The 144,179-nt window shown below is 35.3% G+C and overlaps 2 protein-coding genes and 2 long non-coding RNA genes across 6 annotated transcripts; 3 read left to right on the top strand and 1 right to left on the bottom strand.

Moving 5' to 3' along the window:
- Positions 1 to 2,102: 2,102 nt before the first annotated feature.
- On the bottom strand, positions 2,103 to 38,024 carry LOC123538909 (fibropellin-1-like). Of its 3 annotated transcripts, XM_053529988.1 has the most exons (18): positions 38,002 to 38,024; positions 37,574 to 37,663; positions 30,572 to 30,679; positions 26,209 to 26,335; positions 25,230 to 25,343; positions 23,421 to 23,534; positions 22,633 to 22,746; positions 22,193 to 22,303; positions 19,421 to 19,534; positions 18,677 to 18,790; positions 13,920 to 14,033; positions 13,494 to 13,619; positions 11,430 to 11,540; positions 10,612 to 10,725; positions 9,497 to 9,610; positions 6,626 to 6,675; positions 5,257 to 5,332; positions 2,103 to 2,842 (listed from the first exon to the last, which is right to left on the bottom strand). In XM_053529988.1, exons 3-18 carry the CDS (start codon positions 30,629 to 30,631, stop codon positions 2,325 to 2,327), a joined length of 2,091 nt encoding a protein of 696 aa, XP_053385963.1. In that variant the 5' UTR covers positions 30,632 to 30,679; positions 37,574 to 37,663; positions 38,002 to 38,024; the 3' UTR covers positions 2,103 to 2,324. The 3 variants fall into 3 exon arrangements, with proteins under 3 accessions (XP_053385963.1, XP_053385965.1, XP_045179252.2); XM_053529990.1 differs by lacking the exon at positions 18,677 to 18,790 and having other exon boundaries at positions 38,002 to 38,020; XM_045323317.2 differs by lacking the exons at positions 30,572 to 30,679; positions 37,574 to 37,663; positions 38,002 to 38,024 and adding an exon at positions 26,659 to 26,815.
- LOC128550630 (uncharacterized) lies at positions 32,372 to 36,055 on the top strand. Its single transcript, XR_008368341.1, has 3 exons — positions 32,372 to 32,719; positions 33,541 to 33,637; positions 34,134 to 36,055. It is a non-coding gene; the product is annotated as an uncharacterized LOC128550630 (long non-coding RNA).
- A 3,872-nt stretch (positions 38,025 to 41,896) lies between the features above and the next one.
- LOC128550467 (uncharacterized) lies at positions 41,897 to 46,835 on the top strand. The gene is made up of 4 exons (XR_008368315.1): positions 41,897 to 41,965; positions 43,695 to 43,742; positions 46,366 to 46,445; positions 46,779 to 46,835. It is a non-coding gene; the product is annotated as an uncharacterized LOC128550467 (long non-coding RNA).
- Positions 46,836 to 46,953: 118 nt separating this feature from the next.
- Positions 46,954 to 108,815, top strand: LOC123538063 (uncharacterized). Its single transcript, XM_053529751.1, has 29 exons — positions 46,954 to 46,986; positions 47,537 to 47,660; positions 48,058 to 48,180; positions 48,614 to 48,836; positions 49,860 to 50,068; positions 50,695 to 50,862; positions 55,559 to 55,928; positions 61,347 to 61,375; positions 62,652 to 62,702; positions 64,941 to 65,020; positions 66,013 to 66,069; positions 66,586 to 66,709; positions 67,818 to 67,940; positions 69,173 to 69,343; positions 70,523 to 70,693; positions 71,447 to 71,614; positions 72,284 to 72,451; positions 73,316 to 73,711; positions 91,480 to 91,614; positions 100,636 to 100,653; positions 100,997 to 101,044; positions 101,755 to 101,834; positions 102,849 to 102,905; positions 103,297 to 103,420; positions 104,899 to 105,021; positions 105,744 to 105,914; positions 106,872 to 107,042; positions 107,554 to 107,721; positions 108,101 to 108,815. Exons 1-29 carry the CDS (start codon positions 46,954 to 46,956, stop codon positions 108,493 to 108,495), a joined length of 4,278 nt encoding a protein of 1,425 aa, XP_053385726.1. The 3' UTR covers positions 108,496 to 108,815.
- The last annotated feature ends 35,364 nt before the right edge of the window (positions 108,816 to 144,179 follow it).

Genomic DNA, 144,179 nt, shown 5'->3' on the forward strand with positions numbered 1-144,179 from the left:
TTAAAATGTGTAGAACGTCAAAATAAATATAACAATTATAAAAAGATGAAATTACACATATATAATATCAAAAGCTGTCTTTTGAAAAACAAATTAAGAAAAATCTATAAAACAACGAATTTACACATTTTATACAGGGACTTTGTCACGTTTCATTAACTATTGCAACGACTAGTCTGATAAAACGTTCTATAAGTAACTGAAAAGACACATCACACGAAAGTTAAAAGACTTGGATTCGAGTAAGAAGGTGCGTTTCGAAAGTTTGATACATGTGCAAAAAAAGTCATTGCTATCATTTATTAAAGATTTATACAGAGGTGTGTATATGCATGTGAAAAATATCCCGAATATTTTTTATAGATACACCGTTTTCGAATATATACGGCACTAAATGAATGTTACAGTATAGCAAAACACTCGCTTTAGATACCGAATTTCAACTGTATTTTACAAATTTCTTAGTTGTATTTTGGCTCGTGTAATATTCGTCTATTGCATGTTCTACTGTAAATTAGTGCAATATAAGAGTGAAATTAAGCTCCTTTATTTTCACAGCGAAAAATATCATCTATATTATATGATAAGAAACTAGAAAATTGGTTCAATTTAGTTAAATCTTGAAATAACAAGAGCTGACTGCGACAGCGCGCTCGACTATTCGAAGAACTGATGGAAGTATGGGGTCAAAATATAACCAGAGGTTTTCAGACAAAAGAAGAAAATAGATAAGACGGCAAACAATGTACCTGTATTAATTTTATGGATTTGGATAAGGTGTGCACTATATTGCAATGTGTGACCATGATGGTAAGCAAGTGTTCAAAGTTCAAAACCATATATTAAACAGTTTAGAAGAAATATGGATCGGTATGCGAAATGTTACTAATTTCTATGCCAAAAAAGGGCCATATCTGACCTAAAATCCTTGTCCTGGTTATGTAGTCTTGCCTATTTATGTAGACTAAGATGGTAAAGAAGTGGTCAAAGTTTCAAAGCCATGTGACAAACAGGTTAGACAAAATATGGACTGATATGAAAAAAATAACTGATTTCCAAGTCCAAAAAGAGCCATAATTCAGCCAAAATAGTTGACAGAGTTATGTACTCTTGCCTACAGATAGAGATCATGACGATAAACAAGTTAGTGTCAAAGTTTCAAAGCCACAAGTCAGATAGTTTTGACAAAACGCTGACTTGTACGAAAACTGAACCAGTTTCCAAGTCCAAAAAGTGTCATAATTCAGCCAAAATAGTTGGTAGAGTTGTGTACCCTAGCCTACAGATAGAAAATATGAAGATAAGGAAGTGTTCAAAGTTTCAAAGCCACATGTCAAAACGTTTTGACAAACCATGCACTTGTACGAAAAATGAACCAATTTCCAAAGTCCAAAAAGGGCCATAATTCAACCAAAATACTTGACAGAGTTATGTACTTTTTCCTACAGGTAGCAAATGTTATAATAAACAAGTGTTCAAAGTTTCAAAATCACATGTTAAATAGTTTTACAAAACATGGACTTGTACGAAACCTGAACTAACTTCCAAGTCCAAAAGGGCCATAATTCAGCCAAAATACTTGAGTTATGTACTCTTGCCCACAAGTAGAGACTGTTATAATAAACAAGTGTTCCAAGTTTGAAGTAAATATCTTTGATGGTAAACAAGAAATTACAATTTCATAAAAACTTAAACCAACGCCGACGCCGGGGAGTATAACTCTCTTCCGAAAAGTCGAGCTAAAAAGCAATCATTATAATTGTGTTTGGTTTACAAGTAAGACCAAACTATCTTTCACCCGTCAACCCCACATCTGACATTTACACTGGCGGCTACGCGACTCGTGTAAATATTACATCTGATGTTTACTCGGTGAATGATATTTAATCTTACACTGAAGCTAAAATATGCTCTATCATTTAATCATCATTCATAATCGCTGGGACTAATTTTCGTGGTTTGAGTCAATCCACGAATTTATCCCAACGAACAATAAAATTCCATTTATTTTGTTCAAAAGTTTGAAATCCACGATTCATGAACCCAAAAAATTGCATTTGACCAAAACACGAAATTTCATGCCACGAAATTTATGATTACAGTATATCAACGATGTCTAAAATACCCCAAATTATGGTAACCTATAGTAAACATCGCATTATCAGCGTTTAGGGAACCAGTTATTATCCTTCTAACGGACGTGGTATTTGAAAAGTGTTGATGTAATTATGCACGATTCCAACTGAAAACAACAACAACAAAAAATAATCCAAAACAACAAATATTTCTGAATATACAGTTTTTGGACTGTATATGATAATGTGTTAGCTAGTCATTCTATTGATATCCTGCGAAATCACAGTCACTCTGTCCATGATGGTCTCCCTTTCTTCCTCATTAATGTGTTTCCCAAACTTCTGCAGAAATTTATCTGGATGCCAACGTATTTGTTGTTCCCGTATATACTTTTTACTCTCCGGTTCTGATCTATTCAAACCGTCAAAGAGTACATTTTTGTCATCCTCTTGACCTCTCTTACTCGGCCAAGGTATGTTATGAAAGTGCAGAATTACGTGAGGAAAACGTTCTAAAAGTTCTAACTTTTCCGCAAATTCTTTCATATATTCTTCTCTTCTTTTAGCGTTAAGAGTCATCTGTCGTAATCTATCAGTAAACATGTTTTGCAGATTGGCTCTGAAACGTTCATCAAACAGATCCTCAGCGCGTCGCCTGGAGTGCGCATGCGTGTTCTCCTTCTTTTTTGAAGAGCTTGAAAAACTAGGTTTTTGTTTTGGTTCTTTCTCTTCTTCTTTGCTTGACCAATCAGAATATGGATTGAAGGCTGAAACAGTAGTATTAAAATTAAAGTAAATATATTTCGAAAACAGAAGTACAATAAACTTGAAGTTATTATGGTGAAGATATCTATGCCAGCCTGACGGGAAATAAAATTAATGTTTAAATCACATAAAAACATCTACGGCAACCACAGAGTCGCAAAGATTTAATTGTTCTAGAAAAGAGGTAAAGTAACTGTATATAACTACTGTTTGACAAAATCAGTCTGTAAGTAGACACTAATTGATGGTTTTCAATAATAGTGAATAAGTATCATTTTATAACATTTTTGCTTCAAATTTGAGATTTTAAAAGTCAGTCTTCAAATCATGCCATTAGTACCGCTCCTCTATGAAATAGTTTATCACAAGGAAATGAATAAATCAGTGTTCATCCTTGGACAGGACCAATAAAGCATTTAAGAGACATTAAACAAGAGGACCAAGATGGTGCTGAATCGATCACCTATCCCCACGTAACCCAGTTTTGAACTGAGTATGATGTCGTTTTTTTCTATTATTTGACATAGTAACCTAGTTTTTGAGCTCATGCGACCCAGTTTTGAACTTGACCTAGATATCATCAAGATAAAAATTCTGACCAATTTTCATAAAAATCCATTAAAAAATATGGCCTCTAGAAAGGTCACAAGGTTTTTCTATTTTTAGATCTACTGACATAGTTTTTTACCGCAGTTGACCCAGTTTCAAATTTGACCTAGATATCATCAAGATGAACATTCAGACCAACTTTCATACAGATCCCATGAAAAATATGGTCTCCAGAGAGGTCACAAGGTTTTTATATTATTTGACCTACTGACCTAGTTTTTGACGGCACGTAATCCAGTTTCAAATTTGACCTAGATATCATCAAGTTTAACATTCTAACCAATTTTCATATAGATCCCATGAAAAGTATGGCCTCTAGAGAGGTCACAAGGATTTTCTATTTTTAGACCTACTGACCTAGTTTTTGATCCTTGTTGACCCAGTTTCAAACCTGATTTAGATATCATCAAGATGGACATTCAGACCAATTTTCATACAGATTCCATGAAAAATATGGCCTCTAGAGAGGTCACAATTTTTTTTATTATTTGACCTACTGACCTAGTTTTTAACCGCACGTAATCCAGTTTCGAACTTGACCTAAATATCATAAATGTGAACATTCTGACAAACTTTCATGAAGATCCACTGAAAAGTATGGCCTCTAGAGAGGTCACAAGGTTTTTCTATTTTTAGACCTACTGACCTAGTTTTTAACCGCACGTGACCCAGTTTCAAACTTGACCTAGATATTATCAAGGTAAATATTCTGACTAATTTTCATGAAGATCTTTTGAAAAATATGGCCTCTAGAAAGGTCACAAGGTTTTTCTATTTTTAGACCTACTGACCTAGTTTTTGACCGCACGTGACCCAGTTTCAAACCTGACCTAGATATCATCAAGATGAACATTCTGACCAATTTTCATAAAGACCCCATGAAAAATGTGACCTCTAGAGTGGTCACAAGCAAAAGTTTACACACGGACGGACGCACGGACGCACGGACGGATGACGGACTCTGCGCGATCATAAAAGCTCACCTTGTCACTTTGTGACAGGTGAGCTAAAAATGATGAATTATAAGTTACTTAGACCGAGCATGATCCATATTTTACTATACATAAAGTAACACATTATTTCCAGACAAAGTATACATAGGCATACCCTAAATGGTACGACAGAGTTTATTGTCTGATCTGAACTGTACTGTCTGGTATCATACCATTCAATGGGTTGGTTACAGGCATGTCCATCACTCGACTGGTATAAATTAATTCTTAGTAAATTCATTGGATATCTAAAAATTCTGTTATTTTAGACACTAAGGTCACCGGTTGCCCCTATGTAGTCATTTGGTAAAAACCTTAAGGTAGCTGACCCGAAATGACAATTGGAAAATTACAATGTCATATGAGCCGGATCATGAGAAAAACCAACCAAGTGGCTTTGTGACCAGCATGGATCCAGACCAGCCTGCGCATCCGCGCAGTCTGGTCAGGATCCATGCTGTTCGCTAACAGTTTCTCTAATTGCAATAGTCTTTGAAAGTGAACAGCATGGATCCTGACCAGACTGCGCGGTCTGGATCCATGCTGGTCGCAAAGCCACTATGTTGGTTTTCTCATGATGCGGCTCGTATATTTTTTTTGAATCGCCTAACGAGGATACGTTATCATACGGAAATTGACGAAAGTCATTTCTGTTCAGCTACCTAAAAGGCTAATGTTTTCTTAACAACCGACATGTACAACCGACATGTATTAACAGAATACGATATCGAAGTAGTTGTCTAGACATAATTATAAAGTGTAAAACCAGCAGTTAACTTTTTAATATTATAGATAAGGAACTATTATATACTTACTCTTCTTTGACGACTGCTTGATAACATATTTAATCAACACCATAATGACGACTAGTGCAAACGCCGATACCGCAAACTGCAAAATATACAAACAACTAGCTTCATGTTATATTGTTATTAACAGTTGAATAAATCATGGTTTTCAATCACGACCATATACGCTCGTAAGGGCACGAGAAATTTAACTTTATTTCAGAGATATTAGCCACATTCCTTCAACAGTTCGACTCAGCAGTCTCAACATTCTAGAGCAGTCTTCTAATTTTAGTCAAAGGAATAAAATAGTACACTGCTCTGCTCTGGTACCCAGTCACACTGAGACAGTCTTTAGTGGGTAGGAACCAAAACCTGCTTTCCATTTTCGATAATATTTAAAACGAGAACGTCATGTCCTTGTGACACGTTTAATTACGAGCGCACATGGTCAAAATAGTCCCGTATTCTACTGAGATTTTTACTCAGTTGTCTTAGAAAGCATGCAGAATCATGTGAGTTGTCAAAAGAATATGGCCGGTAACACAAAACTCAACATGAGACAACAATAGTCCTTGTAATAGATGGTAAACCTGATAGTGGGCAAAATAAGCATACGCTTGGTCCGTGATAATCTACTGTTAACATCTAACTTCGTCGGCAAAAGAAATCAACTTGACGTTTTGGAAAAAAACGGCCATTTTGCGAAGGGTGTCAAAATTAGAATAGAAAAAACCGGAGATTTCTGTGTTCAATGCGATCGAACTTCCTGGACTGACATAACCACGAAACCCAAGAAAAAGAAATTAGTCCTGCACGAAAATGCATGACCTTACGGTATGTCTGTATTAGAATTTTGTATATTTGCCTAAGTACACATTTTCAGACGATAAATGTACAAAGATTTTTGTGTTTTTGATATTCTTGAATTTTCACTCTTTAAATAAGGTAAGAATATTTTATCAAATCACAAATTACGTCACGTCCGTTTAACATTAACGCTTAACTGAAGATGACGTAAAATCAGTGCGGAAAAGTAGCTAAGAAGCGAAAAAAATATATTAGTGTAGTGTGTAGTCAAACAAATACAAACAATATATATGATATGCATAAACAAAAACTATGCAAAATTTATTAAGCAAATAAAGTAGAAATTCAAATATTAAAAAAAAATATTAGAAAAAATAAGAAGCCGAACAGGCATATAGTATAGTTTTTCTTAACGGCATTTGCATTGAAAAGAAGCCTCTCTACATATTAGTTTCTTTCAAAGACAATTCAAAGTAATCTCCCCACTCCATAGCAACAACGATGTTCGCTCAGGAGTGGATGCGCTGTAATTTCAGGCATTGAAACTCTTTACTAAGAATCATTTAAGTAAAACTGATATACTCACGACGTGGGATTTCAAAAACGTCACGTGACCAGCCTCTGGATACTTTATTTCTGAAGATAAAAATGTCATTTACAGACAATATTCTGATAATTAAGGTAGTTCTGAACATTTGATTAACCTGAAGTGATGGCGTACGGAAATGCCTGGATTCGGCGTACGGAAATGCAAACGATTTTATGAGTTAATGGCTACCTGTGAATAAATCTATTGCAATAGCACTTTACTATCTGTCTAAAGTTAAAATATGATATTAAAACATTTTACATGCAAAATAATTAAAAATAATGTCTTAAAATTAGCATGAAATGTGCTGTTCATTTTAATCAAGTTCAAAAATAAGCACACGGACCTATACGATAAGATTCTTTCACTGGTTGTAGGTTCAGATGGAAATATCCGGCTCGATGGTAACTGCTTTTGCGGTAGCGAGGCTCTGCCGAGTCACCGCTTACGCAGTTTACAGAGAGCCGGATATTTCCATATTTATCTACCACCAGTGATTGAATCTTTTTCTTGCATGCCAGCAAAAATGTTCAACAAAAAATAGCAAAACTAAATTCAAACTAATGATTTCCTCAGAGCACTTTATTCTTATTATAGCCATTAACAAAGCGCGGGAACTTTACGTCAGTAAACAGGAAGTACGTCATGACGTTACATAGACGAAAACAACGTTACAGTTCCAGTTTTTTTATCATCTGCAGTGAAACGCTTCCGTTAAATGGCGTTTTTTGAATCGACAAATGCTTTATTATTACTAAGATGTAGTTCGTTATACGTCATTTACAGCACGAGAGTCATCTTACATCCCGCTTGTAATAAGGAGTTTGCCAGCACCGGTGAAATTACCAGAAATCCCAGTCCGGTATGCAAGAAATTATATTCTACCACATTATAGGCGATATATTTATTTACAACTGTGAGAAGTTTAATTAAAATCTACATTGCAGAAAAAAGTTATATTTGCGAAAATATTATAAAATTTATGATAGACTCCCATTATGAAAAATTGCGTGAAATCCATATTTTTCCAATAACCCTGGCAAAAAATCAAGTACACGACCCTATCATTTTTATTTGCTGAATTCATTAAGTATATTCTGAAGTTTTAAAAATATCAGAGTCTAATCAAATTCTACATTGTAGAAAAAGAAATTCAATCCGAACGTGCAGAACTACCTTAACATAGGTATTTTAACTTCTACTTTGCAAGATGCAAGCCAGTAGTATGGGGGCCTCTATAGGGTCAGGACCACCGTATACTTCAGGAAGATATAAATATCAGAGTGAGGTCATTCTTTAAATAGAAAAATGATGTCATTCTAAAAATAGACAAAATGGCCGCTGCGCATGACGTCATTCTCACGCATGCGCAATCCTGACCCTAAAGAGGCCCCATACTACTCAAGCCTATAAAATCTCGTCAGAAAAAAATGGTTAGATCTATTATTATAAAGGTGGTGAGTAGCTCTTCTATATAAAGATTTAAAAAAATCAAAATTACTTTGACATAATTGTAAAATTACGAACGCCGGTTTCAATATATACAGAAAATATTAAATCCATCTTTTGTTTCTTTAATGAAATAGCGTACAAGTTATACACATTCGATTGCTTTGCATTCTATGCAATAAAGACACTGTACTGTCACACTCCCCGCAGCGATTAATTTCCCTTACGGTACATTAAATCACTGTTAACCAGATTTGGTTAACAGAACAGAACAGAACAGTTTTTTGAATTGCATTATTCGCATCCAAATAGTAATATTCGCGCACTGTTGCACCTCAAAATGGTAGCAACGCATTTTGGTAGTCACTACCAAAGTTCGGCCGAGTTTTGGTTGTCACTACCGAAATACGTTACACTCATCGCAATCTGGTAGTTTACAAAAATGTGGTACCAGAATACGTTAGATATGTACACATCAGACGCAAAACGGTATTAATAATAATCTCATGATTTACAAAAAAAGAATATTTTGTGAAGATTGGACAATATTATTTCAAAGAGAGTCATTCTGAGTAAATGATATATTTTACCCATCTAAACACCCCAATTTAGTTTTTGTAAAGTTTTTCGAGTTAGCCCACGCCCACATTTTACCATTCCTTTACGTTGTGTTTCAAAGATATCTGTAGTGGACTCTCAAAACCCTAACCTTTAAAGAGAAAAAATCTTTTTTACCGGAAATATTTATCTAAGACCCCTAAAACACGCTCAGAATTCACCATTTATGTTTATGTGGGATGTTTTAAAAAATATCTAGGTGGAGGACCCACGTGCCATCCTCACATTTATACTTCGTTTTACAGAATTCAACATTTTCGTGCTTTAAAAAATCTCGATGGACTATCTCTCCGCCAACACTAGCACAACTCCGAATTCTCTTCCCCATCATTTTTATAGGAGACATTCCCTCCTTTTATCTCTCTCTTTTGTGCGTAATGTAAAAATGAGCACAGCCCCTGGTGTAGAAAAAAAACACTACCAAAATACGTTCCATTCCATGATCCTTAACACATCATATGTACCCTTACAACGCATTCTGCCGCTACCAAAACTCGGCCGATTTTTGATAGTGACTACCAAAATGCGTGGCTACCATTTTGAGGTGTAACAGCGCACAAAATTGTTCAAATGAAGGAATTTTTTTCAAAAATATTAGATAGATAAATAATTTCTCCTCAAGTTAGTTTGCAGTGTCACGTGATTTCTCATCGTCACGTGGTATAGTTGTGAATGCATCGGTTATAACGAACGCAAGTGAAGGTAACCGCTGTGAGTTCCCTGCTGTGACTGTATGGGTTTGCACAGTAAAAACCGTACAGTACCCTGCTGTGCCGTACCGTACCGCACCACATAGTTCACCTTTTTGACACCATGTTCCTTCATAACCTGCGTCACAGATGCACGTGAACTTATTGATGTCCTGTACACAGATAGCTCCGTTCATACATGGATCTGAAGCACACTCGTCAATGTCTGAAATACAGTATGCATGTATAATTATTTATTGTGTTCCTACGATCTTTCTTTCTGAAATAAACATATTTTTTGTTTGGTTTTTGTTGAGTTTAACGTCGCATCGCCTCAATTATAGGTCATATAGCGACGGCGGAGGAAGACCCAATGTGCAGCTCCGTGCATTACTTCCGCACGAGCGGGCACATGGGTAGAACCACCGACCTTCCGTGAGCCAGCTGGATGGCGCTCTCACATGAAGAATTCAACGCCCCGAGTGAGCCTCGAACCCACATCGATGAGGGGCAAGTGATTCTAAGTCAACGATCTTAACAACCAGGCCACGGAGGCCACGAATTAAACATGTATTTCGTGATCGAAAACAAAACCCTGTATTCAACTCCTACCGGAAACGGAAAAACTGTCAATGTTTAGACTATTTGCTTTTGTTCTAACGCCAGAAATGACGGTATAGGGGCGTCTCGATGTTCCATGTGTTAAAAAGTTTCAAAAATATTTCATTCTAAAATCAAAGTAAATTTGGTTATACAATAAAAGGGTCACTAAAACAGTACCCTGGTTTGCATTGAAGTTCTCGTGGATGTCGCCAGTAATTGTAAAACAGCTAATTCTCATGTGTTTCCAAAACATATAATCTGTCAGATACTAATTTTCAAAGCCTTTGAATTATCAAATGTTCGTCTGTGAACATATGACTGCAGTCTTCTTTTTCGCCTGTCGCGTAAATATCATCAAAAACAGAAAAAAAGTTTGACAAACTGTGCAAATAGGTTGCAAATCGTGACGATGAATTCTTCGTCATCAGCAATGCAATGGTAGTATTTATTTGCTTTAAAAACTAACTTAAAGATGAAATATTTCAATGTATGTAATCAGCATAGTCTAAGTTTTGCAATGATAAATACATTATGTTTTTTTTGTTTATGCATCTAGAACACAAAATTTCAAGGTTGCACCACTTTTAAGCGTAATGTCAGTATAAAAATATGAACTAAATTTACCTATTGCGCATGTCTTTCCCTTGAAACCTGGCGGACATTTACATCTGAATTTATCCAGTCCGTCCATACATTCGCCGCCATTTTGGCATGGATTCGAAGCGCACTCGTCAATCTCTGAAAAATGGAAGTAAATTAATCGGCAAATTGATAATATGTATCTCTCTTCGACACTGAACCCATGGTAATTTTCCTGAACAAATTTCCGTTTGACATGGGTATAATATATGTACGTATTACGTTGAATGCAAAATTTAGCATCATTAAAATATTATCAGGCGCAAATTTCATATCTGGTGATTAAAATGATTTAATCTGAGGCTCTGCCGAGAATTTTATTATTTTTATTCAACAAGAGTTTAATAAAGTCAATATCGAAAGACACACAAATAACATTGTTTTAATCACATCTGAATCATCGAAATTCTTTCTTTACTTGCAATATACCAAGTCATTTTGACCAGTGTGTTCTATAACATACTTTATTTTATACCTTACTAGATATAGTAACACATATACCAGATCAATAAACTTGTTGAAATGATGTTTGCACATGTGTCAATAGCATATTTTTGGCATACTTCCGGTCCCTGGCGGGATATTATTGCATTAGTTGTGCCATTAGGGCAAAGAGGCACACCTCAGACGTTCATTGACCTTTGTATTATATTGCTATGCGACGTAAACATCTGAACGCGCAAACGTTACGTATGCCTATATCATTTTACTGGCACTGCCAATATCACTTCAGCAAATTACACAGAGGCAAAATATCTTAATGAAAGATTTGTGTAGAACACCTTTGAGTTTTAACTATTTACCCTGGCATCTTCCTCCGGTATAACCCTCCTTGCACGCGCACCTGTATGTATTAATTCCATCTACACATTTACCGCCATTTGTACACGGATCTGATGCGCATTCATCGGTTTCTGAAAATGTCACAATTATTTCTGATGATTATGAAACCTTTTATAACGAGTTCAGTTTCAAGAACAGCGAAAATAGTCATTCTTGAATTTGACCTTTGACCTCTAAGTGTGACCCTGACCTTAGACCTAGGGACCTGGTTCTTGCGCATAACAGTTCGACTCACGGTAGTGACCATTTATGCCAAGTTACATCAAAATCTCTCCATGCATAAAGAAGAAATGTTCTGGACAAAGTTATTCTTGTATCTGACCATGGGCTCTATGTGTGACCTTGACCTTAGACTTAAGGACCAGGTTGTTGCGCATGACGCTCCATCTCACAGTGGTGAACATTTGAGCCAAGTAATATTAATATCCTTAAAGGATTGTTGAGTTACAGACTGGACAGTAAAAAAATGCCCTTTTGGCCTTTGACTTCCAAGTGAGACCTTGACCTTGCAGCTAAGGTCCCGGATTTTGGGCATGACACATTGGTCTTATCCAGGGAAATATTTGTGCCATGTGATTTTAAAATACTGTTTTGCATGACAAAGTTATAGACTGGACAGGAAAAAAGTCCAAATGACCTTTGATCTCCAAGTGTGACCTTGACCTTTACGCTAGGATTCTGAGTTTTGCGCATGACAAGTACATGTAGTCTCATTATGGGGAACATTTATGCCAAGTTGTATTAAAATCCTGGACCGGACATCAAAACCCCTATTGACTTTTGACCTTCAATTGTGACATTGACCTTTGAGCTAGGGGTCCGGGTTTTGCGCACGACACGTCGTGTCATCATGGGAAACATTTGTGCCAAGTAATATTAAAGTCCCTTCATGGATGGCAGAGTTATGGACCGGACAGGAAAAAGCCCTGTTGACATTTGACCACCAATTGTGACATTGACCTTTGAGCCAGGCGTCCGGGATTTGCGCAAGACAAATTGTCTTATCATTGGAAACATTTATGCCATGTGATATTAAAATTTCTTAATGAATGACAAAGTTATGGACCGGACATGAAACATGACCCTGTTCACGCCATGTTAATATTTGACTGCTAGTGTGACTTTGACCTTTCGTCTAGGGTTCTAAAACTTGTGCATGACACATTGTCTTATTATGAAGCAAATTTGTGCCAAGCGATATTAAAACCGCATCATAGATGGCAGAATTATGGACCGGACAGATAAAAGCCCTGTTAACCTTTGACCTCCGATTCTGACCTTGACCTTTAAGCTAGTGGTCCGGGTTTTGCGCACGCTGCGTCGTCTCATCATGGGAAACTTATGTGCCAAGTTATATTTAAATCCCTTCATGGATGATAGAGTTATGGACCGGACAAGAAATTGCGAATGGACGGAAAGACGGACGGACAGAAAAGCGCATTCCTGTAGTCACCGAAACTGGATTTCAATCAGTAGGGGAGTAATAATGACTTTGTGCTTGAAAATTTACTGCCCAAATTGGTTTTCTATGTTGAAGCAACATGCAATTAAAATTATGATATCAAAAGCGCGGCATTTCAGAACAGAAGTTAGAATGTTCCATCGACATCGCTAATGTGCACATATATCATATAACCAAAATAAATTTACTTAAAGTTCCATAAGGCTTTAAATTTAATGTTAAACTCAGGTGAAACAGTTATTCAAATGGATGTTGTGCATGATTACATGGTTACACAAAAGCACTACTTTGGATACTGCACATGAACATTTACAGTAACAGCCATAAAGGGAGGTAATCTAAAACAGCAGGTTCAATCGAATTTCCATCTGTGTTGATTAATATTCAACTCTTTGACAAATTAAGAGTAAATAACTAATATAAATAGGATTTAACAAGAAATCAATATATGTTATGTTTAATACTAAAATGTGGCAGCCACTTTTTAAGAGCTCTTATAATTTGGGTATCTGCACAAAGCTCAAACACAAAGCTCATATAATTGTGTCCAGCGACCAGTTACCTGTCTGACACTTATCGCCCGTATATCCCTTCTCACACACACACGAGTATTGATTTCTTCCGTCTATACATATTGCTCCTTTAGAACACGGATTAGAGGCACATTCATCTATATCTAAATCGAGATCTGATAAAAAAAAAGAATTTGATGTATTCTTATAAATTCAATACAAAGAATGTTATGTATAGCAAACTTATTCCCACCAACATGGATATTTTAGTTTCAGTTGTTGTTTGAAAGATGCAATTAATAAACAGAAATACCTTAGTTTTTACTTACAATGATGATACTTATGTTGATCTAATTACTTTTTTAATTATATGATACTGTTTGTATTTAAAAGTAGTTCATAATCGCTATTACTCCGCTTGGCAAAAGCACTGAATAACCTTTTATTATATGGTTTGTAAAAGTATGTTTGTTTACCTGTCTCACACAGTTCCCCGGTAAATCCAGAGGCACAGTTGCATCTAAATTTATTGATACCTTGTACACATTCCGCTCCGTTCTTGCACGGGTTTGACGCGCATTCATCCACGTCTGTAACAGCAAATAACGTATTTATCTTTAAATTCCATGGGGCTTTTAATTTTTATGTTATAAACAAATAAAACAACTAAACAAATAGTTATTTTGCATAATTACATGGTTTGAAAATCACTACTTTTAATAATACTCATGGACTTGCAAAGTAAGGATCATAAAGGGAGGTAATTACAAACAATGGATTAAATAATATTTCCTCATACACTAATTAATATTCAGAATTTTGGCAAATATATAAGAAAACAAATATCGAAAATAGAATACGACAACAAATAGACATATTTCATGTTCATAACTTGTGACAGCCACATAGTAAGCAAAGGCATTAAAATGAGCCTTTAAATGTTTGATAAACACTTCAACAGCAGCATATATGGCAATTTACGTAACCAGATTTTTTTTTTCTTTTTTGGTTCGAAAATTTAGATTTGAAACTGAAACTTTGACTTCAGAATTTGGCGCTTTGATTCTAATATGTACACTTTTGAACTTTTACGGAATTTCAGAATAACTGTAAAAGACATACCTGCCAAATTACGTTACAGTCTTTGCTTATTTTACAGCATTTATGATTTACCTTTTATGCTAACAGGGCATGAAAATGACACTTTTTTTAAACAATCAGGTGTACGAGCAAAATTCAGATTGAAAACTTAGCATTAATTTCAAATTTCTTACATTCAATTATTGATAATATATAACAAGCAATCTATTGAATGATTAGTGTGAGTTTTATAATAGAAAATCAAGAGGACCATGATGGCCCTATATCACTCACCTGAGTAGAGTTGTTTGTTTGAACAGATTTCTCTTAAAAGCAAGAAAATTAGGAGAGTGGGTCAAGGTAAAGATTATCATGCAAGGTTACTTTTGAAATCTGTAACAAAATATTTCAGATGGTCCAAATCCTTTTACGGTAGCTCAGAAAAGAAAGTAGGTCAGTAGGTCACACTGATGGTCACTGAAAGTCTGTTTAAAGATCGGCATGCAAAACTATACATGTCATCTAAATTTGAAAGCTGTATCTTGAAAAACAAGAAAGTAGACCAGTATGTCACATTCAAAGTCACTGAAAATCAGTTTTAAGATCGGTGTGCAAAACCTACATGTCGTCCAATTTCAAGGCTGTATCTTAAAAAACAAGAAAGTAGGTCAGTGTAAACCTTCAAGGTCACTGAAAATCAGTTTTAAGATCGGTGTGCAAAACTGTACATGTCATCCAAATTTCAAAGTTGTATCTTAAAAACCAAAGAAGTAGGTCAGTAGGTCACATTCATGGTCATTGAAAGTCAGTTTTAAGATCGGTGTGCAGAACTGTACATGTCATCCAAATAAAACAAGAAAGTAGTTCTGCAGGTCAAGGTTACAGTCAAGTAAAACCTAATTATTTGGGATCATAAGGTAATTATAATTAAACAGTCTAGGAAATATGATCAGATTATTTTTGAAGTACTTTTTCCTATATAACTTATATAAAAACTATGTGACCCTCGGGGTGGGGCCTCTTTTCACCCAGGGGCATAATTTGAACAATCTTTTTAGAGAGCCACAAGGTAATGCACATACTGAACATCAAAAGTGTAGGCCTTGGACTTTCAGTCAAGAAGATTTTTAAAGGTCCATTACTCAGTGAAAAGTGAGTTGGCAATTTTTTTCATAGCCAGTGCATAGACTTCCGCAAGACACTAAATAATGAAGACTGGCAGGTCAAAATTTACAGAAGGTCTTTGGAACTCAAAGAAATGTATGTGTATTATGTTGAAATTTCAATGAATCGACAGAATGACCCCCCAGGTCTTTTTAACTTTCTTCATACTTCATAGAAAAATAATTGTACATATACTGCGATTAATTTCGAATTTCTACATACCAACTTTCATTTTCCAATAAAATGAAATAGTTTCTGTGCTTTTTAAAAGAAATTAAAATGTTCACTTTCCTTAGTATTGGACCTTTAAAAGTTTCTTTCCTACGTAAAACTTGGGACCCCCAGGACAGGGCCTCTTTTTACTCCAGAGGCATAATTCGAACAATCTTAGTAAAGGACCACTAGGAAATGTAACATACCAAACATCAGAAGTCTAGGACTTGCAGTTTCAGGCAAGAATTTTTTTCTATATATGTTTATGTAAAACTTGGGACCTCCGGGACGGGGCCTCTTTTCACCCTAATGGCATATTTTGAGCAATCTTAGTAGAGAACCACAAGGCAATGCTACATACCAAACATCAAAGGCCTTTGCTTTCAGACAATAATATTTTTAAAGTTTTTTTCCTATATAAGTCTATGTAAAACTTGGGTTCGACAAAGGCTTCTCCAAGCAAAGACCAGAGAACAGACACAGAGAACCCAGACGGAGTACAGCGCCCTACAAAATGAGGTGAAGAGGAACTGCAGGAAAGACAAACGGACTATGATCAACCACCTGGCAGCAAAAGCAAAAACAGCGACACAACAGAACGATATGAGCACCCTGTATCGGATCAACCGTTAACTAGCAGGGCGTCAAAGAAGACCGCGATGGAATGATCTTGTCCAAGCCAGACGACCAGCTGAATAGGTGGAAGGAACATTTTGATGAACTCCTATATGGCACACCAGTCACCCAACCACCTACCACAGAAGAGGGACCAGACGTGGCAATTAACACAGGACCAATAACCAAACAGAAAATTACAAAGGCCATCAATAAGATCAAGAATGGGAAAGCTCCAGGACCTGACAGAATCCCACCGGAAGCGATGAAAGCAGAAGCAGACGTCAGTGCAGACATCACGCTTGACCTCATTCTGCACATTCGGGACACAGAAGATCTTCCTGTAGAGTGGCAGACAGGGTACCTTGTCAAACTACCGAAGAAAGGCGACCTGAGTGACTGCAACTACTGGCGAGGCATCCAGCTTTTATCCATGCCCAGCAAGGTGCTAGCAAGAATTATATTGGAGAGAATGAAAACCGAAGTAAACAGACTCCTCAGAGAAGAGCAAGCTGGATTAAGAGCAGGAAGATCATGCGCAGACAAGATAGCAACGCTTCGAATTATCATCGAGCAATCCATTGAATGGAACTGTCCACTATATGTCAACTTGTGGACACGGTGGACAGAGACACAATATGGAAGAAACTGATGCACTACAGCATTCCAAGCAAGATTATAGGCATAATTTGGAGCCTGTAAAGCAACAACCTCTGCCAGGTCATCCACGACATGGACTTCTCCGAACCCTTCCAAGTGCACACCGGTGTCAGACAAGGCTGCCTTCTCTCTCCAATGATCTTCTCGATAGTTATCGACTGGGTTATGAAGAAGACACTGGAGAGACCAAGAGGGACCCTACAAAGACAGCTGGAATACCTCGATTATGCTTATGACATTGGTCTCCTTTCCCATATTTATGCCCATATGCAGCAGAAAACTGAAATACTGCATGAAGTAGCCAGATCAACAGGGCTAGAGGTCAACGTCAACAAAACTAAGTGCCTTAGGATCAACCCAGGCAGCATGCAAGTCATCCACATAGATTAACAAGCCATTGAAGACCAGAATAGGTAAAGTCCGCCATGCGTTTATAACACTGAGACCAGTGTGGAAAAATCGCAACATACACCTGAAAACTAAGATCAGACTCTTCAACACCAACGTGAAGACAGTCCTCTTTTACGGTGCTGAAACCTGGAATAGGATGAAACGCCTGGACAAGAATCTGCAAGTATTCATCAACAACTGTTTGAGACAAATTTTGCAGATACGATTGCCTGAGAAGATCTCAGACTAGGAACTCTGGGCAAGAACACAGCAGCAACCTGTCACTGACTCCATACTGCAGAAGAAATGGCTATGGATCGGACACACGCTGCGTAGGGCCCAGCCAAATATAGCAAGACAAGCTTTGGACTGGAACCCTCAAGGCACACGGAGAAGAGGAAGGCCCACAAATTCTTGGCGCAGAACGCTCGATATTGAGCTCCGAAAAACGAAGTTATCATGGGGATGGCCAAAGCCCGGGCCATGGACCGAACTAGGTGGAGAGTTGTGGTGAAGGCCCTATGCTCCGATTGGAGTGAAGAGGATGAAGTGAGTAAGTAATTATAAGTAAAACTTTCGGACTCCTTGGACGGGGCCTCTTTTCACCTTAGAGGTATAATTTAAACAGTCTTTAATATTCTTTATAGAGGACTATTAGATGCTGTAACATGCCAAATATTGAGGCTCTATGCGTTGTTGGTTTGGACAAGAAAAGTTTTCCCTATATAAGTCCATGTAAAACATATGACCTTCAGGGCGGGGCCATATCTGACCCCTGGGGAATAATTTGAACAGACTAGGTAGAAGACCACTAGATGATAATACATACCAAATATAAAAGCACTATGACTTGTGGTTTTGGACAAGACGATTTTTAAAGTTTTCCCTTTTGGTTGCCATGGCAACCAGAGTTCTATATGGAATTTAATTCTTTGAACAATTTTCAAAGAAGACCATGCAAGAAACATCATCCCTGTGAATTTTGATCAAAATTAGCCTGATGGTTTAGGAGGAAATGTTGTTAAAGGAAAGTGTGGACGGACGACAGACGGACGGACGGACGCGCCGGACGGTGAGCGACCACAAAAAACAAGTGCTTACTCTTTATTACCTGTTTGACAAAATTTCCCTGTGAACCCTTTCCTACATTTACAGGTAAATCTGTCAATACCATCCACACAGCTCCCGCCATTTTTGCACGGGTCCGAGGAGCATTCGTCTATATCTGCAAATAATTAAATGCGCCATGTCATGGGAAAACCAATATAGCGGCTTTGCGACCAGCATGGATCCAGACCAGCCTGCGCATCGCATCGCGCAGTCTGGTCAGAATCCATGCTATTCGCTAACGCTTCTCTAACTGCAATAGGCATTGTTAGCGAACAGCATGGATCCTGACCAGACTGCGCGGATGCGCAGGCTGGTCTTGATCCATGATGGTCGCAAACGCACTATGTTAGTTTTTTTTCATGGCGAGGAATACTAGTAAACAACACTGAGCTAGCGGTTCTTGGATGATTTGCAAGAAGAAGTCTTATGTGGTGTGGTGTATACTGGTAACTTTGGATATCTTTAAAATGCATACACGGTTTTGGATGCATATGTAACTATATTAGAAACCTACACTCCCCACCCCCCCCCCACCAAAAAAACGCAAAAACAAACCAAAAAAAAACACACAAAAAAACAACAACACAAAAATGCCATTTTGTGGACGGGACATCACCTTGTATTCCTTAATGCAGTGTCAATCAGGATAACTTCCCTTGTTCTTTACTTGTGTTATTATCTTAGACAACATAATCTATTTTTTTTAATTGCAAAGCGGTATCTCAACAAATAAATAAAAACTTACTGTTTTTGCAGTTTCTTCCATTATATCCCGCATCACATTGACACTTGTACTTGTTGATACCTTGCACACACTTTGAGTTCGAGGGACATGGGTTAGATGCACACATATCTACATCTGAAATAAGAAAATGTGATGGTGGATGGCAAATACAAAACAGCGTTATTTAACAACAAAGTTTCAAAATAAGCTGCGATCAGTTATGCTGTAACGTGTAATATTTAAGAAATAAAACATAACAGAACCATGCCATAATATAGCTAAAAATCAGAGATAATACGCTTGCGGAATTTTTACACACGGCGTATCACCGATTTAGTGTGTTTAAACGTATTAAAACATGGTCCCGCTTTATTTCATTTCGATTTTAATGTCTTTAAGCAAGAAGATGAAAGCGGGAAGCACTACTTTAGCCACGCCATGAGAAAACCAACACAGTGCGCTTGCGACCAGCATGGATCCAGACCAGCCTGCGCATCCGCGTAGTCTGGTCAGAATTCATGCTGTTCGCTAAAAGTTTCTCTAATTCCAACAAGCTTTGAAAGCGAACAGCATGGATCCTGACCAGACTGCACGGATGCGCAGGCTGGTCTGGATCCATGCTGGTCGCAAACGCACTATGTTGGTTTTCTCATGTCGCGGCTCATTTCATGTCCATGCAAGATACCAAATGTGGTAATCTGACTAAAGTACATATCCTATTACGCTACGGATCGTTTAGAAGATCAAGTACTTTAGTCAGATTGCCAAATGTGGTAGGTCCCACGACATGTCAATGCATAGCCTGTACTCTGCATTTCACGGGTTACTGCAATACAGGGGAAATATGACTGACCGGACGTCTAGGGTTCTGTTACTAAATTCAATATTAAATCAAAATCGTTTTACTATTCTATTCAATAGTAAGCGAAATATCTTAAAGATTTTAAAAGTTCCTATTACAACCTTAAGCGTACTTTAGAATAAGGTTGTGATATTAATGTTTCACGAGAAACCAACGGAAAATGTTGAATATTGGTGTAAAATAACTTTTACCTATATACTACTGTTTTTATTTACATTTCTATCATTTCTTCCTGGTCTTGCACGAAATATAGTCAATTTATATATACGTACATGCATAGATGGCGTGTGTGCTATTTATATTCTAGTTTCATAATACTTCGGAAAACCAGGTACAGGTGTCATGTGCCAAAACTTTATTATTTTATTGATAGGTACATGAAAGGAATGCCTATAATGTTCTTTTATTCTCTTGTTATTAAACATATAATCATAGTGAATGACTGAAGATAAATAAAGGTGGAATGTTGACAAGTTATTAAAGCTACTAGACCATAGTTTGGGTGAAAATTTTCAACCAATGTATATATGACACTGAAAAATTTTAAAGTGTGTGAAAATAAAAGTTATATACTGATGCATTATTTCAAAAGCGTTGCAATGGTTTACTACCTTCTTCACAATATTTTTGGTTATTTATAAATATATATTGTAAAAATCTTATGTCAGCAAGTTTGTACCATAAGTCACTTTCACAGTACCCACTTTTTTATGGATTTTTGAGAGACTAAAATGAATGGGTTAGTCTCTTAACCACGTTAAAGCTACTCGCTCACAGTTTGAGTGAACTTTTTCAACATGTTCATTTCCTTCAATGTTGGCATAAAATGTATATGACATTGAAAATTGTAAAATGTGTGAAAATAAGCGTTTGATAATGGTAAACAACTTGCCCACGGACAGAATGTCAAGCCAGCCAGCTGCCAGGTGTGACCTTGACCTTGGTCCGAGGGACCGGTTTTTTGCGCATGACACTCCGTGTCATAATGGTGAACATTCATGCAACCTACATCAAAATACCACCATGCATGAAGAAGAGATGCTCCGAACAAACCTCAATTTGACTTTGACCTCCAACTGTGACCTTGACCTTTGAGATAGGAACATTGGGTTTGCGCACGACACACCTTCTCATTGAGGTAAACATTTATGCCAAATATAAACAAGATTGGTCCATGCATGTAAAAGTTATGGTCCGGATAAAATCGGACGGACGCACGCACGCACATACACCGAACTACAAAAAGTGGTGACTATATCGAGCTCACCGCAAGCGGGCTAGACAAAAATGTGGAAGAATGTTCACTCATTATTTCGAAAGCGTTGCCATGGCATCATATTTTTGTTGCATTTTTAGAATATCTGTAGAAATCATATGCCAATAACTCGTTTTTCAACACACACATGAAATGGATTTTTGATAGAAGAAATTTTTTTGACTAAAATGTGTGAACAAGCCGCTTAAAAATAAAGATTTATAATATTTGATAATGTATAACATTATCATTACGGTAACTTAATATTTCCGCACATGCATTCTTCGTCTATTGTAACACACTGATTTGTTTTATTTTGTTCGTCCTGTAAAAGCTAGCAACGAGTTGAAAATGATTTTGACAGCACCTTTAGCCCAACCCATCTTTCAATAAATATAAAATCTAATGCCAGTTACACAGTTACAGCATCTAATATGAACACTTAACTATGTTTGTAGGGTTTATGCACAATTTCCGCCATATGGTGCCCTTATCAGCATTTCCTGGTGTAGGAATACACCAGTTGCCCTTCTAGTATTTGCATCGCTCACGGGCCGTAATCTGGTAAAAACAAAACAAACAAAAAGTCTAACAGGGCTCAAGTGTAGCAGATAATAGTGAGTCTATTCAGTATATAATATATATTTTATATATTTAGAACAAAATCAACTCTTACCTTGACACCAGATTCCTTTGTAACCCTTCTTGCATTTACAGGAGAATCCATCGATAACATCTGTACAGGAACCCCCGTTAAGGCATGGATTGGAAATACATTCATCTATTTCTGAAAGTGTCATAAGAATACTGTTCAAGTTTCAATCCCCTAATGTATCTTCACTATAGTTTTACCTTAGGCACTCTACTTTTTACTTGTTGTCTTGGAGGCGGTTGTCATAAAGTATAAAACCGTAAAGTTTCTTCTATTTCATACTTTGAATAATATTCAACGCTTAAGAAACCGCTTTTCAGAAATCGAAACCGTAATAGATAGAAACAGAAATTAAAAGTTGACAAAATATTAACAAAATATAGATAACATTCGTTTAACTTGGAACTTTTGAGGTCAATGTACAAACATTCCCAATGTAATTTGGTTTCCACGCTATACATTACCGGTTTGACACTGCGGTCCACTATAGCCATTTTTACAAATGCACGAATATAGATTGCAACCATCGACACACCTGCCACCATTGAAACAAGGCTTCGAGGCACATTCATTTATATCTGCGAAAATAAAGCCAAAAATTAAACACGACTTATATCCACGTAATAAAAGGTACGGTATATCGAATCGAATTATTTATCACTTACCGCAGGGGGTATAGAAAGCCTATTAGGGATGCACGATTCCTTAACGTAAGAGAGACTTTTATCTGGCTTACAGAGGGTTTGAAACCCTAAAAGGGTGCATAAAGAGCCAATCGGTTGGCTTACAGACGGTTACCGCTGTGGATTCGAACTGCTAAAAGGGTTAAGTGATTCCTTAATGTAACAGAGCCATTCAGCTTGCTTGCAGACGACGGTGGTTGTACCTAGATGCCCCCTACCGGCACCCCCGCCTGAAATAATGCCAAGGAACACTTGAATCTTCCTTTATCATTTAAAGTTAGACGTACAGCTGCCATTTGATTTTAACTGTGTCAATATGACTTAACTCTACCGAAACAATCCGTCTGTTCTGACTAACAATGGTCAGAATAACCAAAATGGTTCCTAGCTTGGTAGTATATGTCAATATCGATAAAATATACTATAAGATCACGTGTAGTTTATAACACTTAGCATTCAACAAATAATCTCAAAAGGGTGCATACAAAGAATCAATCCACGACCCTAAACATACAAATTTCAGAGATTGCTTTATCATGTATAGTCTCTAGTACATGATACATAACAACCTGTTTGACATCTGTCCCCAGTAAACCCTTCATTACAGTCGCACCAGAACTCGTCAACACCATGGTAACATTGACCACCGTTCTTACAGGGAATGGGTGAACACTCGTCGATATCTGTAACATAAAAAGAGGCATGGCCCTATTAGCATGTATTTACATTTCTTTGAAAACAACTATATTGAAGAACGTTCACTAAATAAACAAAGGTTTTGTGCATGTTTTGGGTAAGTTAAAAGGAGAAAAACATTCTACAAATTTAACTAGTATATGATCAACATTTGGATATGTATGGAAAGCGCAGATTATTGTTCTCGACTACCAAAATAAATTCATCTACAAATGTACCTAATAATGATCTTATTCACTGACCATGCAGGACTGTATTAGTCACAGACAAAACTAGTTACAATATATAATTAATTTAATTTTTTTAACTTCGTGATACAATTAAGAATGTCAATTATAAGTCATATTTAAAAGATCAATCGGGTTAACTCATCTAATATAAAGAAATCACTGCAACAAATCTGATTCTTTCGCAAGGTTCAATAGCCGACAAAGGTGTGAGAAATTTACCCAAGTTGTAAAATTTTGTGTTTAATGAGTTGTGTCTTCTTGCATTTCATAAGGTTGTCTAGTTTGAATCAACTTGGCTGCAAAAAATAATAACTTATCATGAACCCTTTTCTGTATCATCAAAATAGTCACATTAAAATGAATTGAAATTTACAACCTATCAGACTTTTATCACAAAGTGCATTTTCTTTCACAACGTTCAGTGTTAAATTTCGACCTTTTTTATTTTAACAAGTAGGCAATTATTATCTTGTTCGGATAAATTCTATCCATTAAACATCAATTTTCCACCGCATCACTAACCATGTATATAGTTTTGTATGACGTTTTAAACCGTAAACACAATCTTTAACCCAAAATAACTTTGTTTTTCATGTTTGATTTAAAATGATTAAAGCATGAAGTACTAAAAAAATTCAAAAAATGACGTAAATGTGCAGGTATGCCTCTTTAAACTTGTAACATGTTACCCGGCTATCATGTCTTTTTGAATGATCTCAGGTTACAATCAATATTAAATACAACAGATAAATTTAGTGCATTTACATTATTTTTATTTAGTTTTATATAGAATTAAGGCGGAAGTTAAGCCGAATAAATCAAACTACAAAACATTTACAAACTGCAGATGGCCTTCAATTTAGGGCAGTATGTCATCTTAGTATGTGAACGTGTGGAACAAAATATTTGCAGATAGAAACGTCCTACCCTCAGTATTTTGGCGGGCGATAACTGCGGTGACTTTGTAATAAAATGATTTAATATGTTTAGAAGAAACAGAAACACTGCAATGGTTACACTCTCGTGGCGGGCGCTAAATGTAGTGACACTGGTAATGAAATGAAATATATAGTATGTGTACAGTAAATATATTATTAATTCTGTATTTTATTGTCAACTGAAGAAGCTTATTAAAGCGAAACATGTTTTGACAAAACTGTGTTGGTTTATGAATTTACAACATCATGCAGTAAATATAGAAATACTGAAAATAGTCATACTGATATATATTACATGAAGCTTTCGTTTTTACATATGAAACTAATAACTTATTACCAGCACTTTTTACTACTGTAATACTTGTACTACACTGAGGGCTTTCCCTCCAGCCACATGTAAAATACAATACGGAGAAGGAACTGAAATTTCAGTGCTACACAGCGTATTTTATTCTTCTGTTGTTATACATTATGGTAAACAAATCTTATGTATCTAATTAATGAGTCTTAATACCTGTTTCGCATCTTAATCCAGTAAATCCCACTGGGCAGGTACATGTATACGACCCAATAGTTCCATCACATGTCGCCCCGTTATAACAAAAATTTGGTCGGCACTCAATGCTCACTGTAACAACAAAAGATAGCTATGAAATAATAAAGAACAGACCGACACTCAATGCTAACTGTAACAATAATAGAAATTATAAACTAGGAAAGACAAAAGATTGGTCCGAAACTCTCCGCAAAGGAGAAGAATTCTATAAGACTATGTGTCTTTCATTCTTATCCTTTCCTACTTACCTTGTTCAAACTATGATGTATGTATTTAATATGTACATGTATTACTCGGAATAAGATATGTTGAAATAACTGTTGTGGCGACTGTTACGATGTAGACACTTCAACTCCAGAAGCTTCCCTTGTTCTTTAGCGTTTCAGTTGTAAAGCACACATACACGGGACTCTTATCCCAATGATAGTTATTTCAGCTGGACTAGCGGGGAATCGAACTCACGACACATGCTTCGTAGTAAGACAGTGTTGGCACTGGACCACTATGTCGGCTCATAAATGTTCTTAACTGCCCTGCTCTCACTTTGTAATGTCCGATCCAATTACTTTTAATGAGAGTCCAATGATTATAAAAAATAATCAAATGTGTTATTTCTTATTTTGTCTATACTTCCTAATTTGATACTTTAACTATCGGAATTGTTGTACAAATGAGAGATGAATGCGAGAGGTGTAGCACATTTCATGACCTCTCATGAGCAAAGTCAATCAAATTGAGTCTACTATTATTCAGCTTGTTTGCATTCTATGTTTCCAAACGATATTTTTACAGACTGTATTATTTATTTTTATCATTGAAACATTGAGGGCCATTGGTGGCCCTTAGTGTGAAAAACGTGATTCGAATACGACAGCCTCACGATGTTCTACGTAAATGAATAATATGACAGAATTCTATGACAGACGATTTTACTCACCGTTGTTCAGAGTTTGATTAGGTATCGCATTTCCATCTGACCCATGGACACACAAGAAAATCTCAGATACTGACAGAGTTATGATAACAATACTCAGTGATATAGAAACCCGGTAGTAGATTCCTTCCTAAAACGAAACAAGAACGTAAATAGAAAACCCCGATATATTCACAAAATGTTTATTTAATTAATATACCACTAAAGTATCTATAAACTTTGTTTTTGTACCAGTAATAAAAATTGATGACTATTCTTTTATTTATTCTTGTCTAAAAACGAGGAGTGTCTGCATATTTTGTTATTTTTTTATTTCGCTTTTAATTTCAAAATAGAAATTACAGTTTAATAGATCTGCAAATATAATAAAGTAAAGTGTAACTTATTTAAAGAATACTTATTCATTAGATGAAATAATTTAAACGATTAAATAAGCTATTGAAGTATAGATACCCTGTATTTATCTTCCATGTGTGAGTTTTATCTCCACAGTCTATTTTGTCTTTTAAAGGTTGCTTATCAGTAAGTAACCATAGACATATATAAACATGTACATAAATTTCTTAATTATATATTCATTTTGGTAAGATCTAAATTTGAAACATTAACCGCTTGCACAAGTACTCGATATTTAAGAGGGGCGATTTAAATGTTTCAAACAGTGCGAAATAATAGCTGTTTTAAACAAGCTGCAGGTAGTATATTGCTTAGGCGTAAAAAAAATGTTTGTTTCCCGTATACCGACCTACACTAATGTTTTGGCCCGACCCAAAATGTTTCTATGCCATTGGGGGAATATTTTTCAACTTTTCGATAAAAAGTTTTTTTGAGCATGTTACCGGAAACAAAGCATTATTTGTTTGGCCTTACACGATAAATTGTAAGAACGGATAGATATTATACACATATTAAACGGCAATGAAGTGGTTACTAGCACGACTAAAATTACAGATACATGAGGACGTATCCCGTGTGCCAATAAATGCCCAGGAGTGAGGCACGTCCCTGCGATTTAATGAGTTGTTTATCATACATTTAAAAGAATTAAAAGAATTTTTTATCGCGACAAAACAAAAGAGTATAATGAAGTAAAAAATGACGTCACACACCCGTGACGGTCCGAGAAATGTTTATTGTGCCCGCTTCCGGTTGTTAGCCTGGGTTACAGAATTCTGTTCTATGCGATTCTGTTACTATTTATAGTAATGTAAATAATAAAGTACAGTAATTATAACATATATGATTTCAGTAAACTTTACCTGGAATACCTTTTTGTGGTAATGTTACTGTTACATTTTATTGTGTCTGAAATTATTCGTCCTCCACCTCCGGTTCATGTGGGAAAGTTGGCACTTACATGCGGAGAACAGGTTTGTACTGGTACAGAATCCAGGAACACTGGTTAGGTTAACTGCCCGCCTTTACATAACTGAAATACTGTTGAAAAACGGCGTTAAACCCAAAACAAACATAATTTTGTTACCATCCTGGATCTGTAAAGATAGTGTTTAGTAATTGAGAATTGTGATATTTAGTTAATTTAGGCTAACTATCCCCAACCGACAAAACGATAATTAGTATCAAATGTAGAGAAAGCTTGATTATTCAAGCAAAAATTAAAAGGAATAAAATGTCAAATCTACCCGCAGTATAAATTAATAGATAAGATTTAAGTGTTGAAATATCAGCGTTTGTACACGTTATCTATTTCACTTTTTCTCAGTTATACTATGTCTTACATTATCACAACTAAACAGAATGTTAAGTATAACACAGTATGGATTTATTATACGGCCCTCTTCGTATTAAATGTATTTGTCCTAAAATAGCGCATGGAATTCCAACTCTGTATCGATTTGTATAATATATGGCGGCGTAAGATCTAAATATATCTCGTTTCAAGGTTAATAAATTATTTGATATATATGATTTCGCGGTGTTAAATAAGATGAGATAAAGTCTATTTAACATAACAAGACAACAAACCGACTAGTATGATAACGTGGGTTAATACGAGCTTCTAAGACAGTAATGCAGTACTGAAGTATGTTTCACTCAAATAAACGGTGAAAAGTAACTGTTGTTTATATATTTTTTTACACAGTAGTAACATAAGGTGAAACGGACAGAAAACAAAAATTAGGTGACACAACCTAGGACAGAAATGACTGAAAAAAATCTTAAAAGTGTTTTGAAATTCCAGTCCAAAATGCATTACCAGTAGGCCCATAACTCTTGTTGTACATTTCCTGATCTATAATCAAAAGATGAGTAGATCTACTTTTTCACAACTTTTAATTCATTGAAAAAACTCTAACCGCCACGTTTCACGTCCTCAAAAGCTACCTCCCCTCTTCTACGCCATTTGCAAAATGTAAGGAGTTTCTTGTTTCCTCTAACAAACCCGTACCACGTCTTTCAAAGTTACATCCCCTTCCCCTCTTTAACGCCATTTGCAAAATGCAGTCACACTAACCGATAATTATCTATCAGGTCCTCCAAGAAAACCAAACTTCCCTTTTCCCTCCTTGATGCCATTTATAAAATGCAGTGAGGTACTTCTAACCAACTCCTACCACGTCCTTCAAAGTTACTCTAACATACTTGTTTTTTCCATCCAAAGTTACTTCCCCTACCGATCTTGACGCCACTGGCAAAATGCAGGGGATGTTTCTCTTACAGACTCATACCACATCCTCAAAACTTACCTCCCTCTTTGACGCATTTTGATCTTTACTTTGATCAACTACTAATACGTCCGCACGACATACAAAGTTACCTTCTTCCATCCTCTTGACGTCATTTGTAAAATGCAGGGAAGGTAACTGAAAACTTCCCTTTTTGCAAATGGTGTCAAGATTAAAGGGGAAATAACGTTGGATGTAAAATAAAAAGACGTCGGTTAGAGTAACTTTGCAGGACGTGGTACGATGGAAAAATCATAAAGAATAAAATCGGAAATCGGCATGAGTAACCGGCGTCAAGGTGGGCAGGGGAATTAACTTTGGAGAGAAAAAAGAAATTGGTTAGAGTAAACTCCCCTTAATTTTGCAAATGACGTCAATGTCGGTAGGGGAAGTAACTTTGGATGGAAAAAAGTCGGTTATGTAACATTCTCTTTATTATGCAAATAGCCTTTGTTTGTTTGTTTGTTTTGGGTTTAACTCCGTTTTTCAACAGTATTTCAGTCATGTAACGGCGGGCAGTTAACCTAACCAGTGTTCCTGGATTCTGTACCAGTACAAACCTGTTATCCGCAAGTGACTGACAACTTCCCCACATGAATTTATCAGGGGTGGAGGACGAATGCTTTCAGATACAATGTCTTTTATCAAATCGTCATTGTGAACATACGCCTCACCTATGCAAATGGCGTCAAGGGCGGTAGGAGAAAATGGAAAATAGAAGTCGGTTAGAGCAACCTTCCCTTAATTTTGCAAATGGCGTCAAATCGGTAGGGGAAGTTAAATTTGATAACGAAAAGAGGATAGTTTATGTAACATCCCCTTAAGGCAGATCACTACAAAATCAAATGTAAGCCTCCGAAGGTCTAGTCACAAGTAGTTCATATTGAAATAATGCTGATCTTTCTCCCTTTTCAGTAGCATTGTGTTTGCATTTCAGTAAGTATCACTTAGCATTCTATTGAAATTGGCATGTTCCTATTGCATAATATGTAAAAATGGCAGCGTAAGAATCTACTGTTTTGAAAACAGAAATTGTAAGAAGCGAAAAGGAGTAAATTCAGCGGGTTGTATTTTAGTGGTATTCAGTCTTACTGTAGAAGTAGGAGAAGTAACTTTGGGCAGAAAAAGAAGTCGGTTAGTGCAGCCTCCCCTTAGGGGAAGTTACTTTGATGTAAATAAAAGAAGTGGATAAGGGTAACCTCCAAATAGATTTGCAGCTGGCTTCAAAGTCGGTAGGGGAGGTAACTTCTGATGGATAAAAGAAGTCAGGCAGAGTTTCCTCCCTGCAATTTTGCAAGTGACATCAAGGTCGGTAGGGGAAGTAACGTCGGATGAAGAAAAGGAAGTTGGTTAGGGTAACCTCCCCTTAATTTTGAATATGGTGTCAAGGTTGGTAGGGGAAAATTCATTGGACGGAATTAAAAAAAGAAATCAGTTTGGGTAACACCCCTTCTTTTTGCAATTAGCGTAAATGTAAGTAGGGGACGTAACTTTGGATGGAATAAATAAAAGTCGGTTAGAGTAACCTCCCCTTTATATTGCAAATGACGTGAGGGTAGGCAAAGGAAGTTAATTTGGATGGAATAAAGAACTCGATTTGATTAATTTTCCCTTAAATTTGCAAATGGCATCAAGGTCGGTAGGGGAAGTGACTTTGGATGAAAAGAAAGAGGTCATACATGAAGTTGTTGCTCCATATCTGCTGTATATATAACACAGTACATCTGAACGTCGTTCATTCATTTTACCATTTTTCCCAGATGTAGATGTATGTTTCCATGGTAACCCTGTTGAGTGAACAGATACAGAAATGTATATGCAAAAACAACCTAAAAGAAACATATCATAGTGTTGTCTCAAGAAAGTAAATGTAAACATACGCATATGTTATTTTAAATTTGCTGTACACATAACTGAGTTCATCTGAACGTCATTCGCCCATTTATTTCATTGTCTAAATGTAGATACATGTTTCCATGGTAACTCTGTTGACTGTTTGAGACACAGGAATGCATGTGTCAGAACAGAAAAATATACGAATTTTAATTGTACCTTAGAAATTCCAGACAAAGAAAATACAAGTTAAAGCATACCAAAAGTTCCTTCTAGGGCACATATCTATATAAATATAAAATGATCATGTTGTAAATTTTTGGTTGCAAAGTTTGTTTTATACTGCCAAAAAATATCAGGTAAGTATTTACGCTATTTATTTAACATAAACTGTTAAATCCAACAACAAATTAAAGCTGTTGCCTCTTTTAGTCGAGTAAATACGGCAATAAGACACTGACCCGGTCAATCTATTATGATTCGATGTGTGAATTCGTTGCGCATTATTAGAGGGTCGCAATGGGGTTTGTTTTCACATATTAACCATGCATTTGCAGGTAACGATAATATTTGGTTGTTTACATTTAAATTTGCTGATATATGTCTATCTGGTCGACTGAATGTACATGTTATGTTCTTCAAGAATGGAGGAAATAAAAGAATCAATTAATCATCCTCGGTTTAGTATTGTGTAATCCATGGAGTCGCCTCAATTGAGAAAGAATAGTTTAACGTCAGCGGTTATTTCTAAGGTCTCGGAGTTTAATTGGCCAGCTTGTAATTACAACAGATTTCGATATCAGTAGCTCAGTCAAGTTTGACGAAAATATTCACATCATTTCTGCTCCAGTTCTGACAACACCTTCGTCCATGATCTGTATGTATTTTCTTAATCTTCGTCACTAAAACACAGTCTATCTAAATTACATGAGAGAAGAAAACATTTTCCTAAACCTTAAGGTCTCAACTCTCCAATAAAACTATTTCACAAAATACATATTTTCATGATTCATGAACAATATTACAGCCAAGATACTAAACTTCGCTTAAATTCCGTTTAACGAATAAAATTTTCGTTTCCGTCGTTATCGAGTATATACAAGAGCCGTCCATAAGACAGATTGCTAGACAATTCGACATCTACAGTAACTGTTTCTGTAACCTGTCAATCAAACCGAGTATATTATTATGTTGCTTGGTTGCTTTCTATGCTTCCAAAGGATCTTTTCACATATTTTATTAACTATCACAACAGCAATCTTTACGTGTCGTGTGGCGGCTGTAAAAATTCTCCCCGTACTTGGACTCAGTGTTGTTATATTTCCTGGTCGTTTAGGATCATGGTGTACATTCATTTTTAAAATAATAGAATTCCGTTGAAGCCGATACTAGGGGACGTGATGGGTGTTGTGCATTTCATTACCTCTCATGAACAGACTCAAACAAACCGAGTCTGCTGTTATGTTGCTTGTTTGCGTTCTGTGCTTCCAAAGGATCTTTTCACTGATTTTATTACGTAACTTAGTCATTTATCAAAATCTATTACAAATTAAAGTTTTGTTAAGGCAAAACCTAGCAAGCAAAACTTCAGCTAATATTTCAAAATGAAATAAGGGACATTATCTTAATGAATTTGTGACGCACCATGACATTTTGGGTCCAAATTCGGCGTTACGTCATTTGAGAAAACATCGATTAAAGTTACGTCACAAAAAATGGTGGACGTTACCACGTGTTCGCGGCAATTAATGCATTTCTTGTTTTCAATAATACTCTACCTTGCCACAAGAAAAAAATGAAGTGACATTTATAAACATTTCCGTGATTTGCAATTCCGTTTCTTTAAAAAAATTAAATGATTGATAATTTATCGCCCTTTGAATCGACACGCCATTTGTAAACATCGAAGGTCGTGGAGAAAATGAAACTACCAAAAACAATTATTTGAAGATTTATTTCGATTGTATAAAGAATGACAGTTGGCGAATCTCAAGGTAAGTAAGTATTTAAGCGATATGTAGTGTTAAAAATATTATTTGAGTTCATATCGACAGTTTTGTCCGATATCTTTTCCAAAAATAGCCCGGATTTGACACTAATGACAGATTCGAGGTAGATTTAGCGCAGTTCACATTTTATTTACAAGTATCAATATATTGTAGACTATATTTTATTTACTAAATCTGCCATGAATTCAACTTTTTTTAAATCGGTTTTGACTCTTATTCAGTAGAATCTGTATGCAAGACAATTACAAGTATTCAGTAGAATCAGTATGCAAGACAATTACATGAAGACCTTGTGACTCTGGTGCCAGACAAAATTACAACAGTCAGTCATAATGTTTAGTTACATATTAAAGTTAAAGCCCTGATCATTTTATAAATATAGTCATGCCATGAAAGTGACTGATTAGGAATAGTTGAAACACATTTATTGTCAGCTTCAACCACTAATTTCTTACATGTAATGTCAAATCAGACCATACATAAAACTTCTACAAGGCATAAATATTGTTTTTACTTGGAAAGAGACAGTGTTTTCCAAAGCTTTTCATGTTAAATTTGCATACTGTTCACTTGGCCATTATTTCTGGATTCCTCACCATTTTTTTTACTGTTCTTGGCAAGTGACTAAAACCCACTTAGTAAAATAAATAAACTTTAGATACATTTTGTTTTGAAAGCCTTGCCAGGAATTCAAACCTAATACTCTTTTTATAGAAGTCTTTGTGCTAAATATGTACTGAGCTAATTGCCCAGGGCATTTTTATCTCACATTACAGCCTTTTTCAGTATTTTTTTTCATTTTACAGATCAACCACTGAGGATTGTTTGGCTTGATGCAATGATGTTAAACAGTGAAATGATTTTCCAGGAAGGTCTATACACAACAACCTGGATTTTATGGGGGTTTGTAAATTTCTTCATACATTTTTAGTAATTTTTTACAGTTACTATACTGCTATTCTAAGAAAGATAAAGACATTAAAGTAGCATAAACATAAATGATCTATTTCATTCATAACATTTTAAGAGAAATGATTTTGATTATAGACCCATTCAACAAAAATGTGTAATATATTAAGAAGTGAATAAGTAATGACATACAATAATTGAATATATCATGTATGTATTTTTTCATATTTTCAAAATTATTTTTTACAGTATTTGTGTTACATTCAGTTCGATTGCATGAATTGTATGCCTAGTCTGTAGGAATCTTAGCTAGTTTATAATACTGTAAGATTCTTGGATGAGTTTATACTTATCAAATCTGCTTTCATTCAGCTTTTAACAAAAAGACTCTCTTAAGCTTAAAAAGATGCTTTATAGTCTTATATTCTGTAACCTTATACTAATCTTATTAAAATGAAGTTCTAATGTTGATGAATTTTTTGTTTTGCAGTGATGAAAGAACTATGAATATGCAAATGGGAATGAAACAGAAGGAATTAATATGTTCTACTGATCATCCAGCTGAAATCATGCCTGTGGAATAGAGTGCATGTCACAAATACTGATATGAGCAAATAACTCCATATTGCACAAATAAGGTCATGTTTCCTGCCCTCATGACCTGAAAAAGTGAAAAATTCTAGTTCAAATTACAAATGTGTTTCAAGAAAAAATAAAACTTAGTCAACTATGAGAAATATTGGGTAAAAGTAGTGTTTTGATGTCATGACAGCTGTGAAGTTGTTTGAGAAGCACTATCCTAATTGTTCTAACAATACAGCATTTAACTTATAAATTTTCCAAAACTGCATGCATGAAATACTAAGACATGTCTGTTGAATGACTCCTAGTTGTTTCAAAACTACAACATGTGTGACATTAAAGCACACCCTTTGGAGGAAACATTTTTACAATAAAAACTGCCTTGCCAGTGTGATTGTAAGAAGGATTTTTCCAGAAATGGCAGAAAACTACCAATATAGCAGAAAATATTTGTTACTGGCTGAATATAATATATCTTATTTCAAGAATTAATCATGTTAATCCATGGTTATAATTGTGTTAAAAGACATTTTTACATGACATGACCTTTGCAGAAATAGCTAATTTTTTTTGCAAAACATTGTGAAATGCCATGGTAACACAAATTTGACTTAAATTTAGATTTGTTTGATTATGTAAACAGCATGTGTCTTGTTTATATTCTACTAATCAGACTATGTTCTGCAAGAAAAGATCTTTTATGTGTAACCATCAACAAAACATGTTATAACACAAATCTCTCATAAAATGGAAGAGCTGTAATGCAGGTAGGCATATCAGGAAGCTATGTAGTTCTCAAAGACAAGTTATATTACATAAAATGATGTTTGTTTTTTATAAATGATCATAATTGACCATTTGTGGTGTAAAACAAATGTATACTGAACAGATGCTAAATGAATGTTCTGATTCTTTCTGGAAAATTTACAAAAAACTACTATTTTAAGAAAATAGTGCATTGTTGCCATGGTAACATTAATTTAACTTTTAAATTATTTTGGATATCATCATATGTAAACAACATCTTTCTTGTTTATATGTTATATATGTTAAGCTGTGTTATGTTAGTGAATATATATTCATATGTAATAAATGCATCAACAGAGCACTATGTTATTACACAAGCCTGCCTTAAAATGGCAATAGTTGTAACTGGGAGAGGTGTATCTGAAAATTATGTATTTCTCAAACCATATTACATTACTTTTCATGGAATGATGTCTATTCTCTTACTTTTAACTAAGAAAACAGACAGCTTTTGATGTAAATATATGGAAAAGCACTTCCTATATTCAATTTATTACAAAGAAAATGCCAAAAATGTTAGTATTTTTGTAAGAGAATACCACATTGTTGCCATGGTAATGTTAGTATTTTTGTAAGAAAATACCACATCGTTGCCATGGTAATGATTCACTGATCAGTATATCTAAGTCTTTTGAAATTTTAGCAAACTCACAGTTGATAATAACAGTCTAATAATTATATCTTCTTGCGTGATTTTCTTTCTTACTGTTTAATAGATAAGGTGTCTATAACAATAAGATTAATGTCCTAGTTTTTGAGATGTTGTCTAATTTGATATCAAATAAATTCTGTATCTTGTTCAAAAGAATGTCATAAAACAGTTGTCTGTAAACTGTTTGCACACTAGAAAAAGTTAATTGTGTATTTATTTCACATTCTATGTAATTTATTGCTAGATTCATCAAGAGACTGTTAAAAAAGAGGTTAAACAACAGTGTTGCTATAGAAACGATTTTTAGAACATAAATATTTTTATACTACATGAAAGAAAGAGACAAAAAGAAATACATTCCATAAATTGCATGTTGCTTTTGTTATTTTATCATGTATTTTATCTTGATATTATTTAAATATGGTGTCATTGTTAAGATATACTGCCTCAATTTGATACAGTTAGACAAAAACATAGTGTCCGAAAAGTGGTAATATCTCCATGACAACGACTGATTTTTGTTGTCAAATTGAAGATTTTTACTCAGAACGGGTCAGTCTGTCAGATTAGCCCAAAACCCCATTTTTGACCAAAATTGCATTTGGACCCAAAATCTCATGCTCTGTCACATTTAATGAATGAAGAGTTTTTTAACTTTGTTATGGAAATTATTTTAAAAAGAATGATTTCTTTCGTGCAGAAAACTGTTTCAGTCGTTCTGAGAGAAAGTTTGATACGCAAAACTTGCTTAGTAGAAAAAGGGTCATGATTTAACTTCAATTCAACCAAGTTATCTAACTTGGTTATTTCAGTTGAGAAGCATTATGTAAATTTTCAATCATATACTTGTAGTTGTTGCTGAAATACGGCTTGATAGTTGAAGTTAACCAAATTTTCTAAGTCGAAAAAAGGTGATACTTTGAATTAAATTCAAGCTAAAGTAATCTACCTCGGTTACTGCAGTAGGCTAAATGACTGAGAAGCATTGTGAGAAGTTACAGTCCAATACATAAAGATGCTACTGAGACACAACTTGGGTTACTTGCATACAAATTTTAGCCTAATTTTCAAAATCAAAAGCGACCATGCTTTAATCAAGAGATATCCATCTTAGATATTGCTGTAGTTTTGATGACTGGGAAGCATTGTATAAGTTCAACCAAATACATAATATTTTTACCGAGATACAGCTTGACAGTTAATTGCACCCAAAAAGTAGACCGAAATTTGTAAGAAGAAAATGGGCTATAACTTGTATAAAATTCAATAAAAAGTTATCTAATGTGGTTATTTCAGTAAGTTTGATGGCTGGAAAGCGTTGTGTAGAGTTTTAATCCAATGCATGCAATTGTTACTTAGATACAATCTTGCACATACAATTTTAACCAAAGTGTGACGACGACGCCCCGGGTCAGTAGAATAGCTCTCACTATTCTTCTTCGCAAAGTCGAGCTTAAAGATCCATTACTAAGGGAAAGTGAGTTGGCAATTTTTTTCATAGCCAGTGCATAGACTTCTGCAAGACACTAAATAATGAAGATTGGCAGGTCAAAATTTACAGAAGGTCTTTGGAACTCAAAGAAATGTATGGGTATTATGTTGAAATTTCAATGAATCGACAGAATGACCCCCCAGGTCTTTTTAACTTTCTTCATACTTCATAGAAAAATAATTGTACATATACTGCGATTTATTTCGAATTTCTACATACCAACTTTCATTTTCCAATAAAATGAAATAGTTTCTGTGCTTTTTAAAAGAAATTAAAATGTTCACTTTCCTTAGTATTGGACCTTTAAATGCATGCAGACGTGTGTAAGAGCACAAAGAAATGTTTATAACAGTGTTGCTTTATATATCTGCGACAAAAAAGGGAACAGAAAACATACACATTCGATATGCTCCATATCTGAAAACATGACCATCTGCAATCTGTATGTATCATTGTATGGTTTTGATCGTTGCCACTAAGACACAACCTAAAATGCAAGAAATAAAAGATAAACATCATTTTGATAAACGTAATTTGCTAGCTTGACATTAAAGCTGTGAAAACATCAAAAAAAATTTCTACGGCAATATCCCTTGTTTGAGAAAAATGACTCAAAATCAATGGAGGCGATCCATGAACAATATTACAGAGAAGTTACTGAACGTTGACCATCCATTTCTATCATTACGTAGATGAAAATGTACATTTCTGTGGTCATCATGTTAAGGGAATGAAATACAAAAAGGCATGTGTAAAAATAGAAAAAAACATATATCCTTGTGTTGCCTTAAGACATTTCAGACAAAAAGGAAAAAGAAAACATACACGCCCTAAATGCTCAAAGTCTGAAAACACGTCCGACAGTGTTCTGTATGCATGGTCTTCCGTCTATGTCACTATGGAAACCTGGAAAACTGCAAAGATAAAACATGATTTTGTGAAACGTAAATGTCTCACTTGCAATTAAAGCTGTCAAAGCAATTTTAGAACATTTGTTTTTGTTGCAATATCATTCAAAGTTTATGATTCTTTGCTTTTACAATCATTAGAAAGACATAGAACATGTGTAAAACTTAACTTCAAACAAAGATTTTTGGGCCTAACCGTTTTCATTTCCAGAAGAAGCCTGACCTTAATCGTTGATCATCCTAGAATAAACTAATTTAACGTTACTCGTCTATAATGGATTGACAATTTATTACTAGTATGTAAAAGGAAAAGGGTAAAAGAAAACTATCAAACTTAAAATTAAACCAGTTTATTTTATGTTTTTCGGTGGTTTATCGAAATATAACGGTGAATTATATCCTGATAAACTCACTGGCCACTCAGTGAAAATTATCAAATCTGATATCCGGATTAACGTCAAAAAGTTTACCGAGCGTACTGAAAGCCGGAAACAATATGACGATGACGTCGTTAAAATGACGTCATCTTTGCGATGCTTCCTGATAAAATTTCCCGCAAATTTCGACATTTTATTGAAATAAACACAACAAAGGTAGAGTTTTAGACATAAAATAAACAGAAAAATTGTTGGTATCGATGTAATATCACGGTAATTTCACTCGTGAACACCAAAAGTTGTTATTTTCACTCGTGGCTGCGCCACTCGTGAAAATATCACTTTTGGTGCCCACTCGGTGAAATTATAACGTGATATTACACCGAAACCAACAATTATCCTCTATATTTTCAAATTAATTTTGATGGTATATCATGCGCCCCCTTCCCCCCCGCCATAACACGATTTGATTTATCATGAATGCCAGGTTGTTGGCACGGTCAAATAAATGAGACTTGTTCCCATAGCAACCGTTCAGTTTAGGTAATAGCAAGATGTATAGGCAACAATTCCATCAAATATATCCGGTTTGGACATACAAATAGCATCCATCCCTATACAAACCGAATATGTGTATAAAAATCTCCAGAACAGTCACTTAAATAAATTAAAGCTATGAATATTATTCGGTATTAATCTTTATTATCAGTTCAAAGAAAACAGCGACATTAGCTATTTCCCTGGAAACAGTTTCTTGCGTTTACAACAATTTGAATGTTACTGAAGATAGCTTGGCACAGAAATAATAATAATAAAAAGAACAACTCAAGACAGTTGTATGAATACATTACTTTTACTATTAATAATTTTACTATAGCAAGCAATTAGTATCTAATTTCGTTTAAATTAATGGTTGGCAGAAATTGGTCACAGCTTCACATGAATGTCAATATACAAATACATATCGAGGGCTTGGTGCAAAACTATTGTAAGTGTATATAAATAAAGAACAAGATACAATAGTTTTGCGCCAAGCCCTCGATATGATATAAAGTATATGTTTAATTAAAATGCAGATATGGAGGCCCTATGAACAGAGGCCTAATACAGTATACTTGAAACAAACAAACTTCTTATTACACACCGTTAAGATATACTGGTGGAAGCTGACCTAACCGCCACATGTCGAGAATTTGGAACAACATGGAAAATTCTTGACAACCGCACAATTGCAGGTAAATATCGGCGGAAAACACAAACTGAATGATTTATAAGTTTAACTGAAGAAATGAGAAAAGAAAGAACGAAGAAATAGAAAAGAAATAGAAAAGAAATAGAGAAGAAAGAAGAAAAAGAAAACATACCACATTTGACGTGCCCCTCTCTGAAAATCCACGTTAGCGCTAACAATAACAATATGTAGTCATGAAAGTCACGTGCAAAGTGAACTGAGCATAAACAGTGCCCCGGGAATAACGTGTTGATTGATTCACAAAGGGTGAGTGAATCGTGTCAAACATGTTTTGTACGAGTTCATTAGAGATACTGGGTCGTTGCACCCCATCGCTTTTCTGTGACGCAATTGAAACCTTCCCTGATGATGAAGTTGATTTTTTTTGTTACATCATTTGTCGAGAAAGGTCGTACAAATGCCGATAAAGGATATTTTCTAGATTTTTTCCATAGACAGATTTGTTTTTAATTTTGTCGTGTCGTTATTCGATTGAGGTTTTGAAGTTACAATTCTTCTTAATGTTTTTTTTTTGTTGTTGTTTGTTTACAAATTCGAAGACTTGTTGATTTCATTTTGGTCATTTCTAATTTTGGAAAAGATACAATTATGCTTTTCTTTTGAAAAAAAACGATCCCTTTACTACTAGGATAACCAAATTTTGCGACCAATACAATTTAGTAAGAGGTCGTTTTGTACCAGATTGCTTTATCATTTAATATCTATGTTAGCAATTCAAAAAAGGAAACACAAAGTCATGAATAAAGTTGAAACAATGTCAACGGTACACAACACTTGAACTTGTGCACATGTATAGTTTAGTAAAATTAAGACATTAGTAGCACATCATTTGTAAGGAAGAATTTATCTTACAAAAATATTTGAATTAGACACCATTTTTACGTGCAATTAGGACTCTTTTGTATTCCCAAAGCTTTCCAGATAAACTCAAAACGGATTGCATATATTGCTGCAACTTCGTTTCACAAACCTTGGGCTGCAAAAACGAAAACATGTAATATATAAGTAAGTAAGTAATTACGTAAGTAAGTACATAAAAATGTGCATTAACAAAATATATATAAACATATACACAAAAACAAAAAACGAAAGAACACGGCCAAGTGGGCCTATATGTCACATATATGGATAAGTACAACAAAGATCAGAGTGTAAATTTACAAATATAAATAACATTTACATTTGTTGAAATGACATGGTTAAACATTTACGACATACAATTGTACTTCATGATAATAATGAATCAATATGGAGTCCATATTTATCTATAAAGTGAGTAACCATCCTCGACCAAATGTTCTACGACCACAAGATAACTTTATGTATATGGAACTCCAAATTATAAAACTTCATATATATGTCATTTTCTCTCTCTCTCTCTCTCTCTCTCTCTCTCTCTCTCTCTCTCTCTCTCTTAGACTAATACAATCAGTCAATACATGTAATTTGAATCTCTGTGCAATGAAATTTCAGCTCGGTAGCTTTCATTAAATGATAATACACGCACCAAGAATTTCAATCCGTCCATAATTATTTGAACACCTCAGCAATTCAGTTAAAGCTCGGTTGAAATAAATTAATGTTTTTTTTTCTTTAAATCAATTGTTGAAAGCATTTATTTGTAAACAAGTTTATGACTATAGTATTTGTACTGAACATAAAACGAAAGGTTCTAATCATGTGCAGAGCGCCTTGAATAAGATCAAGAGAGATCAAAGATATATCTAACCTCAGTGAAAACATAGAGTGTTTAACAACGATGGTAATAAATTCGAGCACTAAATTTATATTTCACCAATCATTAAATGAATTAGAGCGCTAGTTAAATGAATAGATGTGAGCATAAAATTTTGAACTTTTTGCCATATGTAATTTTATGCGCGCATTTTAAAACTATTTTAGAGAGGTTCAGTTATTTGCGTTCGTTCCATACTTAGTCCTAACAGTCAAAGACCGTTTTCTATGCGAGGACGCGTTTTAAGTATTTTTAAACATGCAGCCATTCGAAATATTTCATCCAAATACTGCTGATCATCGAATCGTTTTTTTTTTTTTGAATGGGCCAACATTTGACGACAAAAACCTTAATAATACGGCGTACTGTTTTTCACCCTACCAAAGATAAGAGGCATGTGAATATTGAATCACAGACCAGTTGTTTTAATACAAGTAAGTAGTAAATTATCGCGTTTGATTGGAGAACTGGTGTTATCAACTTCACATCGCTTCCTAAACAGACATGGGATGGTTTAGTAAGTAACTTTCAACAATTTACAAAGATGAAATAACTGTGATGTTGTATTTCTCTTATTTGATTAAATGACAAATTCATTAATCTGTTCTTTTAGACAAATACTTTGCATTAGTCTTTCGTTAAGTTAAGGAAACTCTTTATATAAATTTTTGACTAGTACTGCTACCATCTCAATCATCAGGCGGGTACCATACTCATCGTGTGTTTCCGCGCTAACATTAACCATCCGCCTTTGGAGCGCCGACTTGAAGTGATCTGGAGATGGTAAGCTTCTTCTATCCTTGTTTCATCTACCAAGTATTGGTGAATGATGTCTAGTCTTGTGTTCTGTTACCTCTAGACCACGGTTCCTTCCTCCTACGACGATTCACATTGAGGTAGCTTCTAACTACTGAGCTAGAGCTCCGTGATAGTCCTGCAATGACAAAGTCACTGAAAGTGCGCGATAACGAATGGGCAGGAAACCCTTTAAGTCTACTTCCACCGAGAAGCATCATGACGTCCAACCTTGCAGCTGTCGATAAGAGCTTGATACTTTGTAAGTTCCCTCCCAAAACTCTTCTCCGGTTTTTCTTTCCATAGCATTGTGGATTCCGCCAGATTGAGTAAGCCTTGTTTCATATGTATAGATAGCACCACTATGTCAGTTCTCAATTTGGTCACTATGGTATACTGTTGTTGCTTCCGGTCCACTTCCATCTCTCAATCATTTCTTGTTGCTAGAATCCATTGCCCATGTCTTACTCCTCCACCCATATTTCCGGCTATAACAAAAGGGAATTATTCACGCACCGTTGCGGATTGTCTTCTGCACACGCCTTGCATAGTCCATAGGATCTGCTATTAATTACAGAATTTTGTCATGCCACTACATGTATCTTCTGCCTACTAGAACCGTCTTGCATGAATTCAGTACATGCTTCAGGTCTTCGGTAGTTTGCAGTCTTGACTGTCCGATAGGCACTACTTTTTCAAATTTGTTTTGCTTGGAGTCCATTGTACACAGAAAAAAACATTTTCGAGTTCCTCCTGTACATCTCTTTAATATATGTGTTAGTCTCTTCGTTTGTACGTTGAGGCTCACATACCTAGTAAGCCCTTCACAAAAATGAATAGGGTTCCGAGTAAACTTGGCTATTTTCCTCTGTCTCTCAAACCTCTCACAGATTCTTCTGACTTAACGGTTTCTTTAATATACCCTGTCTAATTCCAGTCAGTCGTTCGTTTAAATCTGCTTCCCTATAACTCGCATTCAAACGTTCGAGATCTCCTTTAAGGTTGGTTATTGTCTGCGCTTCCAGTTCATGTCTTTTGCTGATTTCAGGCCATATCACACCTTGCTGTGTAGGTGATCTCAGACATTATACATAGTCGTCTGCTTTACTGACAACTTCACTTGAAAGCTTTGTAAACGCTCATTTTATATTTCCGTAGTTGAATGTTTCTAGAAACCCATAACAAAAACTATAATGTATTAATAAAAAAGTTACAGGACTTATTTTTTCTTATATGTTTTACAGCCTGGAATTTCATTTTATAAAATACTCAGGCAAGCCTAGTATGTTTGAAGCAATAGCATGCAAAATTATCGTTCTCGGGGCCGTTTATCTTTGATGTAATTCCATATATGTAGCTGACCAGAATAAGCTTTGATGAAATATAATAAGAACTTTGGATTGCCGCGACATTGCTATATAATATATACATAGCATTAATTTTAATTTCAGAATGTGTTGTAAATTTTGCTGTGGTATATACCTACGTTGTTCGTGTAGGTAAGTTAGATTTGACTATTCTTATATGGAAGCCACTGACAGCGGAAGGTTTATGGTTCTACTCGTGATCCCGTCCTTTGTCCAGAGAGGTACATTAGGACTAGTCTTCCTCCGTCATTAAAACCGGGAAGTTGCCAAATCTCATAGAGTTGTGTAGATGTGACTTAAACTAATGAGAACATATAAACACACACACAGGGCCCTCTCTACATTTTGGGGGATTGGGGCCGGGGCCCTTGGAGGGGGGAATTTCGCGTCGTTTTCAAGGGAGGGGGGAATTCATTCTGGAGATATGACATCTGAACATAACCCCTTAAATTAAGGTCAATTGAGTATTACAGATATCAAACTAATGTGAATATATCTGAAGTATTGTACAGAACATAATCTATTGAAAACAGGCAACTTTTATTTTCTTTTATTAAATCAATTAGGTGACATCCAATCGAGGTTCACATGTCGTCATTAACGGAAGCACTAGCAGTATCCACGGACATTGTCTCAGCAGCAGCCGGAGCAGTGCTTCCCTTCGTCATATCTACCTGATTGTGCATGTCTGGCCCTGATGAAACAGCGGTGTCCGTGACAGTAGTTTGTTTTTTGAGAGCATGCTGCTTAAAAAGCAAATCTATTTTTGCGCATTTCGCCCCAGTTGCATCTGTGATCTTTTTACTGTATGATGTACATTATGCAACATTTTTTTTCAAAGGGAAGTAACTTTGCATACACGCACCCGGGGAACTGAAAAACGAGCGTATTATACGGATCAGTAAAACCAGGGGTTCCACTAGACCTGAAAACCAAAGAGTCCCGGGACCTTGGGTCCAAATTTTGAAGGGTCCCTTTTCAAAATACAAGAGTCCTGCCCCAACACATCGATACAATTGACTATATTTTCTTATAAAGTATACTACGTAATTAATAGCTACTACAACCAAGAACATGTTACAGCATAATAACAATTTCTGTTTCAGGTCATATAATCTCATATTGTAAATAAATTTTTATCAAAATTCATTTTAATTTGATGAGGTTTTTCTTCAATATTTTTGTTTGTTAGCAGAAAAGTGCTAAAACACTTTGTAAAAATGTATCCAAAAACGTACTATCCGGATACTGGTACACTTCTGGAATGTCGTCTGAAATGTTGTTTTTTGCCAGTTACTTGGTCCACTAAGGTAAACCAGAGATAGTTCCTCAAATAATGATGCTACTTTTCATTAAAAATTGCATTGAAAGTCAAGTTTTTAAGTGAATTTTGGAAAAATTGCATATGTCATCGGGTGTAATTAGAATCGTGAATGGACATTCTATACTTATTTTTACTTTCCAAATTCATTTAAATTTGTGGATTTTCTCGTTGAAGTTAAGGTACAATCATTAAACAATGATCTAATTTAAAGTTTGCATGAAGAAATCTTGCAGGACACTTTTCACATGCTCGGTAATCAGCTGGTCGCTTAATTACGATAATTTAATAATTGGCGCCTTTTTTGACAGTATGCAGGCTCAATACGGGTAACGCTTTATCAATGAATTAATGTTAACACTTCATTGATTCTCATTACCTATGTGCACTCGCCGTGACGTAACTTGCTGATAAAAAAAAATCAGCGTGGCATGTCCACAGGATAAAGGGCGGGAATTTAGCAGAAGATCAAAGGCAGGAAGGAGGGCATGACCGCGAGTGTTTACTTTGAATACACGTGTTTATCGTGGACATAGTTTTACTTTGGGAAATGACTGATAAGAGGAAGGATTATCAAAGGAAAATGTCTCCGGGTCCCGAGTGACGCACAGGCAATTATCATGGTCCTTTGAGCGTCTTTTGAAAATCTCCCGGACCCGGGCTCCTAAGACTATCGGGTATCGATTTTTTTCTTGATTTTTTTTTCTTTCGAGGGGGAATTTTTCTATACTTGGGGGGAAAGAAACATACTATTTCGAGGGGGGAATGGGGCCGAGTTTCGGCCCCAAAAATCGGCAAACGAGGGCCCTGACACAGAAACACAAAAAATAAGTGATTCTTTTTGTTTTATTTTCATATAATAGATAGGTGTCCAGGTGTCATCATATAATAGATCGGTGTCCAGGTGTCATCCCAAGACTGAAATGATACTAGTATAGGACGACACCAACATTAAAGCCGAGAACTTGCCTAATGACCCTGTTTTTTTTGTAGCTGTGACTTTTATCCCACCCCCACCCCACAAAAAAAAAAACAAAACAAAAAACAACTTAATCTCATTAATAAATGATTATCATTATGCTAGGTGTTCTGTTCGGTCATTATATGTCATGACATATCTCTTGAACGTATGCATGATAATTCCAATTATCATATCTTCTGAATTTGATGTAAACGAGCACAATAGCTCCAAGAAATGATCCATAAATATTATTCAAATTGCATCTTCTTAGGAAAATGTGAAAGTTAAATAATTTTATCAGCTATAAACCTAATACATTTTTCTCTTATAAATGCAGCTTTATTGTCAGTAAACAATTCACAAAGCAGTTCTTATGCTGCTGTAGATGTTAAGGACAGAACATGTATAGGTTGGATATGACAGCTGTCTCGCCTAAATGTATATATACTCAATTTCTATTTAAATCTTTTCAGACTCCCTAAATTGTATTGCTTGCCAAAATATTGATGATCCTCTCGCTTGCAACAACACGATTACTTGTTCCGGAACACAGGTATTAAAGACATTACTCAACTGTTTGACATTCACCGTAAAAGAACGTCCTGCACTACTTTTAGAAGGCTTTAAAACAAATTGGTCACAATCACAGAATCATTGAATGTAGTAACCTTGATAATATGTGTTGGAAAGATTTGCTGAACACAGACCATTAAGACTAGAAACGAATATAATATTATTTTGTTATACAACTTGTATACTACAAGACACATGAATAAGGGTTTGCATAAATCGGAAGAGTGTTCAACTAAGATGTAATACAACAAGCTACATAAATGAACACAGCCAATATTTATCAATTTAAACATTTTGTTTATCCTCTGCCCAGGTATGCTACCTAACTTTGCAAGACGGAATCTATAACATTGGATGTATAGACGATCTGGTATGTTTATTTTAATATATCTACAAATAAAAGTATGGCGTCAATGTGGTTATAATTGCCTAAATAGAACTGCATTAACAATTCACTCAACATATTTTTCATTCAAAATCATCAAGATATGTCAGATGGTTATAAACAGGGTTTGCCTCATGTCAGTCTCACACAAACTGTACCATAGAAAGTACAAACACAATGATAAACATTAATTTTGATATGCATAAAACAAACTCATTATTGGTCGCATAGATTGAAATACAATATAACTCTAACGTAATTCATATTTTGCAGTCATGTCTTTTTGCCCAACATAGAGTGCGCATGCGCGAAAATTGTTTCCCATTACTAAGGAAATAGCTCTGTGCAAAAAGGTCTAGATGAATGTCGAAAACGTGTTCATACCAAAAGTAAAGTAATTACTAATCATATATTTAGCAAATCATCTAAATCTTACCGGAAGTGCAAATACATTCAAAACATTGTACTACGCCTTCTGCACATTTGACCACGCCTTCCGCACACTTGACAACATCTTCTGCACACTTTACCACGTCTTCTGCACACTTGCATCCGTACTCTTAACCACGTCTTTCGCACACTTTTACCGTGACTGAACAAAAAATCTACTACATCACTTTTAATACAGAAACAGTATCATTACAATAATATTGCTGTTCTCTTATTTTTACATTCTGTTTTTACAGCAGTGCGGAGATGTAGCCGGACCTGGTATTGTGGGTCGTGATTTAAGTGAGCGACAAACCTCCAATTGCCACGAATGCTGCTCAACAGACGTCTGTAATTCTTACCTTTGCAAACATCAGAAACGTAAGTTTTATTTTAGGCATGCGATAGCAATAATTTGAAAATATAATAACATACTAGTTATGTTATTACAATAATGTTTAAAAGACTTACATTTCTTCTTGTCAGTATACTAAACTATGTCTGTTGCAATAACATCTCAGATACGTTATAAACATTTATCTTGAGAACTATTGGTCTAGGAGAAAGTGGCAAGTCTTCTGCAAAATTGAAGGGGTACATAATGTCTATAAAGGACATCAACCTGAATATTAAGTCTTTCCACTTGTTAGGATGTCCTGCACACTGAAGTTTCGCAAACCGACTTCTTGAGACAAGTTAGTTGCAAATTATCTTCTAAGCTTGAATAATTCAAAGTTATTTATATTAATGTTAAATGAAAAAAGTAATGCCTTTTCAGCCACAACGTGTATTGACGATGAATCAGTGGACTGTGCAAAGATGAATTCATTGTTCCAAATTTGTCAGAATACCCATCAGGCTAGTTTGGTTTGTCCAAAGTTTTGTCACCTTTGTAACTTAGGTAAGTTAATTATTTGCATTCCTAAACTTATTTTGTCTTAAGGTTCAACTCAGATGGCTCTTTATGAAAAGTATTGAAAATCTTAAGGGAATACCAGCTTCATTGATTTTGCATTTTTTCATATTCTCTTGGTACACATTAAATTCCGTATTCAATAGAATATGTCAAAATTATCAAAGTCGTATCTTAAGTCACTGTATGAAGGCAAAATAATATTGACAAGAGGCTAAATTTCTTTTTAATCTCAAAGTGTAGCTAGTTTTCTTCAATTCACAATGTTTATAAAAGCCAAAATTTTAATGTGTCATGTCAATAGTATGTAGATCTTTGTTCACAAACAGACTTTCTTTAAATAATTTTAATGAAAACCATAAAATAATGTGTGGACTATTAATATGCAAAACACACTCGTACATATAATTTTATTGCTAAGTGGATGGAAATTGGGCTCAATGGTCGTTATGGTCCAGATGTGACGTCACGAGTGATAAAGGGGTCCAGACAAGATCTCGCACGTGCACAAATCCTGCACCAGTAAATGGAGGACACGATTGCCCAGGTGGCGCTTCTGAAACTAAAGTTTGTCAGGATGTCTGTCCAGGTAGATGTCAAGCATATGCCATTCTTGTCTTGGCGTGTCATAATGTATTATGTTTGTATTTACTTGTTAATAGTCTGAGCTAGACAAAAGTCTCTTCATGTGCGGAAGCCATCCAGCTGGCTTATGGAAGGCCGGTGGTTCTACCCAGGTGCTCGCTCGTGATGAAATAATGCACGGAGGGGCACCTGTGGTCTTCCTCCACCATCTATAGCTGGAAAGTCGCCATATGACCTATAATAGTGTCGGTGCGACGTTAAATCCACCAAAAAACAAAGGACAAAAGTCTTAGAACATTCTGTACATTTCGTGCGGTTGATTACTTACATGCATGAAATTTTGGCTTGTAAATAATAATAGTATAAAATTAGCTTAGAGGTACTAGGAAAATGTCTAAACTATTGGCCAAAGGTAGGTAGGACCCCTTTAGAGCAAATTCTTTTTGTATGACTTCTTATATGAAGTGTTTAACAGAGGTTTGCTGCGCTAAATACAGAGCTTTTAAAGGTCCAATACTAAGGAAAGTGAACATTTTAATTTCTTTTAAAAAGCACAGAAACTATTTCATTTTATTGGAAAATGAAAGTTGGTATGTAGAAATTCGAAATAAATCGCAGTATATGTACAATTATTTTTCTATGAAGTATGAAGAAAGTTAAAAAGACCTGGGGGTCATTCTGTCGATTCATTGAAATTTCAACATAATACACATCCATTTCTTTGAGTTCCAAAGACCTTCTGTAAATTTTGACCTGCCAATCTTCATTATTTAGTGTCTTGCAGAAGTCGATGCACTGGCTATGAAAAAAATTGCCAACTCACTTTCCCTTAGTAATGGACCTTTAAAAAAACACTTTGACTTGTATTTGATTTCATGTTCATGTAATAAAACACTTATAAATATTTTGAAGATACTACAATTATTAGAGAGACATAGAATCATGTACTGTGGATTGCTATATATTGCTAAATAAAACATTATTTCAAACCCTTTTACGGATTATGTGCTTATAGTCACAGCTGTTGATATAACAAATAGTGCAAAGAAAGGCCTTCAATGAGCATGATTGATTAGCATCAGATGGGAGAATGTTTGTGCCTGTTTCTTTCCATTTTCAGTGTACGGGGGATGGAGCAAGTGGTCATCTTGGGGTTCTTGCTCTGTCTCTTGTGACGTTGGCATGCAGCGTCGAGACCGATCATGTTCGAATCCCTACCCAAGTCATTCAGGTGATCATTGCTTCGGGGAATCAAGAGATGACAGAATTTGTACACCCAGAGCTTGTTCTGGTGGGTTGCTATAAATCCATTTTTTTTCGAGTACGGCCTTCACTATGTCCCGCATATTGGTACAGTGTTTCGCTGTTGTTTCTTTTTTCAGTATACGCTTTTTGGGAAATAGTGTTAATTCCTAACGGGTATAAGGTGTTTTTGAAATGTCTATTTCATGATTTTCACATTGTCTGAACGTTCTCTCAAGTCTGATGCTACCATAAAGTCCCGACAAGACAAACTTTTGACAGCTTTTACCAGTTGTTATGTCTGTTCTAGCTCCACCCAAGATTATTGACACCCCCGTTTAATTATAACGGCCATACCGTTTCTTACTCCGCCGCGCATAAATCACTAAAATTACAAAGCGTGAGATATTCACGCGATACCAGTATAAAATGCGCACATATGTGCATTATTTGGTAACTACATGTACTTTGTTATACAGTATGGCAATATATTTGTGGAAGTATCGAAAGCTGATAGGCGTTAATATCAGTAGAATCAGTTTTAATGTAATATTTTTTACTGAAATTATACTAAGTTCCACTTTCCACACCAGTCTAGAATTTATATCCCACGGATATCATATTCTTTCCTTTCGTCTGAATTAAGGACTGGGCATTTTATACCATGTTTAATAGATGGAAATTGGTCAAGCTGGGGTAGCTGGGAAGCGTGCAGTGAAAGCTGCGGAGGAGGAGTGAGAAGTCGACCGCGAACTTGCACAAACCCGAGACCGTCTTTGGTTGGACGATATTGTGACGGCAGTCCAGAACAGGTTACATCTTGTAACAACAAGCCATGTCCAGGTAAGCTTCAATGATAACGTTCTGGTGACTGCTTTTACCAATATACTATGTTTCGATTTATTTAGTAAGCGAGGTGGTCAAGCCAGTTGACTTTCTGTGAAAATAGGCTAAGTTCGGGGTAACTTGTTGATCGTGGTGGTCCAGAAGAGGTTATTTTTTGTAGCAATAGTCTATGACCAAGTTAGCTCAGTTGTCGTGGTATTTAGAAGAGGTAACTTTCTATTACATTAAGCTATGTCATTTGGTGATACCGGTAGTTCGGAAGATGTGACATTCCGTGATAAAAGGGTATATTCAGGTTTGTTAAGTAAACGTAGTTAAAAAGAAGAACAAGAGGATGGGTCCATTTTCCTGGTTGTCCAGAAGAAATGAATTTCAGATAAAATAGGCTAAGTACAGTACAGTGATCCCTGTACTTCAGAACAAGTGACTTTCTTCTGTAACAATAGGCTATATATCCACGTTCGTAAAGTGATATTGGTAGGTATGAAATGGCGACCTTTTGTGACAACAAGCCATGTCCAGGTATGTATAATGATAATGTTTAAATAGTGAGCAAGGTGGTCAAGAACAGTTGACATTCTGTGAAAATAGGCTAAGTCCAGGTTAATTTGTAGATCGTGATCGTCTGGAAGGGTAATTATCTGTAGCAATCAGGTCGGATCCAGGTTTTTTTCAGGGGTGGAGGTTCATATGGGGGTAGGAGCGGGAGGGGGTGTCCCCATCCTGCCGGTGGGGTTAAGACGGGTCTCCTCCGGAAAATGTTTGTTTATCGGGGTCAACGGAGAGCAAATTTCGGCGTTTAAAAGTAAAAAAAGGAATCTGAATCCCATCAAAAATACAATCATCGCTCCCAAAATTTGAATTTATTTTATTATTTTACAAATTTTCCCATGATATGAAAGCGAGCATAGTAGGGGTACGGACGAACAGGGATGAAAAATCCATTATTGGCCTTGACTTAGTTTAAGGCCCCGCCCATTCCGCGCCGACTTCTAAAGGGTTATTAAAATATAATATAAATCATGTTTTGCCATTATCGGTGTGGATGTTTGCCGTTTGATCTAAAACGTTACCAGTTTTAACCACGAGGAGGTCTCCAATTTTAGAACCTTTTAATTATTTATTTATTTATTTTTTTTTTATGTATTTATTTTTAATTGAGTTTTGTTTGTATAGATCCAGTATTATTCACGTACATTTATGGCCATTCACCAGACCTAAACAGAAAGATTCGACTGGAAAAGTCTCATGTTGCCTGTCTCCATGATTCTTTCGACAATATCACTACGTCGTATATCAAGCAAATTATTCAGATGCATAAGTGCCAGTCCCGACAACCGCTCTTCATGCATTGTATTGCGCATGTAAGTCTTAATTTGTCGCAATCCTGAAAAGGACCTTTCCGCTTCACTTGTACTGACAGGCAGCGCACATCCTATGTGCAGCAGTGTCTTGATATTTGGAAACAAGTCTCCATCCACATAGCTGTAGAATGTTAACTGTGAAAATTCTAGAGGGGGTCCGGACCCACAGACTCCTCCAACCTTCCCCCCCCCCCCGCAGATACGCCCATGGCAATAGTTTATGTTCAAGTTATCGTGGTATTTGGATGAGGTTACTTTCTGTTACAATAAGCTATGTCGTTTGGTGATACCGGTAGTTAGGAAGATGTGACTTTCCGTAATAAAATGATATGTTTAAGTCTGTTAAGTAAACATAGTTGTACAGGATAACAAGAGGATGTGTCCATTTTCCATGTTTTTGAGAAAGAGATGACTTTCGGATACAACAGTCCAGGTTAATTAAGTGACCTTTGTACTTCGGAAGAAGTGACTTTCTTCTGTAACAATAGGCAATATATCCGTGTTCGTATAGTGATATTGGTAGTTAAGAAGAGGTGACTTTTTGTAACAATATTAAGGTATTTCATTGGATGTTTAATGATTGTGGCAGTTATGAAAAACAATAAGCATTGTTGATGTTAGTTTATTGATCATGGAAGTTCAAAAGAGACGAGTGTTTGTAACAGAAGACTATGTTCAGATTGCCGAATTGATATTGGTAGTTCGGAACAGTTCACTTTCTATAACAATAGGATATGTCATGGTAAGTCGTGAAATAAATTCCGGAAGAATAATTGGCTATGTCCATGTTAGTTAAGTGATCGTTGTAGTTCAGAAGAGTGGATAATCTGTAACAAAAGGCCCTGTTATTTTACGTGACTGCCGATTCTGATTAGCTTAATGTACTCACTTTTGACAGTACAGAATCATAACAAAGTAAGGTAATAGATATTGGGATGGTTGTCCAGAACTATGCTACATGTAGTAAGTTAGTAAGTTAAAACTTTGTAGATAAAGAATCGCAACAAGATAAGCTTGTAGATACTGTAATGGTAGCTGGAAAGCCTGTGTATATCACTACTATAGTAAAGTACCTGAAACAGGCAAATTACTATATAGGTTCCAGGACATTATTGAAGAATTATAATCTTGTAAACTTGTAGATGTGATGACTCTATAGTACCGAATCTTTATGACTGAGTAAAATGTAGATATTATGACTCTAGTACCGAATCTTTATGACTGAGTAAATTGAAGATATTATGACTCTAGTACCGAATCTTTACGAGTAAATTGAAGATGTTATGACTCTAGTACCGAATCTTTTCGAAGTAAACATGTTGGTATTATGACTCTAGTACCGAATCTTTACGAAGTAAACATGTAGGTATTATGACTCTAGTACCGAATCTTTACGAAGTAAACATGTAGGTATTATGACTCTAGTACCGAATCTTTACGAAGTAAACATTGTGTAGACGGTACAGAATCACAATCCGGCAAGCTTTAGATATTGTTACAGAAATGCAGAACCGTACTCAGTTGTGTATACATCGTGACGGTTGTGCAGGAACATAATAACTTAGGCATGTAGATATTGTAATGTTAGCTCAGAACCATAACCAGGTAAGCTTATAAATATGTCCGTAGGTCGCACCCACAATAAGGTTAGTGTGTAGATATCGAGATGGTAGTCCGGAATCATTGCTATGTAAGCTTGTAGATATCTCGACCGTAGTAGAGCCAGGTAAGTATGTAGATATCGAAATGGTCGTGTAGAATCATTACCAGGTAAGCTTGTAGATATCATGGCCGTGGTCCGGAAGAACTACCAAGTTATGGTAGAATTAGAGAATGTAGTGCGGAAACATTGCCAGGTAAGCTTGTAGATATCATAGCCGTAGTCCAGAACCATAACCAGTTTAGTCTGTAGATATCGAGATGATAATCCAGAATCATTGCCAGGTAAGCATGTAGATATCATAGCTGTAGTCTAGTGCCATAACACAGTGTATTATGATGGTAGTACAGAATCGTCCCAATGTATGCTATTACTTTCGGGATGGTAGTCAAGAAATAACCTAGTTAGATTGTAGATATTGTTACGGTAGTCCGGGACCGTTACGCCATGTGTATATATCTCGACGGAGGTAAAGAAATATTATCGTAGGCTTGTAAATAATGTAACCATTGTCCAGAACAATAACCCGGTAACAGTAGTCCAGGGCCAAGTAAGTTTGCGAGTACAGAATCATAACCAGGTAAGATAGTGCAGTGGAAAGCTAGAACCATAACTAGGTACATTTGTAGATCGTGACGGTAGTGCAAAATGATAACAATGTAAATGTGTAGAGATCTGGACGGTAGTGGGTAAATGTGTATATATCGTGATCGTAGTGCAGAAAGATTACAAGGTAAATGTGTAGAGATCTTGACGGTAGTGGGTAAATGTGTATATATCGTGACCGCAGTGCAGAATGATTACAAGGTATATGTGTAGAGATCTTGACGGTAGTGGGTAAATGTGTATATATCGTGACCGCAGTGCAGAATGATTACAAGGTAAATGTGTAGAGATCTTGACGGTAGTGGGTAAATGTGTATATATCGTGACCGCAGTGCAGAATGACTACAAGGTAAATGTGTAGAGATCTTGACGGTAGTGGGTAAATGTGTATATATCGTGATCGCAGTGCAGAATGACTACAAGGTAAATGTGTAGAGATCTTGACGGTAGTGGGTAAATGTGTATATATCGTGACCGCAGTGCAGAATGATTACAAGGTAAATGTGTAGAGATCTTGACGGTAGTGGATAAATGTGTATATATCGTGACCGCAGTGCAGAATGATTACAAGGTAAATGTGTAGAGATCTTGACGGTAGTGGGTAAATGTGTATATATCGTGACCGCAGTGCAGAATGATTACAAGGTAAATGTGTAGAGATCTTGACGGTAGTGGGTAAATGTGTATATATCGTGACCGCAGTGCAGAATGATTACAAGGTAAATGTGTAGAGATCTTGACGGTAGTGGGTAAATGTGTATATATCGTGACCGCAGTGCAGAATGATTACAAGGTAAATGTGTAGAGATCTTGACGGTAGTGGGTAAATGTGTATATATCGTGATCTTAGTGCAGAATGACTACAAGGTAAATGTGTAGAGATCTTGCCGATCTTAATTGCGAAATGCATAAGATGATTATGTGGAAGCATATAACGCAACCAAGTAAAATAATAGCAGACTTGGTTGCATCTATTCCGTTGAAAGTCTGTTCTTGCAGATACGAAATCAATTGCAAAATCAGTGAGTGTTATAAGACAAGATTTCTATATATGTATTTTCAGTTCAGACAGTGTTCTTCACTGCAAACAGCATCATTAGGGGTTCAAATCCACTCATATTCTCGACCGTACTCTACAATGACGGTGGCGGATACAATAGCTCGACTGGAAAATTTACTTGTCCGCTCGCAGGCGTTTATAACATTGCAACTACTCTTACCAAGGAATGGTTTTATCCTACTGGGTGGGTTACTTGTTTTATAAACATTAACTCGAGTGAAAAGATTGGGGGAGATAATAGGCCATATAACACAGATGAAAAGAAAGGCTCATATACGGAAACCTTAGTTGGTACCTTCTATTTAGCTAAGAATGACATTGTGTATATTCATTGCAATAGGGTAAATAACAGGTCTCAGACCAGACCAGCTTAGCTCATTTACAGGATTCTTAGTATCACCGGATTATTGAACGTAAATGCGATAATTTCTATAGTACAATCACCGGATGTATTTTGTCCTTTATTGTTACGTATCAGACGGCATTCTTTTCTTGTATTAAGTATAAAAAGCAGGTTTGTCCTGAAAACACGTAATCTTTTTTTAAGGACGATGTAATAGTTTTAAGGTACTATAAGCTCTCTGATTTGAGAACACGTTATTTGAGAACACGTATTTTTTTTCTAAAGTGTAATGTTATAGTTTTAAGGTATACTGTTCTCTGAATTGTTCTGTTCATATACTAATTACGGGAATGTAACGTCATTCATATCAAAATAAATTGCAACCCTTTATCAATTTTTGTTATACAATGTAGTGAATCAAAAATTCCACAGGTCGCTCAACACGACAAAAATGAAAATGTTGCAGGCTTGGTCAAATCGATATTTTAAATGAAGCATATACATATCGTTTTTTTTTTCTCTCACAAATATATATTAGTATAAATTAAAAGGTAAGGGTAGATTTCCCGGAAGTACAGAGCACAGCAAACACGGCCAGAGCCGTGCATCGCAAAGTAGGCCCATACAAACAGTAATGGAAAGATATAGCGGACGGGTTGCTTCAAAATCCAACGATAAGTACTTTTTAATTACATTCGAGATGCAAAAATGGGTATGGGGAAGGGTATGGGTGTTAAAGCGAGTGGAAAAAGCAAGTATATCTATACTTGGTGATGTGCTCTATCTCTCTATATTTATGGCATTCTCCATTTGAGCCGTGCCATGAGAAAACCAACATAGTGCGTTTGCGACCAGCATGGATCCAGACCAGCCTGCGCATCCGCGCAGTCTGGTCAGGATCCATGCTGTTCGCTAACGGTTTCTCTAATTGCAATAGGCTTTGAAAGCGAACAGCATGGATCCTGACTAGACTGCGCGGATGCGCAGGCTGGTCTGGATCCATGCTGGTAGCAAACTCACTATATTGGTTTTCTCGTGGCACGGCTCATTTTATTGCAGTAAATAACCTTACACTCTATACTTTGTTTTAAATCATGTTCATCAAAGCGGTTGATTAATTCTTGATAACATTGGTTTTATGTTGTATGTAACAGTGTAGTTTTAATATTTTGTTTATTGTATCAATCTAGTGTTTGTTGTTTTGTAATATAAAAATAAAAACGAATGAAATAGATGTTTTGAAATTATTTTATATATATGTATATTTACATGCATCACACTGTTTTTATGATTTCAAAGGAATCTTTTTAATATTTCTGTTATTGCATTCATCTAATTTACTCATGGGATGAAAAGACAATTCTTGAATGCAGGGTATTTCTACTTACGACACATATCTTCCGTCATCGTCCGTGTTCTGTCTTCATAAATTTTTGAACCTCCATCTGTATAATTTTTCTTTGCGTTTGTACTCTCTTAACCATGCCTTGTCACAAGTTTGTATGAATTAAAGGAGGTAAACTTATCGAAGTCAACACCGGCAGTCGAAGAAACCCAAAGATTGAATGGATGGAACAGCTTATTTACAGTCGAACCCAAAATAGGTGTCCAGCACCCCGTCTAGACTGATACGGCTCGTAACAGATCCAGCACTGAAACCTTTCCGGGATTCCAGTTGCGACCGACCTGCTAATCCCTGCGCCACTGATTCTATTTACTATATCTGCAAATACTGGTTAAACATTCAAAACCTACACCTTATAGTATAGCACAACATTTTCACTTTACATATACCTAGAATGTAAGCAGATAGTGATAGAACATGCGCTAGTTTTGGTTTTACCTGTAAATTAGTTTAGTAAAATTGGGAAGGAAAATGGTGATGAAAAAATATTTAAGCACAGAATAAGTGCAACTATTTATATGATAATACTTTCAACATAAAGAATGAACTTAACCGCATGATAAAGCTTTATCAGAATTTAATTTTCTATCATAATGCTATGGAAGCGGCCTGGTGCCAACAGAGAGCTTTTTAAGAAGTCCTACGTACGATTTTCCGCCCTTCATTCTCCTAAGTACAACTTACTAGCCCGAGGTACGACGTAACAACTCATAAGTATGACTTAAATTGCACGTATTAACTCCTACGTAGGACATGGCAACTCCTACGTATATCTTACAAACTCCTACGTCCGCCCTTCATTTTCCTACGTACGACTAACTAGCCCTACGTACGACGTAACAACTCCTGCGTATGACTTACACGTGGTAACTCCTTCGTAGATCATGGCAACTCATACGTATGTCTTACAAACTCCTACGCCCGCCCTTCGTTCTCCTACGTACGAATTACTAACCCTACGTACGACGTAGCAACTCCTACGAATGACGTACACGTAGTAACTCCTACGTATGACATGGCAATTCCTACGTATGTCTTACAAATTAGTACGTAGAACTTAGTAAATCCTACTTAGGACGTAATACCTAGGTCAAACGTAGGAGGTAGTAAGTAATACGAGGTAGTAAATCATACGTATGAGTTATTATTTCCTACGTTAGGCCAATACGACAGCCCTCGAACAAATAACAAGGCCAATATGAACCCACTTGATATATAACAGTATATTCTTACGTGGCAGTTCCCTCTGACCTTATTAGGGACGGGATGGGACTGAAGTCGCGGCAACCAATAGTTCGTACAATTTCGAATACCGAATACCAGACAATACTCAGAGATAAATTTAGTTTAGGCTACTACAATGGCAAGTTTTTTTGAGGGAACTCCTAAATTACACCTCATTGACCCCGTATCCTGGCCCAACTACGGCAGATAAGCTCCTACAACTGGAGGAGGCTTCCTGTGAAATGCTTTTGAATTTTACAAACTTATTCATGAGAAAACATCGTTTATACGGGGGGGGGGGGGGGGGGGGGCACGTGGCTGGCGCTGCTTTCTGGAAAAGTAAAATGTATTTTTATTGATTAAAAACAACAACAACAACAACAAAACAGATTTACTACAATGTCAGATAAGAGCTAACTGAGGAAGTAAGAACTCGTTGTAAGACAACAACTTTCCCAAAATATTAAAATAATGTTATAATGCACATGTCCATACCTTGCTGCTGCACCATGTACAAATATACACACTCTCTATCGTTTCCCACTTTTGGGGCACATTTACTATCGAGTCAACTAACAATTTGGAATACCGTTGTGAGATGTAACGAACAGGTTGTTACGGTGTTCCGTTTGGACAATCGCGACTTTTTTTTATTTAATACTAAACCGCGATGCACGATGGTACGATGACGAAAACGCGATGGCGCGATGATGAAACAACGATTACCACTTTTACCACATTCTGCTGTTTTGTAAAATATTTTATAAAATGGTCAGTGCTCAGTTCATTAAAACTGTGTAAAATCTTCAAGGCCACGTCCTTTGTATTTTATGTATGCATGGAAGTAAATAAAAAGCTGGATGTAATAGTCACATTATATTATTCAAACTTGTTAGGATGTAGAAGGTACATTGTGAAATGTGAAAATGCGATTGTATCAAGCCTGTATTTTACTGACACATATACTGTACCACTGCGCATGACTACCGGAAGGCGATGGTACAATGGTGAAAATGCGATGGTACGATGGTGAAAACGCGATGGTACGATGGTGGAAACGCGATGACACGATGGTGAAAATGTGATGGTACGATGGTGAAAACGCGATTGTACGATGGTGATAATGCGATGGTACGATGATGAAAACGCGATTGCACGATGGTGAAAACGCGATGGTGTGATCATGAAAACGCGATATTAGATCGACATTCAGCATCGTACCATCGCATCATCGCGATTTCATCATCGTGCCATCGCGTTTTCACCATCGTACCATCGTTGTTTCATTATCGTGCCATCGCACCATTGCGTTTTCGTCATCGTACCATCGTACATCGCGGTTTAGTATTCAATAAAAAGTCACGATTGTCCAAACGGAACACCGTAGGTTGTACCCTGTATTTAGGCATTTTATGTTTAGAGAGATAAATACATTGGTAGTTATGTTGTTTTTGTTGTTGTTGGGTTTTAATCACACTGTATAGAAATTGAAGTCATATGGCGACATTCAGCTTTGTAATGGTGGAGAAAGACCTCGTGTGCTCTTTCAGATATTTCTTACGGCACGGATGGAAACTTCGGTAGAGCTTGAACTCATTGAGATATCGAGCAACTGATTCAAAGTCAACGACCTTAAGCACTCGGCCACGGAACTCTTCTTATAGTAATGTGATTTTATATAATTTGCATACGCTATATTAGATCGTAACTCGCACCTCTACAAAATGAACACGTAATTAAATGTTAAAGTACATGTATGTAAACGGTGTGAATGGTTATTTCAGTCTGTGTCTGAGAGTACATCTAATTTTTAAACTTCCAAACATTTTAACACATAAAAGACAAAAGTTCACAAAATTACCGATAAAGCAGACAGTCATTTCGTACAGACGTAAATATGGAAACTCAAAACCATGAACAAAGATAAAGAGGTGCTGCGATGCACCGACATTGATCATGTCCTCGCTAAGTGAGGCAGTACAGTTAAAGTTCTATAAGACTTTAAATTTATGATAAAACAGATGTATCAACTGTCTAAATAGATGTTATGCATGAGTACATGGTTAGAAAATCGCTACTTCTAACACTGTACATGAACTTTTACAGTTAGAGCAATAAAGGGTGGTAATCAGAATAGATTCAATAAAACTTTCTTCTCTGGTCATCAATATTCAAAACCTTTAACAAGTATAAGAGAAAAACACATATTGGAAATAGGATTAAACAAAAAATTAATGTATTTTATGTTCATCAAGAAAAATGTGGCAGCCACATTTTAAACAAAGACATTATGAGGCTTCAAGGAAGCACTGGTCAGGTTTTAAAGACTATCAGACTAATTCATCAAATATAAATCCATGTTTTAGTAATAACAGTTACTGAAAAGATGAGCCACAGCAACCAGTATACAACACATCCCGTGATTTCTACCAGCACGTTAATGTAAATGGTTTATCATATATTAAGACGTTGTGGCAGAAAGAAAACAAGCCCACTATTAAATAGCCACATATAGAAGTTTTCAAGTAAAACACACGCACTTTTAATTGAGGATGATTATCTAGTTTGGAATAGCCGAAGCGGCCTAAGTCTGACAAACTGCACGTTTATCTCGCAAGCAATCATAACCAAATGCAACGCTGTTCATTAGAAAATGAAGCGCAATAGAGAACGGTTTACATTTGATAACTTGGCAATCCTTAAGTCACGATCGAACGCTTTTTACATGCGTGTGAATGTCATGTGACATTCCAGATGTTTAGTCAGATAATTAAGCTTGTGCCACTTTAACTGGAGATTTGTCCTGATCAACATCACAGTGCTACAAAATATAATATGGGCTTAAATGGTAAGTAATTTTTTTATGAACAATTTATTTGGTTGGAAACTTGACTGGAACTTTCTTAACAAATCAGATTCAAATTTAGCCGCGCAACGAGAAAACCAACATAGTGGCTTTGCGACCAGCATGGATCCAGACCAGCCTGCGCATCCGCGCAGTCTGGTCAGGATCCATGCTGTTCGCTTGCAAAGCCTATTGCAAATAGAGAAACCGTTAGCGAACAACATGGATCCCGACCAGACTGGGCGGATGCGCAGGCTGGTCTGGATCCATGCTGGTCGCAAAGCCGCTATGTTGGTTTTCTCATGGCGCGGCTTATTTGTATATTGCTGTTTTTGGGTTCAGAGTCATGCAGTTTAGATATGACGACTTTTACACATCTGGATGGTTGAGGAAGACCTAAGGAATCATTTCAGGTATCGTCGGGTTTGAGGGCTGTTAAAAAATAACGTAGACTTTATCTCTAGCTTTTATATACTTCAAGAAGCAAATCTATGATTCACAATTTTTCTTCTTATCTTACTGCAAATTTGATGTTATACTGAAAACAGTATGAACTTTTATGCCAAGAAACGCACCTTGCTTGGTCTTTATCCAACGCGTCATAGATTGACGTTTACGTCGAATCTTCAACCTCGACCTTCGCTTTCTTCTAGCTATTCTTGGTTATTTGGAAATCGATTTTTATCACTTGAAGAACAAGACAAAGATGACCGAAAATTGTTGTTTATAAATTTCAGTCAGTGTTTGCTAAAATCTCTGTAGTTTAACAACTGTCTGATTATCTATGCGAGCAGGTGATGACGTTGCATGCGTTATAAACAATAATTAAGATATCATAAATCTCATCTTGTGATTTGTCGTTGAATAAAATCATTGCTTGGAATTCAGATGCGAAGGAATTATATAACGAGGGCACAGTCTTCTTTGTTTAATAGGAGAAAGAATCAAGTCGTGTTAGAATCTGATATAAACAACAATGCTTAAATAACCACAAAGATATTATGTTAGCATCACGTCGATGTGATATTTAATCAAGTCGTGTTAGTATCAAATATAACCAGCAATGCTTAAACAACCACAAAGATATTACGTTAGCATCACGTTGATGAGATATGTAGCGTCATGTATGCATCGGGAAACAGCGGCTACAAATTTGATCAAATATTTTACTTAAAACATGTTTGAATCGAAATGCTATAATATTATGCCGTTGTATTTTTTGTTGAATGACCCTCGTACTTGCAATATTAGTCTTTCTGATGACTCAATCTCATTGCAGAAATCGGGGTCGTTCTTGCTTTGAGTTATATGAGTGTTGTTCCGCCGGCAGGTGAGTACATTTTTAGATTATTATGGCATTTATTTTTCTTCCAATTCTGCTCTAACTGCTAAATTAATCAACAAGAAAGCATATGCAAAATGCTTTATTTTTTAACACAACACACCTTTCTCCTGCTGCAGCTGAAGTCATTCAAAATCGTAGAGTTCCACAGATGTTATATATACATTTTTGGGCGTTGAATTCTTTATGTGAGAAAGCCATCCAGCTGGCTTACAGAAGGCCAGTTCTACCCACTGGCAGGTGAAATAATGCCCACATTGGTACCCGGTGTCTTTGTCCACCATCAAAGCTAGAATGTCGCCTTACGATCTATAATTGTGTTGGTGCGATGTTAAACCCAACAAATAGTATTTTTGAAATATGACAAAGGACTATAATTGAAATTGTCACTGATTTCATTTCTACAAGTATTACATTTGAACGCAAACGAAAACGAATTATAGATAATCTTTCCAAAATTTACACCAATAAAGATATACAAAAATATAGATACCTATACAACAAACAAACATACACTCCATCGTATTCTTCGTTTAAATGGGTCAACAGTGTTGTTGTACTTATAAAATAGCCTGGCCTGGTTTACAGGTTGTTCAGGGCTACGGATATGTCATATGTATTGTATTTTGCCATTATTTTTGAACATGGATCCCCATCAGTTTGAAATCGTCCATGTTTACAAACACGTTCGTTTACTTTATGAGGAGTACCAAATATGAAAGAAATCTGAAAATGTTCGTCCGTAAACAGAAATATCGATTCTTGCATAAAACCTTTGTTTTTTGCCGATTTCGACCATGCACAAACAGGGGAAAAAACGTGTACAAACAAGGAGATTCTCGTGATCACGCGCTGTTGGTGAACGTTTTGAATATGCTGTTGCGGGTCCAACGTAAGCAAATTATGGATCCCGAATCAATTTTGGCCGAAGTCGAAAGGTCCTAGACTTATGAAATCTTTTCATCTGCATTTTTATTGAAATATTTTTCAACCAAACTTTACTTTAACTTGTAGTAAGTGCTACCTCTCTTGATACGCGACTGCATTGACGTTCCTTATTATTGTATTATTACGCGTATTTGACTCAAAGTAAGTTTACACGCCGCGATTTAATCCCTGAAAATGATATGCAAACAATATTTACAAAAATACAATTTCGTTTTTCAAATTAATTTGAGTCAAGAAAGTTGACATGCTAACTTTAAATCTTACACTAAAACTTTAAAAAATGTTTGTGTCTACTTTACACATCTATGCAGTCTACTGATGTAGTGAAGGTGTGTAATGTAAAGCATAAACATGACGAAGAGTTAAGTTTGAAGGATTTTTCCATAGTGAATGAACATTTGATGAACAGAAGGTATTTATTATATATATTTCAATTTATTTGTAGATCTCACCAACCATGTTTGAGTTTATGAATTCAATATAAGTTGATTATATCGATGTTGGAAAAATTCAAAATTCTGTGTTTATCAAACTTTGATCGCGATGGGGTTGGGTACAAAGCAAAATTTTCTACGTTATATGCCTAGAGATTTCATTTCTAACGATATAAAGAATATAGGTATCGATACCAATTTCTATTGCACGATAATGTTTACATTTAAAAAAGCGTAAGGGACAGACTATCAATTTAAACCAAGCAGAATTGTGTTCTGTCTGCATCTCACTACACCTGCAAATATTGTGTAAAGACAGGATGCTGTGTATGCCCTTTTCTCATAATTCCGAGCCTCTAAAAGCTAAAGTTCCTACCGATATATCAGAAAAAGGGGGAATCATACTTATTTTACATATATTTAATATTACAGAAATTACCACATCAAGAATGTCCGTTCGGCATGTATAAAATATGCACTGTTTCTGTTGGCCCTGGAAATGCATAAATAAAACGTGTCCATAACAACCTGAAACGGCCGACTTCGATCGGCTAATGTCAGCTGAATAGTTTTGTTTTTTCGATATTTCCAGCACTTTAGTTGTGTTTTATGCAAGAATAGCGATAACACACGTTTGTTTCGTGAAACAACATCTGCAGTATCCCTCGGGCTATGTTGGTGCACTCGCCCTACGGGCTCGTGCACCAACCAATCCCTTGGGATTCTGCAGATGTTGTTACACAAAAAAAAACGTGCGTTAACGCTACAATGTATCGAATGTACATTCAGTGAAAGAAGTTTCGATCTTTCACTGAAACAACAACAAATGTTCTGTATTTTTCAGAATCGCTCAGTTGTTACTCCTGTCAAACTATAGATGATCCACTAACTTGTAACAAGACCGCTACTTGCTCCGGTACACAGGTAATAAAGGCGTTAAAAGATGCCACTTACTTGTAACAAGACCGCAACTTGCTGCGGTACGCAGGTAATAATGGCATTATATGATGCCACGTACTTGTAACAAGACAGTTACTTGCTCCGGTACACAGGTAATAATGGTATTATATGATGCCACTTACTTGTAACAAGACCGCTACTTGCTGCGATACGCAGGTAATAATGGCATTATATGATCCACGTACTTGTAACAAGACAGTTACTTGCTCCGGTACACAGGTAATAATAGTATTATATGATGCCACTTACTTGTAACAAGACAGTTACTTGCTCCGGTACACAGGTAATAATGGCATTATATGATGCCACTTACTTGTAACAAGACCACTACTTCCTCCGGTACAAAGCTCGTTATGATACTTTATGATGACACTTACTTGTAACAAGACCGTTACTGTTCCGGTACACAGGTGATAATAGCATTATATGATGCCAATTATTTCTAACACATCCGCAACTTGCTCCAGTAAACAGGTAATGAAGACGCAATAGATACCATTTACTTGAAACAAGACCCCTGCATACTCCGGTAGACAGGAAATTAACGCATTAGTTAAAGGACGTAACTTACTTAAAACAAGACACTACCTTCTCCAGTTACAATGTAAGAGGTAATAAGGGTAGGACATGATTATGTCTCAATTTTGAAGTTGGGGTGAACAAGCATGCAAAAGGCTCAGAAATCAAACTTTTATAGCTTCTACGGTTTTCTATTCGAGACATGAAAAAATATGCTTGATAATCATCTAGAGTTGATTTGATGTAACCTCATAATTTGTTAAAATATATGCGAACTTCTGAAGTTGGCGAAAACATGAAACACTACTCTACACATATTTATTTTCTTTTGGTTAATCAAAATATATAAGGGGCGCAATTTTTGTAAGAATCCCAAGCTAGAGTAATATCCGAAGAGCGAAGTACTGGAAATATATATTTATCATTTCCCTTTCTAGGTATGCTTCCAAGAGGTAAAAGGTGGAATCTATAACATGGGATGCATTGAGGATCACGTATGTTTGTTTTAAAAAATAATTTCATTTCAAACAACTATGCAGTTCTGCATTTTTAAACGTGATTGGAACTACAAATGTAGTATACAAGTGTAACTCTCCATCTTTTTAAGTTCTCCTTTGCCATCTTGGGAATGTACAAACTTTCATATCTAGCCGCTTAAGGTAAATGTCAGAAAGTGTCAACTCGAACAGATAAAAATATGCTATAGCATATGAATGTACTGAGTTTATCTGATATTTGTTTGTTTAAGCAGATAAATTATCTGTAACAGAAATAAATCTTTTAACGCTTTTCAAATTTCAATGATAATTGTGCAGAATAATAAGCCTTGAACACCATTGATATGAATTGCATACGTGTTTTTCGTCATTTTGCTAGTACTATACTTTGTGTTTTAATTGGCAAAACATTTACGTGATATAGAAATTACGGAGAATGAATATCAAGAATGTATAACAGCAAAATATTACCTTTTCTACAAACTATTTATATAACTTATTTTCACTTTAAAGCAATGTGGAGGTGTAGCTGGACCTGGCATCGTTGGACGGGATTTAGCTGAGCGGCAACTCTCAAGTTGTCATGAATGTTGTTCAACTGATGGCTGTAATTCCGATATCTGCAAACACTCAAAACGTATGATATATTAAAGTACCAATGTTGCGTTTTAAAGAATGTGTTTCACAAAATTGATATGCATATTAAGTTAAAAAGTTTAATATTTCTGTTATTTGGGAATACGCTTTTCTAACATTAATATTATATCCACATTAAACGCTCAAATGGATAACTTATATATTTCCATCGTATTAAAAGGAATATTAATGCATAAACACTTACAAACATAGGGCATTCCCCATGAAAATGCATATAGACCTTTTTAAGTATATTTTCAAAAGATCATGCAATGTTTGAAAGCGTTTACCAAAACGGCCAGGTAATGGCAAGCCGTCAGCAAGTTAAAAGACTCTTTTAGAGATGTTATAACTTAGAAGCTAGAGTGTTAACTAGGCAACGGTGTACGTGTTGAAATCGTGCAAAGTAAGATTTTTACCAAACGATTTTAGGGTTGCTTGCATGGCATATATTTTATTCAATATTGATTTTAGATGATTTGAAGAGAAGGCAACAACTTAAAGCGTAATGCATAATACTCTAACATAGATTTTCACTACTACACCATGTATAAAAATTGTATATCTAAGACTAATGTGTGTAAAATAATTTTAATAGAACATATGCAACATTTTGATGGCGCTGCATATATCCTTAAAACTTAATCCCAATCTGAAATGTGTATCAGGTTTTTCGTTTGAACTCTTAACAGGAGCAGTATAAGCTTACAGTATAACTATTACTTCATCTCCTTTTATTTTTCAATTACATGTGCTGCCTTTTAAGTTCTTTTGTATAAGAAATAAATATCATATTGCAGTATCAGCTGTTGACATTAAAGGTGGTATATATATATATATATATATATATATATATATAGTATTTTAATAACTATTAGGAAGATGGCAAAATGTTTTATAATTACTACATAGGTACGTATTTATTGTATTGAACAACACTATGTAAAACGAAATTTATCCCGACTTTTTAGTTTTTCTTTAATGCTACGTCTACTTTAAGAAATGTAGCGCAAATTTGGACTACATAGTTATAGAAAGTCTTTATGGAATATTCTTCATTTAAGTGTAGTTGAATGATAATAAAGATGACCAGTTAATTTCTTTTTCAGCCAGCACGTGCGTAGACGATGAATCAGTTGACTGTGCAAGGATGAATTCTTTGTTTCACGTTTGTCAAGATGTTCATCAGGCTAGTCTAGTGTGCCCAAAGTTTTGCCATCTATGTACTTTAGGTAATGTATACTTTTGTGCACTCATGTGAAACAATTATCTTAAAGCAGAAGACAGTGAAAAATCATAATATATGTTATTCTAATATTCTTGCTTCTGTTAAAACACGCTTACGCTAAAATGACGTCATGTTAACCAGCGATGACGTCAGTGTTTTTGTTGAAGGAGCGCTACTGTATTTCAACTTCTGTTTTAGATAAAAGGTATACTAGAATCGAAATAATGCATGGCAAAGTCGTGTTTTACATAAATTAATACACTCAAAATCGGTAATCATGACGTCGCTAAAATAATTCACTCGGGCTACACCCTCGTGAAATTAGTCTGCCGACGTATAACCACTTTTTCATGTATTAATAACATTAAAATACGATTTTTCTTGACATTATTTCTTAAATTATACATAGATAAAAATGATGTGAATTAGGTGAGACTTTTGTGACAGACTTTGTATTGATTTTGTTGACATCAATACTTTGCCGAATCCAGGGTCGTGACCACAGGCCCTTCAAACAAAATGCAAATCTTAAAGGTATACTAGAACGAAGTATCATATGTGAAAATACGAACTATCACTAACGCTTACAAATTAAACTGGAAGTTATGTTAACAAACGACTTTTTCTGCATGACATTCAATTATGAATGTATCTTTACATATATACCGATACAAAATTACATTTTATATTTGGTAAGGATAAATATATCAGGATTTTCGGCTTTTGGAGTACATAAAAAATTATTTAAAGATAAAATGTTTTAGTGAAAGCTGTGAATTTGATACCTTTAACAAACTTATGCTATTTCGACATGAATGTTTGAATTGATCGCTGAAAAAAATCAATAACCGTTTCAACCGTATGCAAAATAACTGCTCTAGTTATGCATTTCATTTTTGTTTTGGTCATGTTTACTCCCTTCAAATGTCCCAGTTCCATCAGGTCTGCATCAAGGCTTAACTATAGCTTATTCATCAAAAGAAATATGAACTAATCTTGATTTATCAATGTCTAAGAAAAACCTTGTCCATTGTGTTTGGTGGCATTTTTTAAAATATCTTGACGACATGACAGACACAAATAAGTTTTCTATGTAATCATGGCCCAGTTTCTGTGACATTTGTTTTCAACATAAATTCCTTACACAATTATAAAATTGTAAAATATAATTATCACTTGTATTTAAAAACTATAATGCAAGCTTTAGTTGTAAAACTTTCTCTATCTTAACCTAAGTGGATGGAAATTGGGCAGAGTGGTCACCATGGTCTGGATGTGATGTGACTTGTGGAAACGGGATTCAAACTAGATCGCGCACGTGTACAAATCCAGCACCAGCTAATGGCGGGCTTGATTGCTTGGGCAGTGCTGCTGAAACAAAAGTTTGTCAGAAGGAACTTTGCCCAGGTAATAGAAGTTCATTCATATCTTTATCAAGTGTATTTGGGTCCAAATGTTTGCTTGGTATTTTTTTTTTCTGAATATTTCTGAATATCGTATTCTAAATTATACCCAAATCTTATTTGCTATATAATGTTGCTTTCTCGAGTCCTATTTCACTAAAATAAAGCTCTCCTAATACTATTTATTAGTGGGATATTTACTAAAGACATTCACGGTTCATTTAAATTTTTGCCTTTCCGAGATTTACATTATCTTTGGTCTTCCTGGCCTCATATTTTCTTTGAATTCTAACATTTTGTCACTGAGATCTTTTCTAAAATTTATGTTTGCATATGTCATTTTCTGATAGTTTTCCGGGTCTCATGCCCTAATCCTTTGTCACCGAGATCTAAAATTCTAAATTCTAAAAAATATGTTATGCATATCTTATTATCCTAATTTGTTGTTTGTCATTCATATCTTGTTTATCATTAAAGGGAAAGAAAATGTTGTCTTATGTTAATTCCGTCTGCTAGAATGTTTTAACCATTTAAAGAAGTGAAAGAATTTTCAAAATCGGCTCAAAAATGAGAAAGTTATGAGGATTTAAATATTTGATCAAATTGGCGGCCATTTTGTTTCCATGGCAACAAAATTAGAAATGGCGGATTTATTAAATTTCTAGCAACATAATTATCTGAACTGTACTTACTTATTTCTGTAATTTTAAAAAAACAATTTTTCTACCTTTTCAGGTTATAATGAAAGAAATTACTATGATTTACATCTTACACTCAAGAAATATATGAATTTATCCTGTTTGAAAGGTTATTTGTTAAATAAAGAATTCAACAGTGTGTAAATGACACTCAAAAATGGCTGCTTCCATGATCAAACTGTCATATCTTTTTCAATAGCTATTCGATGTTAAAAATTCTTTCAGCGTTATGAAAGGCTTGAGAACGGCTTTCATATATAATTATCTTATTTTCAGGCTTTCCTTGCCCTTTAATATCTAATTTTCTGAAATATTTTTACCAGATCTCATTGTCTAAAAGTGATGTGTTCAATCAATTCCTGAATACTGTTTTATGTAAACCTTGTACTTAGAAAATGAATGCAGTAACCACGTGTGTTAAACTGCTAACCTTATCATACATCCCAAACATTCCATCAATTCTTTTAATTATGATACATTTTCAGTTCATGGTGCTTGGAGCATCTGGACAGCCTGGGGTTCGTGTTCAGTCTCGTGTGGCGTTGGAATTCAACGTCGAGATCGATCATGTTCGAATCCCTACCCTAGTCGTGCAGGTGATCATTGCTTCGGGGAGTCACGAGATGACAGAATTTGTATTCCCGGAGCATGCGCAGGTGAGTATTACTAAGACAAGTAGAATTAGACAAAAACGTGATGTCTAAGTTTTAGTAACAAACTTTAAGAAGATAATGTACTTATGACAAAGTAATATTGTTTTATAGATTGAACCTTTATGCAATTAGGTAAAACTTTAGTAGTAAAAATGTCTATTCAGTTTTTCGAACACTGTACAGCACATTTATCATATTTTTCGTTAGTTTAGCCAAAAAAGAAAATGATATAGATAATAGAAACAAAAAAAGAGTCGCGGTGTTACGATAAAATTAAGACAGTTTAATGAACCACATTAATCACTGCATCAACAAATTGCTCATTTTCTACTTTTGCCGAAAAATAGCTTATTTGTAAGGTATATCATTTGTACAGTTTGTACGTAATGCATGATTTTGGGTTTAACGCCGTTTTTCAACAGTATTTCAGTCATTTAACGGCGGGCAGTTAATCTATTATTATTAGTAACCAGTGTTCATGGATTCTGTACAAACCTGTTCCCCGCAAGTAACTGCCACCTTACCTACATTAAGTATCAGAGGTGGAGGACGAATGGTTTCAGACACAATGTCTTTTATCAAATCGTCGCGGAGAACATACGCCCCGCCCGGGGATCGAACTCGCGACCCCGCGATCCGTAGACCAACGCTCTTCCTACTGAGCTAAGCGGGCGGGCTTTTATTTTACTGAGTTACATTCGAATACAATAAACTGCAATAACAGTATAATCTTTATTTTTGTTTTTTGTGTAATAGATGGTGGGTGGTCGAGCTGGGGTAGTTGGGGAACATGTAGTGCAAGTTGCGGAGATGGAATGCAAAGTCGATTACGAACTTGTACGAATCCGAGACCGTCTCTGCTAGGACGATATTGTGACGGTAGTCCAGAACAGGTTACTATGTGTAATAATAAGCCATGTACAGGTAAGCCTTGTGATATCAAGAATTGAGTATAGTAATTTGAGAAGCTGTTAACTGTGGCCAAGGTCCGATTTTTAAAAATAAAATGTTTACAATTTATACACACAAACACGTTAATTTCATGTTTAGATAGATATGATATCAAGAAATTGTTCATATTTTCAAACATGAATTTAGGTCCTATATATCTTTGACAAACTATAAAAAATGAAATGATATTTGCTAGTTCAGGTAATGGAAAAGATATTTCTTGCGTCAAAAGTTAGCAATTTTTTTTATACGTAATGCATGATTTTTATGTTTGTTTTGGGTTTAACGCCGTTTTTCAACAGTATTTCAGTCATTTAACGGCGGGCAGTTAACCTATTATTATTAGTAACCAGTGTTCCTGGATTCTGTACAAGTACAAACCTGTTCCCCGCAAGTAACTGCCAACTTCCCTACATTAAGTATCAGAGGTGGAGGACGAATGGTTTCAGACACAATGTCTTTTATCAAATCGTCGCGGAGAACATACGCCCCGCCCGGGGATCGAACTCGCGACCCCGCGATCCGTAGACCAACGCTCTTCCTACTGAGCTAAGCGGGCGGGCTTTTATTTTACTGACTTACATTCGAATACAATAAACTGCAATAACAGTATAATCTTTATTTTTGTTTTTTGTGTAATAGATGGTGGGTGGTCGAGCTGGGGTAGTTGGGGAACATGTAGTGCAAGTTGCGGAGATGGAGTGCAAAGTCGATTACGAACTTGTACGAATCCGAGACCGTCTCTGCTAGGACGATATTGTGACGGTAGTCCAGAACAGGTTACTATGTGTAATAATAAACCATGTCCAGGTAAGCTTTGTGATATCAAGAATTGAGTATAGTAAATTGAGAAGCTGTTAACTGTGGCCAAGGTCCGATTTTTAAAAATAAAATGTTTACAATTTTAACAAAGGGCATCCAGGGTTCCCCATATATTTTGTAACTGAATCTGTGTAATACAGTTCAAAAGGTGATTGCACATGTATCTCTAAAATAATACAGAACATATAATGCTAATGTCAGAACAGGTTATCGTTGTAAACACACTTCAGACTAGTTGATGTTTAGAACACGTTATTAAAAATAATCAGAAAATGCAGAATCTATCATCTTTCAAAACAGGTTATTGTTAATGCACTTCAGACAATGTGATGTTTATGGTCTTTCAGAACCGGTTATTGTAAATGAGATTCAGAAAATGTAATGTTTTTGTTCTCTCAGAACAGGATTTTTTTGTAAATGTACTTAAGAACAATATATGTCTATGGCCTTTCAGAACAGATTATTGTAAATGTACTTCAGACAGTCTTTTAGAATAGGTTTATGTAAAATTAATGTATTTTTAGAAACTGTGATATCTATAGTCTTCCAGGATAGATTTTTCCAAATGTACATATATTGTACTTCAGAAAAGTTGTCATCTATGGTCTTTTTGAACATGTTATTGTAGATGTACTACAGAGAATATGATGTCTGTCTTCATACTAATGTGATAATGAGTGTAACCGGCACAAAGTATGGCTTATAAAAAGTTCAACGTTGGTTTTGCCGTATTATTAGTATATATCGTTATGTACGTTATAATACGAAAATCAATTTGATAAACGGTAATTTTATATTAATCATTATCCGTGATGACATCATTATAATAATTTCATATTTCTTTATGTTCAGTCGTAGCATTTACTGCAATTGGGGCAAGCGGTTCGAGTCCACTGATATTCCCAACAGTACTCTACAATGACGGCAGTGGCTACAGCAGCAACACTGGAAAATTTACCTGTCCGCTGGCGGGAATTTATAACTTTGCAGCTACTATCACAAAGAATTATGGCGATGATATAAGTTATATCAATTGTGTATTAAACATAAACTCAATCATAAAGGTAGGGGGTTACAGTGATCCGTATGGCAGTAATGGCGATAAGGGCGCAAACTTTGTGATGATTTCTGGTACCTTCCACCTAAACAGAAATGACGTTGTCTATATTGGTTGTGAGCATGATGCTAGTCATCTCCATGGTAGCTATTATTCTTCATTTACTGGATTCTTAGTTACACCTGATAATTAGAAATACTATACTTCTCTTTTTAACAATTGATGTACTATTCGTTTTAACTTACCGGGGCCCCATCGTTTCAAAGATCATGCTCAGATCAAGTATTTTATGACGAACATTTTTTAAGATATCAGCCAGCTTTGTAGAATATCGAACTCTTGCCTAACGGACTGGAGGTATAATAAGTGACCATTCAACAATATTGTTTAGCTATTTATATTGTAATCACGAGTTATGTCTAAACAGTTCGAACATGCAATTTAGTATCTTATATTTTTGCAATCATTATATATATTAATATATGTCTAAGTTGATTGTGTGTAGAGTTAGTATGCGAATAAACACCGTATAGTATAGCAATATAAAAGATACATTCGTATATGAAACTTATCTAGATCGAATAACTGGTAATGTTAGAACTTGTATTTGCAAAATTCGGATGTCTTCGCACGCTTTACTTGGATAGACTGGTCGTTATGGTGTAAATATAACTGCTAGAGATAAAAGATTGTATATATTATGAGTTGAATGATATTGAGGATGAATATCACTTTGTTTTGATATGTCCCTACTACAATGATATACGTAAAATGTAGTACAAAATGTTACTGTGTAAGACCAAGAATGTTAAAATTTGTTGAATTGTTGGCATGTGATAATAGAATTTATTTAACTTATTCAAGCAGCAATGTCTCTTAGTTCTTCTATAACACGTACAGTTAATAACACTATATACCTCCTTAGTATTAATTTATATATCACGTTTTATATTGTTTTCTATGCAATTCAATACAGCTATGCCATGTGACTACATGTATATATTAACAATATGGAAATATTGAATGTTCGAAAGATGATGTACTACGTACAAGTGTATAATAAACTTTCTGTTCTTCTCAAATTCCTGTTTTGTTCTTAGCCCAGTAATCAAATCATTCCAGATCCACATCCTTTTGTTTAAAATGTTGACAGCTATGTAAAATTTAATGTAAAATTTAATTTAAAAATCAGAGCACGACCACGTTTTTGCCTAAACAAAATATCATTACGTATAATTTTTGTCTAAAGTAGATAATAAGAAAATATTCTAAAAGTGAAATCAAAGTGCCCTGAAGGTCCTATAAGTGGCCATCGTAGTTGTGGAAGAGCATGTGTCTGGTTCCCGGACGTATTTATTGTAAGGACAAAGCTCTTCAATTCGGACAGGGTCATACCATTTGTTCATACAGCTGAAAGTTCCCTGAGGTAAATTATCTTTTGTTATTAACAAAATCATGTTTGTTTAAATAAAACAGACACCTTTTTAGGCTCTCGACTTATTGCAATACTATCGTCGAATTATCGCTTAAAAGTCTCGACATTTGCAAAAAGTTTGAATTTTATTTCTTTACGAGTAGATGGCACAGACTGCACAAGCACTCAAGATGTGTATATAAATGTGCTACCGATATTTAACAATGAAGCGAGAGGGGACGCGTTGGTTCAGTGGTAACACTGTCTAAACTTCGAAACCAGGGGTCGTGAGTCCGATTCCCCGCTCATCCAACTAAAATTACTAACATTGTGATAAGAGTCCCATGTTGTAGCTTTACACTCGGCACACCAAAGAACCAGGGAAACTTCTGGAATTGGAGCGTCTTTTGTATCTTGCACTATCCCACAACTAAGGTAACTAACGGTCTTCTGGAGTAGTGTGTGTGTGTTCGGGTTTAACGTCTTTTTCAACAATTTTTCAGTCATATAAACGACGGTGTCTACTTGTAGCAGTGAGCACAATGCCCAACTTTATAGTGCTGCCTCACTGGAATATCACGCCGTAGACACGTGGCATGATACTCCACCCAGTCACATTATACTGACACCGGGCTGACCAGTCCTAGCACTATCCCCTTAATGCTGAGCGCCAAGCGAGGAGTAGAGTCATCCATATAGGTTTCCGGTGGCGTAACACACAAAAATAAATATTGACGTCACATTTTATTTGGCAACGCAGATGGACCGGTAAAGAGTGATATTATATTAATATTGCATTCCAGAGAGGGTGATACGAAAAATGTTCACCGCGAGATATATGAATATCGACCGAGGCGTCAGCCGAGGTCTATATTCATATTTCGAGGGGTGAACATTTTTCATATTACCCTCTCTGGAATGCAACATTCATTTTATTATACCGAAAACATATAAAGGTCACAACGTTTACTGAAAAATCAATATAATGAGTTTAAATATTCTTTTAAAAAAGCATTAAAAAGTAGATTATTATTACGTAACCAACAGCAGTTACTGTAACATTCGAAAAAGCGGCGATAATTTTCTTATTTCTGTACAAAACATTACAAGTTTCTTAGTTACAAATATTTAACACGGAGAGCAAATCATTAAAGTGTCATAAGGCTTTAAATTTTATGTTAAAAATGTTTGAATCAGCTGTCAAATGTTTGACAAATTTTAGGGCAAACAATTTACCAGAAATGGGATTTAACAAGAAATTATATAATATATATTGTGTTATTTTTTTTATATAATATGCAATTTATTGATACCGTTTTAATTGTGATTTCCTTATAAATTTATTTTGTCTTATGAACTGATAAAAACAGTTTGACTGAAATGTAGTTGATTTTTTAAAGTCAGGTATAATACATACTAGCCAGCATCAATCCGATAAAATTCTAACTATTTGACTGTGTGCCAGACAATTTTCGAAACTTTAACCAAGATGTGATGAATATGATACCGTTCACTATTCTTCGAATAGTCGAGCTAAAATTATCATTTGATTAATAAAGTCCTATAAGACACTTACTATTCCACGTATCAGACGGAAAACTGTAAAATAAGCTCGTGCAGACCTACACCAGGATACATTAAACACCGTTTTCTATCTGTTAAAGCATTGCTCTGACCAAGAGAAATATGAAATAAATGTCATTTACAGAAAAAAGTAATTTCTACCCTTCAAATATCTTAACAGAAGAGGCTACCTAGAAAAGCAACAATTGTTGTACACACTAGAGAGAAAGGCAGTTACTAAGGCATCATAAAAGAAGATGAAATTGAAAATAATACAATTGCTTATCTTAAAGAAAGATATAATACGAATATGCAAATTAGAAGCATACAAGAACCTTTTCGTCTTCAGCAGTTTGAAAAACAAAATGAAAAAAGAGGGCAAGTCACGTCAAAAATGTGGAATGATAGGTAGCAATAAATCTGAAAGATGAAAAATTCAAATTAGCAAAAACAAAAATATGCGATCATAGCTGGGCTTTTAAAAAGGTTCGATACTTCATCAACATTCAAAATATTCCTCTTGCCTTTTATACAAAAGTCGTTTTATTTAATTAAATAAGGTGCAAAGATAATATGAATGAACACTGTTAATGTAATAATACAGTAATTAACCATTATATTTGGGTTTTTTTTTTCTGTCGTACTTTAAATATGATGCCTGAAAGAACAACAGTTACTGAACTTAGGTTTGAAAATTTTTAATATTTAACACAGTGTGAGATTTGGGTTCAACATGTTACTGATAAAGAATGCAGTCATTTCGTACAGACTTTTGCTTTTAAAGTAAATATGGAAACACAAAATCATGAACGTAGATAAAAATGGTGACACTGAATAATAATTGACCGCATTTAGTTTGACAATAACACTGATCAATTTTCAGAAGCAAACCTTCGTAAACATGGTAAAAGCTGTTAATACTTTGTTCAAAACAGCAAGCGCCACATCGCGAGTTCTCAACGAAATAATTCCTGTACGCAGTGCCTCTTACCAGAAGAGCTGGCAATACAGGTCAAACTGTTAAATGTAACCAGAGAAATCTTGTTTTGGGGTCAGGACCATCTCCTCCCCGGCCAACTGTTAGCCAATATATTTTACCATTTTAAAACAAATTGAACGCAGGTGGCGATCGTGAAACATGTTTTGTTACAATTTTACATGTTTTAAAAAATGCATGTGTTTCCAGTAATAAGTAAGTATGAAATATACAAACAAATTCAATCGTTGATTTAATCTAGCTATCAATTTAAGGTATTATTCGACAAGTTGTAAGCATTCTTTCAAATGACAATAGTCATAGGGTTTTGATGAGAAATCATCAATAAATATTCGAAGAACAGTGCAGGCTGATATAGAAATGATGTTCATACAAATGCTGTTTTAAAGGTGGAATAATTTGTTGTTACATACGTTACATTAACATTTTCTAACTATGGTGGCTGGTTTATGCCATTTCGTTATTTTGTTCTGTAGCAGCGACACAACAGCACACGTCGTTATGGTAGCCCGCCGAACATTGCCCCGCCGAGCATCATTATGGTGCCTCGCAACGGAGCGGCGTTCGGCGAGGCGACTTTCGGTGTTGCGGCGTACAGTGGGGCGTATTAACGACGTTCGGCGGGGCACTATGTGGCGGGGCGACAAACCGAAATAAGGTTTAACATCATGATGTTATAAGGGTAACATTTAGAATTTTTAACAGTTGCTGTATTGGAATTTTATTTATAAGATGTAAGTCCAAATACAATTAATGAATACATAATTCTTTTCACACGAAAAGCTTAACTGTACGGCGGCATGTGTAGGACTAGACTGGCTACCGACTAGATAATCTTTTTTTTTTTTTTAGAAAAAAAAAATCTGTAAATAATTCCGACTTCATCAGTCCTGGCTCTGATTATCTAATGTTTTGAGAAGAAAAGGGACATAATTATACAAATTTGAAAAGTCTCAAGAGTTCTCTCCTATGAACAAAACATTAGGTCTGAACACAGACTAGTGTAGGACACACACTTAATGTTTCAGATAAAATTATTTGGAGCCCCCGAGGTAAAATGCCGTGCGCAAAATGCCTTGAGATCCAGGTAAGATTTTATGCGGTCAAACAGACTGTCGCTAGTTTGAGTGACTTGTTTCGCATCTACTCTGCGAATCTCGGGTGATCGATCTAAAACAATCATGTACCTCTTGTTTACAGATAAAATGATCTTGAACAAACTGCATCTAAAGTTCAGCTTAATACAACTTTTCTCGAGCGCAAGACATCTTATTTCGAACATACGACAACTAATCTCGAGTGCATAACATACTATTTCGAACACAGCTCAACTTATTTCGAGCGCAAGACATCTTATCTCGAGCAACATCTAATCTAGAGCATATGACATCTTATTTCGAGCACAAAACATTTTATTTCGAGCGCAGGACATCTTATCTCGTGCATACGACATCTTATTTCGAATATGCGACAACTTATCTTGGGTGCATGACATTTTACTTTGAACGAACGACATCTTATTTCGAACGCAAGACATCTTATCTCGACCAACATCTTATCTAAAGCAAACGATATTTATTTCGAGCGTACGACAACTTATCTCGAGTGCACGGTATTTTGTTTCAAACGAACCATATCTTATTTCCAGTGTAAGACATCTTATCTGGAGCAACATCTTATTAAGAGCGCATGACATCTTATCTCGAGAGTAAGACATCTTATTTCGAATGTACAACATGTTATTTCGAAAGCACGCTATCTTATTTCAAGCGCAAGAATCTTATCTAGAGTCACATTTGATCTCGATTGTACGACATCTTATTCCGAGCACACAACAGCTTATTACGAGAACACGACAGGTTACATCGAGCGTACGACATCTTATTTTGAGTGTGTGACATCTTATCTCGAGAGTACGACATCTTATTTCGAGTGTGCGACATCTTATCTCGAGAATACGACATCTTATTTCGTGTTTGTGACATCTTATCTCGAGCGTACGACATCTTATTTTGAGCCCACGACATCTTGTCTCGAGCGAACGACATTTTATTTCGAGTGTACGATATTTTATTTCGAGCGCACGGCACTTTATTTCAAGTGTGCGACATTTTATTTCGAACGCACTACATCTTATTTCGAAAGCATGGCATCTTATTTCGAGCGTACGAGATTTTATTTCGAGTGTACGATATTTTATTTCGAGCTCGCGGCACCTTATTTCGAGTGTGCGACATTTTATTTCGAACGCACGACATCTTATTTCGAACGCATGGCATCTTTTTTCGAGCGCAAGAATCTTATCTCGAGCAACAGTTTATCTCGAGCGTATGACTTCTTTTTCCGAGCATACAACATCTTATTTCAAGCGTATGACATGTTATTTCGAGGGTATTGGATATTCCGTATATTTCTGTAAATTAAATGTTGGACGAATTTGAAACCGAGGCAAAAGTAGGTGACTCGATCTCTAGAAGATTAGCTTTAGTTTCTTATGATTCAACATTGTGACCTAGTTTTAAATGGAAGATAACGCAATATTTGTATTTATCTAGACTTCATAAAGTCAAATATTCTGACTAAATTCATATAAATCTAATAGAAAAATTGCCTTTATTGTGTCTAGAAGGTTTTCCTATGATTTTATCTAACCACTTTTTATGTAGATCGGGTATAATATAGAGTGTTAAGAACGTTTTGCTTTAATATCCTGGATAGCCCGATTTCAAAATCGTTCTTCGATTTATAAAAAGAAATGTTCTAAGTTTCATTTATAAATTATGGCATCTAGAGTGTTAAGCATGATAAAACCTATGTGACCTAACTTAAAGTTTCAAACTACACTTGATTTAGATAAACATTGTGATTATGTTTTATGTAGATCAAGTGGGCAATTTAGGTTATAATATGGTTGCTGATTTATGCCATTTCGTTTTTTTCGTTCTGCGCAGGGACATAACGAGAAATTTTGTTATGGCGCACCGCCGAACGCCGGCCGCAGAATCTCACATCGCTTAACGTCGACTCGGGGGGTGGGGGTCGACATTTGGCGGAGCGACTATTGGCGGGTCGACCATTGGCGAGGTGATGTTTTTCGGGGCGCAAAAACTACGTTTATCTTTGTATCGCTTCGACAGAACAAAATAACGAAATTACACCATTACACCACTTACCCACTAAATTAGAGTGTTAAAAAGGCTTATCTATTTTTTGACATAGTGACCTAGTTTTTGACCCTGTTTTAATGTAACCCATATTTGGTAAAGGCAACACAGTATAGGTTATATGGCGCCAAACAGGACTACAAATTTTGGTTCCACATCTCATTACATCGAAATAAAAACATGAGGTATGGAATCAAAATTTGCACACCTGCTGGAATCACTGGAGTTACTGCAAAACCAAGTTGTAAGACCCTATTAGTCGCCTCTTACGATCATACAAGGGTAAGGCAGTGGTTCCAATTCTTTTCATACACAGATCGTCCCAGAACCACATGGGGCTTGTAAAGTCAAAGATCATCGAAGATCACAACCAGGTTTTAGATGGGATATAAATCATGGCATCTAACGTGTAAGCATTTTTTGTATTATTTCACCCTGAAATATAAAGTTTCTATCATAAATAATCCAGTTTGAAACTTCATGTCCATTTATGAGGACGAAAAACAGCATTGAAATAATAGGATAAATATTATCAACAGGAAAACAGATGTTATGTTTCTTCCATAATTATTTCTCAATGTTCTGTCTAATGAATTTAATGAATCAAATCCTACACACAATACAGTCATGTATGTTTCAGTTTACAAATATGTATAGACACGCAGTAACTATTTATTTCCATTTGTATACCTTGAGAAAGTTTCCATATATAGGAACTGCACATCCACTGCTGATATAAAGATTGTGTTTGTCAGTATTAAAACACAGTGCGTGTGGGAATTTCAAACCATCTCCTGGTCCTAGTATCACTGTAGCTTCTCTCAGGTCTGGTGTAATCTTGTATATGATGTGCTGGTATCTGTTACAGAGATAGAGGGATCCAAATGGGGAGATGGCGATATCATACGGATTGTCGAGCTCACCTTCATACATGGATATCATGTTCCCATTCATATCTATGGACATCAAATTGTTAGTTCCCCAGTCAGACACGTAGATCATACTCTCATCAGGACTCACAGCGATATGAAACGGGATAGAACAATGTTCTAGAACTTCGGAATCAGGCTTGATTGTCTTAATTATTGCACCTGTCAGTTGAAGGATCCGAAATTGTACAGGGTCCACCATTGACACATACAATTTTCCATTTTTAAACTTAACATCTAGGCTTTTACCGGTGGTTTTAATAGCACGAACTTCGGACAGTCCTCCACATGTTGACATAACCTGTATCTGATATTTGCCGTCTAGCACAACAGCTACCTGGTCCTTGGATATCGTTGTGATTCCAACAGGTTTAACGTCAAATATATAAACGTCTTTTATTGTACCATTTACAACGTCGACGAGCTTAAGAGAGTCATTATCTTGACCGCAAAGAACCGCCTCAGTGTTCGAGACTAACGTCATTGCAGTAATGTGACAACGCTTTTCGTCAGAGTCAGCCTTAACATTGATATCATGGATGTATGTATATTCTTCATTGTATTTCAGCCCGCCGGTAACTTCTTTATGAATATTCAATTTAACCATGGAAGATGTTACAGCACGGTCAGAATCTTCAGCCATGTTTGCTTTGTCCACCGACACACGGTGCTTCGATATTCTAATCCTCGTATGACGCCTGTAACAGCTATCACATAAATATTCGTTACAATCCTTACAGTAATTTACAGCCTCTCCTTCTGCAACCACTTTTTTACACGAATTGCAATTTTTAACAGTCATTTTTGGCATAGCGTCTTTGTCCAACAAAGAGTGATGTTTAGACAACTTGCTCCTAGAATGACTCCGAATGCACGTGCCACAAAGATATTCTTTACAATTAGTACAGTATCCCTGAGCCTCGACATGATCATCAACAGTTCTGCAGGGGTTACAAATAAACTCGAAATATTCCTCAGAACTTTTGTAGATAGACGACTGCTTTCGGTCCTTATTTCTTACTGATTCTTCCGCAGAACTTTTGTATACAGACATATCAGAACTACTGGTTCCCTTTTCACGCGATGTACCTTGTCTGGGCACAAAGTTTTGGCGACTCCTACTGCTTGCCTTGTCCGACATGGTAAGTATACGAATTTAACAGACAATTAAAGTAGAATCAGTCCACATAGTACAATTCGTTCTAATTCCCAAAAGTTTTTATATCGTTCGTTCGCGTTCTCTTCTTAATTCAGATATATCACTAGTTTCTTTTTTAACAATGCACCTGCGCATTTTTCTGCTCTAGTCGATATAGATGGTCGTTTAATAACGATACGTAGTCATAGTGATTATCAACAAGCCAATATTACAAACACCTATGAAGATTGATTTTTCAAGGGTTCAACTGGGGCAATTACGCGTGGATGTCTGTCTTATCGTTCCCATTATCACGCGAGTTTTGTTGTCTGGGCTCAAAGTTTGGTTGTCTCCTACCGCCTATTTTGTCCGACATGATAAATATACGAAATTAACAGACAAGTGAAGTAGAATCAGCCCACATAATACAATTTATTCTAATTCCCAAATGCTTTTTTTTTATCGTTCGCTCCCGTTTTCTTCGTAATTCAGACATGTCACTAGTTTCTATTCAACAAAGTTCCTGCGCATTTGTCTGCTCTAATCGTTATATATATGTTAACGCATAATTATATAGATTCAATGTTTTCTACTGGATCTATGTTAGATCTGGGCAAAATGATTTATATACATTCTACATCAAGTTTGAAACTGGATTATCTCGGGTCAAAAATTAATGTCACTAGGTGAAGTTTAAGAAAAACATTGTTGATGCAGTATAGGCCATGATTTATATTCCATCTTTATGAAACCCAGTTAGAATGTTTGACTTTGAATCACTTGCCCTCACCGATGTTGGTTCGAGCCTTACTCGGCGTGTTAGTAAGTCATGCAGATGCCTTACGAAAGTCGATGGTTATACCCAGATGCCCGCCTGTGGTGAAATGATGCACGGGGGAGCAGCTGGGGTCTTCCTTCACAATCACAGCTGGAAAATCGCCATGTGATTATAATTGTGTCGGTGCGACGTGAAATCTAAAATATTTTCATAAAATCTAGATCTAGTTTGAAGGTTAAAAACTGATGAAGACCGTGACGATTTAACCTTGCGTCTGTCGACGTCTGAAGCAGTTTGATAAAAATATTGTAACAGTTTGTCCATTTTATTTTTGCTGTAATAAACCAAAATACGGAATCATTTTGAGAAAGACTTTGGTGAAGATCAATGAGAAGAAGTTGTTTTAAGATATTTCTTTTTATTTTTAGCTCTGACAGTCCCAAAATATGCCAAGCAGAGACATTTAAACAAAACCGAGAACACTCTGTGTCAAGAATGATACATGGCGAATGTAGTAATGACCCATTAAGCTGTTGATGAAAATAGGTTGTTTAAAGAGAACTAGCGGAACTATTTTCATATGCTAGAGACCTAGTGGTTCTTGAGAAGAAATAGTTTAAAATTTAGAGATGACGATAGTATTGTTGCTACAGATCATGTTTGATGAAGATTAATCACGCGGTTCATGAGAAGAAGTATATATCGTGTCGTCGTGTTGCCTCGTAAAATGTGTCGAGTTTTCGTGTTGTCATGTTTTCCTCACGCCAACACGCCTACACGTCATAACATTAATCAGCAAACATACGTAACAGATCAGTAATGGGTCAGTAATGAGTAAACGACAGATTAATAATGGGTAAGCTAGTTAGATATAAGTTAGAAACAGGGTAGCGGGATACTAATAGTTAGTTATGGGTTAGTTATATGTTAGAAATACGTTAGTCATACGTTAGGGGTGGATTTTTAATAATTCAACAATAGGTTAGTAATATGCTAGATAGTAAGAAATAGATAAGCAATAGGCTAGTAACAGGTTAGATATGTGTATGTGATATGCCAGTAATGGATTAATAACGGGTTGAGTAGTTTCAAGTGTGCATTCTCTGGCTTGAAGACCTTTTGAACAGATATTTAGTTATAAACGGTTGAAAGGAAAAGTCCCACGGTTTGATGTTCGTCCAATACTATTTCATAACTACAGTTATGTCAATTGTAATATTGAAGCGATGCAGGAAACTCTATGAACGAAGGATTCATTTAATATGATATTTGCATTTACAGTTACTCCTACGAGCTACGTAGCACTACGCTGTGGCATTTTTGTTTAACTTTTCGCATTCTGTGGTTCAGTAGCGTTTTAGTGTACACATTCCAGAAACTGACTGCGGTAACATGTGATTAGACTATATGATTTAGATTTTTTTTTCGGCTGATTGTACATATAAAGGGGAGCAACGGTCTGACATGTTGCAATCAATGAACGTTGATAAATATTTCTGGTAACATCATTCCTATTTGCAGCCGCAATTGAAGCCGATATCGGGCCGTTATAGACAACGACGTCGGTTCGATATCGGGCAGATATAGAATGCTGACTGGGACTAGCTTTTTCAAAGCTAAACTTGTTGTTCGTTTAAAAGGGAAGGAACACTTATGGTGAACATGTCACACTTGACTGAGCATGTAATGCAAAGGAATCCGATTTCCGATAGGGCGCTGCCATCTTGGACTCATGCGTATTCATTACAAATAGCCTCTAGCCCAATATGTGTTTACGCACAATCGATCTTTATTTCAGTGCAATACAACTAAGTAAAATAACATAATAACAAGACACGATAATAAAGTTTAAATCATGTAACTCCTCAATTAAATATATCGTAGTAAAGAATCGAGATTAATGAAATGAATATGCATCATCTAAAAATAGACTATCGCAAAAAAGAAATTACGTAATGAAATTGTCCCTTGTCACGTGATTGTTTTAAGCTTCTAACGTTTCAGGTTTGCAAGTGCTTTCTTTGCGTACATTTTTACCCTTCCTGATTTTTTTTCGAAGCTTAACTGCATTTAGATCTATGAAATTTCTTTGTGTTAAGTGTGCAGGTATTCGCTGGTGTAGTCGCGTGATGAAAACATCCGCAGACTGCAAGACAAATGCTTCCAAACAGCATAATATGTACTGCGCTTGCTTATATTAAAAAAAACAACTTTGGATTATGATAAAATTGTTAAGCACGCTCGCTACAGTTTCGTAATTGTTTTCCCAATAATAGATTTTGATGAAATGTTCTGTATTACAAGATCATGCTATAATGTATTTAAAAAAGTAATAAAAATACTAGGTCAACAGCTTTGTTTCAGTTTTATTTGCCTCTAAATTTAATGCTATTTTTAACATTTTTCAAAATTTCTATACTCTTAATATATGTTTCAGTAAAAAACAATACCCGGCATAAATTTGATATCTTAGCATTTTTATAACGGAAAACAATATATCTATTTGAAACATGCTCATAGAAATAAAAAAGAAAATGATTTGTTTAAAAAAAAGGAATACTTGTTTAGCAGATCTATGGGGTATTTTTGCATATTTCTGTCAATTTTAAGTTGGTGTGATAGGTCACCATATTAGATTTGGCATAAATCAAATTACAAATGAGGTGGGATGTGGCGGGCATTTATACAACGCAAGTTGGTAGGAAATACGTAATCAATTTTTATTTCAAACAAGGACATATATTCAGCCAAACTCTTGACAGTATTCTGTATTTGTCCACAGCTTAAGGCAAAGATATTTAACAAGAGGATCAAATGACCCAATGTCGCTCACTTCAGGAACATTTGGAATAAACTCGCTGAAAGTATGACTGTAGAAACTTTGTTTTCTGTATTTTGATAGGAAGAAATTTCGGCTGCTGCATCCTTTACCTTTAACATATTGATATTAAAAGCAGTAGGTGTTATCCACTCCATTTAGCCATTCATACCACTAGGTTTGAAGAGTGCAGGTTAAAGGCTTCTGGACCAATGCTACAGAAACTCTTTCAGTGTTAGAGCAAATGACTATATCAAATTATCAAACGGCAGATTTCTAAACAAGCAATTTTTTAATTGTTTCTGAAGTATTTTGATGTCATAGAATGATGCAAGTTTCCGCCTTTCTCCGAACAAAACCCATAGTTTACGAATACGGATTACGGTATGGGTACGGTACGGGATTAGAAACGGCTTTGACTAAAAACAGAGCTGGTGCGCCTGTGATATAGTACAGACTCCGGTATAAACAGAATTTACTAAATTTGAACGAACATATCTTAAATGTATATATTTTGTAACCATAGTGATACTAACCCTAACCTTTAGTCAGTATATTATGCATATTGTACACAAAATTGCGCGCGGCTAATTGAAATCATTCCGGGCATGCGCAAAACGGCTGCACCAGCTCTGTCATGAGAAACATCGATTAGAAACAAATAAATTAGCACGGTGTTGGGGTAAATATCGACCCGTCCGGAAAAACTGTAGCGAGCGCCTTTAATACTTAGAATAGTCATGGCCAACATTCCAATACACTGACCAGTAGTTTCGGCAAAAGTAGTCTCCCTTGAATATACACGGATCGCGGACCCGATAACGTTTATCGATAAACAGTTTTACTATAGATTTGTATAGGAAAATATATTTCAAACATTAGAAACTTAATTTTATCGTTATTCAACAAAAATTTATAACCTCGTGAAGTAATCTTCATTTTTTGCCCTTTATTTCAATATATTTTTTATCGATGTGATACAAAAACTTATTGCTTCCATTTTTGTTTGAAGTTGATGACTATGGTTTCTATGTATTTCTATATAGAAATTTTGAAAAGGTCGGTTATGTCAGGTTTTAAAAGGCTATAAAAACATTTTCTATCAAAATGACATTATTTTATAACCTCGTGAAGTATTCTCCATTGTCTAAACATTGTCTGGGTAATTTTTATTCTAAAATTGAATTATGACAAATTGCTTCCATTTTAATTTGAAAATGAAGTAATCGCAATCTTGAGCACGTTTTTCACAAATATTTACTTGACGGTACGACGGCACAAGGCAATGCTTATCAATGTGTTGCATATCTGTTCGAGCATTTTATTTATTTATTTATTTATTTATTTATATAATATATATTCAAAGTAAAACTTTTTTGAATTGGCAAACTTTAAGTCACATCTTTAATTGGAAATAAATTGGTCTTAAAAAGTCCGCATTAAATTAAAAAGGCAATTAGAATTAATTCTATGTAATTGCTTTACAAGCTGTGTGCCGGTATAATTTTTGACGATATTACAATAAACTGTTCAATAATTGAAACATTTCGCGAAAATTTTGTTATGTATGTGCCTAAAATATTACATACAACCATGGCTTCTTTACGTTCACTGATCACTGCGTGAACGTAAAAGTATAAATTACAAATTAATGAATGATGGTCATATTAACTGTGGTGATAATTTGATTTATTTACCCGTGCGTGCATTTCAGTAGAAGATGAAAAAAGGTACACTTTACGAAACTTATTATTCAAATTGAAAAAAAAAAAAAAAAGAACAAGTATATATTTATCAAATACAATAATCACTTTCACCGGTATATGACCTTTTTCATTATCATGATATTGGCAGAAATCTTTTATGAAAACAAAGACATTTTTATAACTATATTATTATTCTACATTCCATAAAGGAAAATTAATTCCTACTCTACAAATCTTCATGGTCCACGGGGACCCCTGTTGTGCAAAACTGCCCATCAATTAGCGACTATTACATAATCGCTGATAAGCAGCAGATAAGACGGCGGTTTTAGGTTGGTTTATCGTGTAGGACACCTCTTCACAAATGTTTTATGGTCTTACTGCGAATATTGTGAAACAGTGAAGTTTTATTGTAATACAATAATTTTTGATAGCAAATAGATACTTTAGGTTAATTGTAAAATGTAAGATAGTATGTGTTTTAGACAATTATAAAATGTGTGTTGTTTTTTTTTTAATAAATATATGTATAATATAAATGTGCACAAAGATGACTCAAATGAAATGTTGAACTTAAATAATTAAATTTGCACCAAAAATGACAGAACATATTTTTCTCATTGCATTATTAAACATCAGTAACATTATGCTAAAACAATATTCCTTAAAAGAATACTGTATATGTTTTGGTAAGCTAAATCTTGTGTTTCTATGTAATTGTCACGGATGTTGTTCAACTTACGGCTATAATTCTTACCTATGCAAATATCAGACACGTACGCTTTATAAGATCCGCTCAGTCAAAATTAAGTACATTTCTCTATGAATGTAATTTGAGTAACATCGTCATTTTTATTCAGTACAAACTTTTTTTAGACATAGTAAAAATGAGATTGCATGTATTTTCATGATTGGTGTAAAAGGTCGAAATATTTTGGAATTATTTATAACGACAATTTAGCATTCATTTTGCAAAATGCTCTTCCCTTAAATATTGAATGTTACAATCAGGTGTTACGTATGTATGTCGGCACCTATTTCAGTCACAACGTGTAGATGATTAAACAGTCAACTTTTCATAAGATAGCTCTCAGGCCTTTTTCATTATCTATTCATATAATATTACGTGTACTGTTAATGGCAATGTTCAGCTGGAAATTTATCATAACTTGCTCTTGCTTTTCGTTTCGGTGAGATCTTGTTCTCTTGATGATATTTCTATACTGGTAAATCGAGATTGTCGGTATTCTCATTTTTCATGTGAATGAAAAATAACAAGCCTTTTTAGAGCTGTCCGTAAGACAGCAAATGCTCGACTATTCGAACTGCTGTCCCAGAAGCAGGAATTTACCTTTAATGTCAGAATATCTAAAGAGTTTCAATCCAGTATCTGCATTCGTTTTTGAGATAGGAACTTGTATGCAAAACTTGAACCAGAAGTTTTAAGTTCTCAGATGACATACTTTGGCCAAAATGCATGTCAGAGTTATGGGACTTGATGCTATTACCTAGTTTTATAACCCAAAGACACGTGATGTAAAGTTTAAATTCAGTATCTGCATTTGATTAGGAGAAAGTCACATGCATGCAAAACTTTAACCAGTATTTTCTAAATTCAAAATGGGCATATTTTGCCAAAAAAAAAACATGTCAGAGTTATAAGACTTGACCAAGTTAGGTTAGTAATTGACCTATAATAGAAAAAAATAAGTTTCAGAGCTATTTGTTTCTAAGTAATAGCTATATGTACTTGCATGCAAAACTTTAACAAGGATTTTCTAAGTCAAAACGGGGGCATAAGTTGGCCAAGATGCACGTCAGAGTTATGGGACTTGATGCTATCGCCTTATTTTATGACCTCAAAGACACATGTGCAGTTTCAATTCAATATCTGCATTAGTTTTGGAGATAGTGACCCATGTAAAACTTAAACTAGGATTTTCTAAGTCTAAAAGGGGAGATGATTTAGCTAAAATACATGTCAGAGTTATGGGACTTGACACAGTGAGGTTGGTAACTGACATAGAAAAAATTCAAAGCTATATACCTTTACATGATAGCCATATGAACTTGCACGCAAAAATTTATTCAGAATTTTCTAAGCACAAAAGGTGGCATAATTAGGCCAAAATGCACGTCAGTTATGGCCTTTGATGCTTAATTCACTTAGACTAATGACCCCAAAGACATGTGAAGTTTCAATTCAATGTCTGCATAAGTTCTGGAAATAGTAAGCCATGTCAAGTTTAAACCGGGATTTTCTAAGTCTAAAAGAGGGCATAATTTGTTATAATTAGTTATGGGAGTTGACCCAGTGAGATTGCTAATTGACCTTAAAAAAGAAAATAAAAACAAGTTTCAAAGGTATATGCCTTTAAATAATAACTATATGTACTCGTATGCAAAACATTAACCAAGGTTTGACGCCGACGCCAGGGTGAGTAGAATAGCTAGAATATTATTCGAATAGACGAGCTAAGATACACCTCAGAGCAAGTTTGTTTATGATTTATTTTCGGATTGATTTCTTAATACACTAAATTAAACAAACAACACATTGTAACAAACGCAAACAGTTAAAATTGAAAATTCTATATCCAAACATGGTTTGTTGTTATCGATTTAGTTTCCGTTATTAAAAATGTATTCTGTCTCTGAATTCAACTGGATCACGAGCATCAACAAATGAACACAGTATAGATAACGGGGTGTAATTAACTTCAATACAGTAAGATTTTCCTGATCTGGGATCCACCGAAGTAGATTTTATTTGTAACAGATATTAAAAAAATTACACCTGAGTAGCCAGACCCAAACCCTCTCTAAAACATACAGTAGATCTAAACATTTCAAAGTCAAATAAGTAAACAAATATTATTATTAATTAAAATCTACTAAAAATACTAGTAACCTTCTCATTTTTAATTACCTTGATTTGTTTGTAATTTAATTTTGAAATGTAAGATCTATTCTCTGTTTTAGAGACTTCTGACTGCTACAGAGTATGCTACATGATATTTACGGCGAAACAGTATTTAACGAATGATTAAATATTATGAACAATACATCGTGTGACAGTCTAAGAATTTTGAGAGATGCGACGCTTGTCAGTTCCAACCATTGTACATAACTACAACACTAACATTTCATGTTTTATAGATGGTAACTGGTCCAGCTGGGGTAACTGGGGAGCATGTAGTGAAAATTGCAGGGGTGGAGTGCGAAGTCGATTGCGGGCATATACAAACCCGAGGCCGTCTTTGTAAGGACGATATTGTGAAGGCAGTCGAGAATAGGTGACTTCCTGCAACGACATACCATGTCCAGGTAAGCTACTATATATTTAGACGACAGACACACAATGATAACTTTCCGCAATAATATAGCGTGATCAGGTAAGCCTGTAGATTCTGTGAGGTAGTCCAAATATCAGTTTCTTTCTTTTACAATAGGCCGTGTTCAGGAAAAGCTTGTAGATACAGCAGCTCCCCGAAATCTGATCACTTCCAGTAACAACTGGCCGGATTCAGATAAGTCTGTAGATGTTTGGACGGTAGTCTCAAAAGTATTAACTTCCCGTAAAGCACGTAATGATCATATAACATTGTAGGTACGGCAAGGTAGACACATTTGTTACGTTTTGTAACATCTGAACGGTTTCAGAGAAGCTTAAAACTATTTTGACGATAGACCCGTTAGTGATGATTTTCTGTAAGAACAGGCCGTGTTCATGTAAGCGTGAAAATATGATGACTGGTCCCGAAAGGGGTGGTATCTCGCAAACATAGGCCATTTTCATACAATCGAAAAGATATTGTGACTGTATGCCAATGTAGTGTAATGGTCAGGTGTTTTGTATTTTATTTCGGGTATTTCTTTCAGAAGTTTAAGACTTTAAAAATTATAGAAGAAAAACTGTATATTTCATAAATTAACAAGTCAGACAAGATTTGACAGTCTTCAGTACCTTAAGGGTATGAACTTGTACACATCAGTGAATTCTTTTCTACGTATCCTAAAGTGGTCGGGAAGTTAGATAATGTGTCTACTGTGTTTTTCTGTATAGTCCTATATAAACTCAATATACTCTGTGATCGGGAGAGCTGCCCTGGTGACGGGCTAATGAACATGGTCGAACATTGATTATATCTTTGAAATTCGGCTAAACATTTATAAGTAACTGGGCATTGCTCTTCGTAGGAAATAAAAATGTAAGAACTGTCATACAAGTGTTATGTTTTAAAGAAAGCTTCAGGTGCAGGCCACTATGTTACACCAAACAGTGAGGGCTTCTAGCAACAAAATTCCGTGTCCACGTAAGCGTGAATATATTCTGACTGTAGTCCTTCAACAATAATCTGTGTTCACATAAGAATGGACATATGGTGTATGTAGGCCAAAACATGGTGGCTTCCTGCAACATTGAACAACACGTCGCGTACATTTAACATTTGCCTTCTGCAACAAAATGATACGTCCATGTAATCATGAATATGACTGTAACTGTAGACCGAAATATGGTTGAACTGGTGACTGTCTTTTAAATTGTCTAAGTAAGTTTATAGATATACTCATGTTAGTCTGAAACCATTAATACTTAGAAAAAATATTTATTTCTTTTATAAGAATCCATCTTCAGAAAACATTGTAGATAGATTGCAGTGTTCCAGAATTGGTTACTCAATATAGCAATTTTAAAGTAAACTCATACATGATTTGTGATAGATAGAAACTGGTGTATTTCTTTCTCAAAAGTCCTAAACTTGTTTTTGTTTTTATTTTAAACATGCGCTTACGTCATCCTTTGTAAATGAAATAACGCTACATGCCAGTGAGGAAATTTTTTTATATTCTTTGGCTGATTTATTTGTGTATTATTTTCTACTTTATATATTATATATATCGTTCTACTCATTTTATCCATAATTAATGCTGACAGTAAAAATCTTTTACATTGTTATTCATTCTACAGCCTTATTGAATGATCGTTTCGCTTTTTAAATAATAGTCAGGAATAACATGGGTAATTGATATTGATCATTTATTTAGGATACAGTCTACGCAGATATAGTTTTAAAGATGGTATATTTAAATCCCGTTAGTCAAAACCCTTTTTACTAGAAGTTACAAAGTGATTCCCTCAACAGTAATAACCGGATGGCCATATTTCCCTCGGCAAAATGATGGGGCTGTTAGACACTCCTCAATGTGTAGTCAAAATTCCCTCAATATATAGCTCAAATCCCCCGAATGATATGAAAAAGTAAGGTAAGATTTCATTCTTGAGAATATATCATTTCTAATTGAAAAATTATTTATATATAATTGCTATTTCAATGTGTTGAAAAAAGATTGATATTGAACAGAACAGTAATTTATTGATATAACATTTCATCGCTATAAAATATATTACAATGCAAGAGTGAATAAAACAAAAGAACATTTAGTTAAAATTCATTCAATATTGGTTGCATTGTGGCCTGTCGTGAGATACAAAGACACATACGTAATGTTATATATGTAATATTCCTTCGGGGTGGGGGTATCCTTGCAAAATTCAGCGAAGTGGGTTTTGTCCTCCTTGTACTTGAAATTGAGCAAAGGGGGTTTTGTCTTCCTTGTAAAAAAGATGAAGTGGGTTTAGTCCGCCTATGCACAATTTTGCATAGGCGGACAAAACCTCCTTCGCTGAATTTTACAAGAATTCTGTTCAAATTTCTTTTGTCGTATATTTACTTATTTTTGTAATCAAAATCAATATATTCCTGCATAGAGACTTTTATTGCTTTTTTGTTTGGAAATGAACCGCATTTTAGATACGTGTTAAGAACGTGGGTTAAACCAACCCAAAGTCTTATATATGTCCGGCATAAAGCCTAACGTTTGCTTGGGATTCGTTATAAACGTTAATAGTTTATGAACAAAAATAACAGTACTATAAATTCCAAAGGACCAGCAGATCTGAGATGAACGGACAAATGGACTGATAATTTGAGTAATAAATCCCGTCTTTTGGGTATAGAAATATAATCAAGCTAAACAGCAGAGGCTTTAGATTCCACCGAAACATTTTCTTTAAGAATTAATATAAACTTATGACATCTTCTAAAACAGCATTGTTTCTGCCATTACTTTTAACGTTACAGAAAGCAAACTTTCGACATTTCACGTTTAGATAATTCTTTTTCGAATGATATCCAGAAATTTCAAAACACAATTATTAAACTGTCTCATATTTGACTAACTTTGCGACCACATTCCATTTTAAATAAGTGATCGAGTACTGCAGTGGTGATACCGAAGTCCACTACTGGTATAAAACTTTGTTGGTGTTCGTCCCTTGTTGTTAATTGTTGGCACAGTGTTAACTCTTAAATGCTTCACGGCATTTAGAAGATAAGAAACAAAAATATTTTAAGTTCCTTAATAAAGTAGTGTCATTAAAGTAAGACGCATATAATAAAAGTTCTATATACGTATACACTTTATTTCCCCATTTAATGAGATTTTTAAAACAAATTAAAGTGTATAACAATAACATGTCACAATGCTTGACATTCAAAACTGAAAAAAACTATTGAATATATTTTACAATTATTTATATAAAACAAACATTATGTAAGTTTCACAAAAGTACGCAACATATTTTACAAGACTTTAGTGTAAACAATCCTGTAAAAGACAGAGAAGTACATAATATCAAATAGCAATACACAACAGTAACATACATTTAATAAATGTTATTCAACACTGGCTGGAAAAAGGAAGTAAAATAGATAAAGGGATGAAGGCAAATTGGTTCATTAAACATTCGAATATTTTAATGTAATATTAATATTTAATCCCCTTGTCAAAAGTAAATGTAAGACGTTAGCTGTCGTATCAAAGATTGTTGTGACTCTTTATAGGAATATGCGTAGTATGCTCATGTTTAAATAATAATGTAACTACGTTAGCCAACTACATGTAGCATGTCACTTAGGAGACACATTTTAGTGAAAATGTTGTGTAAGACGTAAACGGTATAGTATGGAAGCCTGGAGTATGGAAGCCCAGGAGGGACAATTGATTTCCGTACTTCCCACTTCTGTCTACTAACTTTTGCACTTCTCACTTCCAACTTCTTGACTTCTTACTTCCTACTTCTATCTTCCGCACTTCTGACTTCTAACTTCCACACTTCTGACTTCAAACTCCTTGACTTTCGACTTCTGATTTCCAACTTCCACACTTCTTACTTCCTATTTCTTGACTTCTTACTTCCTTCTTCTAACTTCTGCACTTCTTACTTCCAACTTCCTGACTTCTTACTTCCGACTTCCAATTTCCGCACTTCTTACTTCCGATTTCCAACAACGGAAAGTTGGAAGTCAGAAGTCAGGAAGTTAGAAGTCAGAAGTGTGGAAATTAGAAGTCAGAAGTGCGGAAGTTAGAAGAGGGAAGTAAGAAGTCAAGAAGTCGGAAGTAAGAAGTGTGAAAGTTGGTAATCAGAAGTCTAAAGTCAAGAAGTTAGAATGGGGAAGTAAGAAGTCAATAAGAAGTGTGGAAGTAGGAAATCAGAAATCGAAAGTCAGGAAGTTGGAGAGAAGTGCGAAAGTTAGAAGAAAGAAGTGCGGAAGTTAGAAGAAGGAAGTAAGAAGTCAAGAAGTCGGAAGTAAGAAGTGTGGAAGTTGGAAATCAGATGTACGGAAATTAGAGGGAAGTAAGAAGTCAAAAAGTCGGAAGTAAGAAGTGTGGAAGTTGGAAAAATCAGAAGTCGAATGTCAGGATGTTGGAAGTTAGAAGTGCCGAGCTCTTAATGATGAGTAGGGAAGTATTTTTCACTGAATCTGTTGAAAAAACAATGCATACGGGTTCCTGATATTTACGCTGTAATTTTTCTTACCAGCTGTGTTTTAAATTAACAAGTTTTATATGAAAGTTTAAATCGTTTATAGAACGATTCAATTTTTGGAATAGTAAAGCCTGATAATCTGCACTGTTATATCGCATGGGTTAAGCGAGTAAAGACAGAGACATGTTGCTTTTCTTAGTGCTTTAATCCGCAAAAACTCCGTCTGGTCGCAACTGTGTATAGACTACATCTACATAATGATTTACTTGCCCGCTTAGCTCAAAAGGAGAGCGCAGATCTACGTATATCGGGATCGTGAGTCCGATCCTCGGGCGGGGTTTATATTCTCCGTGAACATTGTGTCTAAAATCATTCGTCCTCTACCTCTGATTCATGTGGGGAAGTTGGCAGTTACTTGTGGAGAACTTGTACTGAACCAGGAACACTGTTTAGGTTAACAGTCCGCCGTTACATTACTGAAATACTGTTAAAAACGGCGTTAAACCCACCACAAGTAAAAACTTGGTTAAAAAAAAAAAATAATTCAAAGACTGATTGTCTCCCATAAGGCTCTGAGAATTCGTCAAGCATATGTGTCTAATATATGTAGCGAACGAATGCTTTATTAATCTTCTGGGCGAGTTAGACACTTCGACAAAACAATAAAGTGAATAAATTATATAAAGGTTACAGGGTAGAAAACCAATCAGATAATTTAGTTATGATTTGATTATCAAACTTAAATTAAGAAATATCAAGAAATTTTGCATCATGTCAACGGGTTCTTTAAAATATTGTCATGTTCTATTATACATATATGACTGAATCCAAACATGCCATTCAGAAGTACAGGGATAAGAAAAGTACATGAGTCACTGCCCTATGTAGTCTATGATTCTTTGATAAAAGCTGGAAAGTCTCCATATGACCTATAATTGATTGTGTCGGTGCGACGTTAAACTCAACAAAAAATAAACACTTAGTTTGCTGCTGACAATAGATGCACCCAAACTAAAGATATTGAGCATAAACCATTTTTCTGTTTTAGTAACAGTGACCCAAAATACGACATCTGTCAAAAGTATTTTTTCTGTGTTAATATATCTGTATGTTGACACTTTATGCATCGTTATAGTGATTTCATTCATTGTGATGCATAAACAGTAACATCAGAGTGAGTTTCTAAGTAAATAGCTGCTTGCACTAGTTTTATTATGACATGTATGTATTGTTTCTTTAGACAAAAATACCAGTTTGGTGTTCTTAATAAACTTTGAATATTGAAAAAGAAGCACGGTATCTATCATTTTTATTTTTTATTTTAACCTGTGATACATCAATCTATAAATACGCAAAGTTATAGAAAAATCTGTCCACTAGAAATAATTGTGAAACACATCTTAAAAGTTATAAACTCGAAACCAGCTTTTTGATGATCAAAGTGAGAAACATTTTTTTGTTATTAAATTTACAACTATGACCATTTTTTTCCATTTTAGTTACCCAATGGCATTAAAATGACCTTTTAATCATCAAAAAAAAAAAATGGATCTCAGTGAGATTTGAACCGACACCCTTCCAATCCACATCACAAAAACCTATTTTTTATTTCAAATATAACCCATTTTTCTATTTTTAGTTACCCTGACCTTGACCCTGATCAAAATTACCCCAAATACATTCCCAATCTTTGTGTTTGATAAAATCTTTCTACACACCAGGTATACTGACAATAAGTGTACTCAATCTAAAGATAATGAGTGGAAGTCATTTTTTTAGTTTTAGTAACAGTGACCTCAAATATCATTCAAAGCTAATTTTTCAGATTTAAACTTATTGTACACAAATTTTGGTGGCAGTAAGAAAGGCCAAAATATAGTTATAAACCGGAAACCACGTTTTTAATGATCACATTTAGAAGAAAAAATCTTTTATTTAGAGAAAAATATCTATTTTTAGTAACTGTTATCCTGGCCATGACCAAATGGCATTAAAATGACCTTTTGTACTACAAAAAAAAAAAAGAATAAAAGAAAAAAGTTTTCTTTTTTGGATCTGAGCGGGATTTGAACCGCCGCCCTTCCGTTCCACTGATCAAAAAAAAAAAATAGCTTTTTGCCAACGCTCTAGACCACTGCCCCTCCGTGTAATTGTTTATAAGTGAAGATTTAATAAGTTATCCTGACCTTGAAGTTGACACCAATGATCCATAAACAATCCCAACCTTGGTTTTTCCATAAGCTACCTATAGGCCAAGTTTAATTTCAATACATCAATGTAAACTAAGGTTAATGAACGGAAACAATTTCTTTCTTTTTTTAGCAACAGTGGCCTTGACCTTACACCTAGTGACCTTATATGCAAATCCAAACTCCGTCTCTAAGCAAGCTGCCTATTTACCAAGTTTTATTTGAATCGGTCACTCCTTACTCAAGTTATTGAACGGAAACCAAACGTTGACGCCACCCGCCCGCCCGTCCGCCCGGACATCGACATTCGGCAATCCAATAACCATTTCTTTTAACCTGGTTAATAAACTGAGAAGGAAATATGTAAATTGCTGACTGGACCATCCCTACCTATTGACACGGACTCTTATCTCATTAAGTGCGACAAATAACCCCAAAATATTTCAAGCCGCCGGCTAATACTGCACTTTAAAGGACATCAAATGACACTGATAAGAGTAATTTTACAGTGTTTGCGCTGTCTATTTATCTCTCTTTATTAAAAATAGAAACACAAAGTCATGAAAAAACTCGAGAAAACTGCTGACGGAAGCTTTGATCTAGTAAATGCATAAGGTAGCTCTTAAGCCATAGCAATCTAAAAGGGCTAAACCAGTATCTATTTAGTTATGCCTTTTTCAGTAACCAGAGCTTTGAAAACTTCGAACGAAACTTTGGTTGAGCAAATTTGTGTCATAGCTGTAACACTCTCTGCGAGCAATGTCCTTTAAGCAATGAGCGCCATATGATGTGAGTTCTATGAACGACTACAAACATGGCAAATGAGGACTATTTTCCCTATTTATTATCAGATTATCATTATAGCATACGTTAGGGCAAACGGCTTTTATTTGCAATAGTACGATGAGAGATAGCAAATATATATTTTCTTCATTCTTTTGCAAGGCATATGCAGAAACGTAATATGCAGATAATCCTGACTTTGAGAACCCTTAAATCCTCATGAAATAACGCCGGTAAGGTATGTTTGGAAACGTAATAGTGAACAATCTTATACACTGACCCCCAAATTGTTTTTCGTTTATCATTTTGTTAATCATTTTGTTTATAAATTTTGTATAAAACATGGAAATATGAAAAAAAAATCACCATTAAACATGTTTTATTTTGCCATTTAAACTAACGGACGAGACAAACATTTTCCAAAGTCAAAATAGGTTTTGCGGTCGGTTGCACAGAATAACCGTTCAAATTTATAAAAGTTCATTAAAAAATATACACTATGATAAAAGAGAATGTTTGTAAAATAAAATCATCGTTTTACCGACGAAATCGGATAAAAATTGTCAAAATAATGAGGCGTTTAAAGCTAAAAAGGACCAAATTTACTGTTGCCGATAGGGGGCGCTTCTATTAAATATTTATTTAAGGTTTAGCAGTATATCACAAAACAACAGATTTTTTTTAACGAATGAACAGCATATTGACACACAACTTATCTGTCCAATACATGTTTTACTGTTCTGTCCCACAGAGTTGGATACTTAAAATATTCTTAATGAGTTGTCCCCCTTTAAATAAGAATGCCATTTGTAAAGAAATAAATGTAAACAATTGTTAAAAACGATTGTTTTACCTAGTTGTGTAAAGTTTAAACACTCGCAGGATGTTGCAAATGCATCAAAACGAAGACATGTAACAGCTTTTAAAAAATGGTGAGTTTTTAAAGGCGCTGAACTGTCCAGAAGTGTGGCCCCTTCATGCAGTCCCTTCCGGAATTCATTTATTTATTTATTTATTTTGTTGGGTTTAACGTCGCACCGACACAATTTTAGGTCATATGGCGACTTTCCAGCTTTAATGGTGGAGGAAGACCCAAGGTGCCCCTCCGTGCATAATTTCATCACGAGCGGGCACCTGGGTAGAACCACCGACCTTCCGTAAGCCAGCTGGATGGCTTCCTCACGTGAAGAATTCTACGCCCCAAATGAGGTTTCGAACCCACATCGATGAGGGGCAAATGGTTTGAAGTCAACGACTCTAACCACTCGGCCACGGAGGCCCCCTTCCGGAATTCAATACATATATCAGTAAATTGACAATGTTTTTTTAGAATAATATAAATGTTTCATACGCTGTTAAATTTTCATGTAAAACAATGCTTTCTTTCTATGATTTGATGACGTTCGAACTTTTTTCTCCGAAACATGGACATATACCTTAAAGTTTGTACCATTTGAAAGGGGATGCATTTCCATTCGTCTATACCTAAAACCATCACGATCTGAGATATATAGTGCCGACACTGAGAGGAAAGTAGCGAGCCACGTTAAGTAAATTGACTGTCAACACTGTAAACATTTTAACTAACATGCTTTTTCTAGCAAATTAAATATATATCATTATGTTTGCATATCCAAAATAATAAAATAACTTGACTTGTAAGCACCTTAAGGATTTGACTGATACAGTTCGGCTAGATATATAAAACCCTGTGAATATCACGTTTGCAGACCAGATGTTTTGGTCAGGCGAATTGTCTAAATGGAGAACAACTCTTATCGAAATCACAGTGCGCATTTAAGAAGCCATGGGCTCGTGTGGTAAGTATTTTAGAAAAATAAATTTTGAAGGAATGGCTCTTAATTTTTTTTTAAAAAATGATGCATTGTTTAAACACAGATCAAATGAATAACAAGATGAATAATTTGAAATAAATACATTACGTTTAGAGTTTTGCATAACAAGAAATATACAAGATGGAATGATTCCCTTAATGTATTACGATTTTTATAGGCGACAGATCAGACTTGCTAACCATTGACTATCCGATTAAGCTTTCTAGTAATGTGTATCTATAAATGGATGTATTGTAACTGCAAAGTAATATACTGGATACGTTGTGTTGTCCTTAAAAAATATAATGATTTCGTAATGTAATTGTAGAATTGGCGACTCTTCTTATTCTGATACGCATATTTGTTGTTCCAGCAGGTAAGTTTGATTCTAATTTTTTTTTTACGATTATCAGATAATCATTAGGACAGTTATTTGTTACTTAATAAATATTTTTGCAAGTAATTCTATTAGGTTACTCTTGTGTATTAAACGTTTAATATATCGTATAAAACGTATGTGGATAATTTTACATTTTAGATTATTTCAGATTGTCATTTTAGGAAATATAGTTCTAATGTCGATACTGTATGAATTATATAAAAATACTGCACTGCACTTAGAATCTATCTTTAAAAAAGAACGAATGATAAATTAGATAAATAATCTTTTAGCCTTAAGTTGAAAGAAAGGTAACTATTTGCTCTGACGTAGCTTAGTCAACAGTACCTTCGTTGTAAAACATGTTTCGGGTATAATGTATAATTTAATTTGTTCTCATTTTCATTCTGACCCTTATATAACCCTGCAAAAACGCTATCGGACACTTCGCGTCAATCGATACAAACTATCCGTGAACATGTTGTAGTCGGTAAAAAGCGAATTGGTCGGAATTCTATCTAAAGGAAGGCGCATGTTTTTTCGTGTTATAACATCTGCAGAATCCTGAGGAATCGGTTGGTGCCCAAGCCCGGTAATGAGACGTTCGTGTAAAGCACCAACAGAAGTAAAACAGCCATAGTGCTACTGAGCAGACTGACAGTTCTTTTTCAATTCTGATCTAAACAAAAGAATGTTTATCTTTTCAGAATCACTGATTTGTTTCTCGTGTCAAACTATTGATGATCCGCTTACTTGCAACAAGACAAGTACATGCATTGGAACACAGGTATTAACCCTTACCTTGCTAAATGTCTATAATGAACTTGTCCATCTTCCAATTTGGACAGTACCATTAACTGTTAAAAGGGGTGCTTACCAAAAAATTACTGACTGAATGGCGAACAGTGCAGATCATGATCAGACTGCTCGGATGTGCAGACTGATCATGATCTACACTGGTCGCATAGGCAGAACCAATCGTATCCAGCATGGTAAGGGTTAAGATCATTACACTACCTGAGTTTCTTTTTTTCTAAATGCTTTTTCAGAGGAAATAAAAATCCACAATTTCCAGTTACGTTATATAATATATAATACAACTGAAACATTTATAAACATTCATAAAACACACCACTCAATTTTTTAAAAAAGAGACAAAGTGATGTATATATCTACTTTTATTACATGACTGTATTCTATAGTTTCTCTGATTGGCTGAAAACGGTTCGAAAAGTAATGAGTACATATCATATCAACTTATCTTGGGTTATATACAATTATCGACTTGTTCATAGGTTCGGCTTGGTAAATATAACTCTTTTAGGGTTGATAAATCCTGATATCAACCTATGAAAAAGTCAATAATTGTTTTATTACATGAATAAATGTATAGTTAGTATTGTTATTACAATTGTATCTTTAATAAAGAAATAAGGAATAAATTTAGACCAAATCAGGTTGATATTGGTTTTCCAAGCACCTACTTCGATCTATTTTTATGTTCGTACTATATAATATTCAGGATTCTTTTTTTTATAAATACTCATATGAGCCGTGCCATGAGAAAACCAACATAGTGGCTTTGCGACCAGCATGGATCCAGACCAGCTTGCGCATCCGCGCAGTCTGGTCAGGATCCATGCTGTTCGCTAACGGTTTCTCTAATTGCAGTAGGCTTTAAAAGCGAACAGCATGGATCCTGACCAGACTGCGCGGATGCGCAGGCTGGTCTTGATCCATGCTGGTCGCAAAGCCACTATGTTGGTTTTCCCATGGCACGGCTCATATATCTCCTCTGTAGGTATGCTTCCTTGATGTACAAAATGGAATTTACAAGATGGGATGCATAGAAGATCAGGTATGTTTGTTATACACGTGTAATATTTCAATATAAAGGCATATTATGTATAAGAACATAGTTTTGACTGCATGTTTTACATATATACATGCCTTTTCCGCTATATCTGGTGCATGTCCGAAATGGTCTGTCTCCAGTGCAGACTCGCGCGTGCACTTATTTCGACAAATGAAATGAGCGCATTTGAGAAGGGTATATTATATGAGTAGATATCAATACTATTTCCTGAATGTAGGTCATTAACAGGTGAAAATTAATCAATGAGATTTTTTAGCGGAAACGTACCTGAACCTGGAGTAGGTAACAGCTGAGCAGAAGTTAAGGTTTTTGACCACTATACATGTGGATAATATTTTTATTTATTGCTAGTATTTGTTCTTTTTTTCCCAAGCAATGCGGAGGTATAGCCGGACCCGGTATTGTTGGACGGGATTTAGTTGAGCGGCAGTCATCCAATTGCCACGAATGTTGTTCAACTGACGCTTGCAATTTTGACCTATGCAAACACCAAAAGCGTAAATTATTAAATAATTGTTAATATTTACCGCTAAAGTACATAATATTATTAGTTTTATCATGGTGACATAGTTCTGTCATCGTCATCTTTTTCGTCGTCATTTTGTTTTAAGTATATACTTTACGAACGTAATCTTGTAATATCTTCATGCTTTCATCACCAGTTTGTTTAGATATTAAGTGAATATGTATATTATTACATGACTGTATTCTATTGTTTCTCTGATTGGCTGAAAACGGTTCGAAAAGTAATGAGTACATATCATATCATATCAACTTATCTTGGGTTACAAATAGTACGAAAATAAAAATAGATCGCAGTAGGTGCTTGGAAAACCAATATCAACCTGATTTGGTATAAATTTATTCCTTATTTCTTTATTATTTCTTTTAATAACAAGACTGACTTTACATTTATTCATGTAATAAAACAATTATTGACTTTTTCGTAGGTTGATATCAAGATTTATCAACCCTCAAAAAGTAATATTCGCCTATAATGTATAGTGTCGTCTATGGTGGCATATTTCTGCCAACCACATATCCACTTATTTATCTCGAAATTTTTCGTAAAAATGTCACTTATTCAGTTATTATCTGGCAAGTGACAAAACTGCGTGTTATCCACTTAAGTATCTTAGCAGGACAAAACTGCCTGTTAGTGCCCACTACTGCCATCTACAAACATAAATGGCCATAATTAATATGCAAATTTATCATTCCTTCTGAATGTTATACGGACCTCCGTGGCCGAGTGGTTAAAGCCGTTGACTTCACAATCATTTGCCCCTCACCGATGTGGGTTCGAGCCCCACAAAGGGCTTGAGGAAGCCATCCAGCTTGCTAACGGAAGGTCAGTAATTCTATCCAGGTGCCCGCTCGTGATGAAATAACGCCCGAAAGCGCACCTGGGGTCTTCCTCTGCCATCAAAGCTGGGAAGTCGCCATATGATCTATGGTTGTGTCAGTGCGACGTTAAACCCAACTAAATAAATAAATTCTGAATGTTATAAATTATTTCTATAAGTTGCACAAACCATTAGTGGTGGTGGTTTGGGACGATGTGGATATACACGCATTCATTCCGCATAGGGGACGAAAAATCTAACCGTTAATCGTCAATCTGGGTACGAATATTAACTTTATATCAAGAAAACTTTCACAATAACCACTTATTTATGTGAATATGTGGATGGCAGATGTGGGCAGTATCAGACAGTTTTGTCCTGTTAACATAAATATTTCGCACGGGCAACCAAAATGTTTATGCATATTAGTTTATTACATCAGATTCGCTACATAAACGAAATTTTAAATCAGACAACTATGGTGGCATATTTCTGCCAACCACATATCCACTTATTTATGTAGACAGTTTTCACTAAAAATGCCACATATCCAGTTATTATCTGGCAAGTGGCAAAATTGCGTGTTTAAAAACATGGATCTAACTTTAAAAATTCAATAATATTTTCAGCTACAGCATGCGTTGATGATGAAACAGTTGACTGTGCCAAAATGAATTCTTTGTTCCATGTCTGCCAAGATATTCACCAGGCTAAATTGGTGTGCCCAAAGTTTTGTCACCTATGTACCTTAGGTAAAGAAATGATTTTATTAGTTTCACCTTAATAATGGTGTCGTAATAATATTGTCAGAAACTTAAAAAACTCGCCAAGAACTAGTTCTTCACTAAGTTTCAAACAAACTGTGAAATACAGTTAACCTTACTATGTATGATAATAACTGACTGTAATACTTTTTATTTTTCTTAGTCAATCATAATATAATCCTGTTTCTTTAAAAGTATCATCCAATTTGTTGAAGGCTTTTCATTTTGCCTCTGATGGCTACATACACAAGAAACAGCTAAACAGCTTATGCATTAAATATAATGCATTGCTTTCAAAGCGGGTGATTTACAGGCGTTTTATCGGACATGCTTCTATCACATAACAGTAGAATATTTGCAAAATTATGGAAGGCCAGTGCGCCATGCTAATTGCCAAATGCTAAATGACACATATGTAATGCTTATTGCCAACTAGTTAATGCTAAGTAAGTAATACGCAAAATGCTACATGCTAAATGAATTTTACCATGTAGTTAGTGCGAAATGCTAAACACTAAGAAGCTACATGTATATAATGCTTATTGCCAAATGCTAATTGCAACTAGTAATTGTCAAATTCCTTACCTTTATGAGTTAATGACCTGTATCTCTTTGCACTAGCTATTTGGCATTTAGCATTCAGTGACAACTAACATGGCGAACCGACCTTCCATACAATTTTTGTTCTTTCAATCGTTGTTATTTCTTAGTGGATGGAAATTGGGCTCAGTGGTCACCATGGTCCGGATGTGACGTAACATGTGGTAATGGCGTCCAAACAAGATCTCGCACGTGCACACATCCAGCACCAGCCAATGGCGGACTTGATTGTTCTGGAAATGGTACTGAAACAAAAGTTTGCAAGAAGGACGTTTGTCCAGGTATACATTAACCTTGATGGATGATTGTCATTACTTCATTTTGCAAACCTTTGCTGTTCGCATCTCATATCCTAATAGTTTTTCATCTAATCTCAGTTTCTATAATCTTCTTCTTCAATATAAATTACCTTTAGAGGGTCATTTACTTCAAACCTTAATAGGGACAGAGATAAACGATTTGAGGTTGTAACAACTGAAACATTACACGGTTGTTATGGTTCAACCAATTCTAATCTACCCTTGTGACAAGGTATACTACATCCTTAGCGTGTTAAATAAAATTGTCGTCAAATTATGAAATGTATTTGGCATGTGTAAACTGAGTGGATATCCTTATTTATTATATACCTATATAAATTCTGTCAAAAATACGACTTGTATTTCACAAGTAAATATGATCAGACAGAAAAATACGTATTGTACCTTTCGTATTGTATGTTGCCGAACTACTTCATTCCATATGCATGACCTGACACAGTTCTATAAATAGCGCACATAAAAACTTCACTCAGTTCTATCAGTTCAACATAGATAAACATTGAAGATTTCGTTCAATTACAAAACAACAAACAAAAAGTTGGATGTATATAATAAAAGGGGCATTATAACAGTAGCTAGCTCTGGGATTTTGTATTCGGCTCCCGTGGATTTTGCAAGGTTGGATCACACTCGGGGCTTGCGCGCCTCGTTAGATCAGATATGGCAAAATTCACTCAAGCCGAATACAGAATCCCAGATCTGACCCTATCATCTGTGCGTACCGTCACGCGTATCTCTTTTGAAGATGTGCGTCTATAAACACGATCATTTAATCAAGCGCTTTTGTAACCAAGGAAATGTTAGATACCCTTTTCGTTCACCGGGATTGTATATGTCAATGTTAAAACGTATCCATATACAATATATTACACAAGGTATTCTAGCCCCCATTTGGTAACTTTTATCTTATCTTTTCAGTCCACGGAGGATGGAGCACGTGGTCCTCTTGGGGTTCTTGTTCGGTCTCATGCGACGTTGGCATGCAACGTCGAGATCGAACATGTTCGAATCCATACCCAAGTTTAACAGGAGACCACTGTTTTGGGTCATCAATAGAAGACCAAATCTGTATGCCCGGAGCTTGTTCTGGTAGGTAAAAATAAGAACCATGAAATTGAATTCAATATTTCGCCGCTTACTTTTGGAATACTTTTTCTTGTTACTGGGATTTATGTTGGTATTGTACATGTTGGCAAGTTGTACTTTATGTAATTAAAAAATCGGATTTATATCTACGAAACTTTGTGAAACGCAAATCATGTAAGGCACAGACACTATACAGTCAGAAAATCAAAGTTAAAACTTGAAAAGTTAATTGTACAGACAATGCATGTAAAGTGTTCAAAATCTTTTGTAAGATAATTATAACGTCCTTGTGACGTTTAAATGGATTACACGGAATACAAAGACTCGATGACGTCTGTTACTCAAGACAGATGATTGTACCCTCTAATTAGTGGGATTTTAATACGGACAAACGAGTTTTACCACTGACACGTTTATCCCCAACAGCATCCTCTTAATCAAATGACTTGATAATTGTCTGATCACATGTGCCAGGCCTGAGTCATCAATGTGGATATCATTTGATATTTTATAGATGGTAACTGGTCGAGCTGGGGTAGTTGGGGAGCATGTAGTACGAGTTGTGGGAACGGTGTACAAAGCCGATTGCGATCTTGTACAAATCCTAGACCGTCTCTGCTTGGGCGATATTGTGATGGAAGTCCAGAACATATCGCTTCCTGTAATAAAAAGCCATGCCCAGGTAAGCTCGTATGTATGATAAAACAGTCAAGACTTCCTATAACAATAGACATTGCCAAAGCTTGTTGATAATACGGCGGTAGTCAGAGTTCGGCTACGCCTGTTGGTATTGCGATGATAGTCCAAAAACGAGACATTCTGTCTTACATTGCATTTTCAAAAATATATTTAGACAGGAGTCCAAGACTGGTGATATTGCATTTCATACATAGCAAATGCAGTACGGAAACGAACATCGCAGTCTGGTAAAATTTCATTAAATCTTGAAACTTTACGTAAGAAAAGTGTCAAACTATATGACGTTATCGTTTCTCACTAGTTCGCCAATATTCTAGATTATAATCGATATTCGTAGAAATATCTGTTTACTATATTTGCAGCCCTAAAAGTAGCGTTTACTGTGGTTTCACCGAGGGTTGATTCAAGTTTAGTCCGATTCACATATGTGCACTACAATAAAGGTGGTGGTTACAATAGCTCCACTGGAAAATTCACCTGTCCTCACGCAGGCGTTTATAACTTTGCAGCAACTATTACAAAGGACAGTACGAGTGTAGATTCTCTTCGTTGTTATTTGTACTTAAACGTACAGGTAAAAGTAGCAGCATTTGAATCCTCTCATAACAAAGATGAGTCTTATTCTGTGACGATGTCAGGTACCTTCCATTTAAACATAAATGACAATGTCTTTGTTTTGTGTGAGGCAGGATATACGGCCATATCTATTGGTGTTTTTTCCTCATTTACAGGATTTTTAGTATCACCGGATTATTGAATATTCTTCAAATCGGTGTCCGCACGCAGCGAAAGCTGATAATACAGCATGGATATATTTCTATATTTTATTTGATTTTCAGTTTCAATTTGTAACAAACGAGTTGAAATAATTGCAGATATTACCGAAATACTGTTCACATTTTAAAGATTGTTTGCGCATTTTTTAAATTTATACAGAATAACGACGAACGTCAATTAAATACTAATAATTGTGTCTTAAATTGACTGATTGTGGTAAACTGTTATTAATTCTTCTTCATATTTTATGTAAAAACTTATATTGTTGGTATTTATCAATCTATCTCAAATAAAGATAACAGCAAAATCTTTCTTCTTTTTTTGTGTGAACCCCGTTTAATGCCCGTTTATTTCATGAACAAACGTACATGAATAAATACAGTACCGGTATTATACATTACATATATGTTATAAACCAGGGGCTAGGTCTTCTAGAATGTGTATGCAAATTATATTCAGGGGTCTAGGGACATGCTTCCCCTAGAAAGTTTTGTTATCTAGAATGTCAATGGTCAATGTTAATATGAGACATCATGACATAACAGAAGCGAATTTATCTAAAGAGGGCCAAGAAACACTGCCCAGATATTTACGTCTTATGTCTCTACATTTGTCACAACACAATAGAAAATGATATTCTGATTCAGATACATTTTGGGTACATAATAATAATAATAATAATAATAAACAGAACACATCCGCAACATACATTCGTGGCGTGTCCAGGTGTCAATTTGGTTTTAGCTTTTCGGAAACTTTTCCGTCTGTATGTATGTTAGAAAACACACTGGCACGAGACCAGAAAGAAAATGCCTCTGTACATGTTATACCCTACCCTAGGTATTCTTTAAGAACCATGGTCATGAACGGGAAAATATACTAACCAATTTCAGTCGCGCATTTCATACCTAAAACACGCACTTCGGTAAATGTGTACTATGGATATTAAACAAATGGTAATTTATGTTCCATTGTGTACCGGTCACATTTCTTTAATACTTCTTATCTTAGAAAAACAACGCGTAATCTATAGGTTTTTCAATGTTATTCAAAAAAACTTGCTTGAACTTCCCTGGTGAACTTCCGGTCTAGATTACAAAACCATTCTGATTGGCTGATGTGAAAATGTATGTCAGTCGTCATTTTACTACACGCGTACCCTAAAATGTGTATATGCAACATAAATGTTCAAAATGAATTAAATAAACAGAACTGATGTATACCAGTGTATGATTTCAAATTCAAAATCATATGCAAGATGAATTTCATTCATCATTTCGAGTTTTATTGTAAAACTGTGGATAATTTGCATTCTGTTTTTGTTTGTTTACATTTCGCCTAACATGTGCACACTGCCGTGACCTCTAGACCGGATGTTCATTAGGAGAGTTCACGGAAGTTTTTTCTGTAATGTTGAAGAAAGCATAAAATAAGTTGTACACCTCTGCAATATAGAATATTGAGACAATGTGACTGGTACGCGATGAAAGATAAATTATCGCTTGTCCGATGTACTAGGTACAAATGTACCTATAAACCGAACTGCGCGTTTTAGGCACTTTCCCGTTCATGACCATGGTTCTTATAGAATACCTAGGGGTAGGGTATAACATGTACAAAGGCATTTTCTTTTTGGTCTGGTGCCAGTGAGAAAACAATTATGTTTAAATCTGAACAAAAAGGCAACATGATTTTTAAAAGTAGGGTACGATTCTGGAATAAGATCAAGCACTACTGAAGAAATTCGCCAGTCAATGTTCGCCAGTATAAGGGAGGTAAATCTTCCCATAGTCAAAAAGACAGATAAAAAACGGAGAAAAGTTTCAATGTTAAAGATGTAGAATATGTATGCCCTGCCCCACCCCTGTTTGAACTGCATTTTAGACTATTTTGCGTTTCCAATTTTTGAGGACCATGTGTACGCAGCAGAGTATTTTGCATACAGGTAGCTACGCCGCTGCAAACAAAATGTTAAAGTATAAGATCATGTACGTGTATATACATGTATTATGAACTAACTGCCTAACTGCATATATTTTTTTCAAGTTTAGTTTTAATTACGGCGAGACCTTTTACATGCGTTAAATATGGAGACAATATGGCAGTAACTTTTAGATAAAATAGGGGAGGGAGCAAAACTGCTTCAGTTGGTAGACAACATTTTATAAAGGTTTATACCAAGTTATTCATTTTCCTACCCTACAAAACCATTTTTGTTGCTTTAAAGGACCTTTGGGGAGGTTAAGCATACAAAATGCCATGCATTCGAATTTTGCAAAGCCATCTAAAGTCATCTAAAACCATGACATTGTAGACATCTGTAACGATAAAATTTATATCGTATTGAATGAAAATGCAATCGGCAATTTGAAAACATAATAGAGGATATATATTTGTAACACATCGACATTTCTTACCTATTAGACAGAGTATTCCGAATACATAAATCAACTCCTTGTATACATACAGGCTAATCAGTAAGGAAGCAACACAATCTGCCTGATTTTCGCAAATGGCTTCTTAATACAGCTACAGCAGGTCCAACAGACAGATGATTTGACTCAATTTTTCCGTTTTGTACATTTTACTAAAGAGCATTCGTGTCAGTTAGTCAGGGTACTAAGAAAATTCATTCAGTCAAAAAAGCAGTAAATGTTAATTCCTTATGAAATCCCGCCAATATTAAAGAAGAAGTAGTCCGGACAAATTCATTAAAAATGACCTTAAAAGGGCTGTATTTCTGCAAAAATATCCGAGCTGGACTTCCTTGCGATTTGCACACTAATGCTTAATACCTGTCCAATAATTCCTGTGGAGTTTCCTTGAAATATGGACGGAAAATTTGGTGATTAATAAAAGGGCCATAACTCAGTAAATATATATGCGTATATAACTACAGGCTCTGCAAAAATAAACCCAGTTGCACTGACCGATGACATAGGCAACTTTCTTCTCACAGGTTTTGCTCGAGGGAGAGCAGTTTAAGACAGAGTGAAAATACAAAGGAGTCCGGACACCAGACTCCTTTGGTTCTTTAACGTGCCGGATGTATAGTACCGATACACAGGGGCTTTCTTTCCAGGGAAAGACTGGTACTTAGCCCCAATGTGTGAAGTCGCCAGCACCTGGTGAGGCTCGGACCCGGGGCCCTTAGATCCCAAAAGATAAGAGGTAAGGGTAGATTTCTCGGAGGCACAGAGCACCAAAAACACAGCCACAGAGCCACGCATTTGCATAATAGGCCCACAAAAATAGAGCTGTAATGGAAAAATATTTCAGACGGGTTGCTTCAAACATCCAACAAGTACATATTAATTTATGCTAAATATAGATGGAGAAAGAAATGGCAAGGGGCAAAATTTGGCCGCGGGGTGGTGGAGTGGGGGTGCGCGCTGTCACTGACCTATCATAACAAGATCATAAAGTAATTGACCGTATACGAAATGAAACGGACAGAAGTATTAGTATCAAAGGATTATCAAGATAATGAGTGCAGAAGAATATGACATATTACAACCTGTGACCTTGACCTTTGATCCAATGACCCATAATTCTTCATGGGTCATCTACTCAATATGTTCTGTCATGCATGTGTGAATCCGGTATGAAAAATGTTCACCTCTCGAAATAGGAATTTAGACCTCGGCTGGCGCCTCGGTCGATATTCATATTTATCCTACCCTCATACATATATTTTTATCTACGGCTGTGAGAGGTTCCATTCAAGACTACTTTTAGGATAAATTTCTTTTTGCGAAAATGTTATCAAAATTGTAATGTTCCAGTAGACTTCCATTATGAAGCCGTTTGCAATTTCTTTTTTTTTATCCTCCGACGAAAGTCGGAGGGATATAGTTTTGGCGTTGTCCGTCCGTCCGTCCGTCCTTCCGTCCGTCTTTCCGTCCGTCCGTCCGTCCTTCCGTCTTTCCGTCCGTCCGTCCGTCCGGAGCCATATCTAGGAAATGGTTGGGAATATTTATTTAAAACTTCATATACATGTTCACCACTATGAGTTCTTGCGGCCCGTCAAGTTTCAGTCAGATTGCCCAAGTAACACCAGAGTTATGGCCCTTAGAAGTTTTTAGTATTAACTATATAGGGTACTATAAATATGGCAATTTCTGCATCATAACTTTTGATATATTTGACTTAGAACTATGAAACTTAAAAAGAATTTAGATCACCATAATGTGGTTGTGTACACACAATTTCATTCGGATTTATTTTGTAAATTAAGAGTTATTGCCCTTTAATTGTATAAAAATCCATATCTTTGTACATAAAAAACTTACCATTTGGTAGAATTTCATTAAATTTCTTTTATTCTTTTCCATGAACATTTATTGTAAACATGTGAAGTTGTGTACCCACACCTGGTCACCCCCTTACCTTGATCACACACCTCCCCCGACACCCCCCCCACCTCCCCCCCCCAAAAAAAATTCCTTATTTTAGATTTTTTTCAAACAAACTTCATATACATGTTCACCACTATGAGGTTATGGGGCCCATCAAGTTTCAGACAGATTGCCCAAGTAACACCAGAGTTATGGCCCTTAGAAGTTTCTAGTGTTAACTATATAGGGTACTATAGATATGGCAATTTCTGCATCGTAACTTTTGATATATTTGACCTAGAACTATGAAACTTTAACAGAATTTAGAGCACTATAATGTGGTTGTGCACAGACAATTTTGTATGGATTTCTTTTGTAACTTCAGAGTTATTGCCCTTTAATTGTCTAAAAATCCACATATTTGTACATAACGAACTTACCATTTGGCAGAATTTCATTAAATTTCTTTCATTCTTTTATGTGAACATTTCACGGGTACTAAACAGTGCCTGCGGCACTGCCTGTGCCGACGAGGATTGAAGGCACTTCGCTTCCTGTACCGCAGGTACTTCGTCAATGTTTACAAAACGAGCGAGATCGGTGAGTGATTTTTGTCATTTTTATCATTTTGTAACTGCATGAAGCATTTTTTCAAAAATCGGGGAATGTAGCGGGGTGTAGATGTATCTTATCTACATATCCGTGCTAAAATTTGTGGCAAAAGATCAATTTCCTAGAAACGTAAGGACAAATAAGTTGGGAATGAAACGTGATTTTTTCACATCAGTGACTGTTTAGACTCGATTTCTTTTCGCTGACCCAAACGATGTCGTCTCTGCCGTCGTAAATTATATTTATAAATGACATATGATCTGCTAAAACATAAAATGTGTCCAGAAAATTCCGAATTTGAACGTTATGCCAATTTTGGAAAAGTGCCGCAGGCATTTCGACGATGCCGCAGCCCCTTCGAGGTGCCGCAGGCACTTTCAAAAAGTATCGGGACATAAATTTGGCCGAAACTAGACAAATGGAAGACTGTGACAGAGAAACAGAAGGGCAGAAACTAAATGCACCCATGATACTGTAGTAAATTGACTTTATAGTTGTAAAATAAAAGGGACCATACCTTTGTAACGCTTTAAATATCAATCCATTATGGTGGTATAGGCTATATACCAATAAAAAATTTCAGATAAAATTCAGCTACTTCAGAACAATTTTGTTACAGTTTCTAGATTTTCACTCCGTCGTAGACCTATTTTCCACAAGATACCCGTACATTTCCTTCAAGTAAACGAAAAGAAAAAGGGATGTTTAATAGTATGCAGTGAAATGCAAGTCAACTGAAGTCAGGTACCCTCATATTGCCGCATTTCAGAATGCGGTCAGCAGAATAAAAACCCTACTTTGTTTTCACGTAAAACAACTCGAAAACATGCGAGTATTAGCATGAAAAGTGTCCTATTTTATTTAAAATTCATTCCACGAGTGAAATAATGCTCATTTGGCTCCCGATTTACGCGAAATTGCGCGAAAAATGGAAAAATTAGGATCTATTTACTAGAGACTTCTTTCGACTACACCACGGAAGCACATTTTTGACCGAATTACTGCATTATAACCTCTGTCATGAGTTAGGCAGGTAGCTGTCGCGATACTTCAAGAAATTACCGTGATAAAGCGAAGTTTTCTAATAAGAGTCTCAATAGTCAGAATTTTCCTGTAAATATTATTGCGATGATTCACATTATAATCTCGATAGCATTTGTGTAAGAGCCCATTGTGGACAGCTAACACTTACTAGCTAGACAGTTATTTCGGTATAAAATCCGAAACTATATTGATGTTGAAATTTTCTGTAGTTATTTTAATAGCCTAACGTTTCCTGGAAATGTTAAGTATATATATATATATATATATATATATAAAAGAAAAACATCCAATGGGTTTCCTCTATGGACAGAAATACAGATAGAGGAAACCCATTGGATGTTTTCCTTTTTTATTTATTATATACTTGTTCAGGAGTAACTTTTAATATATATATATATATATATATATATATATATATATATATATATATATATATATATATATTGTAAAAATGTTTTCAGAAAAATGGAGAACTTATATAAGTATAGCTCATAAACGATCAAACTGGAGAGTTTTTACATGTACGTAAAAACCTATTCGTTTCCTGCAAACAAAACTTTGAAAAAAAGAATAACATATCGGGCAGCATAGGACGGACAGAGAAGGCAATTTTCAAAAAGCATAATGTTTGGGAAATTAACTGACCGGAACAATCGCGTACTAGAGTTTAAGATTACCCGCGAAGATAAACCGATTGCTATACCTTTTTATATTTGTGAATATAAAATATAATCGTACGAATGCGAGTTATTTGAGATTTGGTTAGTTATGGGCCAAATTTATGAAACTTTTAGAAGTGCCTGCGGCACCTCGAAGGGGCTGCGGCATCGTCAAAATGCCTGCGGCACTTTTCCAAAATTGGCATAACGTTCAAATTCGGAATTTTCTGGACACATTTTATGTTTTAGCAGATCACATGTCATTTATAAATATGATTTACGACGGCAGAGACGGCATCGTTTTGGTCAGCGAAAAGAAATGAGTCTAAACAGTCACTGATGTGAAAAAATCAGGTTTCATTCTAAACTTATTTGTCCTTACGTTTCTAGGAATTTGATCTTTTGCCACAAATTTTAGCATGGATATGTAGATAAGATACATTTACACCCCGCTACATTCCCCGATTTTTGAAAAAATGCTTCATGCAGTTACAAAATGATAAAAATGACAAAAATCACTCACCGATCTCGCTCGTTTTGTAAACATTGACGAAGTACTGCGGTACAGGAAGCGAAGTGCCTTCAATCCTCGTCGGCACAGGCAGTGCCGCAGGCACTGTTTAGTACCCGTGATTTATTATAAACATGTGAAGTTGCACACCCACACCTGGTCACCCACTTGCCTTGGTCACACCCCCTCCCCCTCCCAACCCCCCCCCCCCCCCCCCGCAAAAAAAAAAAAAAATTTTTTTTTTTCATTTTTTATTTTAGATTTTTTTCAAACCTTCCAAGTTGTACCATTCCCCCACCTCACTTCTCCACCCAGTCATGCCCACCACTGAGCATGCATCCTCTGCACCCCCCCCCCACCAACTTTACCCTTTTACCCTTTTTTTTTCATGTTTAATTTTCAATCAATATTTATAATCAACATGTGAAATTTTGTTTCCTCTTCCGTTCCCCTGCACCCCCACCCCCTAAAAAAATAGATATATACATATATGTATATATACATATATATATTTCCATTCCTTTTTTTTTTTTTTTTTTTTTTAAATGTTCAAACCTTCAACATGTTAAGTTGTGACTGCACAAACCTTGCCCTCAGCCATGTTCAAGATCTCTTACCTGTGTTCTCTTAAGGACAACTATCCTTTTAAGTTCAAATGTACATGTTACACAGCAACACCTGGTGCCAAACCACTCGAAGACAATATTTCGTTCCAGTTAAACTTCAAGCTCACATTTCAATTAACTGCATTTAATTTTAAAAGCTAAGCTTATTACAGTAAGCATATCCCATTCAAAATAAATTCTTTAGTCAGGATAAAAGTATCATACATTTATTATATACTCTTTAATTAAACGTTTGTTTTCTGTTAAATTGATTTTGACTACTGAAATTATTTGCTTCTTATTAACATCCTTTCACTTTTTGCCGGATATATCTTTTTGCCATTCTTCACCACAAACCCTTTCGGCGGGGGATACCAATTCATCGAATTTGCTTGTTCAAATAAGTCTTGCAGTCCGTCAATCCTTTTGTTTTAGACCAATGACGTTATTGCATTCTGAGACGCATGTTACTAAGCAGCTCCGACAAAACTATTGCAATCTAATTAAGATCATCTCCAATTAATGCTACACATCAGATTGCAAGTATAGCATATAACGTAGCTTAAAATCATGTGCAGACATTATTCTTCACAATCAAGCATCAATAAAGCTTATATCTTGCATGAAACTGGCCTTTACTAGGCTGAAAATGACACTATTTATCGATACGGACTACATTGGAGAGCACAACGGAGGCATATCCGGCGAATCTCTACCACCGTACCTTAAAAATTATAGAAGTTGCAGTTTCATTATTGTTCGGGTGCGAGCATTTTTTATACTTAGTATTTTAATTTTTATAAGCGCATAGGTGTAGAATTTCAAAACATGTCCAACTTATACATATCAATATAGCCATTCACTTCATCTGTACAAGCAGAAAAATAACTATTTGGCGTGTAGATTTAATGGTAACAAGAATCAATCTTAGCAGACGTTCTGGAACTTATTTATACACGTACATGCATAGACAGACACTAGAGATATGTTAAGAAAATCAACACTCAGTTTAATGACTTTATTCTTTTAAATTCTTTCGCATATTAGGTAACTACATGTACAATGTAATGCAAGTCTTACTGGGCGAAATTTTTCCCAATAAATAAAATTTCTTCAAACTTTGGATATTGCTGGACAATCTTGTATTGATATAATTATCTGTCCTTGAAAACGGCATTTCCCCCAAAAGTGCCGTTTTCAAGGGCAGATAACTCTTTCAATACTGATGACCTGTGAATTTTATTGCATATCTTTGTTTTCTAAATGATTTGTCCTTCAATATCCAAAGTTTGAAGAAATTCTATTATTGAGAAAATCTCATATACGGAGACGCACGCCTTTAATCACTTACATTTAATCAATCAACTTCTCAAACTATTTTTAATTCTAGATGCTATACATGTATTTACATACCATAAATACAGTAGAAGTAATTAAACGAAAGATTGTTAAAAGCAAAATAACAATAATATCCAGTTTTCGAGACTAAGCGGAATGATAAATATTTAACATATTCCTAATATTTTTCTTTCTTTTTTTGCATACTATATGTATACAACTATATCCACAGAAATTAGAATATAACCATATACAATGATACCAATGTAATCAATACAGAAAAGTAGTTCTATACACTTACTAAATGACTTGCCGGTCAATAGTTATACCTGTTGCCCGAGGTAATTTTATCACATATCAAGAATAAAAATTCATAAAATTTTTTCTTATAGTTATGACTTTAAAGACCGGCCGGTAGCATAAAATGCAGACTAGCATTTTACATAAGGTGACACGTAATAATCTGTAAAAGTTTATTGAATGCCTTACAAGTCAATAGTCAAAACTATTACCCTAGTCCGAGACCCAAGGAAAATAGTTCTGACTATTGCATGGAAAACATTGATATATTTATTATGAATGTAGAGATCCTTCCAGTCAAAACCTTAACAAATATATACACTAAAAAAGAAGCAAAAAAAAAAAAAAAATGAAAATACCAATAACGATTGTTGAAAAACTTATCATGATCTAAGAAATGACTAAAATCTTCATAAATTGACTAACAATTAACGTTTTGAAAACCGTAACAAACAGACTGACTAAAAACAGAAAAAACACCGCGAATAGAAAAATAAAGGTTTTGGGTTAATTCAAGGGTCATAATTCTGAAGTGCCTCGGGGGTTTGGCTACTTAATGAACTTGGCTAAGAAGTTATGATTGAAAACATTTTGTTCATGTTTGGTGAAGATTGGATGAGAGATGTTTGACTTAGAGCGCAGACAAGAGTAAAAAGGCCGATTTTCGGTAATTTAAGAGCCATAATTCCGATGTGCCCGGGTTAAGTTCGCTAGTTATTGAACTTGGCCGAGGACTTATGGACAAACACATTTTGTTTAAGTTTTGTGAAGATCTGATTAAAACTGTTCGACTTAAAGCGCGGACAAAAGTAAAAAGCCCGGGCTGATTCGCAAGTTATCGAACTTGGCCGAGGACTTATAGACGGACACTTTTTGTTAAAATTTGGTAATAACGGATGAGAAATGTTTGACAAGAGTTAAAAGGCCAATTTTCGGTTATTCAAGGAACTTAATTCTGAAGTGCCTAGGCCGATTTGGCTTAGTTATCGAACTTGGCCAAAGACTTCTGGTCAAACACATTTTGTTCAAGTTTTGTGAATATCAGATGAGAAATGTTTCTTAGAGTGCGTACAAGCTTTGTGACAGGAGTAAATCAATATGTCTTCCCACACCACTGGTAAAGTTACCAAATATGGAAAAGCTATACATCAAACTTACAATGAAATAAGCAAGTTAACAAATAGATTATCAAAAGTAGAGAATTTCCGATGGAACAAAGTAGTTAACAAATAAAACTAACGAAAGTACAACAGTATAACAAAGATTTAACGATAAAACACGAAGTTAATAAATATGACTAACGGAAGTATAACAGTCTTAACAATAAACTAACCGGATGAAACAAAGAAGTTAACACTTACGACTGGCGGACGTATAACAATTTTAACTCTAAATTAACAATAAAAAATGAAGCTAACAGATACGATTATTTAAAGCAGGTAAATAACAGAGAAAGAATTATGACAATTTAACAAAAACATTAAAGTAACGCATCAATAATAAATAAAAGTCCATTTAGTAATAACTGAGATAGAGAGAAAGTGTTTCAAAACTTAAACTTAACTTTCCTAATAAAAGGGGAATAATTTATCAAATATTGGTGCAAGAGTTATGACCCTTGCGTCATATGATGTGAGTGATAATGCTGAACAACTAAGTTTGAATCAAATCCATTTGGTAATAACTGAGATATAGTGAATGTGCATCAGCAGCGAAAGATTCTGGAGGGTGTCCTTGCCCTTTCTATACTGTCTTTGGCCACTAGCAGTTTGTCTATCAGGTAGCTGAGCCAGAGTGCGTTTGTACGTGGCTCAAACTGTTGCCAGTCATCTCTGAAGTACACAAAAAGAACATAGAATGTTAGTACATGTATATATTGGTGAAAACATATTTAATTAAATGCAAATGGAACAAGAACGTGCAATTAACATAGGCCCGTTTAAGCGAATTATTTTGTCACATCTGTAATTGGCAATTTCCTAGCTTTAACGTTGGATGAAGACCCCAGGCGCCTCTTCGAACATTATTTCATCTAGGGTGAGCACCTTGATAGAACCATGCCAGGTGGAAGGCTTCCTAAACTGAAGAATTTCTACAATCCAAACAAGATTTCGCAATCGCATCGGTGAGAAGAAAGGAGTTAGGCGATGTGGCCTTGCTGAGACGTTGCGTTATATATATATATATATATATATATATATATATATATATATATATATATATATATATATATTTTTTTTTTCAATTCCAAACCCTTATCTAATATAACAAGAGCACAATCTGCGGGTGCCATCGCTCGTCTGCAAATGCTGGAAATTTGTAAGAAAGAGTAATAGATACAAACAGGGCCATAATTCTGACAAAATGCAGATCAGACTTATGGTTCTTGGACTACATAGTAATGATGTAAAACAAATGTGAAAAGTTGCAAAGCTTTAGCTCTTATAGTATTGTAGAAAAGTGGGGGCCTAAACAAAAATTTTAACCCACGCCGACGCCGACGATCAACTGACTACAATACCTTGTAGATATTTCTCAAAATTCAGACGAGCTAAAAAGTAGAAATTTGATAAAGGCTCTTACTTAAATACTTTCTCATGTCTCTATAGACTTTGAACTGAACATCTTCTTCGCCCTTGAATAGTTCTTCGTCGGGACCAACGTTGATAAAAACAGTGACACCATCTGTGAATAAACAAATAGCTGTAAGAGTTGTTAACTTATTATAAACCTTTTCTTTTTATAGAATTGCAAAACTAAAACAAGTCTCTATCGCATCACGTTACCTGGCTAGAACCAGCATCTTCCGTAAGTCTTTTGTATGTCTTGTGCGCATGAAAATTATTATTTAGCGATATGGTTCTAAATTCGAAATAGTGAGAAAGTCAGCGTCAATCAAATAATATTCGTGCTTCATACTCAAGTAAATTCGATATGTTGTCAAAACTAATAATAATTTAGGAATGAAGCTTTTATCGAAGCCGATTCTTTGGATATGTAAAATATACAACAGGGATATATAAACAATTAAAGTAGATTTAAGCCATGAAAATTTAGATAAACAGTTTATTTTGTTTACCTTTTGCGAACCTTGAAAGAATGAAGTTTATAATGCTGACCCTCACACCATGGGACGCTACAACGCGATCTTGGCCCTCCAGGTCGAAGAGAATGAATTCGATGTCTTGTATGAGCACATTTCTCCAATGAAAATCTCTGTGCTCGAACTGAAAAGCCCGTTCAGCCACCGAAAGAGCTTAGGCTTCTTGTATAAATATGCTTTTTGCCTGAGCAACCGATCTGACCTGAAGCAGAAAAAATATATATTGAATAACCAGAAAAAAATATCAATTTAGTATAACTTTCCACTATACTTTCTACCTCCTACTTTATATAGATGGACAATAAATATAAGCATGAAGAGTTTTACTGTTAATGAAATATATTCGGAAAGCGAAATAATGCCACGGCACAGACACTAAGATGTATTCATCCGCAGTACAGAACGCTAAAAGTTTCATTTTGTAAAAATGTATAATATTTAGTAAAGATTTAGTGCTACGGCTCATAATGAATTTGATTAAATCTAAGTTTAAAAGTATTATAGAATATACTAATTTCTTGGTAAGGCCTATTTTCTATCATAGATTTCTCACACCTTCGTCTAAGGTTTGAATATTTATTAATATGACATCAATACTTTCGATTTCATTGTTTTTGATTACCTGAATTTTGACTCTATGTATATGTCATGTGCTATATTTGCAGAAGTGTTTTTCTAACTATGTACATGTAACTAGACATAATATCTATTTGGACAGATGCTTTATCCGCTCTGAACATAAATTTTAAATCAAAATCCAGTCTTTCATATCTATATTTTTGTGACAAGTACTGAACTCGTTTGATAAAAGAATATACAACTGGCAAGAGGCTCGTTTTTCACCGATATCGCTTGCATAAAAACAAGCAAATTCGATGAATTGGTATCCCCCGCCGAAAGGGTCTGTGGTGAGGAACGGCAAAATATACATCTGGCAAAAAATTAAGAATGTTACGAAGAAACAAATAATTTCATTAGCCAAAATTAAATTAACAGAAAATGAATGTTCTTTTTTTAGGGGTGGGGGGGGGGGGGGGGGGGGGGGGGGAGGGGTAAGGGTACAAAACTTTACATGTTGATTATAAATATTGATGGAAAATTAAAAATAAAAAAAAAATGGGGGGGGGGGTATTGCATGATCAGGGTGGTGAGCATCACTGGGTGGAGGAGCGACGTGAGAGAATGGTACAACTGCATGTTGATAAATATTCATGGAAGGTTTGAAAAAAAAAAAGAAATGAAAAAAATATTTAGCGTGGGAGGGGGGGGGGGAAGGGTTAGGAGGGGTGTGGGAACGCTAAATGATACAACTTCGCTAAATGATACAACTGACGTTAAATGATACAAAACTGACGCTAAATGATACAACCAACGCTAAATGATACAAAATCGAGGCTCGCTAAAAGATACAAAACTAACGCTAAATGATACAACATTTTTAGGCTCGATAAAAGATACAAACCGTTGACGCTAAAAGATGTAAATTTTCTATAGGGATACATAGAGAACTTCTATATTTGTTGACGTTTCCACGACAATATTATCTCATTTTATGAACGACGTGTCAAATGGAAATTTAAACATAGTTTTGTATGTTTTCTGTAAAATAAACATATACATGATCCCATTGGCAATTGTGTTTTCCTGGAGTGCTCGCCGGTAACATCCGTGCATTCATTTTATTCTAAAAACTAGTTACATAAAATAGTGAAAATTTTGCATATGTCACTACGGCAATGATACGTTGTTTTGAACTCAGTTTGAAGGACTTACAAAATCAAAAGATGTACCAATACCACTAAACAGTATTTATAACGGCACAGAGACTGTATACAGACCGAATACATGCCGATTTGTTCTTCATTTATATACGCTGGCAAGCACTTCTGGAAAATGAAATTGGGATCATGTATATGTTTATTTTAAAGGAAACATACAAAACTATGTTTAAATTTCCGTTTGACATATCGTGCATAAAATGAGATAATATTTTCGTGAAATCGTCAACAAATGTAGAAATTATCCATATAGCCCTATAAAAAAGTGTATCTTTTAGCGTCAATGGTTTGTATCTTTTAGCGAGCCTAAAAATGTTGTATCATTTAGCGTTAGTTTTGTATCTTTTAGCGAGCCTCGATTTTGTATCATTTAGCGTTGGTTGTATCATTTAACGTCAGTTGTATCATTTAGCAAAGTTGTATCATTCAGCGTTCCCACAGGTGTGACCAAGGCAAGGTGGCGACCAGGTGTGGGTACACAACTTCACATGTTTATAACAAATGTAAATGTTCATGGAAAAGAAAGAAAGAAGTTTAATGAAATTCTTCCAATTGGTTGGTTTGTTATGTATAAATCTGTAAATATAAAAATCTCTAATATAACAGATACACTAAAAATGAATGCAGCAAGAGGGCCATGATTGCCCTATATATTGCTCACCAGAGTTGACCCGGCCTACTGACCTAGCTTTTGACCCCACATGACAAGAGTTGAACTTGACCTAGAGATCATCAAGACAAACATTCTGATAAAGATTTGGTTACAACTGTGGCATCTAGAGTGTTCACAAGATTTCCCTTGATTTGACCGAGTGACCTAGTTTTTGACCCCACCTGACCCAGACTCGAACTTGACCTACAAATTATCAAAACAAACATTCTGACTAATTCTCATGAGTTTCAAACTTAAGTTGTGGTCTCTAGTGTTGAAAACATTTTTCCCTTGATCTGGCCTAGTGACATAGTTTTTGACCCCACATGACCTAGATTCAAACATGACCTAGTAATGATTAAGACGAACATTCTGACCCAGTTTCATAAAGTTTAGCTACAACTGTGGCCTCTAAGTTGTCCACAAGCTTTTCCTTTGATTTGACCAGATGACCTAATTTTTGACCTCATATGACCCAGATTCAACTTGACCTTAAGCTCATCAAGCCAAACTTTCTAAGTTTCATAAATATTGCGACACAATTGTGGCCTCTAGAGTGTTCACAAGCTTTTCCTTTAATTTGATCAGGTGACCTAGTTTTTGACCCAGATTCTAACTTGACCTAGAGACCATCAAGACTAGCTTTTTATCTAAGTTTCATAAAGATTGGGTCAAAGATGTGATGTCTAGAGTGTTCACAAGCTTTTCCTTTTATCTGACCTACTGACCTAGTTTTTAATCCCACATAACCAAGTTTAGACCTAGTTTTGGACTCCACATAATTTAGTTTCAAACTTTCAAGACTAACATTCTGACCAAGTTTCATAAAGATCTGGGCAAAAATATGGTCTCCAGAGTGTTCACAAGCTTTTTCTTTGATCTGACCTACTGACGTAGTTTTTGACCCTACATGACCCAGTTTCGAACTTAACCTAGAGATTATCAAGACTAACATACTGATTAAGTTTCATAATGATTGGGCCACAAATGTGGCCTCTAGATGTTCGCCAGGCAAATGTTGACGGACGACGCACGACGGTCGACGGACGATGGACGCCGACGGACGCCGGACAATGACCGGTCACAATAGCTCACCTTGATATATAGTGAAAATGCATGAAAATCAACCTAAAATTCTAAGTAAAAGGGATATATTTCATGAAAAATTGGAGTCAGAGTTACGCATCTTGTGTCACATGATGTGGTTGATGAAGTGGAACATCTATTTAAGTTTAAATCAATTCCATTTAGTAATAACTGATATATGGTGAAAATGCTTCAAAATTTACCGTAATTTCTAAGTAAAAGGGAACATAATTCATGGAAAGTTGGTGTCATAGTTATGCACCTTGTGTCATAAGATGGGGGTGATAAGGTGGAACATCTATTTTAAGTTTGAATCAAATCCATTTAGTAATAACTGAGATATAATGAGAATGCATCAAAATTAACCTTAAATTCTGAGCAAAAGGGGACATAATTCATGAAAACTTGGTGTCAGAGTTAAGCACCTTGTGTCACATGATGTGGGTGATAAGGTGGAACATCTATTTTAAATTTGAATCAAATCCATATAGAAATAACTGCGATATAGTAAAATACATCAAAATTAACCATAAAATCTAAGTAAAAGGGGCATAATTCATGAAAAGTTGGTGTCAGAGTTATGCACCTTGTGTCACATGATGTGGGTGATAAGGTGATACGTCTATTTTAAGTTTGAATCAAATCGATTTAGTAGTAACTGAGATAAGAGATTTCGGGAAGCACGCGATGCGACGCGACGGGACGGGACAAAACTAACTTCTATATAGCCCCCTCCCCCCTCTCAAAACATGTTTGGTGGGGGTATAAAAATATGGCTTCTAGAGTGTCAACAATGTTTTCTTAGTGACCTGCTTTTTGACAAAAGTTTACCAAGAAACAAACACGTCTTGGTAACATTCTGACCAAGGTTCAATTTCATTGGGCTATCATTGTGACCTATCTTGCGTTAACAGTCAAATTGTTGACGTCTAACGACGACGACGGACACAGGATGATCACAATATCTGACCTTGTTCACTTTGTGCGCAGGTTAACCAAACAAGCGGGTCATGGTGACCCTGAATCCCTCACCTGTATGAAGGGCCTATGACTGATGGCGATACAAGTAGTGTGCAAGTTTGGTTAAAATCCAGTCATACATGAAACCACTTATGTGCGGACAAGCCAAAAATGGTCAATTGTAGCTCTTTCATGGGCCATAACTCTAGAACCCCATTGTGGAATATGGCTGGCAAAGAAATGTACCGAGATCTTATAGTGATACTGGTAAAACTTGTGTGCAACTGGCTAAAATCCAGTCATAAATTAAACTGATATTGTGCAGCCAAGACCAAAAAAGCCAATTTCTGGCCTTTTTAGGGGCCGTAACTCTTGAACCCATAACGGAATATGGCTGGCTCAAAAGGGGAATCGAGACCTTATAGTGATACAAGTTGTGTGTAGAATGAAATTGCAGACGAAACCACTACCGTGCAGTCAAGGCTGAAATAGCCAAGTTTTGCCCTTTTAAAGCCCTAACTCTGGAACCCATGATGAGATACGGCTGGTTTATTTAAGGAAAGCAAATTGTTATGGTGATAAGTTGTGTGCACGTTTGGTTAGAATCCATTAAAAAGTGAAACTACCATTTTGCTGACAAGACTAAACTACCTAATTTCTGGTCCTTGAAGTATGGCTGGTTTAATAAGAAAACTAGAAGCCCATGGGCAGCATGTCGAACCCGCTAGCTATCAAAAGGACTAACAGCACCAAGTTTCAACCTGTGTCCTCTAAGTATGATCTTGGCCTTTGAGGTAGGGATCTCAACACTCCGTCTCACTGAGGCAAACATTTATGCCAAATAAAACGATTGCTTTATGCATGGTAATGTTATAGCCCGGACAAGCTGTGAATTGACCTTTTGACCCCAGTGTGATCTTGACCTTTAAGAAAAGGACCCGAGGTTTGCGCACAACACTGTGTCTCACAGAACTGACCATTTACGCTAAAGAAGAAATGATTGTTCCACACTTATCAAAGTTATGGCCTGGACAAGCTCTAAAATGACCTTTGATCACTATATGTGACCTTGACCTTTGAGATAGGAACCTAATATTAGCACATGACACTCCGACTCATTGAGTTAAACACATTTGCCAAATATAAACAAGATTCATCAAGACACGTCAAAATTATGGGCCAGACAATATCCGACAGGAACTTTGACCTCCAACTGTGACCTTGACATTTGATGAATTGGGGTTTATGCATGACGCTCCATCTCACTAAGGTTAACATTCATGCCAAATATAAACAAAATTTCTCTTTGCATGTTAAAGTTATGGTCGGGGCAAACAAATCCGGACAGGACGGACGCACAGGCGCTAGCATGCACGGACGGACGCAGTCACGGACTAAACCAAATCTTTATGCCCCAGCACTCATGAGTGCACTATAAAATATTCTTACTCTTGTAGAATGACGTATGAATATCATCTAGACCCAAATAAATACTGAAGAAGTTCATGAAATCCCCAGTTACGGATTTTCGGGACAAAATTGCGTGTGTTTCCTTATTACGACTTTAACCTTACACAAGGCTCTCTAAAGTATGGACGGTCCGGAACACGAGCCTGCTAGCAAAACAATACTACCGGTACTTCGTGTTCTTTCCTGTATATTCTATCAATATACTGCGTGTTTTGTATTCTCTTTCCTGTATATTTTTGTTTTTCTGTTTTTGTTGGGTTTACTGTTGCACCACCACATTATAAAGTCTATACGAGGGGCTATCTAAAAGTTTGTGGACGAACCTCAAATCAAAGCCGAACGCAATATTCTTGCTATATATTCAACCATATTTGCATAGCCACGACAAATATCAGCGAGATGGCCTAGATCATAAAAAAATATTATATTCACAAAATGGTTCTTTACGCACAGATACCGTAGTTCAAACACGTAACGTCATTTTCAACAAAACGAAAACGTCCTTTTCAAAGTAGAGGCCACCTAAAGCGACACAATGGCGGTATCGCTCTACCCACTGATGCCACTCCTTAGAATATGAATATAAAAGTCTCTTTGCATGCTCTCGAATGTGTTTCAGGCCATCAACTAGCACGCCCTTTAAGTCCTTCTGAAAAAGAGCGAAATCTTATAATGCGAGATCAAGTGAGTAAGGCGAATGCTGCAAAACCTTAGCCTCGAGTTAGACTGACAGTGTCGTCTGCTCTTCGACTGACGTTTGTGCAGGGGCGTTGTCTTGATGGAAGATCTGTCCGCCATCATATCCGTCCGGTCGCTTCCGTTGAAGTGCACGTGTCGCGTATCGTCTGAATCACCTGAAAATATAACGATAAAAGAGTAAGGAAATCAACCCCCAAATAATATAATTCATATCTTTTGAATTTAGATGGTTTAAAATGGTTTAAATATTTATACTTAACAGATACATCGTTATTTATATTACCTATAATTTTTATTATATACATACCTTTGAATGGTATGTGGCTGTAACTCTCTATACGCTGGGGATTGCATGCTTTAGTAGATAACAAACATGTGATTTTCAACAGATCGGCTACGGTTTGCTTTCTTCGGTGGCGGTGACCGTGCTTACTTCCACTGGCTGTTCTGGTGAAAACGCCATGTCTCGTCTGTAGTAACAATCCGTCTCAGAAAGGACACGCCCTCACGGAAAAAGCTGGACAGAAACTTCAAGGATGCCTTAACCCTACGGGTGATCTAATGGTCTTTCAGGAGTCGTCGCACCCATCGCAAACTTACACGTGACATGTTTAGGTCCTGGGTAAGAATTCGCTGAACGGTGCCGTAACCAAAGTGACCTTTGGAATGTCGTTAAGCGTCTGTCTCCTATTATCGCCTAAACAACCGTGACGTCGCACCTCCGAGTCTTCGTTATTGGTCGCCCACTTATATCATCGTCCAAAACTGTTTTTTCTCCTTTCCTAAATCTCTTATGGCGTTTGTAAACATTTAGTGATCTTGCTTCATGAGTTTTTCCCGATGCCGCCGCCAGCATTTCGATTGTTTCCGATTACGTCTTCTGTGGAAATGAGTGTTATTGTGACACGGAAACATGACAATAATTTCATATCTTTAAACAACGGCACTTAGCGTTTACTCGTGTTGCCATAGCAACCATATCTGACGAACATCGTGAGTTGCATGAGCAAACAATTTTATATAAACTCGAATTACAGATACCGAGGTATATAGTATAGAAAACCAAATTTGAAGAGTGTGCGATGTAAACTGTCTACGAACTTTTGGATAGCCCCTTGTATGATGACTTTCCAGCTTTGATGGTGGAGAAAGACCTATTTTGCCCCTCCGTGCATTATTTCATCACAGGCGGGCACCTGGGTAGAACAACCGATATTCTGTAAACTAGCTGGATTAATTTCCTGTATATTCAGATTGAAATAAATTGAACTTACCTATGTTCTCTACATTGGAAGCGCAGAACACTACAACCCTCATCCGCTCAAAAAAATGCAACAATCTAAAATTTAAGATATAACATAATAAAACTAGATGCCTCGTTTCTTTTCATTATTTTATACGATTTAAAAGCGAATAAATTAGGATGCTGTACGCATAGTATGTTTTAGTGAGGGGGATGATTTGTCTGTTACATCGAGAGAATAATGCTGAATAATATTTAGAAACTAGAGCTATCACTGAAGGTGATGAATGTATCCCACCCCCACACGCACGGACACAGAACACGCACACAGGACTGCGTAATTATATGAACTCTATGTATTTAGTATAGTAACAAAAAAACGAACATTATTTTGACAAAAAACCTAACATACACAAATGAGGTTGGCATTGATCACTTGTGTGAAGTTTCATTGAATTGTGTGCAATGGTTCGGGAGATTAGGAGCGCACAAGATTGCATATTCAGACTATGAATATAGCATTGTAACAAAAAAAATTCAAAGTCACATAACTCTGCACAACATTATCTTAAAAGAACGTGCCATGTACCGTGCATGTCAAGGGTTGGTACTAATCACTTGAATGTGTGAAGTTCACTAAATTGTGTGACAGACTGCAAATGCTAACTGTATGTATATAGATAATTATAGTTAGAAAAACTAAGTCCCGTCAGGGGATGAGGAGAGTTTGTGCACACAAGAGTGTGTATGGACGGACGGACGGACAGACGGACGGACGAACAGACTGACAATCTGAAACCTGTATGCCCCTGTATACCCCTGCTTACAACTTCGTTGTTGGGGGTACAATAAATGAAAGGGCTTTCCAAAACATCTTGATCGCCCTGTGAGCAATTGTGCTCCGTTTACTTAACACATCTAGAAAAAGGAAGCACGCACAGAACTTCAATAGTTTCTTACCCTACAACCTTGATAGCACGTACGAATATATCCTATATTCCCATCGCATATTGGCAGGGGACATTTGGAAATTCGACTTCCGCCATTAAAGTTTGTAACTACAGCTTCCGAGAAGTCGTAATTTTGAAAACTGTGCATTAGCACGAAGTTTATATAGTTTCATACTATACCATACAATACAAATTTTATTTAAAGTTGGTACACAGATATAAACAGGAAATTATTAGTTATGTGTAGCTATTTACCGACATATCTTGACAAGAGCTTTCACAAGAGACAGCTCGCTCGCTCGGCTATTTCGATGCTAGATACATCTGAGGAAGCTGGAGCTGTCACTAGAGTGTGAAATGACTCCATTAAGAATGAAGGCAAGAATGAAGGCTATTGGACAATAGATTGAGTCTGTGTAAAGAACATTAAATAAGTATAATTATGAGCAAAAAGGGGGATAAGTCATGGCATATTGGTGCAAGGGTGATTTTTGCACCTTGTGTCATATGATGTAGGCAATGATGTGGAATAACAACTTCAAGTTTGAATTAATCATATGATGTGGTTGATATGGTGGAACAATTATTTAAAGTTTGAATCAAGTCCATTCAGTAATAACTGAATCAGAATAAAGGTGTTTCAAAACTAGAACCTGAAATTCTAAGTAAAAAGGGGGAATCATTTATGAAATATTGGTGAAAGAGTTATGGTCCTTGTGTCAGATAATGTGAGTGTGATAAATGTTGAATAACTATTTTAAGTTTGAATCAAATCCATTTACTAATAACTGAGATAGACTGAAAGAGCATCAAAATTCTAATATGAAATTCTATGTAAAAGGGAGACAAATCTTGAAATATTGTTGTGAGAGAAGCGGCCTTTGTGCCATATTTTTATTTTAATTTGAAACAAATCCACCAAGTAGTTACAGAGATTAAGTAAAAGTGCATCAAAACTTTAACCGAAGTGCGGACGCGGAAGGAGGCCGACGCCGACGTCGACTAAAAATGACAACTACACTATTACGTACATGTATAATGCGATAGTCCTTAATTCGTACTGTAAATATGTAAGGCAGTTACCTTCACGGTTAGGTTTACGTCCCATGCTATCATTAATTACATGCGAAATAATAGAGCAAAATATAGGCCTATCTTGTATTTTCACTGGATTAGTAAAAATTGAGTTAAAACATATATTAGAAAAATCAATGTTTTACATGTGAAATAATAGAACGAAATATAGACCTATCTTGTATTTTCACAATGAAAACATATATTTTAAGATATTTCAATTTTACACAGAAACAAACAAAAGCTCTCTATAATATACAAATGGTGCAACGCGATTCTTCCCAATTTACTGTCAATAGACTTATGTAAGACAGATGTGTAAAATTTTAATTTATAAAAAAATAAAAACAGATCTTTTGCAATAAGCAAACAAAAGAAATTGCATGTCCTAACTGTCACTAATCAATGAAAAAGAAGAGATCTTAATGCAATGTGCACTGGTTATAAAAGTGTTCACTCAAATTTTGCACGGGAATTATTAATTACGAATTTCACTCACCCTTTTGCACGTGGGAGTTTCCGACATTATATAAAGGCAAAACTTGTTCTACGTCGTCCCACACTATTACAGTTGTGATCGTAGCCTTGCTGCAGATTTTCAGTGACTTACAACTTCAACTATGGACGCAGAAACGCAAAGAGACTGGGAAGAGATTAGGGAAAAGGTATGTTGAAAAAATATTTTATTTTTATCTGACAGTTTGATCATTTCATTATTCTAGTACTTCCACATAGGTAGAATCAAGTTCTTTTAAGCATAACCAGTAATCGAATCTTATACGTCATTGACAGGTCTGGGAAAGTTGAATATTTACAGGTTATCTGTAAATTTACAGATAATCTATAAATTTTGAGATCATGTGTTTGAAAACCAACAAAATCGTATTCAGACCTAATATCGCAGCTTGGAATTAATTGATTTACTTATGGTATGCATATATATAGGTCAATTGTAACTTTCAGTCATTTCTGTTGACTGATTTTTCTGAAAATGCCCCAAAACACAATCAAACTCAAAGTCAACAAAAATGGGTGAAACGAATTACCTTAATTTATGCATACTGCAAATGGACCAATTTATTTCAAGCTGTGGGTTTGAGAACAAATGCTGTAAATTTATAGATCGAAAAAATCTGTAAATTCATAGATTATCTGTAAATTTACAGATAATCTGTAAGTATACCAATTTTCCAGACCCGATTGATTAACGTTCCTAGGAACAAAAAAAGGCAATTATAAATGTATATGTTCTGAAATACACAGCTAACACGCCATTTATGGCAGTTTTTTTTTTCAACATTTTAAAAACTGCAAAAATGTACGGTATTGAAATTATCGCACACGTATAATACTCAGCAGGTCAGTCTATCCTATATTGTCATTATCGCATATATCAGGTCTATGATTTTGTAGCTATTCATATTTAATTTAAATTGAAATTTTAATAGATTTTATATATTCAGTCTGTATACATTGTATATATTTCTTTTGTACACTGTCCGCTGTTGTATTTATGACTATATATGTCATCATGGGCTTTTTAGCCTATCTGATTATGAAATAAAATGTCTGTCTATATATGTATCATATACTCCCGTTATTCATTCGTAACGCCTGAAGAGATTAAAATGAGTCACTGTAACTCATTGAAAGAAACAATTTATGTAGCCGAAATAAATTGACTATGCTACTTTAAGTTATTACACTAAGAATTACAGAAACATATTTTTTCAGATTATTTTAACTTTATATAATATTTTTAGGTATTTTCAATTTTGCGCTACTTCAAAAACTGGGTCCGAATACAGACTAGGGACCCATTAGCCAGTTAGCAGCATTTATACAAAGGTCTTCTTCAAACTGCCTGTATTTTAAACTGCCCAGTACTGTTGCTTAAGGTGTTTTTCTAAACTCTTGTACGTGCTGATTATTTCTAAAATACTATTCAAACAAAAAAATATATATATACGCATGAAATGAGAAATTCATGTGAACATTTAGGATACTCAAAACAGCTTGAGAAATGCAAGGACGCACAATAAATAAATGATAACGTTGAAATGAGATATTTGTTGATAATTTGCGAGTATTAAGATTTTCGGTGTAGAACTTTGGTATCGTAACCTACTAAAACTGATACAAAATTATGTACTTTCAAATCAAAGAAATGCCAAAATAATGCATACAAGCGTTACCTTTTTTTCAAGAAAATGTCTTTAAACATTCTTATGCGCGAAACACGTGCAGTTTTTCTAAAATATTTCACTGCCATGTTTATTAGATTGTTGTAACGTTCTTTTACTTCAGACATTTTTACTGAAATATATATTTCACCTTATTCACTGCATATGATGGCCATTCAGTATAGTTTTGCCCTGTCCGATATTCTCGATCTATTACAGATCCTACGAATGTGTAAATATAGTTTTTCGCTTTACTCACCTCTCTTTCACAAGAAAGCCTTTTCACTTAAAAAGTGTAAACATCCGCTGGCAAAATATTAATGAAAGATCGGAACTTTTTCTTAAACATATTCAATTTCAGTCATATTCAATAACAGCTGAATAATATTGAACATTGTTTTAAATATACAGATAAAACAAAAATCCTAAAATTAGGCCATTTTAGAACTATACCGGGAACTATACGTTTCAGCCGAACAACACATTTCAAACTGACACAAAACCGATTTCTCTTTGTAAACAATGTCAAAATTCACCTAAGTGATTTTGCTGAATAAGTATAGGCTTACTTGTTTTAGTTTTACGTCCTGTAGAATGCTTTACATGTGTATGTGTAGGTTACTAACCGAGTAGGAGGTGTTCATGAATTGAAAATACCCGCGCTCGTGCGAATCGTGACACCCGAGAGCGCGTAGCGCTCGAGGTGTTACCGCACGAGCGCGGGTATTTTCAATTCATGAACACCGATCTAAGAGGTAAGTAACTGATTTACAAAACGTCATTTTAATTTGTTAGTTTTTTTTCATTAATTCATTTATAAGTCTGTCCTTCTCCCAGATGAAAAACAAATGATTGTGGGAATTACTTTAACTTCAGCAGGTAAATTGAAAAAAGTAAAATGATATTAAAAATAGTTCATGAAAGTTCTGCTAATTCCCGTATGTAAATGCATTTTTGTTCGCCGATTATTTGTTGGAAGATTTTTTCTTTTTGTTTCATTTTACAGAAAAAAAAATAAACAACGCACCAGTATGGTCTCTGTAACATCAATATTTCACTTTCTGAAGTTCACATTCTCATGAACTGATATTTAACAATTATGTTTCCGAAAATGGTATCGTCTGTTTATCTGTTTAACTGAATGAAAAGTCCGCAATTTGTTTCATTGTTATCTTTTAATGCACAACTTCACACTTCGGTTGCATGTTTATAAAACATTTTTTCATAATAAACTTAGTTTCGGGCTCTGCATTTACGGTTTCGTCATGGTCATGGTCGTCATCATCATCATCATCATCATCTAACAATATTAATAATAATTATTATTATTGTCTTCTTCTACTCGCCCCTGTTAAGTTCTTAGCCGTGAATGTATCTTGTAGACGAAAACATGGCGATCGTAATTCAAAGGTCAAAATATAGGCCTACAATATTTAAAAAAAAAATAAGTATACATTTGTAAATGCTACTTGACGCAGGTATTGTCTATTGTCCGTAAGTATTGACCTGGTTCTCATGAATCTTCGCCAGTTTTTTCAGGGGGTTCAATTATTTTACGAAATATTTGTATCCTAAAATAACCAATATAAATAACAAATGGCACGGTGGCATAGTCATAGTGGGAGCTGTCTGACTGCCACGCATGATCCCACGAGTTCAAAATCACCTCAGACCACTTTTTTAATTCAATGTAATATTGTTATCGATGTTACTTTTCTCTTACAATATCTTTGTAACATATTTCCCGAAATCTGATTGTTTTCTCTTGTAGATCTAGTATTCATTTTCAGGAAACGCTGGTGAGAAATACTTTGTCTTTTTATCAAAGATACTTTTAAATATGTTTTATTCAATATTGTCCATAACGTTTATGATCAGATAAGTATATACGAAATATTTATTTCGCTATTTAAGGTTTAGCAGTATATCACAAAACAACAGATTTTTTTAGCGAATGAACAGCATCTTGACACACATCTTATCTGTCCAATACATGTTTAACTGTTCTGTCCCACGGAGTTGGATACTTAAAATATTCTAAATGAGTTGTCCCCCTTTAAATAAGGATGCCATTTGTAAAGAAATAAATGTAAACAATTGTCAAAACGATGTTTTACCTAGTTATGTAAAGTTTAAACACTCGCACGATGTTGCAAATGCATCAAAACGAAGACATGTAACAGCTTTTTAAAGATGGTGAGTTTTTAAAGGCGCTGGACTGTCCAGAAGTGTGGCCCCTTCATGTAGTCCCTTTCCGGAATTCAATACATATATGAATAAATTGAAAATGGTTTTGTACAATAATATAAATGTTTTATATGCTGTTATAATTTCATGTAAAACAATGCTTTATTTCTATGATTTGATGACGTTCGAACTTTTTTTCTCCGAAATATGGACCTATACCTTAACTTCAGACACCGAGAATTAATTTACGGAAAATATACGGAATATTCTTGAGTGTCAGGTCAATACTTACGGACAATAACATGGCATTATATATATAAACATTACAGTTTGAACTCATCTACTATGCCCCAACGATAACTTGATATTTATAAACATGACTATAAATAGATTAAAATGGAACATAGAGAATTCAGCATTTGTCTAGCATGTTACAATCTAAATATTTCCGGATTTTGTTTAAATTACAAATTAGCTCAGTGGTAAAGCACAATGTCCATGGTCAACAGATCTTTTGCCGTGTGGGTTCGAAACTCAGTATTGAGAATTAATTTTTATTTCACTTTTGCATAAAAATTAGGTTTCCTTCATGAGCTCTGTGACAATACGACAGAGAGGTATCTAAAGCCGATATGGCAGATCAGAATAGTTTATTATATATCAAAGATGATAGATTAAATGCATGCACTCAAGTCATGCAAATAATGAACATGCTATTGTGTTATATAAAGACATATATACAAATTCAAACCATCAAAGAAAGAAACAAAAGTAATGAAATAAAAATGAAAACGAATAGAAAAAAAAAACAAATCTGAAAAAAAAACTCTTATGAAGATTCGAACCCACAAAACGACTTGCTTTTATCCAATTGTTGTCTGCAGTTTACCCAACTGAGCTATGTTGCCATATACATAATAACTATTTAAAATGAAAGAAATACCAATATTTAATTGTCAAGTAAATGGGTAACCTTTATGAATTATTATTTCGTCAGTTATCATGAAATAGACTCGTCCTCGCGTTTCGGCGGGAATCGCGTTATCATTGGGGATTAGTACCATTCTTTTCACGTGCTCAGGTATAGTATGAAACCTGTGCACGAGCGTAGGTATGGTATGATACCTGTGCACGTGCGCAGGTATGGTATGTAGGTATTCATTTTGGTTATTAACCCGCAGAGAACAATAGAACAGTTGTATAAATGTTCCATAATTATCCCAAAATCAAAAACTGTCCAATCATTTCCGTCAGGAATAAATCGAAATAATTTTAACTATTTGTTTACACTTCAACCAGGTGAAATTAGAGGCATGTACTATCACGAGACTCCCATGCATTTTGAACCTCGTGGTGAATAAAATGAATTTACTTTGAAGTATTGTGTCGCAGTTGAGCCAGTCATCTGTTGAATTCAGAGAACATAATTAAAGATGTGATTATGAGATTATGCATGTGTACGGATATTTCAATGTCTACTGTACTCTTTGACGACAGAAAAAAAGTGTGCAAACAGGCAAATAGCAAGACTATAACTTTCACATTAAAGATAAATCAGCATGAAATTATCATCCTTAACATAATTATGTATGTACGCATATCGCAGTAATGTAAAGCCAATGTATTTATATCTATTTCTATGCCGACATTGTAATACACATATCAGTTTTTATTCCATAAAAGTTGAAAAAAAAAACAATATTCATTTTTTTACGAAAATACTGGAGCCAAACACACAAAGTAACGATTGACATATTTTTGGTTTTCATCATCAGGCTTTCGTGCCAAAGGTTTAACTAATTGCATTTCCCCCCAAAACTTCTAAATGTTTCAATAGTTATCTACATTTACAAATGACATACAAAAACCGTTTTACCTCTTAACACTATTTATTTCTAATATTTGATTGTACTCTTTCCTGCGAAGTATTCTCGCTTTGTTTAAACATTCTACATAAGTTCTTAGATTGTGCAAAAAATGAACAGAACGAAACTGGTTAGTTTGCGAAGCATGTAACATCTTATAAGAAATTCCTATACACATCCGGCTTCCGATACGCGATCAAGCAAACATTACGATTGTATATAATATCTATAAATACAAGTGTGCGAAAAAAGTTACGTTTAGCAATTTCGGTAGTGCCGAAAATTCCATTACCGCAGAATTTCACGTAAGATAAACAATGCATATGTATATCTTTTCAACTATGATTAAAATCTATATTAAACGTGCATTAACCTAAAACTAATTTTGTTCACCTTGCGTGTGAGACTTGTCTTGCAACTTTTGACAGTTTGGTACATCACATAGAAAAAAAATCCACACGTTGCACTACTTTTATGTGTGCTGAAAATGGCAACATGTAATTTCGTTTTAACATAATGCAATGGTCAAACTTTGAAATAAGTTTAGTTCTATTCCGTAGGACAATGCTCCTATTCATAAGTTGAAACTTTGAACTAACATTTGCCATTCATGAATTTTTAATAATGTAATTGAAATTGATCTAAAACTGTACCGAAAATTTGGAAAATTGCAGATTAAATTCATATCTCCTTCATTTCCAAATTTCAGCTTTATTTTTTAAACAGCTACTTTTTGTTGAGGTCTTGCTACTACGGAAGAGCTGCATTTGAAAGTTTTGGTTCTCGACATGTTTACACCGCAAATGAAGGTCAGTCTAAAGTCAAGATGATGGAAGTATCAGAGATGATCCAAACTTTAACAATTTAGATTTAAATTGTAATAACAATCGCACAATTTATTTACTTGAAGCGAATAAAGTTACATTGGTATTGAAATTTCAGACTTTAAAATATCGCTTAAAAACATATAATTCGGCTGTTTGAATAGAGAGTAAGTTGTCCTTTTAAAATTCATATTAAAACAATTGGCATGTGCATTCCTACACTTTAAAATACAAGTTTGCAGCTAAGATACTTTTGAACTTTACACGAGAAAAGTATGTAGTCATTGCTGAAAAAAAACAACAACACACAGCAACGAACTATGTTAACTCACACACACAATACGGAGAAATAATACGGGGTTTGGGAAGGTACAATACGGGATTTTTTTTCAGCCTGTTTGTATTTCCTTGTGAAATGCAAACTGTATTTTTGACATAATTCAAGTAGGTATATGATAAAGATATTTATAATCGAGGCAGTTTACTTCGAGTAAAGCGTTACAAACGCTTTTCGATTTTCATCGTAAAAAAGTAGTAAAAACAACAAATTCTCGCGTGTTTCCGTAACATAAAGTCTGTTAGTAATTAAGTCTCAAAGCATTTTTAAGAAATATAGCATTAATTTCCAGATATCTAAAAAATCTTTTTTGTTGTCGAGCGATCCGAAGGCCAGTGCCCTTTTAAACGTTTTCTTGAGTTCTATATAACGTTCTATTTTCACAGTAAGTAGTATGTATGTTTTATTTTCATTTATTTAACAAATATCAAAGCTTCCCTACTTATACTTGTACTATTCGTCCGCCATTTATATGGAAAAAAAATGTTTGTTTGCAACTATTATTCCCATTTTGAAATACAATTGAAAAGATGAAACTGTGTTCTTTATCATAGCTTTAGAATTTTGATCGTTTCCATGGAAACATTAATTATGTTCACGATATCGCAATTTTATTTTAGCACAGTTATTAGTTTAAAAATTCCAAGTTGGTATATAAAATGGAAAAAAAAATAGAACTTACTAATCAAACTGTCAAATTTACAACCGATTATCTTCCTAATAAAATCAGCCATTAACAAAATATTTCTTACACCCCGCACATTTCAATACGAGCTGCAAAGTATTGATCATATTATAAACGGAAAACTCGAAAAATATTTCGGCAAACAATGACTATTTAGGCCTAAAGCTGGGGCAAATGACAAAAAATATGCTTAAACAATCACGTACTTTAAGGACAAAAAGCAACATAAATGCACGGTTACTGATACATAACGGCATCACATTTATGACGTCATTTAACGCAATCATATTCTATAGGCCTGAGACCACCGTTTCAAAAGAAGAAAACGGAACTTACTGGAAAGAAAAGGGAACTTACTGGAAATAATGGTATAAATGGGTATAACTATATATATATATATATATATATATATATATATATATATATATATATATATATATATATATATATATATGTTAAGTCCATTATAGATATTTGGAACTAAAAGGCACTGTTTCATAACTGTAATGGCGTAAAAACTGACCATTCCTTTAAAAAAAAAACGTATAATCGTTGCCTTTGGTACTGGATCGTGCTCGACAATAGGATTGTGTATGGCAAGAGCTCGCCAGTTCAAAAAAGTACTTCGAATCACTTGTCCCTTACTCGGGATTTTACATTCTTCACGTGAGGAAGTCATCTGTCTCCATAATTCTATCCAGGTGCCCACCCGTGATAGAATAATGTACGGAGGGGCACCTGGGATCTTCCTCCACCGTCAAAGCTGGGAAGTTGCTCAAATGACCGGTAAGTGTGTTGATGCGACGTTAACCCCCAAAATTACCTAATAAGTGCTAGATATTTATAAGAAGTAATGTGCATTTGAAAAAATAATATTTAGTTCGATGATCTAATTTAATCTAAAAGCCAAGAAGTAGATATACTTTTGGAAGGTAATAGGAATTTTTCAGCGTTTGGGGTTATTTCCTGTATGCAAATGTATTTTTCTATTTGGTAGGTATATAAAAATATTATAACAGAGGCTTTCTTTCGGTCAAAGGTTACACAACGCTTTTCATTTTCACTCGAAAACAATAGTAAAAACACAAAATTCTCGTTTTCCGTACTAGTCTGTTAGTAATTAAGTTTCAAGCATATTTAGTTGATAATAGATATCAAAATATTTTTTTGTAGAGCGATCGAAGGCAGTGCCTTTTAACGTTTCTGAGTCTATATAACGTTTATTTCACGAAGTGATTATTTTATTTCATTTATAAAAATAAATTCTACTTAACTGACTATTCGTCGACATTATTGAAAAAAATGTTGTTTGATACATTATTCTCCATTTTGAAAACACATGGCAAAAAAAAACTGTGTTCTTTATTTGCTAGAATTTTGATTCGTTTCATGGAAACATTATTCATCAGATATCGCAATTTTTTAGACAGTATGTTAAAATTGCAGTTAGGTATATAAAATAATTTATATCATACTGTCAATTTAACGCATTATTTCCTATAATCAGCTTAACAAAATGTTCTAGACACACTTAACAGCTCAAGTATTGATCTATATACAGTGCTTGAAAATATTTGAACAATGATTATAAGCTGGCAATGAAATATGAAACAATCAGACTTAAGGAAACACAACTTTAATGCGGTTTATGATACATAACGGCATCGACATTTTGACTATTTTCGCAAGCACTTTCTTAGGCTGGACGTTTCAAGAAAAACGAATTACATGAAAATGCTGCTTATGGAAATAATGGTATAAAGGGCTATATAAATTGTTTATATATATTTTATAATATTTTATATATAATTAAATTTGATGAAGTCATTACAGATATTTGGAAAAAAAGCACTGTTCATACTGTAATGGCGAAAAACTGACATCTTAAAAAAACAACGTTGCCTTTGGTCTGATTGTCGAATAGATTGTTTATGCAGTTGCATTAAAAAGTACTCGATAACTGTCCTATGGATTTCAGATTCTTCACTGTAAAGTCATTGTCTCCATATTATCAGGTGCCACCCGTGATAATATGAAGGGGCACTGATCTTACCTCACGTTTCAAGCTAATACTATGATTGTTTGCAATACAAAAAATAAAGCGGAAGTTGTTTAAAACCGGTAAAGTTTGATGCGACGTACCCCAAAGTATAAATGTTAAAATATGACTGAACTGGCATGTTGAAACAAATAATTTTCAGTCTGTAGGATCGGTGTTTAATTAAAGATAGCAAATTAGAGAACTTTAGCTGAACGTTTTAGGCTATGGGATTTTCATGCGGTATGGAATGATTGCTGGAGTGCAAATTAATTTATGGTTTTTTTCAGCCGTTCAAAATTGAAAAATTATCTGTCAATGAAAAAAAATAAAACACTGTAAAATTGTCATTCGTTGTTATTAGAATAGTATTTTGACATAATTATAAGATTTTTACATGTAGGAAATCGCTATATCTATTGTCACTGCCGATAAACGTCCCCAAAATTTCAACAACAACATTTTACTTAATTGACAATTTTGATTGCCTGTGGTATACAATTGTTTCATTATAAAAAAAACAAAACTTAAATGTCATTTTTCATCAAATTGGCAATTTAGTTATGCCTTTTATAAAGAGACAATTATGACCGTGTCTGGGTCTTATCTATATTCGTATTTAATTCTACTTATCATTAATTCTAGAAAACTTACAGGACTATGTAGTAGGATAAGACTTAAAATACGACAGAGTATGACAGAGAAACGGAAGAGCATTACGTAACACACATTTGTGTTATTGCAGAAAGTGCGAAGCATTTTGCAATTTTCCAAACATGAGATTGGTAGTGGTTTCGATAAATTTACTTTGAATAAAACTGCTTGTTCGGTTAAACGTATGATGAATTAGATAATTGTTAACTATTTGTGTTCAAATAATTTGTAGAAATTCCTTTCGAAAACTTTATTAAACTAACATCTTTTGAATTTTTCAGTGATGAAATTACGGGAAACCCAGTTCAGCAAAAGTTTAAGGAAGACTTGAGAAGGTCTACAGTTTAATGTCAACAAGTCCAAATTGATAAAAACCGTCAGTTGGTTTACGTAAAGTTTTGAAACAACTGGCTGTTTTAAACGTAAGAAGAGCTTACTTACTAGGGCAATATGTTTCTACTTTTAATGATTTTAATTCTCAGAATGAAATCACGTCTTATTAGAAGGATATATGATATAATTCAACGAGCTTATCAGTATTTTAGTACAATAATGCATTCCGAAGTTTAACCATTTCGTTTATTTAAGAGTGGCCAAATGTTCTTAATGAATGCAATTCCATTTTAGAAATTGCCAAATGTTCATTACAGGCCCGCAATGCTTTTGTCTATTTGATGTGCGGTTTTTAGTACGGACATACATTATACTAATTTCTTTTTGAATCCTATTCCCGACAATTGTTCCATATATATCAAATGTTTGAATACTAAATGAGCTGGTAAGATATTACTGAATACACTGTTTTTATTACCTCCCTTTGTTGCAATATTTGGTCATGACAGTTTGCCAAAACTTAAAAGTCAAGTTCCTTATGGCTTTTGATTTTATTGTTAAACCAGACGAATTAGCTGCTAAGATAGATGTTACGCATAACTGCATATTTAGAAAACAACAACAACAACAACAACAAACACATTGCTTCAATAATAATATTATGTGCATGAACTTATGCCGTTAGAGCCTATAAGATCCAAATAATGTAGACGGGTCAACGTAAACCATAACATTCTTTCCAACCAGTGTACAATCACTGACATTCAGCAACAAAGCTGGATAATTTCCTCAAAAAGAAAAAAATCTGTTGCGGAATTTCTAATTAAAAGAGGTACCTTGTAATGGATTCAAAACAAATCAGCTTCAATATCTATTTATCATACGCTTTTGTTGTGGCAGACGTAAAATGTGCGTAGTTTTACTGCCAGTTTCGTTGTCATTGATTTGTTATAATTGCTGTTGACCTTTGATAAAGAGAATTTTTTTTTTTAATTTCAGGTGACAATGTCTTAAGACGGGATCAGTTCCTGCAGGTGTCCCCGGAGAGGGACAGCATGGAACAGCTGAGGCTGAAAATATCAAAGCTGGTCGGGAACAAACGTTTGTATAACTCTTTATTAATATATTGCTTCATTGGAGCTGTTACGTGTCATGCTCAAAATATAATGGCAATCATTGAGCCACCTGAAGCTTTTGGTATATGACTTTTGCTTCGTTCATGTGAGAAAGCTAACCAGTTGTACTGCGAAAGGTTGGTGGTCCTACCAGGGTAGGCCTACTCGACAGTCTCTTAAATAATGCAAGGGCAGACACACAAGACGGTGCATGACAGAATTTGTTTGTTTGTTTGTTTTGGGTTTAACGCCGTTTTGACAGAATTTGTGTTAATGTGACTGAATACCTAAACAAATCTAAATGATAAGCTTATGCATGATTTGCACACACAAGTAACTTTATGCTCATAATATCTTTGATACATTACCAGTTAAGTTGCTTTCTTACAGTTTTGAAAGAGGTCCAGAGAAGAGGACAAGGAGAAACCTATTTGGACTAAGTCTCATATATTTGAATAAAAAAATAACCGCAAGTTGGTTTAACAACCGGTAAAAGTTTTGAACAACTCGGCCCAGATAAACATTAAAATATAAATGAGCTGCGCCATGAGGAAACCAACATAGTGCATTTGCGCAGTCTGGTCAGGATCCATGCTGTTTGCTTTCAAAGCCTATTGCAATTAGAGAAACCGTTAGCGAACAGCATGGATCCTGATCAGACTATGCGGATGTGCAGGCTGGTCTGGATCGATGCTGGTCGCAAATGCACTATGTTGGTTTTCTCATGGCGCGGCTCAAAATATGAAAGATAGGAGCGAAAAAAAAACAACATGTTATTAAAACAGTGCATATGTTGTTACTGGTAGGATAATTATGTGCATCTATTATTAATTTAGTATTATTAATCGCATATCTATTGTGCGCCGTAAACTTTCCAAATATTCAACAGACAACCATTTTACTTTTAATTTACAATTTGTGATTTGTGGATAAAACTGTTAAATTAAAAAAAAAGCATAACTCTGTAGGCATGCATTTTGATCATTCTATATCGTGAATTTCAGATTGTTGCCTTTAGTAGA

Source organism: Mercenaria mercenaria, chromosome 18 (genome assembly GCF_021730395.1).
Source record: "Mercenaria mercenaria strain notata chromosome 18, MADL_Memer_1, whole genome shotgun sequence".
In the NCBI taxonomy this organism is placed as follows: domain Eukaryota; kingdom Metazoa; phylum Mollusca; class Bivalvia; order Venerida; family Veneridae; genus Mercenaria; species Mercenaria mercenaria.

Bases quoted from the DNA above. Each gene is read 5' to 3' on its own strand.
- LOC123538063 (XM_053529751.1), top strand. From the start codon at position 46,954: ATGTCAGATGGTTATAAACAGGGTTTGCCTCAT. The intron at 103,421-104,898 runs GTAAATTATTAA...TAATATTTTCAG, and splicing joins CCTATGCAAACACCAAAAGC to CTACAGCATGCGTTGATGAT. The intron at 105,022-105,743 runs GTAAAGAAATGA...GTTATTTCTTAG, and splicing joins TTGTCACCTATGTACCTTAG to TGGATGGAAATTGGGCTCAG.
- LOC123538909 (XM_053529988.1), bottom strand. From the start codon at position 30,631: ATGAACGACGTTCAGATGTACTGTGTTATATATACAGCAGATATGGAG. The intron at 26,336-30,571 runs GTATGACCTCTT...GTTTCGTTTTAG, and splicing joins ATATGGAGCAACAACTTCAT to GAAGGAATCTACTACCGGGT. The intron at 25,344-26,208 runs GTGAGTAAAATC...TTGTTGTTACAG, and splicing joins TAATCAAACTCTGAACAACG to TGAGCATTGAGTGCCGACCA.